General features: G+C 50.0%; 4 protein-coding genes across 9 annotated transcripts in view; 2 read left to right on the top strand and 2 right to left on the bottom strand.

The window, feature by feature from the left end:
* Nucleotides 1-33,892: 33,892 nt before the first annotated feature.
* Nucleotides 33,893-41,283, bottom strand: JMJD4 (jumonji domain containing 4). 2 transcript variants are annotated; one of them, XM_042981388.1, is made up of 7 exons: nucleotides 40,912-41,283; nucleotides 40,645-40,810; nucleotides 38,497-38,622; nucleotides 38,020-38,287; nucleotides 37,484-37,630; nucleotides 36,735-37,062; nucleotides 33,893-34,150 (listed from the first exon to the last, which is right to left on the bottom strand). In XM_042981388.1, exons 1-6 carry the CDS (start codon nucleotides 41,174-41,176, stop codon nucleotides 36,754-36,756), a joined length of 1,281 nt encoding a protein of 426 aa, XP_042837322.1. In that variant the 5' UTR covers nucleotides 41,177-41,283; the 3' UTR covers nucleotides 33,893-34,150; nucleotides 36,735-36,753. The 2 variants fall into 2 exon arrangements, with proteins under 2 accessions (XP_042837322.1, XP_007093513.2); XM_007093451.3 differs by lacking the exon at nucleotides 33,893-34,150 and having other exon boundaries at nucleotides 35,539-37,062.
* Nucleotides 41,284-41,536: 253 nt separating this feature from the next.
* SNAP47 (synaptosome associated protein 47) lies at nucleotides 41,537-92,512 on the top strand. Of its 4 annotated transcripts, none has more exons than XM_007093450.3 (5): nucleotides 41,537-41,641; nucleotides 49,497-50,023; nucleotides 70,194-70,684; nucleotides 81,204-81,328; nucleotides 92,342-92,512. In XM_007093450.3, exons 2-5 carry the CDS (start codon nucleotides 49,539-49,541, stop codon nucleotides 92,486-92,488), a joined length of 1,248 nt encoding a protein of 415 aa, XP_007093512.2. In that variant the 5' UTR covers nucleotides 41,537-41,641; nucleotides 49,497-49,538; the 3' UTR covers nucleotides 92,489-92,512. The 4 variants fall into 4 exon arrangements, with proteins under 4 accessions (XP_007093512.2, XP_042837293.1, XP_042837304.1 ...); XM_042981359.1 differs by lacking the exon at nucleotides 92,342-92,512 and adding an exon at nucleotides 84,572-84,885; XM_042981353.1 differs by lacking the exon at nucleotides 41,537-41,641 and adding an exon at nucleotides 41,687-41,730.
* A 34,826-nt stretch (nucleotides 92,513-127,338) lies between these two features.
* Nucleotides 127,339-128,348, bottom strand: LOC102971548 (mortality factor 4-like protein 1). The gene is given in 1 exon segment (XM_042958607.1): nucleotides 127,339-128,348. A coding segment is annotated over 1 exon segment (972 nt). The 3' UTR covers nucleotides 127,339-127,376.
* Nucleotides 128,349-141,365: 13,017 nt separating this feature from the next.
* The window catches only part of PRSS38 (serine protease 38), an 18,906-nt gene continuing 17,634 nt past the window's right edge, over nucleotides 141,366-142,637 (top strand). For both annotated transcript variants that reach the window (XM_007093459.2, XM_042958596.1), the window contains exons 1-2: nucleotides 141,366-141,608; nucleotides 142,051-142,213. In XM_007093459.2, the coding sequence (XP_007093521.1) occupies nucleotides 141,449-141,608; nucleotides 142,051-142,213 (323 nt within the window). In that variant the 5' untranslated portion in view covers nucleotides 141,366-141,448. The remainder of the gene's footprint in view (nucleotides 141,609-142,050; nucleotides 142,214-142,637) is intronic.

The raw sequence follows: 142,637 nt of genomic DNA, 5'->3' as shown, positions 1-142,637 counted from the left end.
AATTTCAGTGGTTACCGCATATCCTGCTCTTTGGCTGCTCTCTTGTAAATAGTTGCTCCCACTGCTGAACAGGGTGATCTCTGGGATTGTTATAGGCTGGTCTTGGAGGCCCAGGCGGCTGGTGTAGACGTCATCCACTACTTTGGAACTGTAATGGTCAGGTTCTCCCTCCTCTTTGGAAAGGAAGGTGGCCGGGTTTAGTGTTCTTACTGTTTCAAGAGTGACCCTTGGGTTTTCGTAGAGAAGGCCTTGGTATTGTGTCAGCTGAGAATTGGAGAGGAAATGATATCCTGGGGTGCTTATTAGGGACATGACCGCTTGTGAGACCTTAACATTAAATGTTTGTACTAGTATGAGTTTGCCTCCTTGATGAGCAGGACTGTGGCTGCCAGTGCTCTGTGGCATGGTGGCCATCCTGCAGCCACAGGATCAAGTTTTTTGACAGGTAGGCCACTGTCCATTGCCAAGACCCCATGCTCTGAGTGAGCACTCCAAGGGCTATTTTGTCCTTTTCATGTACAAAGAGGTTAAAGGGCCTTTCTATGTCAGGCAAACCCAGGACTGGGGCTCGTCCCAGAGCTGACTTTATTTCTGTGAAAGCGGCCCTTGCCTCCTCAGTCCATGCAAGGGGCTCCTGGTCTTGCCCTCCCAACAGGTCATAGAGGGGCCTCACTATGGTTGAGAATCCAGGAATCCAAATGTGACAGAACCTTGTGACCCCTAAAAATTCATGAAAGCCTCATTTTGTTTGGGGTTGTGGCAGTGTGGTGATAACTTTCTTCTTTTCTGGTCCTAGTTCTCTTTTTCCTTTTGTGAGGAGGAAGCCTAAATATCGGACCTGCTGCTGACAAACCTGTGCCTTCTTCCAAGAGGTCCGGTACCCCGAATAGGACAGGAGCTGCAGGAGGACCTTGGTACCTTTCATACAGTCTTCTTGGGTGTCGCTGGCAAGGAAGAGGTCATTTACATATTGGAGGAGGACACACCCTGTGGTTTCCCTCGGAAAGTCGGTGAGGTCTGCAGCTAGTGCTTCCCCAAAAAGAGTGGGCAAGTTCTTGAAACCTTGGGGAAATCGTGTCCAGGTCAGCTTCATCTGGCACGCTGTAATGGGCTCAGTCCATTCAAAGGCACACAGTGGTTGGCTTTGAGGAGCCAGGTGGAGGCAGAAGAAAGCATCCTTTAGGTCAAGGCATGTAAACCATCTGGCTGACCCCGGAATTTGCCTGAGGAGAGTATACAGGTTCGGAACCACTGGGTGTAAGGAAACAGTCACTTTGTTAATGTCCCTCAAATCCTGTACTGGTAGGTATTCTCCTCCTGACTTCTTGGCTGGCAAGAGTGGGGTATTCCAAGCCAATTGGCACTCAATTAGAATACCTGCTTCTCAGCTTCATCAGGTGCTCTTGTATACCCATTGTAGCCTCGAGTGGAAGGGGGTACTGCCTTTGTCTCTGAGGTTGGGCTCCAGGGATCAGGTCAACAATGGTGGGGCCCCAACTCCAAGCTAGTCCAAGTGGGTTATCTTCAGCCCATACAGAGGGGAATGTAAGCCTGAATTCTGAGGGGCTACAGGGTAGGGCTTGGGCACAGAATAGTCTCCATTCTTCTTCCCTTGGCAGGGTAATCGCCAAGACCAGGGTTTATTTCTGCCTTGGGTATAATTGGAGGCTAGTGTGTCCAGTGGGATCAAAAGTTGTCTGGGCCCCAAGTTTAGAGATCAGATCCCAGCCCAGGAGAGGAATTGGGAAGTCAGGTAAGTAGAGGAACTCATGCTGGACCTTATTCTCTTTTGAGAACATTGTCGAGCTTGACAGAAGGGCTGCTGCATCACCTGTGTCCCAGTAGCCCCAAGTATGGTTTTAGTCTTTTGGCTGAAGGGCGCCACTGGGGAAGTAACAATGGAGTATTCAGCCCCAGTGTCAACTATGAAAGTTATTGTTTGGCCCCCCTACCTTCATTTTGACCATGGGCTTGTGGAGGCCAAGAGAGAAAGAGCCCGGTCCCCCTCAGTCCGATTCTACCCCAGCCAGACCAACGAAGTTCTCGCCTCAAGGTTCCTCCTGAACCCTCCTGGCTGGGTTTTGAGGGCCCCTTCCAATTTGGACATTCATTCTTCCAGTGTCCTTTCTCTTTGCAGTATGCACATTGGTCCCTTGCTAAGGGGGCTCTGGGCTTCCCCCCATTTGATGGTTGGGGTCTTTCCATCTTCGCGGCATCTGTTTCTTTTAGTGCCGCTGCGAGAAGGATGGCTTTCTTTTTTATTCTTCTCTCTGATTCTCTTTCGGCTGCAAATTCTCAGTTCATGATAACTGTTGGTGACCTCTATCAGCTGAGTGATATTCACCCCAGCAAAGCCCTCCAACTTCTGGAGTTTTCTTCTGATATCTGGGGCAGCCTGTGCCACAAAAGAGGTATTTACCATCTGTTGACTTTCTGGTGCCTCGGGGTCAAACGGGGTATATACACAGTATGCTTCACATAATCATTCATAGTAGTCTCTGAGAGACTCCCCAGGGTGCTGCATGACTGATGATATTTTAGTCATGTTCACAGGCTTTCTGGCTCCAGCTAGGACTCCCCAGAAGAGGGCTTCCTGCTATCATTGGATGTGGGCCTGTCCTTCTTCTGTTTTGAAATCCCATTTTGGGCATTCTTCAGGTGTGGCAGCTTGAGCACAGACAGCAGGGTCATTAATCCCCAGAGGTACGTGATCTTCTAGGTACTGTCGTGTTTCTCTCATTCTTCTTCTTCTTTCTTCTGTATTAAACAGAGTAGGGAGTAACTGTTGACAATCTTCCCAAGTCAGTTGGTGGGTCTGGAAGAGGGACTCCATCAAGTTGACCATTGCTTCTGGCTTTTCAGAGTATGATGAAGTGTTGTGTCTCCAATTGAGGAGGTCGGTTGTAGAGAAAGGTTGATAATGCACCATGGAACGGCTGGGCTGGACTGTTCTGTCCTCATTCTGTCTTTCAGGCTCTCTCATCTCCCTTACAGGCATTTGGAGAGCATTAGGTCTGGGTCTGGGGCACAGCCTGTCTGCTGGCCCTTGTGGGGGAGGGTTCTTCGGTCTGAGAGGGGTGGGAAGATGGGCGGGGGTGGCAGCAGTGGTGGCAGAGAGACAGATGGGGGAGGAGTTCCAAGCTCAGGAGAGCGGGGAGGGAGCTTGGCAAGTCATAAGGAGGTAGAAAGACAATATCTTCCTCCATGTCTCCTTTGAATATTAGAGGAGCAGTGAGTCGCTTCTTTGGCTCCCTGGGTGAGCTTCCGGATAAAGTGGCTAAAACCGTTGCCTGTCTCTGTTTGCTAATGATGAATTGCACCCAAGGCGGAGGATTTCAGGCAATTTCAAGCCAAGAGTCGATGTATGGAAATTGGTCAGGGTGGCCTGGGTTCCCAGTGACTATTAGCTAGACCCACTGCACTATTTGAGCATCTAATGTCCCTTCTGGGGGGCATCATACATTGAATATGGGCCATTCTAGTTCACAAAAGGTCCTTAACTTCCTGGGTGTCATTTTCACCCCATAATCGCCTGAAAATCCCTTTTAAAAATTTTTGAGCATGACCTCTAAAATTGTAGGCTTACTCTGTTTTGATCCCATTATTAATTTCTTTCTCATGTTCGGTGTTGCAAAGAGACAAAAGGAGGGCAGATGAGAGGACTAATGAGATATTCGTCTGCTTGTGTTCCTGAGGGAAACTTTAGGTGAGGTTTGGCCATAGCGGACTCAGCTTTGTGACCTGTGATTGGAATCTGATCCAATGCTGCCCTAGACCTTATACGCTCACCACAACACAGGAAAGCCCATTCAGACTCCGTATACTTTTGGGGGCCTTAAGGGTGCCTGTCTGTTGATCCACAAACACGAACTCGACTGGCAAGCCTGGCTGAGCTGCACATTTTCACACACACACACACACACGAGTCTATTACATTCCCTCCTGCAAAATTCTCTACCTGTGAGAACTGTTAAGGCCTCTGGGGATTGATCAGGTCCCCCTTCCACCCTTTTGGGTGGGCCTGACTTCTTTGGGGCCCTGGCCTTACTGGTTCCAACATTGGGTCCAGGTCTTCACCTACCAGGTTTCTCTGAGTCCGGTGGGAACAAAAGAGCGGGCCGGCCTGAGGCAACTGAGAAGGTGACTCCCAAAATTCAGGCAGGGCGTGCCTTCTCCCTTGCGATCCCTCACTCTGTCACCACCTCGCTGTTCTCCCAAACTGGTGGCAACACTGGACCAGTGCGGTTGGGTTTCCCGGTCAGGGAACCAAGTACGTTATGGAACTAGGCTGGAATGCTGGCAGAAAAACCAGGCGGCACTCGGAGATCTTGGTGGATTGGAGATTTATTTAACACAGGTGGGCTCAGAGGAGACTGTTTCTCCAAAGGTCTGAGCCCGGAATGCAAGTGGGGAGGGTAATTTGTAGCCAACAGCCTCCATATCTGTGGGGGTTTTCATAGGCACAGCAAACAAAGGAAGAAGAAACCAGAGGAAAGGTCTCTAAGATAGAGACCAGAGTCTGTTTTAGCCCTGTCAGCCATCTTTGTCATACTTTATTTACTTCTCCAAGAATCTCATGATTGGTGAGATTGGCCCTACATGGGCTCTGTGTAGACAGTGCCTATCTCTCAAAATAAATAAACATTTAAAAAAATAAAACATAGACACAAAGACCAATCCAGAAAAGAGAAAAATTGATAACATGGACTTTATAAAATAAAACTTCTACCCTTGATAAACCTTGTTCACAAAACCAAAGACAAGCCACAAGCTGGGAGAAAATATTTGCAAACCACATATCTGAATTCAGAATGTACCCTGATCCTAAACCCTAGCTCTCTCAGGGTCTTCTACCTCTAGGTTGGAACCCACAAATTCCAGTTAATCAGTCTAGTGCTGTCCCTAATGAGTCCTCTGGACAACCGGGTTCTCCTTGCATATTCCACTGCTCCAGCCTAAACACACTAACCATTATCTCCAATGACTCAAGGCCCACCCTACTCCTATCCTCATTTCCTAAACCCTCATGCCCTAAACCATTACCACCTGATCTCTCTAATCTCTCAACTAATAAGCATTTATTCCCAAAACCTTCTAAACCCACAGCCAATACTGTCACCCCCTTACCACCTAAACAATTACCCTCTCAGACCTTCACTCACTCACCCTTAAACCATCGCTTCCAAATTCTGAACCCACTAGCTCCCCCACGTACCACCCACTAAACCTCCTAAACCCTCCCCCCACAAACATCCACCAGCTTACCCCCTCATCCACTCACCCACAAGAAATATTTCATCTCAAACCAAATAACACTCTTCTTCCCACCTCCTCACATAAAACACCTAAATCATAAGGGCGTGTGACCAAAAAGCCATATGCCATCAACCCAAAACCATACACCATTAAATAATAGAATCCTAAAACCATAATCTATAAACCACACACCATGATCCACACATCATGAACCAGAACCGTAATCATAACTAAAGCCAACATAAATATTCATAGCAATACTATTCACAATTGGAAAATGGTACAAAATACGCAAACATGCCACAAAGGGTAAAAGAATATACAACATGGGGTAGATCCATAAACAGAAATGTTCTTCCAATATATCAACAAATGAAATAAATTTGAGCAGCTACTGAGGAAAACTGAGTGGGAGTTCCTCAAAATCTTAAGGGTAATAATCCAATCACAGAAAAGAATATTATAAGATTCTACTTGTTTGGGGTATCCATAATTATCAAATTCACCTACAAAAAGTAACATATGGTTGCCAGGCAGAGGAGAAAGGGGAATGGGGAGTTAATGTTTAATATACACAGATTTTCACTTGGTCAAAATTTAAACATTCTCAAGGTGGAAGGTGGTGATTTGGGCACAATGGTAATATATTTAGTGGCATACAACTGTAGACTTAAAATCTTTTAGGGATGCCTGAGTAGCTCAGTCAGTTAAGGGTCCAACTTCAGCTTGGGTCATGATCTCACAGTTTGTAGATTCGAGTCCTGTGTTGGGCTCTGTGCCGACAGCTCAAAGCCTGGAGGCTGCTTCAGATTCTCTCTCTCTCTCTCTCTCTCTCTCTCTCTCTCTCTCCCTCTCAAAAATATATAAACATTTTTTAAAAACTTTTTAAAAATCTTTTAAATGGTCACTATTATATTTTGTAAATTGAACCACAATTAAAATCATGACTAAAGTACTAAAACATATCACAACATGAACAAAGATTGAAAATACTAAATTACAGAAGCCACCCAGAAAAGGCTGCCCAGATTGGAGCCCTCTGTGATCTTTAAATCAATCATGGTTGTGAAGTGAGTGAAAGTCTCAAGAACAGAAAAGTGGGTCACAACAGGAGGAGTCATTGTCACAGAGTTCAGGCAGGTGATTACAGTTGAAGTGGCCTCTGGATTAGATTATCATGAGGAAACCATAATGATTTCCCTGTTTGGGAGTTCTATAACAATTCCTGGGGAAGGTGTCCTGTTTTGAGTAAAAAACAAAGAAGTATGTCATAAGAAGTGGCAACTGTGTAAAATGACAGCTGGTGAAGCTGAGTGCAGAGATAAAGAGTATTTCTACTGCTATTGAAGGCTTTCTATATGTTGGAAATTTATGGAAACTACATGACTTCTCAGAACAACTATATTAGTAACATACCAGAAAAGTGCAGAACACATCAAACCTTGTGATGGAGGCCAAACCCTACCTGGACACAGTTCACAAGATGCAACATATTACTAAAGGACACTGTGGTAGAATTATATTAGTGGCCACTCTGCTGTGGATGTTGTGGATGACCTAGGATATGGTAGAAACATGCCATTTTGAGTTCCCATCTTTCACCACATCACTCCACACAAATACAAAAAAAAGTTAAAACAAATAAACAAACTCAGTGAAATTGTAGGATACAAATTCAAGATACAAAAATCATTACATTTGACAAGCTCATAATGAACCATCAAAAGAAGTTACGAAAACAATTAGAAAAAAATTTTACCACAGACATGAAAAACTTGTATCATGGAAATAAGACATTGATGAAGAAATGGAAAGATATTATGTGTTCCTGGATTATAAAAATGAATATTATGGAATTGTCATTTTACCCAAAGTGATGTACAGATGCAATGTAATCCCTCCTGATCAACATTCTAGTACCATTTTGCACAGAACTAGAAAAATCCTAAAACGTGTATGAAACCACAGAGGACCATGAATAGCCGAAGTGTCTGTATAAAGAACAAACCGGGAGGCATCACATTCCCTGATTTGAAACTATATTACAAAGCTACAGTAACCAACAGTATGCTATGGGCCAAGAGATAGAAAGACCAATGGAACAGAATGGAGAGCCCAGAAGCAAATCCACACATACGTGGACAATTAATTCGCAACAAAGGAGCCAATAATACACAATGGTGAAAAGACAATCTCTTCAATTAATGGTGCTGGGAAAACTGGACAGCCCCAAGCATAACACCAGACCCCTATCTTACACACCACACAACAACTAAAAACCCACAACAGCTAAGAGGAAGGAGGAGCACCAGTACGGAGGGCAGGGATGCCTTGAAGTTAATGAGGCCTGGTATCCTGATGGGATTAATTCCCAGTGGGGACATTGGTGGGACCTGCAGTGGTTCTGATTTCCTCCTAAGCTCCACTTATTAAGTATCAGCAAAGACAACTCTGGGCTCAGCTGTCTCCTGGTGATGTTTCCAACTCTGAAACAATGGTTTTACAAAGGAACAAGACAATGTGCTTCAGAACTTTCCTCAATGAGGGAAGGAAGAGGGAAACTGAAAGGGATGAACCCTAAGAAGCTTTTCCTGCAAGGGATCCTGTGGGGAGAGGCAAGGACCATACAGTGGGGAAGTGATGGACAACAGCACACCAAATGCCTCCCTCGCACATGAGAAAGGCCCTGTTCTGAGGGCACGAGGACCAAGCACCCACTTCCATGTTGGGGGGCTCCTTCTCTCAGTCCCAACTGAGGATGATGTCCTGAAGAGGGGTGTTCCAAGTTTGCACATGCATCTCATGGTTTACGGTCAGAATCCTTATTGGGAACCCTTTGCCCAAGTATGTGATCCAGGTGATACTTTGGTCATCAGACACATCAGAGGATACCTACAAGGGGGCCCTCCCATGAAAACTTCTGAGAGGTGGGGCAGAGAGGGATAAAATGCACTGGGAGGGAAGGTGCATGTCTTACCCACGAACACCATCTCTGGGCCCCTCCAAGTATCAGAGTCTTGGGGGATTCCAGCCATTGAATCCAATCTCTTCCCCTACTCATTTTGACCCCCCAAACCCCAGCAACTGTCTCTTCAGCCTTCACACTGGGATCAGACAAGTTACTTAACACATCAAGAATTCAAGTAATTCTTATTGACCACTGATGGGCACGGCTGTTGCCCAGGCACTGGTCCTCCAGATACGTCGTGCCAAGCAGGCATCAAGGGAGATACCAGAGCAGCGTGGGTAGGCGGGAGCAGCGTAGTGGGCTGGACTAGTTCTAATATTCTATTTTTAACATCTTCTAAGTGCCTACCTTGGCACCCCAGCCTGTCACTGGGGTTACAGAGACAGAAAAGCCCCACTCTGTGCAGGAAGGGCATTGCAGGGGGCCCACTGACCCCAAGCCCACCACTGACCACACAGCCCTGAGCATTGCCATGACCTCTGAACACATCTACAGCCGGCCCATCCCCAGAGCACCCAGGCCTGGGGTCTTAACCATGTGACATCTTTCCTCAAAAACATGGGCCTAGAATGCCCCCACCACCCACTATAGCCCTCAAGTTTCCAGAAATCCCCCATATTCTGTTGGATATCTGCAGGCTGCACAAGGATAAGCCAAGAAAGTGACATCCCTATGGAGTCAATGCTGAGGAAACTGTCTTACTCAACCCTATGAGTCCTTCCCTCTGGACCCTTGGACCCCGGGACCTCAAGGCTGGTGAGCAGGGCTGGGCTGAGAGGCTCTCTTTGCATTGTTGCTGATCTTTCCTTCCTCAGATGTGGCTTGGAACCTTGGAAATAAATGCTGAGATTGACTTTTTCAAGCGTTTTCCTGAAACAGTGGTTGAGGCCAAAGATGTTTTGATGCTGCCATGGATAGGTGCACAGTGGGGAGCAGTCAGAGCTGGGGACAACTTGCTGCCCTCCACATCCCTGGGCTGATGTCCCTCACTGACCTGGTAATGGAATTTCTCAGTATCTGCTGGTAGCAGGAGGAGGTGGGATCAGGATGTCCAGGGGTTGTTCCAAAACTATGGACATCTCTTTACGCCAGCCCGTGTACCTGGTGGCTCTGCTTTGCATACTGGATCCCCTTAGAAATTACATCTGGGATCAGATTCTGTTAGTTCCTGGCTCCAGCCTCCATGTCAGCTGTCCATCCACTTGTGCTGAGGCTGAGTACAATATCATGGACAGGAGGCCAACCCTGGGCCTGATCCCCACTTGGCAGCAGCAGGAAACCTGACACAAGCCATGGGAGGGGAGCTTACAGGAGGGTCTCATTTACAAGACAAATCTTTGAGTTGCTGCTCCATGAGTCAGGGCTTGTTTTCTGGAAAAACCTTCTTGGGCAACTGAGATTTTCAGAAGTAACTCATGGATTTGATGTCAATTAATATATTATGAAAGGACCTTATTTGATCTTCTTAACTTTCATGCAATTGAATTAACAAACATGGGCCCTATTTACAAAATTCACCAGGTTGCCAATGAATAGACACCTTGAAGTCAGAAAGTACTGCATCAGGAATCCAGGTCCCCAGTGTCATCCCTTTGCAAACTGTGATGTTTGCAAACTTGTGAAGACATAGGATGTACTTTGTAAGGACCACTGATACCCTTGATCCTCAGAAGGTGAAAAGGATACAAGCTTGAGTTATGGCTGACAACCACATGGTAGACATACCTGTGTGATCCCAGGTCCCACTGGGGCTTTGGCACACATGTCTGCAAGACCAGGCCGCGGCTCATTAAACCATAAAGCAATGATGTTCCCAAGGAAGCAGCCCTGACATGCCTGCCCCATCTACTGGCTTTTTCATTTCTTGGATCTGCTGCTCACAGTTTCCACATCTCTTGCTCATGTCACTGCTGCCAGCATGCCTCTCCTGCAAGAGCAACCACCTCCTATCTTCCATGATCTATGTTCCAGGCATCCTGCAGCTTCACTTTTTAGAACACAGCAGAGAAGAGAGCAAGCAGTCAGGAGGTGGTGCCTGAGGGCTGCACCTGCATGCAAAGTCATGCCATCACGTGGACATCATGTGACTACTTAGGGCCTCCTGGATGTCTGGGTTGTCCACGCACATGTCACATGGTCACATGCACATATGTGAGCAATTGACTGTGTCTAACTCTTGTTACCCAAAATGTTTGATCTTACAGAGGCTACAGCCCTACAACCCAGGTGATATTTAATCTCCTGAGGTTGATGACCCTGAGGAACAGTTGTTTCTGGGCCAGCCCAGACCTTGTGTCCGACTCACAGAAGGAGAACACAGGGTTTATTTGCTGGAGCCAGTTGCCTCCATAATTGCACAGTCCCTCGAAGTCAGGCAGGAATTCTCCTTCCACCTCTGGAGCACCGGGAGGAGCTGCAGCTGAAGGAGGTGGTGAAGACACCACTTCATCCCCTCCAGGTGCATTCCTGGGCAACCTACTTCAGAGGTCATGGACCACACAGGCTCATCGACCACATCAGTATGCTGGATATGTTACGGAACCAGGCTGGAACGCTGGCGGAAAAACCAAGCGGCACTTTGAGATCTTGGTGGATTGCAGATTTATTTAACACTGATGGGCTTAGAGGAGACCATTTCTCCAAAGATCTGAGCACTTTATGCAAGAGGGAAGGGTAATTTATAGCCTTCAGCTTCCATATCTGTGGAGGTTTTTGCATGCACAGCAAACAAAGGAAGAAGAACCCAGAGGAGGGGTCTCAGCTAGAGACCAGAGTCTGTTTTAGCCCTGTCGGCCATCTTTGGCATACTTTATTCACTTCTCCAACAGAATGACAAAGTTCTTTGAATAAATTTGAATGGCACAGTGAGAAGAAGAGGGGATGAGACAGAGGAGCACATTACCTGAATCCAGGGGTGCAAACATTAACATGCCCAGTCTCACTCTGTCACATTAGCCTTTCCTGATTGTGGGGTCCAGAGCTCAAGTCTAAGCAGGAGTCCCACACCTGGAAGGGCCCAGAGCAAATGACACACAGTGGCTCCACCAGACAGGCATGGGGATAAGCATGCCTTATCGCAGCGTACCTGCACAGCCCTCAGTGTTCAGATGATCACCTGGCCTACACTGTACCTGAAATATATACCAGTGCAGCAGCTTGACCGCCAACAGAGAGGCTACGAGGAAGGTTGTGGCTTTAAAGACATGACTGCAGGGAACAGAGGACAGGGTCATCTGGGATTTCCAAAGGCAGTGTCTATGGAAGGTGGAGACCCCTTCAGGAGACAGCTGGCAATGAGGCTGGAGATGTAATACCTCTATGATCTGAATGGTCATGTGCCCCCCAAGCTCGTGTTAGAACCCCAGCACCCAAGATGATGGTGTTAGGAGGTGGGGCCTGTGAGAGGTGGTTAGTTCAGGAGGATGGATCCTCCATGGATGGGAGTGGGGCCCTTACAAAAGACCCCACAAAGCTCGCTCACCCTTCCACCAAGTGAGGACATGGCAAACAGGTGCTGTCTGTGAACCAGGAAACATGCTCTCACAAACACCTGATCTGTGGGCATCTTGATCTTGGGCTCACCACTCACTGAGGGCAGAGGGGGTGCACAAATAAATGCCTCCTGTCCCCATGGGGAGAAGATTGAGGGGTTCATGCAGCCCCTTGGGCAAGGTTTTGTGTTGCCTGGAATCATGGTGAGGCCCCAGCCTAAGCCAGACCCTGCTCTCTACTGTCCTGGGATGTGTCACCCTGAGCCAGGATGCCCCCTACACCAACATCCCACAGAACATGCCAATGATGAGGCGGGGGAGGGGGGTGTCTCCTGGGCCCAGGCCAAATGGCATGGTGGTGCTGCTCCCCTCCCCAGCCTGGTCTTAGCATAATTCTCAAACTTCCTGGATGTGGACAGCATGCAGGGCTCAAGTATCAAGGGCAGCACAGCATGCGTGGAAGGGCAGGTGCCACTGCCTGAGGACTCTGAGCTTAGCAAGGTGATCCCACAGTGCAGTCCTGAGAGATTCTCCAGAGGCCTGGACACCCTTGAGAAACAGAGGAACAACAGACAGTGTGTGCCCTGTGCAGAAGTGGAAGGGGCTCTCCGTGGTGATGTTTCTTCCCAGCGGGCACAACGCTGAGTGAATGTTCATTCTCCCACTGTGAAGGCACAGGGAGGAGACTGAGGCTTTCAGAACTAGCTTCCCTCTCTCATGCTGCATGCCGTCGTCCCATGCTCTGCAAGAGCCCTGCCCCCTGCACCACAGCAGAGGGGAGGGAGGCCAGGAGGTTTCTCTGGACAGGCCCCACCAGCCCCTTCTGGACACAGTGCCACACTGCCCTGCCTCTGGTCCTGTGCATCCACGAGAGGCTCCTGGCGGTCTCCTCTGGGGGTCTGTAGCTTCACTGTGCACATGGCGTCCAGCACAGGCACACGGCTAGGCGGGGCTCCAGAGAAACAGCATTCTGCTTCAGGGAGGACAGATAATTATCTCATGTTGGCAGAACAGTCAGTGTTCTGGGTCTGAAGTTTACAAACAAAATCCCTGTCTTTGAGAAGGAAGATTAGCAATGGAATACCTTCCACATCGCTATCTGTGTAAATGATTTGTCCTGAAGTCAATCTCTCTGTGTGCCAAACAGCGTTCTGGGTGAGACTGTGAGGTGCTTCTGGGTGAGGTTCACACCAGAACCTGCCCCTGTCAGTGAGGGTGGGCCTTGTCCAGAGCACTGAGGCCTGAATACAGCAGAAAGGGGAGTAACCCCCTCTCTGCCTGGCTGCTGAGCAGGACCTCGTCTTCTCTGCTCCCGGACCAGAATGTGCACCTGCTGTGCTTGTGCTCTCGGGCCTCCCGGCTCGGGCTTTGACCCCAACCACCAGCTCCCAGGTCTGCAACGGGTCTGGGTGTAGGTCAGGGTGTTCCCAGCCTCCATAACTATGTGAGCCAATTCCTTATAGTACACACACAGGTATACACACACACATACATACCACATACACACATGCACACCACACACATGCAGGTACACACACATACAGAATCATACCACACACACACACACACAAACACACACACACACCACGCACACACATACATACATGCACACCACACACATCACCAGCTCCCAGGTTCTCAGCAGGCCAGCCACTGGTCAGGGGGCTCCCAGCCTCCATAACTTTGTGAGCCAATCCCTTGTAATAATGTTATGCTTCCCTGGAAAACCCACACTAAGACACTCATGTTCATTATAAAAGACAAGAACCAAAATTACATTTGCATCACTTTCCCAATTTTCACAATTTTATGTATATAAATACCTACATACACACACATGACACAGTTTGGGAAAAAACACAGCAAAATATCCTGAGGGTTAAAACTGAGTGGTGGGACTCTGAAGAAATACTGCTTCTTTATCTTTCATTCTAATTTCTATGTGTTGTACAAGCATAATTTACTTTTTTCAGAAAATAATAAACATCCATTTTTTTCTAAACTCATACTATCCACTGTTGAAGGCATTTATTTACAACCATCACAAACATGGAAACCACCCAGTGCCCATCCACTAATAAATGAATAAACAGGAGTAGGACCGTGCATACACGAAACCACATGGACACGAGCAAATTGCTGGTGCGTGTCCCCCCACATTGCAGTGAGGTTTAGATGTCCTGCAGATTCACTGGTTTGGTGGGTTTGGAGGCTTTTCTGCTAAATATTGTTTCTCATTTAATTTTATTCCTTCCAAAAATGATCTGTTATGTACCAATGTTGATAGGTTCTTAAACAATGCAAGGGTTAGGGCACCGACCCCCCATGCAGTCAAAAATCGATAAGTAACTTCTGACTTCCCCAAAACCTAACTACTAATAGCTACTGTTGAGCAGAAGCCTCACCAATCACATCAACAGTTGATTAGTATGCATTTTGCATGTTGTAAGTATCATATGCTGAATTCTTACAATAACGTAAGCCAGAGAAAAGAAAATGTCAGTTGAGGAAATCCTAAGAGAAAGTATATTTACAGGACTGTACGGTATGATTTTAACGTTTATTTATTTTTCAGACAGAGAGAGACACAGCATGAACGGGGGAGGGGCAGAGAGAGAGGAAAACACAGAATCGGAAGCAGGCTCCAGGCTCTGAGCCATCAGCCGAGAGCCCGACGCGGGGGCTCGAACCCGCGGACCGCGAGATCGTGACCTGAGCCGAAGTCGGACGCTTAACCGACTGAGCCACCCAGGCACCACTGTACAGTATGATTTTAAAACCACTTACACTCACATCCCCACTCGGCTCCTGCTGCTGGGTCCTGGACAGTGTGTGTGCTGTTGGCTGCTCCAGGTCTATCGTGCTGGGGCTGAACCCCGAGATGCTCCTGGCATTTCCCAAATGTATATGGTGACAGAAGATTTCACAATTCTGGTGGAGAAACATATCAGCCTGGGAGACCCTGCTGACAGGTGCAGCTGAGTCTTAGACACATCTGCACACAGGGTTCTGATCCAGATTAGCTGTAAGTCCCAAGTGCAGGCTGATCCCCATTTTGGGGAGCTCCCAGAGAAGCTGTCCTTGCAGCTGGCCCTGCCTGCATCCACCTGGCCTCATCTTACCCTCTGGAGAGGGTCTGCGAGGCCATCAATGCCTCAGCAGGATTCTGGTGGGGAGAGACTGGGCACGAACTCCTTGGATCACTTTTGTTTCAAAGAAAAAGTGTGGGATTCAGGAAACAAATGATGGGCTACTGTTGGCATTGTTGCTCACGTTGTTCACCTTCCCCACCTAGCCACACTCTCATGGAAGACATTGCCTTCTTCCTACTCACCGGCTCCTCACTTCTTTACCCACCAGAAGAACCCAATTCTGTGTTTATGTAGCAGGCAGAGAGCCCTTGACTCAGAGAAAATGAGGTTCCCACATCCCTTTGGTCTAAACTAGTCACAGCAATAATGTCCCTTTCCTTTGCCACCGATTATTCCAGGGGGTGACTGGCACCTTGCAAGGCAAAAAGAAAAAAAAATCAGTGAGGTGCCTGGGTGACTCAGTGAGTTAAGCATCTGACTTCAGCTCAGATCATGATTTCATGGCTCGTGGGTTCCAGCCCCACATCGGGCTGTGTTGACAGCTCAGAGCCTGGAGCCTACTTCACATTCTGTGTCTCCCTCTCTCTCTGCCCCTCCCCTGCTATCTCTCTCTCTCTCTCTCTCTCTCTCTCTCTCTCTCCCTCTCTTTCTCTCTCTCTCTCTATCTCTCTCCCTCTCTCTCTGATAAATAAACATTAAAAAATTTTTTTCAATCAGCTGGAGACTCCATCATCTTCCCCCACCCACCCCGCCCTTCCTTCAAGTGTGGGATGTAGGTGTCAAGCCTGGAGCTCTGGTAGCTATTTTGTAACTAAGAGGCAGCCAGCATGAGGGTTATAAGTCCTCATGTTGGGAATGGAAACAGAAGATCAGGACATGCCTGGCTCAGGGGACATCATTCAGCTCTGGCCCCAGCTCTGACTATTTCTTTGGTAACCCCACCAAATGCCATTACTGTAATAGCCCCTCTGAGATGGGTTTTCTCATATTTGCAGCCCAAACTTCTTGTTAAGAAATAGCTTTACCAAATTGCAGCCCAAGTAGGTGTTACTTTACCCAAACATATTCATTTTTTTACAACCAGACTGAATTGCTGTGTTTTTCATCCTTTGTCCTGTAAACAGTGTTGGTCAGCAGACAGGGCAAGTGCAGTGGAGCTGGAGGGTGTCACCTTCAGATGAAAGAGAGGTAGGAAACTGCCTGTGCCCTGCATATTGTGGAGGCCACCTGTAGGAGGGGTGGGGGGGGGAGGAACTGGCCAGGCAGCTGTCTCCTGGAGTGGGTATGGGGCTTTGGGACAGTCAGCCTCTTCCCGGGTCCCCCACAGCTCCCCAGGTGGGCTCTGTGGCCCATAGGACTCCTGAGGCTCCCATCAAGCAGGCCATACAGCTGTGCCTGCTTCCCTTGGGACATCTGTGTGGGTAGTGTCCATGCAACAAGCTGGATTCTGAGGGCACCCAGCAGGGAGACCACATGTAGAGAAAGAGACAGAGACAGACTGAGAGAGAGATACACAGACAAGGCCTGACCTGTGTGCAGCAGGTTATTCAGAGGCCATTTTCCAGCCTCTTGCAGCCCACATCTTGGCCGCCGTGCCAAGGGGCCCTAGGCTGGATTGCTGTGGAGTAGGGTGGCTGCCCCTGCTGACTAGGGACATTGTGTTGTATCTCAGGGGGCTGCTGAGGCTGCTACAGAGAATCATTTCAGGCTGTTGGAGGTCCAGGGGCCCTGGTAGAGCAAAGAGAGCAGACCCATCACCGGGCCCTCCACCATCAGCCTGCCCTCCCAGCATCTAGAAGCTTCTCTGGGGAGGGCAGGGCTAGTGAGAGAGCCAGAGGGATGTACGCTGCCAAGGGCAGCTGAGCTCGAACCACCCAGTGGACTTTGCCGGAGTCACCCACCACGGCATGCAAACCACAGAAATGCCCTTATGGAAGCAACAGGCATGTATTGTTTTGCATGACTGTGTGCGTGGCAAGTAGGTCCCCACTGATTTCTTCTGGGCCCCGGCAGGCCTGAGTGGGGTGCCAGGGCCTCCACACATGTCAGGAAGTCCCCAGGCTCTCCCCATAAGGGGTCTCTAATTCCAAGCTTTCCCACACACAGGGGTCCAGGCAGGTTCCCCGGGGCCACCTCCCATCTGAGGAGGCCAGTGTAGAGACCAGCACAAGTGATGCACCTGCTGAGGCAGAATCTGAGGCACATCTGGTCCATATCTGGTCCACGGCAGGCGGATGTCCAGGACGGATGGGATGGGGGTGCACGCTCCCTCCTGTCACCCCAGCTCAACAGACAGAGGCTCACAGGTGGCTTCAGTCCTAGCAGGTGAGGGCCCTGCCCTTTCTGTTGACCCACCTGTATCCATCTACCTGGAGTCCCTGGAGGGTAGGCAATGTCACCATTGGTTTGGGACATTTTAGGTATCAAAGTGAGCACTGGAGACAGATTCTCATAGGCCTGATGTTTGGACTTTGCACCTGTACCCCCAAAATATCCACACAGGCTGGTTGTTTTATTTTACTTTAAACATTTTAGTAAGAACGGCATCTATTTAGGGTGTTCAGCACAGTGATGTGAGGCACGCATACCAGTGACATGATGGCTGGAGCCAAGTTCTGGACCTGCCTTCTCCCCACTCAGTTACCCTCTATGTGTGATCACAGCACCTGAGGTCATGCACACTCAGTACAGGGCTGTCAGCTGGTCACTGTGCCGGGCACCAGGTCTCCAACTTCCTCCTGCATCACTGCCACCATGTGCCCTGGGATCAACATGCCCCCACCCCACGCCATTCTGTGCTCAGCTTCTGCCTGTTCTTCAGATTCCACATGTAAGTGAGACCACGCAGCCTTTTCTTGTGTGTCTGGTTTATTTCACTCAGCATAACATCCTCCAGATCTGCCCATTCTTTTTTACAGCTGAGCAATATTCCTTTGTATATGCATCACTCATTGGATGGACACTTGACCTGTTTCCATGACTGACCATTGTGAACAATGCTGCCACGAATGTAGATGTGCAGAGATCTCTTCCAGACAGTGATTTCCTTTCCTTTGTGTAAATCCCCAGGCGTGGAATTCCTGGATCATCAGGTGGTTCTATTTTTAACTTTTTGAGGAACCTCCATTCTGTTCTCCACAGTGGTAGCACCAGTTTGCATTCCCACCAGGAGGGTTCCTTTTTCTCCGCATCCTCACCAATACTTGTTATTTTAAAATAATGAAGGTTTAAACAGTGCCTTCATTGCCAGCAAAGAGCCAGGTTGCGCCCAGGGAGCTGGGAAGTCTTTTGGCCTTGGAAGTAATAGCAAGAATGTCCTGAAATTCATTGAGTATGGTGAGCCTCTCCCGGACATCCACTTTCCCTAGGGCTGAACGGCTGGCTTGTAGGAATACTTGGCAGGAAGTTAGGGACAGGGAACAGAAAGGCAGAGGGAAAGAGATGAGAGACACAAGACACAGGGAAGATGCTGGAGAGCAGGTGCTGTGTGGAGCAGGAAGGCCAAGCTGCAAATGGGTCCCTGCTGCCCAGGCTGCTTAGAGCAGACAGGTCCAAGAGGTGCTGTCACCATCTGTCAAGTAGAAACAGTGACTTCCCAGCCACTGTGAACCTTTATGGGCAGTGGGGCCCCTAGACATGTTGGTGTGTCTTGGGAGCAACTGACATAGTCCCTGAAACTGCAGACACTGTGATTGTTAGTAATGATTCATGACACAACAGCCTTTTAGTGTCCATGGGCATTTCCTCTGACCATACTTACAGTAGCATCAGGTGTGATGGTCCCGAGCATGTCAAGGGATGAGGCCTCTTCCAAGTTTCACTGGCTCTTCCATTTCTCTGCTTGTTTCACGGACACCAGGAGAAGGGAGGATGGAAGCGAAGCAGGGACACCACCCCAGGGCAGCGCCCACCTGGGGCCCCATAGTCGCCCACACACGGGTAGAAGAATCATCTTGTCACACAGGCAGACTTTTCCTCCAGGAAGGACATTGTGGGACCACAAGGCATAAGTTCCACTCATGGGTTTTCCCCTGAGATAAACCACCAGCAATGTAGGATCTTAATCAAGAAAGATCCCAAGGGAAACTCTCCCCTTCATGCTCCCCTAGAACTTTCCAGTTGCTATGGTGACAGGCAACCTAGTGGTGATACCTCAGATACCTGATAGGATGCTCAAGGTTGGTCCCACTTCAGCAGGTGTCTGTACTTGGTGCCTGGATGGTGGGGGAAGGAAGGATTCACAGCCCTGGTGCCAGCTTGGCCTCTGATGGTGGTACCCCAGCAGCAGACTGGGGTTTCCACACACATAGCTGGCCAGCCAGGAACAGCAGCTTTGTTTCAACGAAAAAATCCCACAGCCAATGAGGGGAGGAAATTGGGGAACAGAGGACAGACCTTGCCCAGCGATTCCTAACTGCTGTCCCCACCTCATGTGCTTCTGCCTTTGGAACATTTATGGAATTGCTTACTGCACAGCTCTCTGAGTGAATCTCCCTTCTCCAATGGCTGCTGAAACTCAGCCTCCATGATCTGGCTTCCTTTCATTAAATGATTTCATTGAAATCATGCACTTTGCAACTACATGGAAGGAGCTAGAGAGTAATATTCTGAGTGCAAACTTCATTCTAAACCAAACCCTAAGCCTGGTACCAAACCCCTAGCCTCAGAGCCATAAACCTAACCATGACCCTAACCATAACCTTAGCCCTAAACTTCTCTCTCTAGAGAGGTTACTGAACTACAGGATAATGGGCACATACCTTCACACTGGCCCTAACCCAAACCAGAACCAGAGCCTGAACCTGAGCTCAAACCCTAACCCGAACCCATTCCTGATCCTGAACCAGAACCCATATTGTAATCCTAACTCAAAACCTAACACTAACCCAAAACCAAACTCAAATCCAATCCCAAATTCAAACCCAATCCTCAAGGTGAACCTGAACCCTAATTTTAAAGCCACTCCTTAACCCAGATATGAACCTTAAATTCCAAACCTTAATCCAAACACCAACCTGAACCTGGCCCAATCTGAACCTCAGTCCAAACACTAAAGCTAACCTGAACATGAACCCATACTCCAACCCAACCCCAAAACTGATCCTGAACCTGTGCCCAACCCGAAGCTGATCCCTAACCAGAATCCAAACCTGAACCCTAACCTGATCCTTAACCTGCACCAGAACCCCCAACCTTAACACAAACCCATACGTGAACCCGAACCCTAACCTGAACCCTAACACTAACCCTAAACCTTAACCCATTACCAAACTCAAACCCAAACCCTAACCTTGAACCCAAACACTGACCCTAACCTGAGCTCTAACTCTATACCAGACACTACCTGAACCCGACCCTTAAACCCAAACCTACCTCCAGACCTGAATCTTGAACCCCAAACCAAACCTGAGCCCTTAAACCTGAACCTGGAATCTAACCGGAGCTGAACCTGAACCCTATGCCCTCATCCATAGCCCCACCTACTGGCTATGGGGATGGCTGCTCCATGGGTATGTGACCTGTGTTGGTCAGTAATATTGTAACAGCCCTAGGTCTGTGTTGTCCTGCAGAGCACACCGTGTGGTGGACAGACAGGCTGGGGTGCTTTCTGCCACTATGGCACAAGTTATTAATGTGCTCGGTCGACACGCTGCCTCAACGTCCTGCACACGTGTGTACATGTTTCCACATTTGGTCAATTTCCAAATAATGTGTGCATTCTCCTTTTGGATTGTGATGGTGTCACTTTTCATTTGTGTCCAATTGTTATTTATAGGCAAATATCACCAATAATGAATCAGAGCCCTAGATGGATTATAAATGTCCTGATGTTAGAACATTCCTAAGAGAATATTCATCCAGAGTCAAGTGTGATTCACTGAATGCATAAATATTTCCATGTTGGAATTGAGAGGAGACTCATCGCTATGTCAACCAGAAGAAAATACAGTGGAATGGCAGTGTGGTAAGCTATGTGGCTTGAAGTTAGAAAGGATTAAAATTTTGCAGAGAGGGGCGCCTCAGTGGCTCAGTGGGTTAAGCGTCTGACTTTGGCTCTGGTTTTGGCAGTGCGTGGGATGGAGCCCTGCGTCGGGCTCTGCACTGACAGCGCAGAGCCTGCTTGGGATTCTCTTTCTCTCCCTCTCTCTCTCTCTGCCCCCTGCCACCTGTGCTCTCACTCTCTCAAAAATAAATACATAAGCTTAAAAAAATAAAAAATAAAATAAAATGTTGCAAAGAAAGTTAACATGAATCAGCAGTGATATTATTTCTTTATTAATGCAGATGTCTAAAATGAAATAATTGACATATCAATGCTACGGTATGAATGTTTGTGCCTCCCCAAAGTTCACATATTCAATCCAAACCCCCAATGTGATGGTGCTAGAATGAGGGACCTCTAGGTGATTAGATCATTGGGGTGGCATTTTGGTGACTGGGATTACAGTGGACCCTTGAACAAGGGTCCTTAAAATGCATGGGTCCACTCATATGTGAATTTTTAAAAATAAATCCAGAACAGCACTGTAAATGTATTTTCTCTTCCTTATGATATTCTTAATAAAGTCTTATCTTTGCTAGGTTACTTTATTGTAAGGCTACTGTATATGAAACACATATAAAAATATATGTTAGTGAACTGTTTACATTATCAGTAATGCTTCTGCTCAACAGTAGGCTGTTAGTAGAGAAGTTTGTGGAACCTAAAGTTATACATGAATGTTTCACTGCATGGGGGGGTTGGTAGTCCTAACCCCCACATTGTTTCCCCTTATAAAAGAGACCCTAGCCCCTTCTCTTCATGTGAGGGCACAACAAGAAGTTTGTCACCAGAGAGTGAGCCCTCGCCCTATCATCCTGCCACCCTGGTCTCAGACTTTCAGCATACAAAAGTATGATAAATAAATGTCTACTGTTCTTTTTAAGTTTATTTGTTTATTTTGAGATAGAGAGAGAGAGAGAGGGAGGGAAGATAGAGGGAGAGAGAGAGAATCCCAAGCAGGCTCCATGCTGTCAGCACAGAGTCTGACTCAGGGGATCAATCCCATGAACCCTGAGATCATGACCTGCACCACAATCCAAAGTCAAATGCTTAACTGACCGAGCCACTCAGGCACCCCCAAATGTCTACTGTTTATAAGCCCCTGTCTGTGGTGTTCTGTTATAAAGGCCCAGATAGACTAAGACAATCAGCAATGATGTATAAAACAAATTGAAATTTGAAATGAAAACAAGCTACAGTACCAGGGCAAAAAGTTAAAGTTCATAATATAAATCTAACCAAGTATATATATAATATGCATTCAGAGAAAACTGAGACATGGATTGGGAGATAAATTGAAATATAAATAATGCAGAAATATTATTTGTTCAGGAGCAATACACTCAAAATTGTTGCCATGGCGATTCCTTCTACCTTGATCTACAGATTCCACGGCCCTCATCAAATTACCATCACAGATACTGACAAATGGTCCACACTGAGACTAGATGATGTAAGACTGAGGAACACAGTTGAAGAACCCACACATGTGGGTCCAAACACTTGTCATAAAGCTACAGCAGTGAGGAGAGTGTGATATTGGTGAAAGAATAAAGAAACCAGCAAAGCACACATAGAGCCATGTGAATGTAGTCATTGATTTGTCAAAGGGACAAAGGTAAATCAATGCTGAGGAAAGTCTGTCCCACAAACGGTGATAAAACAATTGGGAGATGGGGGGAATATGAATGCACATGTAAGCATTCACTCAAAATAAACATAAGTAAACAAAATAGACATAAATTTTCAAATGCAAAACTATAAAGATTACACAGGCAAAATCTACATGACCTTGGGATGGTTGATTCATTTTTTAAATAAAACACCAAAAGCCAGTCCATTAAAAAAAATTTGCTGATGTTTACCTTATTAAAATTTAAAATGCCTCTCTGTGAAGGTTTTGTTAAGAGAACAAAAAGATAAGCCAGATTGGGAGAAAATATTTGGAAAACACATCTGAAAGAGGACTTCTATGGAAAATGTACAAAGAAAAAAATACATACAAAGAAACCCCAAAAGAAATCGAGACAAACAATCCAAATAAAATTGGTAAATATGTGCAAACACAGTGAACCAGATGAGATATACCAATGACAAGCATACAAAATAATGGTCAACAGTTTGTCAGTAAGGAAAAGCAAATGAAAACAGCAACATAGCACTGTATGCCTACCACAATAGCTAGGATCTTAAAGGGAAAAAAATAGCAACAGGAAGTTTCATTCACTGTAGGTAAGATGCACAATGGCACAGCCACTTTGGAAGACAGTTGGGCAGCTTTTCCCAAAGGTAAATGATTGCATTCTTGGGTATTTGGACAACCGCTTTGAAATTAATGTCACGCAAAACCCTGTGTGCAATTATGCACATCATCTCTTCGTGATGGCCAAATACTTGTAAAAATCAGGGTATCCTGCAAAAGGTGTATCAATAGCCACGTGAGGTACATGTAAGCATCCATGAATGGAATACTGTTCAACAATATGAAAGAATGGTCTCAAGCCATGCAAAGAAATGGATGGATCTTAATGGAGATCACGACACAAAAAAAAAAAAAAAAAAAAACTGACCCAAGTAGACTACACGCTGTGCGCTCCAGTTTCTATGACGTGAGGGGAAAGGAAACATTACAGAGGGTAAAGAGACAGGGGAGATTAAGAGAATAGGGCGATGGAAGGCACTGAGGGGCCGGGTTGGAGTGGACTCCCATGAAGCCCGTCAGGGAAATGCAAATCAAGACCACAGAGAGGTGCACTTCACATCCATTAGAACGGCTATTACAGAAACAGTGGACATGAACACGAGTTGGTGCAGACATGGAGAAATTGGCATCCTAGCACGTTATGAATGAGGATGTAAAATGTCTCAGCCACTGTGGAAAAGGGTCTGGCAGTTCTTCAAAAAAGCAGAACGTACATTTAAGATGTGATCTTGCAATTCCATTCGGAGTCTGAACTCTAAACAATAAACCCAAATTCAAACCTGAACTCAAACCCAATCAGAAACCCCAGCCTTACTCCGACCCAGAAGCTAACTCCCTGATGGCCCGTGTTGTTGGCACTGGACACTCAGACACTCAGACACTCGACCTGCTCCCCTCACTCAGCCCCTCCCATGGGGCATGTTTTGGGAATAAGATCTTCCAGGGACATGAGGGACCCTGTCTACCACTACCCATGTAGGGTCTGTTCCTCTGCACACCCTCCAAGTCCCACCCCCAACAGGGACGTCCAGGTATGGAGCATGGATGGGGACCCAGAGGAGAAGCAGGCACTGGAGGTGGCAAGGGGAAAGAAGACTTGAAGAGGTTGAAGACAGCTCTGCCATGGGCCAGGACTGCCATGCATCCAGTCCCCTAGCAGCATGCCCAGGCCCAGAGAAAGAGGAGGGTACAGGTGCTGGGCTGATGGTTTGTGGGGCCCGCCTGGGTTGGGGCCACCGGTGAAACACCCTGGAGAGGACAGGGCTTGGGGTCCTGTGTCCACCATGGCAGACACCTGGAACTAGGATGAGCAGCCTTCCCTGGTGAGAGGACTACAGGAGAGAAGGCCTCAGTTTCTTCCCTTACAAGTCGGGTGTGTGAAGTGGGTGACCCAAAGGGTTCCACATGATCAGAGAAGCGTGGGTTGGACTTGGTCCTCTAGGGATGGCCCACTGTGTTTGGGAACCCTGGTGGTCCTTTTAGTAGGGTCGCGTGGGGACTCGGGGGCCAGGAGCTGGTGTGGTTCGGCACGTGCCGAGCACTGGATTCTGACTCCAGCAAGATTTAGAGAGGTGACCATCCTCACTAGAGCCTCGGGTCTTGGTTTGGCAGTGGGGATGTCGCCGCCTATTGAGGCGGCCTTGTGAGGGAACAGGGGAGCCTGCCGCCGGCTCCTCCGCCCACTGGACACTGGGGAGACCCCACCTGCTCACATGCACAGGCGGGTTTGGCTCCAGGTGTCCCGCCTGGGCTGCAGTTCCAGCGCCGTCCACCAGGGGGAGGGCCGCTCCCACCGCCAGAGTGGGCCAGACGATAATTCCGGGTCCCAAATGCGAGCTGCTCACGGGTGCGAGGGACTCCGCATCCCCTCACCTCCTCCTTCACCTACTGACTCCAAGCACTCGGCCCCGATGCCACAGTTCTGGGTGGCCCCTGCCCTCCAGGAGCTCACGGTCTGGAGGGTAGAGGGGCAAAAGCAAACGCATGTGCAAGGAGAAAGCCAGTACAGGGCGGAGGGGAGAGGAGGAAAGAAGAGGGAGTGAAAGAGATGAGATGAGGAGAGAGAAGAAGGGGAGGGGAGGATGGGGAGGAGGACCAGAAAGGAGGAGGAGGAGGTGGAGGAGGGGGGAAGGAGAAGAGAAGAGGGAGGAAGAAGAAGGGGGAGGGGGAGGAGGGAAGGGAGGAGGAGAGAGAGGAGAGGAGTGAGGAAGGAGAAGGGGAGGAGGAGGAATGTAGAGGAGGAGGAAGGAGGAAGACAGAGGGAGAAGAGAGGTGGGAGGAAGGTGGAGAGAGGGGAGGTGGTAGGGGGAGGGGGAGGGAGAAGAGAGGAGGGAGGAAGGAGAAGAAGGGGAGGGGGAGGAGAGAGCAGAGAGGAAGGAGGAAGGAGAAGGGGAGGGAAGAGAGTGGAGGAGAAGGAGCAAGGCAGTCATGGGGAGGCAGGCAGAGCCTGGCAGAGGGCATCAGCTACCTATCAATCTATCCATCTATCCATCTATGGCCTTCGGTCACCCTGCCCAAAGCTTCCTGGCTCACAGCCTGCAATGCCTCACAGGCTTAGCGGGAGCCTTGGCCTCAGGGTCTCCCAGGAGGCTGGGCTGTGCTCTCCACTGAGGCTCAACCGGGGATGCCCCTCTACCAAGCCCCTCACTCCCGAGTCCTTGACAGAGGGTGCCAGGGCCCTCCTTCAGTTCGTTGCCACGTGGGGTTCTCCACAAGGCAGCACATAAAAAGGCAGCTTGTTCTCCCATAGCCAGGAGTCAGGAGGAGTCATTTAGATAGAGGGACAGAGACACAGAGAGGGAGAGAGGCACAGAGAGGGGCAGATGCAGATAGAGAAAAACACAGGAGGGAATACAGGAGACAATGAACAAGACAGAGCCTTGGGCTTCTCGCAGTGGCATCCGGCAGGTGACAGCCTCGCACTTTGCATCCTTCACAGTTAGACAGGAGTGACCAGGCTTCCCTGCTCAGGGCAGGGGCAGGGGGCGCATTACAGAAGGATGTGGGCTCCAGGAAGTGGGGGTTGCCAGGATGCCACCACATGGCCAAGACAAGGCACTCTGGTCTGATCCTAAACACAGCAACAGGCCATTGAACTTGTGATGCCAAAATGGAAAGCTATCTGCCTTTCTGCTATTTCAGGCCCCTCACAGTGCAGACGGGCATGAGAGCAGGAGGGGGAGGTCAGGGCACCGGCACCCAGGCCCCAGGCTACATCTCAGTGTCTGAGCTACATGGGACAGACACCACTTCTCTGCCTGGAAGGGGCATCTCACACGTACCTGATCACATCCCTGGGAAGTAAATGCTGGATAATTCCCACTGTGCAGTGGAGATGCCTGACAGGCAGTGATTCATCCAGGGTTACAGAACAGTCAGGTCTGTGTCCTCTGTGTCCTCAGAGCTGGGGTCCTGGCTGCACCCAGGCCATCTTGGGGGCCGTGTTGGTGTAACTGTGTATGGACATGGGTTGGGGCAGTAGGGTGAGCAGTCAGAAGCCCAGAGGGGCCTTTTGGGGGGTGATCCTATCTGAGGAGGGGTCCAGGGAAGGGGACCCTAGGAAGAGACCTCAGTTCCTTGGTGATAGGTCCCCAAGATACCTTGGGCACCCACATTCTAGAGACAGCCCTTCCCTGCTCACTTGGACAGAGATACTGCCCCGAGCAAAGTGTCCTCCTGATGTGTACTGACTTCCTGAGGCTCTGGGCTCAGAAAACCCAAATTACAGCCTTTTCTGTTGCTATAGACATTGGCTCAGCCCTCACCCCAGTGCCTGTGGCCATTTGGCAAGAGGGACCCAAGAATAACACAGGAGAGCCCAAGCCACCACTGTGACTTCAGTTACCCTAACCCCCTGGCCACATCACTTCTTGCCTCCATGGTGTCCCATTGTTGGTGACAAGGAGAAAATTAGGGTGGAGCAGAGAAAGCAGGAGGTTGTCAGGATGAGGCCCTGTTTGTCTGGGGAGAGAGAGATGAGGGGTCATATGACCTGACATTAGGAGTGCAGGTCCAAGATGGCCAGCTGATGGCCAGCTGTACCTACTGAGGGCTCACCCAGGTCCCACCCTCATGACTGTTCTCACCACAATCGGGCCCTGGGAGCTGGGATGGCAGATGTTGGGGCCTGGTCCATGCTCTTGCCTAACTTTCCAGTGAGGGGTGTTTGAGAGATTCTCCTCTCAAAGGTCAGCCTTCCTGTTGCCACTGCCAGAAGCTGACAGTGTCCGAGGAGGTCCTCGGGGACCCTAACCCCTAAATGGAACAAGGGGAAAGGAGTAGGCTTCCGGAGAGGGAAGACCCTTCCAGCTGAGCTGATGGCCTTGGCCGAGGGAAGCTCCACTCCCTGGCAGATACTGGGGGTTAGCCCTTATCCAACTGGTAGATAGCAACCCTCTAGGCCCTACCTTGGCTGCTCCCTAAAGGTGAGTTTCTAGGCAGAAGAGGGACAGTAGACATCTGTTTCAGTTCCCTGCTTCAGGAGGACTGTCCCCTCCTTGATGGAGGGGCTACACCTCCAAGTGTGGGCCTTTGGGGTTTGAAGTGTATGGGTACTGTTATGGGAGTGTCTTCCTGGGTGTCCTCTGACTCTGCTGTCTGCCTGCCTTCCTCCAGCACCTTCTCTTCAATCCTGGGTGCCTGGCTGGACCAGTCCCCAGAGGATCTCTGTCAGATTCCATACCTTTCTCCCCAAAATGCTAGTGGACCAGCACAACTTAACGTGCCTGGTCTGGACCTGCTGCTCTGCCCAGATGTTCCTCACCCAGTGGAAGCCCACTGAGGCAGAGCCAGAGGGTCAAAAGAATTAGGGTGGCTGCTGTGATGATGGAAGAGGGGGCTGGGCCACAAACACAGGAGCAGAGAGTGGCCTCAGCCCACTCCTCTGGTGAACTCTAGTCTGGGAACCCTTCCTGGGACATGGCTCTTGGGTTGGCTTGGGTTTCTCTTAAAGGCAGTAGGGTGTTTTCTGTTTTTGGAAAGTCACATGGAAAGGTAATCATGTTGGTTGAACATTCCTCTGCCTGCAGTTCACGTCAGCTCTGAGGCCAGATCCAGAGCTAATGACAGCTGTGTTGCCAGCTTTAGCAACTGCTCTGTGAGCATGAGTCTACCATCTCCAGAGCTGAAGTCAACTCCAGAGATAGCTTGAGCATGAGTTCTGGCACAAGGTCCATTGCCAACTCCACCACAGCTCCAGAGCTAGCCCCAGCATCTGCAAAATTGTTACAGTGAGAGCCATTTCTAGCACCAGCTCCAGTGGTAAAGTCAGCTCTGTTGCCAGCTCTGGAAGGAAGGAAGGAAGGAAGGAAGGAAGGAAGGAAGGAAGGAAGGAAGGGAGGGAGGGAGGGAGGGAGGGAGGGAGGGAGGGGGAGGGGAGGGGAAGGGAGGGGAGGGGAGGGAAGGAGGGAAAGGAAGGGAAGGAAGGAAGGAGGGAAGGAAGGAAGGAAGGAAGGAAGGAAGGAAGGAAGGAAGGAAGGGAGAAAGAAAAAGAAAAAATTCAAAGCCAGGTTCAGAACCAACTCTAGCACCATCTCTGGCACCAGATAGAGAGATGGGGTCAACTACAGCATGAGCTCTTACATCAGCTCCCAAGTTTGAGCCAGCTCTGGCACTGGCTCCAGTGCTAGTTCCAGAGTGAGGGTATTCACCATCCTCTGAGCTACAGTCAGCTCCATCATCACGTCTGGCACCAACCCCAGAGATAGAGACTATGTCACCCACTCCTATGCCAGTTCCAGCAATAGCTCTAGCATGAGCTCTGGATCCAAAACTAATCTCAGAGTTAGAAACAGCACCAAGTTCTGAGCAAGAGCTAGCTCCGCCACCAAGTCTAGAACTAGTTCCAGAGCCAGAGCCCACACCAGTGGCAGATTCTGCACCAGCATAAGGGCGAGAGCCAGCTCTGGCATGAGCTATGGCATCAGAGCTGGTGCCAGGTTTAGAGGAAGAGCAGCTATAGCACCAGATCCACAGCTAGAACCAGTACGGCAACAGCTCTAGCTCCATCAGAGTTAGAAAGAGCTCAAGTACCATCACTACCACCAGCTCCAGAGCTAGAGGCAGCTCAAACACCCACTTCCAGGCCAGCTGAAGTACAGGCTCTAGCTCCATCTCTGAGAGCAGATCCACACCTGCACCAGCTCCAGAGCAAGAGTCAGCTCTCCTCCAGTGCCAACTCCATAACCAGAGCCTGGCTTGCTCTCTTCCTTCCTATTTTTCCTTTTGTCGCTTTTTCTTTTTATACTTTACAATTAAGTGTTTTGTTATAACATTTATATAAAATAAAAATTTTCTTTTAAAGTATTTTAAATTGTACAATTCACCATTATTAAGTACATTTGCAATGCTCTGAAACCACCACCACTGTCTAGTTTCAAAACATTTCATCACCTCAAACAGAAACCCTATCCCCCCTCATGAAGTGGTCCCTCTTCATTACCCCTGGACCCTGGAAACCAATCATCTCCTTTCTGTCTCTATAGTTTTACCTGTTTTGCACATTTAAGTGGAACCAATCTGTGGTTTTGTGCGTGGCTTCTGTCACCAAGCATAGTATTTTTGAAGTCCCATCCATGCTGTGTCATGTCCCAGTATATGATCCATATTGTGGCCAAATAATATTTCAGTGTACATGTAAAGAAATGACCTTTATTCATCCCATATCCATATCCACAAATTTACTTATCTGTTGCTGATGAACATTTGGGTTGTTTCCACTTTTTGGCTATTGCAAATAGCGTTACTATGAATGTTCGTGTACAGACATGTGTTTGAGTGTCTGTCTTCAACTGTGTGGGAAGAATTGCTGAGTCAAATGGCAAGTCTGTGTCTAACTTCTTCAAGAAACTGCCAGTGTTTTGCACAAAGGCTGCACCATTGTACATCTCCCACCCAGACTCCAGGGATGTATGAGGCCTCCAACCTCACCAACACTTGTTGTTCCTTGTTTTTTAAATTATACTCACCTTTGCAGGTGTGAAATGGTATCACTGCAATGTCTGTGTTTTATCGATAAAAGACTCTTATCATATTTATTATTTGCAAGTATTTTCTACCATTATGTGGGTTGTTTCCTTACCTCTTGTGTCCTTTGACACACAAAATTTTTTATTTATTTTTGACAGAGAGAGTGTGAGCGTGAGCTAGGGAAGGGCAAAGAGAGAGGGAGACATAGAATCTGAAGCAGGCTCCAGACTCTGAGCAGTCACCACAGAGCTTGATGCGGGGCTCAAACTCACAAACCATGAGATTGTGACCTGGGCTGAAGTTGGACGCTTAACCGACTGAGCCACCCAGGCACCACTGACACACACGTTTTAAGTTTTGATGCTGTCCGATTTGTTTTATATTTTATTGCCTGTGCTTTTGGTGTCATATTTAAGAAACCAGTGTAAATCAAACGACATGAAGGTTAGCCCCTGTGTTTTTTGTCTAACAGTTTTAGAATTTTAGCTCTTAAATTTAGGTGTTGGATCTATTCTGAGTTAATCTTTATATATGGTGTGAGGTAAGGCTTCAGCTTTACTCTTTTGCATATGGATATTCACTTTCCCCAACACTACTGTTTGAAGTTTGTTTTCCTTCATTGGATGGTCTTGGTGCCTTTGTTGAAAAATCCACTGACCACACATGTATGGGTTTAATTCTTGGGTCTCAATTCTATTCCATTTACCTTGTATCTTGCAGCCTGACTGAATTTATTAGTTCTAACAGGTGTGTGTGTGTGTGTTCTTTAGGATTTTCTACATACAAGATCTTGTCATCTGTTAATGGACAGTCTTACCTCCTATTTTCCAATTTGGATGTTTTAGTTTTTTTGCCTAATTGCTCCATCCAGACCTTCGGTGAAATGTTGAGTAGGGGTGGTGGGAGTGGGTGTCTTTGTTCCCGACCTTAGGGAGAAAGCAGTCAGTAAGCTGTGCATGATGGTACTTGTGGATTTTTCATACATGCCCTTTATTACGTTGAGGACATTTCCCATTATTTCTCCTTTACTGAGTTCTCCTATTGTGAAAGCATGTTGGATTTTGTCAAATACTCCTTCTGCAGCAGTGGAGATGATTGTGTAAATTTTTTCTCCTCCATTCTAATATAATAGATTTTCATATATGGAACAACCTTTCAATCCCTGGGGTAAATCCATTGGCCATAATGTGTAATCTTTTAATTTACTGCTGGATTCTGTTTGCTATGATTTATTGGGGCATTTTTGCACCTGTATCATAGAGGATATTGATCTATAGTTTTCCTGTGGGGTCTTTAGCTTTGTTTGTTATTAGGGTAATTTAGCCTTGTAGAAATCAGAAATGTTCCCTCCTCTTGGATTTGTCAGATGGGAAGAACTGGTATTAATTCTTCTTTAAATGTTTGGTAGGATTCACCAGTAGAATGTTTTGTAGTTCCTGTGCTTCTAGGAATTTTTACATTTCATCAAGATTATCCAATTTGTTGCTGTTCAATTGTTTGCAGTCTCTTTTAATAAACCCTTTTATTTCTGTAGGGTTGGCAGTGTTTTTCAAACTCTGTTTCTAATCCCCGTCTAGATTTCTCTTAGTCAACCTAGGTAAGGCTTGACAATTTTTGCATTTTTTTCCCCAGAAAAAAAGTTTTGCTGATTTTCTCTACTGCTCTGTTCTTAATTACATTAATCTCTCCTCTAACATTTATTCTTTCAGTTTAGTTTGCTTTGTTTCTAGTTCATGAAGGGCATCTTCTAACTGACCACCTTCTCTAGGTTGTGGCTGACCCGGGCAGCCAGCACCACTTCCCTCCCAACATGTCAGCCCAGGCCACCACCAGACTCTGGTCTCATCACTGAATCTCTCCCATGGCTGGGCATGATGCCTGACAGTTGATAGGTCGACCTGGCCTTCTGTGGACCACCTGCTGCCTTCAGTACCTTCTGCTTTCCAGGAACCTGAGGACCAGCTGACCCTAAGGAGCACTGCCAATGAGCACAGTACAGGTCACTGCCACCTGTGCCCACAGGCACCATGAAGCACTCACCCGTGGTGAGTGAAGCACCTACTGGGTCTGATGACGGCAGTTATCTCTTCTTGTCTACATCTCCCCAGGACCCTGCCAAGAGGCCTGGCTCTGCTTGCCAGTGCTCCAGCCTTTGTCGGATAGATGGACTCTCAGATTCCACCATCAAGGCCGACGGAGAGTGAGAGTCCTGCCAAGCCCCATCTCCACCCCACCCTCCCCCAGGAGGAAAGGCCCCTTCACATACTTTGCTCTTCACCAGGTGAGGAAAGGCAGATGAGTGCCACTGAAGGGCTCTGAGACCACAGGAGATGGGGTCAGTGGGAGGGGACCATTTCAGAGGAGGTGAGAGGGTAACTGAATTTTTGCACAACAGGTAAAAAAAACAACAAAAAAGAGCTTACTGATTTGGACAATACTGAACATAAATGTAGAAGCTACACATGAATACCATATTAAAATCCTCTTTCTACGACAGCTGGGAGTTGTGATTTCATCCTTTCATTTCCTGCGTTTAAATGAAACACTCACTCCTCATTCAATAAGAAGTCTTGCAGGGTTATCAGTTTATTTTAGGTGTGGGATGTGAGAAGGGCCAGCCACAACTCTCCAGCCACTGCGAGACACGCCCAGACACTCTTCCCTCGGAGGACATGGTCACATTAGTATTGTGACCCTGGACAGGAGCAGAGGCAACCCCTCAGAATTCCTGGCATTTAGCGGTCAGAGGTACGTTCTCAGGTATGGGAACAACCACTCAAATTTGGGAGTCTTTATACAGCCCTTGCCAGGACTGTTGCCTCTCCCAGGACAGTAGCTGTATTTCTACAATTTGGAGGAAGAGGGAAACTTCTGCTTCTCTTGCTGAGATTTCTTCTGACAAGGATTGAGAAATTAACAGTTTCCAAGGTCATACTCTGGAACTCCATCAGCCCATAGTGGGAAAAATCGTAAAAACAAAACAAAAGCCAGAAGCAAAGGAGAACACAGAACATGGAAAGGATGAGGCCAGAGAAAGGTTATTAGTAAATGTACTGAGAGCAGGCAGGACTTAGCCTCTGCAAGCCTCCCCAAGGACCTCCCATGGCCCACTCTTTACCTACACTTAACACCTCCTGGGAGGTGGTCTCTGACCTCAGAATTCCTTTTCCTGCTGGCTTCTTGTCCAGGGGAAAGGTTTGTGATGCAGAATTTAGAGCTACAGCTGGGCCTCATCCCATAAGCATCCCCACAATGCCTTGCACAATAGCTTACTCCAGAAATGCCCTAGACAGGGACACTATGGTCACTCTGGTCAAGGCCTGTGCCTTGCTTATGTGACAGGAGTGCCAACATTTCCCATGAGGAGGCTGAAAGATGTAGCCTGACAGGTGAGGGGTGTCACCAGAAATGACCATCCATGGGCACCACAGTCGCTGCCTTACCAATACCAGAATGCCTCCAATCCAGGTGGGAAACACACACTGCCCTGAGCTTACTGGAGTGCCCTCCCATATCCTTCCCCAGGACCAGAGGCTGAAGGGCTACACCACACATGCCAGAGAGCCTCCAAGGCCCTACATAACTTCCTGTGTGTCCCGTCACAGACTTCCAGTAGCATCCCAACAGACAGCCTACAGAAGCAAGAGCTAGGTGAATTAGGGGGCAATTCTGAATTATCCCCTCCTCCCCAGTGGCTGCAAGTGTCACCTACACACACAGCAGGGCTCACGTCTGCCAGGCCCAAGGAGTATGCAGATCGTCCAACATAAGCCACCCGGGTGGCTCAGTTGGTTAAGCATCTGATTGTTTTTGGCTCAGGTCATAATCTCAAGGTTCATTAGACTGATCCCCATGTTGGGCTTTGTGCTGACAGTGTGGAGGCTGCTTGGGATTCTCTCTCCCTCTTTCACACTCTCAAAATAAACTTTAAAAAAAGAACAACATGGAGCAAGAAGCTGCTCACATGTGGCATCTCTTGGTTTGGATGGTCCAGAATTGTCACATGTGGCACTTCTTGGTTTGGAAGATCCAGAATTACCACGCAAGGGACGCCAGATGAACGATCACACATGCAGTGGTCATGGGTTTGCAGAGCGAGTATCTGATGGCACACCGTGGCTATGGAGGGAGCTGTAAAGAGAATGACGGTAAGTGGTGACCTGGCCTGGGACAGTCCAGGGGTCCCAAATGGGAAGTGTGCAACAAGACAGGGTCTGATAGCACCAAGTGGGTGTGCTAGGATCAAATGTTTGACAGCACAGGAGGAGCAAGTGGTAAGCACTGCAGAAGGATGTGCTGGGGTGAAAGCTAGAGAAAAAACACACAAGCATAGACTGTGGAGTTGTGCACAAGTGTGTAAAAGGCGACCAAAATGGCAAATAATGGCTGTGCAAAGAGCAAAGAAATGGCAGAGTGGGCATTCCCGTGGTGGAAGCTGATGGTATGGAACAAGGGTGCAAGGGGCAACTGTTCAGTAACCCAGTGAATGCACACTGGTTTAGTCAGCGTGCCAAAACGTGGCTGGAAAACACTCAGGGAAGCGTGCAAACATGACTGTCCAACGGCAGAGTACAGGGGGGCCCGGTGCAAAGGAGTACACAGAGGGTGGCCATACGACTGCCCACAGCAGCTGGGCAAGGTGCTCAATGTCAGGGTGGGTGGTCAGAGGCAAGGGAACACTGGGGAGTGATTGGTGGTCAGGTCCACATCCTCTTGGCCAGGCCACAGCACCCACCCATTTGGTCCAATGCCAGGCTGGATATCACTGTTAAGGCATCTCTCAGATATGATTAACTTTTAATTCTGCACACCTCAACAAAGCAGATGACACTCCACAGTGTGGGTGGGCCTCACCCAATCAGCTCAAGGCCTTATGAGCAAGGACTGAGGTTTCCCAAAGAAGCAATTCTGCTTCCAGGCTGCCACACACACCCTCCTGAGTTTCCAGGCTTTGGACCAAAGGGCACAGTGTCAACACATCTCACTCACCATCTCTCGCTCTAGGTAGATCCTGTGGGTTCCATTTCTCTGGAGAACCCTACCACCCTGTTAAGTGGCACACAGGTGTGCAAGGTGTGAAAACTGAATGGCACAGGTGAGCATGCAGTTCAAATAGACCACAGGGTGCAACGATGAACTTTTTTTGCCTGGCAGAGGTGCTGTGCAAGGTTTGGAGGCTCAACGGGGCAGACGTGCTATGAACCACATACTGCTTGTTTGGTGGCTTAGGATGACAAAGACAAACATGAGTGAAGGGTGGAAGAGGGTCACAGGGGCCCCGGAGACCATGGGAAGTACTTATCCATAGTTACCTAAGTAGGAGAGTCCCAAACCTGCAAAATGCTAATACAGAAAATTTCCACTGATTTCACATTAACTTTACCAGTGCCATCTCTGCCTATACACCTCCTGGCTGGTGGGGCATAGACATTTTTGATGGTACACACATACACGTAGAGTTGCTCCAGAATCAAAGTGGGACTCATAATACAAGAAAGGTAGAAAAAAACATCTTTAGGTTCATGGTCTATTGTTTTATGTGCAAAGAGAGTGTGCTTATACTAAGGGGCACTGCTAAGTACCATCAGAGAGCTGCCAAAATGGCCAGTAGAAACATCTAGTTTTGCTGGTCCTCAGCTCCATTCAATTCTTTACACACCTTTCAGCATCTGCTAGGTACAAGATTCTACAAAGTTACTGTGGGGGATACAAGATGGTTAACATAAGCTCCTGACTCTTAGGAGCTTATAATCTGCTAGAGGAGATCAGTAATAAATATAGATACATGCAATGTGGAGTTAATAAAGTGCCAGGGAAATACTGAAGGGACACTTCTGATTGGGAAGGAGAGAGGTTCACTCAGGAGGTGGCATCTCATGGAAGTTACAAAAGAGGTAGAGTCTGAGTAGATGAAAACACGTAGCCCTCGCTGGGCTCCAGGTCTACCCCTGATGGGAAAAGGCAGGGCTGTCTCAAGCAGGAGAGAAATAAAACCCAGCAGACCCACAGACCCTGAGTGGTGCCCGAGTGCTGCACCACAGTGATTCTTGGGGGCATGCGTGAGGCCAAGGACGGGGCACAGGCCCGCAGAGGGAAGGCAGGTTCTGTGTAAACAGTGGCTCTAGTGTGGGACAGAGACAGAAGCCCTGGCCTGGGGGCTGCCCTGGGCCCCAGTCCCCGCCAACAAGAAGGGGCTTGCTCCAGGGGAAGATGCACATTCACACAGTGGTCCTGCTGCAGAGGGTACCCTGCCAGACACACCAGCTGCCTCACGCTGCCGTGGACGGGAGGCCTGTGGGCTTGCAGGCTGGTCTTTGCTAAAAGGCCGGGGGCACCGAGAATCCCAGCCACCTTCTGCCCCCACCTGAGTCCCCAGCACACTCCAGGCTTATTGCTGCAGATCTTACTTACCAACACCTCCCACCCAGCACCTCACTGGATCCAGAATACTCAGCCCTGGCCGAACCTCAGGACCAGGAGCCTGGACCCTCTGCACAGGCATCAGGGCCCCGGGGAGGCCAGCGGACAGCCAGGATGCTATCACGCCCTTAAGAGCAGGAGCCATGCCTGGGACACTGGAGGTGACAAGGCTCAGTGGGAGGTGATGTGTCCCAGGCCACACAGAAGCGTGGAGATTTATTTCCGGAAGGTGCACCAGAGGAGGCCGCCTACCCTCCATGCTGGTGCCCCACAATCCTGTCATGTCATGGGGTACCTGATCCACGCAGCATGCATTAAAGAGTTGTGGTGGTGACCACGACCTCCTCTAGCTGCCTCAGAAGCTCCTCAGGCTGCGGCGAGAACGTGCTAGTGTCCACTTTCTGGAAGTCTGGGTGGGCCACCACGGACGCCAGCACCTCGGCAATCCGGCCGATGTCGAAAGCAGCCTGCTGGGGGCCCAGCATGGTGCCCTCGCCACCCTCACCCTCCACTTCATCAGGGCCCATTCCCTTTGCCAGCAGCAGAAGCCTCCTCTCAGCGATGATCTTGAGGAAGCGGTAAAATTCTTCAAAATTGATCCCAGAGCAAGCCCTCATGATGACCTGGCCAGAGAGGAGCAGCCAGTGAGCCACAGCTTGCTCGCAGCTCCAGGCAAGTATCTGCTGACTGTGGGCAGGGCCCAGACCACAAAGGATCCAGAAACTTGGCCCAGTTCTCGAGGATGGGGACAGAGATGACTGGGGGTCAGCCAGCGATGGGATGGGTCTGAGTCCTGCAAGCTGGAAACCCCAGTGACCTGCCCCAGGCCCAGAGGGCCCTTCACACAGGCAGACCTAGAGGCTACCACGCCCCCAAGACCATAGCTCTAGCCCCCTCTGAGAATGTAGGCTGCCCTGGGGGCTGCCCCACACCCTCCCCACACTGCAGGCCTGGCTCTGCAGAGCCCCTCCCCAGTCCCCACTGCAGCCCTGCGGAGCCCCTCCCAGTACTTCCCACACTCCCGTCCTGTCCAGGCTGGCCTACCTGGCAATGATGGTGCCAGTCAGGCATGGTGTCCCTCCACTCACTGACCTCCTGCTGCACGGCACAGAGCTCTTGCTGCAGGAAGTGCCACATGTTGGCCAGGTTACAGCCATTGACCCAGTTGTGGTTGATGGAGATGGTGTCCTCCTGGGAGGGGTGAGGCAGAGGTGTCCCCATGAGCCCAGGGCAGGTACTGCCCCTCCCCCAGCCTGGAGGTCCTTCCAGCCCTTCTCAGCCCTGAAAGGGCTGCTCTTGTGTCCCAGAGGTGCCAGCAGGGAGAGCAGGCTGGTGGAACCTGGCCTGCACACAGGCTCTCCTAGACAGGGTGGGGTCAGCAGAGGTGAGCCTAAACCCTCTCTGTGGAGAGGCATCTGAGAACGTGCCAGGGGTGAGGACTGGTGGGCCAGCCAAGGGGCAGGCACAGGGGGAGACGGACTCTCTGGGGCGGGAGCCACACCAGGAGGACCCCAGGACGTGTCTCCCTGGCCTGTCTGGGCCACGCTGCGGGCATGTGTGATGCGGTGTGCCCACCCTACCAGATTGTGGACTTGGTGGTGCCAGCCACTGGGCACGAACACCATCTCGCCCGCCTCCTGCGTGACCTCCAGCGGGGGGCTGCAGTGCTCACGAGTGGGGTACAGACGGCGGTCAAGCAGTGCAGGGGAGGTCACATCGTAGGGCAGACCACCATGGCAATCCCGCAGGGCTTCTTCCTGCCCTGGAGGAAAGAAGAACCACTTTTTCCTCCCACAAATGTTGACAGACCAGCTGAAGGAGCGGAAGATGTCGGCGTGAAACGGTGACCTGTGCAAAACATCCCCTTAGTGCCTCTTGGCTGGGTGCCATCTGGTTCTTTCCAGCGGGACGGCCACAGGCAGAGCCCCGGGAGGGGAGAAGTGGGTTAAGCTGGCAGGAAACAGGGGCTCTCATGGAGTGGATGGGCTTCAGGACCGCATGCAGGGAAGCGGAGGGGATGAGGTGCCAGCAGGAGGGAGGAAGCGGACAGACTGTACCAGGTGCCAGTGGGCCCCATGTAGACAAAGCGGTAGTCGTCCACATCCAGAGAGTCCCAGTACTCGTTCAGCCAGTCGGATGAGAAGTACACAGGCAAGGTGAAGACGTCCTCCGCCGATGAGTCCCTGGAGGGGGTGGCAGGGGGCTGTGGCAGGAGTGGCTAACAAGATGCTAGATCCTAAGCGTTCTGGAAGGATGAGTAACCCCGAGCTGCCTTCCAGAGCCAGTGCCAACTGACCACCCAGCGCCAGTCCAGCCACCAGATGACCACAGCCCCCATGGCTCAACCACAGTCACAGCAGGTAAAACGGCTTTCGGGGCGCATCGACCACACAGGCAGGGACCTGACTGCTCCAGAACTTCCCAGCACCACTTCTAGAATTTCAGCCTCTGGCTGGGCTACGGCTCCAGATGCCTCATCTGCATCACCCTGTCTTTCCAGAGTCTGGGGACCTCTGTGCTTTCACCCCACCAGTGACCTCCAGTCTGAGTGGATGCGACACCACAGGCCCATATATGCTGAGATCCTTCTCTCCTACCTCTCAACACTCGAAATCCCCCTGGTCCAAAAACCTGATCCCACAACCAAGCTGATGGGGCCCCAGGCACAAGAGCACACCAAAGCAGCCCAAGGGAGTGGGTAGCCCCCCCAACAACATGCTGGAACAAGCTTCTGGAGCCACTCACACATCTCTCATGGTCACAGGCCATGAGGGGGGGAACCCCAGGAGCCCTAAACCACCTGTAGTTACCCAGAACACCAGCCACTCCCTCTGCGGCCATGCCTTTGTGTGCCATCAGACTCCTGCTTATCCTTCAAAACCCTGCTCCAATGTCATGTCTCTGATGGCCACCTCTGCCTGCCTGACCCAAGTGTTGCTTGGTTCTTTGTTCTATGGTTTCCAGGGTTTCCATATGTGACACTCAGCCAAAATCAGCCACCATATAATCACTGAACAAGTTTCTCGAACAAGTTCTCGTGCAATACCTAGAACGCACACCAGAAAACTCACTTATTGTTTACTGGAAGCCTGAATCCACAGTGCGGGAGCATCTGGGTCTACAAGTCCATACGTGCTGCTGGAACAGGAGTCCCTGAGGGCCAGGACCTGTGTCTGGTCTGTGAGGAACAAGCAGCACTGGGGCAGAAAGCACCCAGGGCGTGCTGCTGCCAAGTGTACTTTTGGATTAGTCTCAGGAACCTCAAGGGAGCGAATCTAGTCTCAGTTTACCTTTCTGAACCTTACTTTCCACACCAGCAAAACGAGAATTCAGTCATTCACTCATCCATCCGACACTAACTTAACACCCACTCTGTGCCCTGTGCTGCTCGCTGGGGTCTGAGTACAATGGTCGATGCTTGTGAAAAACACACCCCTGAGCAGGGGAAAGGGACAAAAAACCCCAGGACGACCTCAGAGAGTGGGAACACAGCAGATGGGATGAGGCTGCCCATGCATGTCAGAGCTCCCAGGGAAAGAAACGAGTGCTAGGTGGGGAGACCACAACAGGCCTCCTTACAGACAGAGAGTTGCTGGTCAGTGATGGAGACTTGCTGGAGACTGGACACTCCCAGTCCAAGGTGGACAGGCACTGGCCTAACTTGGAAAAGCAGGGCTGGAAAGGGAAGGCCAGTCCTAGTGGCACCTGAGAGGAAGGGCGAAGGCTGAGTACTACCTGCCAGCTAGAGAGGGTGGAGTCCTTAAAGAGGGTTCTGGGCAAACGTGAAGCAGAAGAGGTGGCCGCGGGAGGCCACATTCCTCACAGTCACCCACCCTGTGATTGAAGAGGACGCCTCCAACCAGAAGAGAGCCAGGTCTGTGCGCGCCGAAACACCCTGGCTGGGGGCGGGGCGCCTGGCTGGCTCAATCCACTGAGCGTCCGGAGTCTTGATTTGTGCTCAGGTGGTGGGTGATTCCAGAACCGCGAGATCCAGCCCCGGTGTTGTGGTCTGCGCTGAGCGTGCAGCCCGCTTGGGATCCTTTCTCTCCCTACCCCTCCTCCCCTCCCCAGCTCTCTCTCTCTGCCCCTCCTACCCCCCTGAAACAAAATCCCTAACTGGGGAGAAGACGAGCTGCCCCGTGTGCAACCAGGGCTCGTTTAGGTCCAGGTAAAACAGCGCCCCTGCGCGCGCAGCGCCCCTTTACCTGCACAGGTGCCAGTCTTTGAGATAGAGGCAGCCCCGAGGAGAGAAATAGCCCCCCTGGATGTACTCTTGCCAGTAGCTGATGTAGTCTCTGAGCGGCATGTGTTCTTTGGGGTTCGAATTGTACTCCTGGACCCCGCAGTTGGCAACAGGCACGACGACATCTCCTGAAACAACAGGGTCCGGCACTGACTCCTCCGAGGCTCTCCGAAGACAACCACCCTCGGGTACGCGCTCCCACCGCCGGCTGCCGGCCCCCGGTCCTCACCGTACTTCCGAAGCAGGTGCTCGAAGTTGGGCTTCCCGCTGGACGTCACCCAGTGCCTGCGGCTGCCCCAGCCGGCGGTGAAGGAGCTGGAGAAGACGCACGGCATGTTGGGAAGCAGGTAGCCCTTGAAGAAGTCGGCGTAGGAAAACGAGTCCGGATTCTCGATGAAGTCCACGCAGCCTGGGGGCGGGCAGGCGCCGCCTGGGGGCCGCCCCTTCAGGCCTCGGAAATGATTTTCGGCGTATACGCGTGTCTCTCTGTCCATCCCGGCACAGGCTGGGCGTCCGCGCGGGGCGGGCGGCGCAAAGGCCGCCGCTGCCCGGTGAGGGGCGTACGCCCGGACTCTCGCCTCCCGTTGTCCGGCCCGAAGACTGAGAGTGATCGGAAGTACTTGCTGAAACTACTTCCGGAGCAGACGTTAGGGGCACCGGCTGCTCACGGCCTCCGTGCCGGCCGGAGCGAAAACCGCGACGCACAGGCTCTCAGAGCCCACGGTCGGCCCGGCGCCGTGGAGCGGAATTAAAAGCATGCGGGCAGAGTTCCTGCCCGAGTACGAAACAGGGAGCGCCGGGCACTGGACGCATGCGCATAGCAGCCTGCGGGCCTCATTCTGCGCAGGCGCGGGGGTGTTCCTTAGCACCTCTGAAGCATCTGGTCCCTCCCGCGTCTGACATTGTCAAGCCGCGCCAGACCCGAGTCTCGCGGTCTGAGCGCCTCCCGGGTGACACAGGTAAGCGGCGCCCGCACTGTGCGGCTGGGCCTGTGCCGGAGCCCACCCACACCTCCCGCGGCACAGTCCCGCCTTCCACTACTGTCGCGGTGAGAACCCCTCCTCTTCCCAGCGCGCCACTGACCAGGGGAGATGGTGGGGCGTGCACTGGGCTGACGAAGGGGCATGGGGGTCAGAGGTGGGGCCCTGGGGAACGCTGGGGGCCTAGGGAGTGATGGGGACCAGGAGGGGACGCTGGGCACCTGGAGGGGATGCTGGGGGTCCGAGGGTGATAGGGACCTGGAGGGGATGCTGGGAACCTGGAGGGGATGTTGGGGGGCCTGGAAGGGATTCTGGGGGACCTGGAAGGGATGCTGGGGGCCCAGAGGGTGAGGATCTGGAGGGGATGCTGGGAGCCCAGGGGGTTGATGGGCCCTGGATGGGATGCTGGGTACCTGGAAGGGATGCTGGGGGACCGGGAAGGCATGCTGGGTACCTAGAAGGGATGCAGGAGCCCAGGGAGTGATGGAGACCAGGAGGGGACGTTGGGGGCCCCGGGGGGATAATAGGGACCTGAAGGGGATGCTGGGAACCTGGAGGGGGTGATGGGGACCTGGACAGGATTCTGGGGGCCCAGGGTGTAATGACCTGGAGGAGATGCAGGGCCTAGGGAGTGATGGGGACGTGTAGGGGATGCTGGGGGCCCAGGGAGTAATGGCCTGGAGGGGATGCTGGGGGCTCAGGGGGTGATGGGGACCTGGATAGGTTGCTGGGGGCCCAGGAAGTAATGGCCTGGCGAGGATGCGGGGCCCAGGGGTGATGGGGGCCTGGAGGGGATGCTGGGGCTCAGGGGGTGATGGGAACCTGGATAGGTTGTTGGGGCCCAGGAGATAATGGCCTGGAGGGGATGTGGGGCCCAGGGGGTGATGGCCTGGAGGGGATGCTGGGGACCCAGGGGGGTAATGGCCTGGAGGAGATGCTGGGGGCTCAGGGGGTGATGGGGACCTGGATAGGTTGCTGGGGGCCCAGGAGGTAATGGGGTAATGGCCTGGTGAGGATGCAGGGTCCAAGGGTGATGGGGGCCTGGAGGGGATGCTGGGGCTCAGGGGGTGATGGGGACCTGGATAGGTTGTTGGGGGCCCAGGAGGTAATGGCCTGGAGGGGATGTAGGGCCCAGGGGGTGATGGGGACCTGGGTGGGATGCTGGGGCCCAGGGGTGATGGGGGACTGGAGGGGATGCTGGGGCTCAGGGGGTAATGGGGACCTGGATAGAATGCTGGGGCCCAGGAGGCTAATGGCCTGGAGGGGATGTGGGGCCCAGGGGGTGATGGGGACCTGGGTGGGATGCTGGGGACCCAGACGGTGAGGACCTGGACGGGATGCTGGAGGCCCAAGGGGTGATGGAGGCCTGGATGGGATGCTGGGGGCCCAGGGGGTGATGGGGGCCTGGACGGGATGCTGCGGCCCAGGGGGTGATGGTGACCTGGATGGGATGCTGGGGGCCCAGAGAGTGAGGACCTAGATGGGATGCTGGAGGCCCAAGGGGTGATGGAGGCCTGGATGGGATACTGGGAGCCCAGGGGTTGATCAGGCCCAGGGGGTGATGGAGGCCTGGATGGGATGCTAGGAGCCCAGGGGGTGATGGGGGCCCAGGGGGTGATGGAGGCCTGGATGGGATGCTGGGGGTCCAGGGGGTGATGGAATCCTGGATGGGATGCTGGGGGCCCAGGGGGTAATGGCCTGGAGGGGATGCTGGGGGTCCAGGGGGTGATGGAATCCTGGATGGGATGCTGGGGGCCCAGGGGGTAATGGCCTGGAGGGGATGCTGGGAGCCCAGGGGGTGATGGAGTCCTGGATGGGATGCTGGGGGCCTAGGGAGTAATGACCTGGAGGGGATACCGGAGGCCCGGGGGGTGATGGGGGCCTGGACAGGATGCTGGGGGCCAGGAGGGAATCCTGGGACCCATTGGGATGGTGAGGGCCGGGAGGGCATGATGGGGGAATAAGGTGCCTGAAATGGAAGTGTGGGGGATCAAGAGTGAGGATTTGAGGCTGCACACACCAGTAGGTCTGAGATGGAGGAACCTCTGAGTGGGGACGTGGGAAAGGGTGACAAGTTAGGGCCTTAGCATATTGGAGAAAGAAATGTTCTGTGAACACAAACCTACCCACATCAACATGGAAAGAAAGATTGTAGGTTTGTTACTATGTGAAGTTGGCAGATTACATGTACATAGAGAGTCTGCAAGAGAGTATAGAGTTGGGCAGAATGCGTGTCACACACGGTAAAAGCAGAAGAAAGGACAATTAGAGCTCTCATCTCCTTGAGGGAAAAGCAGATGCACTTCCTTGGTCTTTTGAACCTGGTGAGAAGTTTCTGATTCTGTTCTGCAGGTGTGTGTTTACAGCTCTGAGTTGGCAGCTGGTGACTGCCTTGTAAAATCTGGACGCTGGGTTTGTCTCATTCCTGCAGGAAGGAGACACTCTGTGTAAGGAGGAGGGACAGGTGCCTCTCTTTTATTAAATAAGGAAGATGCCACCCTGCTTACCCCTTTACAGGTGGGATACGGAGCTTCTGGGGATGTTGGGACTCTGAGCTTTGGAGGAGGGCTTGAGGGGGATTCTTCCCAAGTGACATGAAGCTTACCCAGAAGGAGAACAGGGAGGACCAGAAGTGGGGAAAGGAAGAGGAGGGGGGGCAGGAGGAGAATGAGCTGGGGTGAGTCTGAGTTCCGAGTAGAAGTGGGATCCACGGTGGGAGCTGAGAACACCGAGGAGGTGGGGCAGGTGGTAGACAGTGTTTGTGGCGAGTAGAGCAGTGTGAAGAGCTGCGTGCTTCTGTGTGTGCGGTGCCGGCTTCCCACTCGGCTTCATTGTGCCCTGAGGTCAGCATGTGGCCATCAGCAAGGACACCTGGGGCCGTTCATGTGGGGGGAAAGAATCACCCATGGGGCGCCTGGGCAGCTCAGTCGGTTGAGCATCTGAGTATTGCTTTCAGCTCACGTCATGATCTCAGAGTTTGTAGGCTTGAGCCTGGTGTTGGGCTCTGTGCTGACAGTGTGGAGCCTGCTTGGAATTCTCTCCCTCTCTCTCTGCCCCCCTGCCCTGCTTGTGTGCATTCTCTCTCTCAAAATAAGAAAAAAAAAATCACTCTGATCTCATCCAGATAAGACTTAAAAAACTTTTTGATATAGAGCTATCCTTGCAGGTATGCATTTGTTCTTTAATTCTTTCTTCCTCTCCTTGTATGCACACGCACACACACACACACACACACACATACACCCACGGTCTGTTTCATATGTATGAAAAGTTACATGTGTAAGCTTATGCTGTCATTACCCTTTTGCAAAAATTTGACTGTGTACTGTCAAAATCTTGCCATCTGTTGGCTCCGTGGTCCTTAATTACTGGATTTCACTTGTGGCTGCAGACTTGGGAGGCAGTTGGGGATAGTGTGGGAAACAGAGTGTTTGTGATTGTTTGAAGATTTAGGAAATACAGCTTTAAGTTTGCGGCTTGGGAGAAATAAGACATTCAGATTGGTATCACCTGGGAAGAACCCCAGGATTCCAGTGTCTGAAGCTCTGAGGTTGCAACTAAGTTCCTAAGAAAGAGGAGGCTTTGGGCTAGCAGGTCCACACACTCCCCAGGTCTGATTGCACAACTGAGCCTGTAAGTCAGGGTAGGATTTTTGTGCTATTACCTGTAGTCCATGTGGTGGCCCTCTGGTGTGGTCAGTGTTGCCACCGCTGCACCAATGGGGCTGTGGCAGCAGGCGTGAGAGCAGGGCTGGGGCCAAAACATGGGCTGTGCCCCTCAAAGGCCCCCAGATGGCAGGCCTGGCATCACTGGGGAACTGTGGGAAGAGCACATTCCTGGGCCTGGGGCAGGGCACTGCTCCCAGCCTGAACGCAGCCCAGTGATGTACTGTGCACAGCCAGAGAGGAGGGCTGCAGGGGGAGTTTAAAAGTTAGCACTTGGTGGGAAATGCCGTGGGAATGAGGACAAATCCTCATTCTCTGCCTTCAGCGTTAGAGGGATGGTACACGCCCTGTGAATAGACCACGTTGTTGCAGCGGGACACCCCCAAACAGCACATGTGAACCTCTGGGTTGAAAGCACGAGCCTCTAAGGAGCAGGAGGTAAAGGTAATGGAAAAGGCGGCTGCCGGCGCCCAGAGACACTGCTCCCACTGTTCTGACTCCAGACCTGCTTGTGCCCAAGAGTCCTTGGAACTTGTGTAAAATGTCGCTGGTCCTGTTACTTTGGAAACTAACTAAAAATAGGGTGTTTACTTGATACTGAGTGTCAGTCTAGGGCACAGGTCTGATGTAAGCCCTGGGAGTTATCCATGCACAATAGCGTGTCTCATAAAGTGCCGAGCGTCGCACGCTGCACCCACATGCCCACTCATCTCTCCCCACGAGCATCCCCAGTTCTGCTGCTTTCCCAGGTCAGCACAGGTCCCCGTGGGTTCCAGACACAATAAGGACTCCAGGAGCTTAGCACAGATCAGAGACCCAGGTCAGGACCTGGAAGGAAGAAAGTCATCCATGGTGGATGCGGTCAATGTTGCCACACGAGGTGATTTGTAGTTCGCTCAGCAGGCATTTACCAGGGGCCGAGGTGTGCCAGCATTGTGCCCAAGGCACCCTCCTTGTGATGTTTGCCTTCTGTGGTGGGTAGACTGAGCCTGTCAGCATTAAGGATCATTCACAAGCTCCTCAGAGCTGTGGGCAGTGCTCTGGTCGGAGCTGTGGGCAGTGCTCTGATTGGAGCTATGGGCAGTGCTATGGTCGGTGCTGTGGTCAGGGTGGGCCCACTATGGCCCACTGGCCAAGCTTGGCAGCCACCTATTTTGTCCACGAGGACAGCCATGCCACTCTGTTGCTGTGGTGTCTTGGCTGCTTCCATCGGCAGAGCGGGGTGCTTGTGACAGTGACCAGTGCCCACGGAGTCCAGGGTATTTACTGTCTGGCCTTTGGTCAGAAGGCAAGGAGGCTGGTGTTGCTGCATAGGGTTGGGATCAAGGGCAGGAGAGGGAGGCCTGGCCTCTCAAGGGCACTGCTTCACACAGACTAGTGAGGGCCAGTGTGGGAGTGCTGTTCTCACTTGGGTCCTCCACATCTTCCCTGTCCACTCCGTCTGCCGGGGAAGAACCACGGGAACGTGAGGAAGGAGGGGTGCCGGCTGCGGGTTTCTCCTTTTGCTTCGTCCTTGGAATCGTCCTCAGAATCATCCACCCTGAGTGCTGCTCCCAGTAGGCAGTGAGGTTTCTCCTCCTCTGGACTGTTCTTTCCTCTTCCCTTGCTCTTCCCTGAGTGAATTCTAGCATATCTGAGAGGTGTAGTTGTCCTGGGGTCTTCAGTTATTTTACTGGCAGATGAACGGGCCCAGCAGGAGCCATAAAGTTGGTAGAGCGAGCTCCTGACGATGCAGTACCGGCCTCAGTCACTGTTTACAGAAGGCGTGCGTGGGCTCACGCGGTGCTCGTGGAGTGACTCCTGGGCCAGCAGCTGTGGTCGGGATTTACAGTGGGGCTCATGCGGTGCTCGTGGGGTGTCTCCTGGGCCGGCAGCTATGGTCAGGGATTTCCAGCGGGGCTCACACAGTGTCTATGTATGGACAGGGACTCCCTGTGGGCTGCACACTGTGGGGACTAGGGGCCGATTTGGGGGGGCTCCTGGCTGCTGGAGGACTAGGGTCAGGCTGGTCCCAGGTGCTGACCAGTACAGTGACAGGCTCCATGGCAGGGCTGAGGTGCCTGGCCTCCAACCTTAGTCTTGGGCTCAAAATCCCAAAATTATGTTAGTCATCCCTGGTTCTGAGAGTAGAGGCTTGTCTGCCATCCATGTTCCAGATGACAGCAGGGGCCTCGTGGAGGAAGGGCACTAGCAGGTCACCTGCAGAGGATATCACAGGTGTGTGCACCTGACTTTCCTGTCCTGCCAGAGCTCCAGGCTACCACCAGCGCTCTGTAGTCTGTTTTGTGTTTGGGTCAGTGTCAGGGGAGTGCCCTCTTGGTGGGGACAGAAGTCTGGTGAAGAGATGCTTGTTTTCCAGTTCCCACTGTCCGGCTGTGTCTGCTGCAGATGGTGACCTTGCTCACCATCCCAGCATGGCTGCAGGGCTGCTGGGAACGCTCACAGGTCATGCCCCTCGGGAGCATGACTCAGTTGTCTGTGCAGACAGTTGGGACCGTGGATGCCTGGGTCCCTCGTACTATGAGGTTGGCGTTTGTCAGGTGCACCTGTAGTGCTGAGGCTCCCCTGGTCTGGCACTCACCATGTGGCCAAGGAGATGGGCCTCCCAGGGGGCTGTGAGCAGGCCTCCAAGGGGACAGTGTCCTGTAATCCTGGCCAGGAGGCAGCAGATGGTGTCTCAATCAGGAGGGACAACCCTGCACCACTATGAGAAGAAGCGCCTGGGACAAAAGCTGGCATGAGATGCAGAGAATTACGTCCTGGAAGTGCCTGCCCCTGGTTTCTGTACCATCTCAGCTTCGATGGACTTTCCTGAGTCCCCTATCCGACACACTGGTTAACTAGGCCAGGACCACATCTGCCATCTGTGTCTGACGGTGTTCAATGAAGGCTGCTACCCACAGAACTGTGAGTAGCGGGGTGAGCTGGACAGACACATTCAGCCCCAGAGTGTTCCCTAAGTTGGGTTAGGAGCACAATGCTGTCCTTGCCCCAAGAGCTGGCCGTCACAGGAACCGGTGGCTGTCCTGCCGTGCCATCCTCCGATAAGACTTCCTTCCCATATGTCACCACACCTTCACCCATGAGCTGTGGAGTTTAGTCTGCGTTAGCTCAGTTTGTATTTGGTGGAGCATTGCCAACTCTCCGCTCACTGTGTTTCTCTGTAAGTGGGCAGCTCCGTGCAGTACACGTGGCTTTGTTGTCTTGTCCAGCCGTTCTGCTCTAGTCCAGGTCTTTAAGGTACAACTCAGTGAAGATGTTCACAGGGGTCCAGTGGACTGAGCTCCATGGGCCCAGGCCGAAGCCAGTGTTGTTTCCTCAGGGCCTGTGGCCTGTGGCCGGGATGCAGGGACTCCCTGTGTGTTGTTAAGAGATGACATTAGTTATTTGTTCTCCTTATTTCACAGGGAAGGCCATGTTGTGACTGCGAGGGGTGAAGACAGAGGGTAGCAGTAGAAGCCCATGGTACGGGGGACCCTTGCCCAGAAGTGAGCTGGACGAGGCATTCCCAAGCCCAACTCTGGCCAAGTCAGCATCACGTGCTTGTGGCCTGAGCTTGCATAAGGTCCTCTTCCTGTCCCGGCTTCAGTGCCTTATCTGTTCAGTGAGGGGTGGACTGTGTGTCCTTCAGGGGTTGTTCACATCTGCTGTTTGTGACTTTCCGCCCTTCGTTAGCAAATGCAAACTGTAGGTGTGAACAGTGCACCCCTGCTGCTTGTAACTGTATGAAACTGTACGTGTACGTTTGTATGCATAGCCTGTCGATTATGTGGAGCTTCGTGAAGTTAGCGGGCCTTACAAGAAGGGAAAAGTTTTTCTGTGGGATTTTTTCTTTTATGGTATTAAGTCAGTTTCTGCACATTTCCAATGGAGAATGTTAGTACAGGAACTTGTCAGGAATGGGGGGGGGGGTCATCACAGCCAAAACAGTGTATGCATGAGGGATCCTGGGGTGGCCATTTCCAGGGGTTTCTGCCCTTCAGTCAGGTCCAGCCATGGACCCTGCTTCTGGTGGGGCGGGCCTGCATCTTGCTCACTCCGGGTGGAGGAAGACGGCTCTGCTCAGAGCCTGGCTGCCCCCTCTCCACCCCTGCCATAGTGTCTCTGGTCCAGGTGTGATGATGTGCTGTAGCCTGCCCCACCCACTGATTTATCCCTCTCCTGCACAGGCAGAGTGGCCGAGGCCGTGGAGCAGACCCACCAGGAGCCAGATGAGCGGAGAGGTCTGCGTGCACACCTGGCCGTGCTCCTACTACTTAGAGCTGGACAAGCGATGGGTCCCTGGAAAGCTTTCCTTAACCTCCTGCTCCCTGAAGTTTGTGGCTGATGAGGCCCAGGAGACGCTGGTGAGTTTCCCGCTGTCTGGCATCACTGCGATCAAGAAGGAGGCTTCTCACTTCGTCTTCAGCTCCATCACTGTCCTGGAGAAGGACAACCGCAAGCACTGGTTCGGTTCCCTGCAGCCCAGTCGCAATGCCGCATTCAGTGTCATCGAGCATTTCTGGAGAGAGCTGCTGCTCTCCCAGCCGGAAGCACCGCTTCCTGCGACCAAGGGGAAGGAGCTGACTGGCCTCATGGCCTGTTCCCAGAAGCGCCTGGAGGACACGGCCAGAGTCCTCCACCATCAGGGCGAGCAGCTGGACAGCATCACCAGGGGCCTGAACAAGATGGAATCCGACCTGGACGTGGCTGACAGGTAGACAGAGCCACGTAGCCCTGCCCTGTGTGTCTTCCCCACCATTCCCTGTGCGGTACATATGGGTCACCCCGCCAGGTGGGCTACAGTGGCACATTTGTGGGGGGAGGGCTCTGTTTCCAGTGTCTCAGGAAGACCACCTTATTCAGGCGCCTGTGAGGGAACAGGCCATGCGGCCGGGTGACTCGTGGAGGTCACATGCGGTCCACCGGCACATCTGTTGTGCACAGCCACGTAGCAGCAAGCCTGGGGCCACACTGAGGCGCTCCAGCTGCTCCCAAGCCTTCCATCGCAGGACCCCCCTCTGTTTCACATCAAGGACCCCACGTGGGTCATATGTGCCAATATTAATCTGTTTTTTATGAACTAAGATTCAAAAAATCACTTGTTTGTTCAAAAAGTGCAGTAATAAACCCACGACCTGGTAACATAAACAGCTCTGTGAATGAAAAATAGTTTTTGTAAAGCAGACACGCTTAGTGAGAGGGTAGCCTTGTTTGGGGTTTTGCTCCTCTCTTTCCCGCACAGTCCTGCCGCCCGCCTGCTTCTGCAGTCGCCTGCAGGTCATACTGTGTCCCGGGGCCTCTGGGTGCCCCTCACACGTCCGTGAGCACAGAGCTGAGTGCTGCCAGGTGCTGCTGTGAACACACTGGCTCCAGAAGGTCTCAGAGACGATGCTCTGCACTGTGCTGATTCTAAGATGAGTGCAGGACGAAGGAGATTTTAGCGTCTGCTGGGAACAGCCTCTCCCTGTGTCCCTGATGGCTGTCGGGGAACTCATGACCAGATGGCCTAGTGCTGGGCCCTGAGTCCAGGTCTGCGTGGCTGCTGCTGGTAGGGACCCTTGACTTGAGTGACCCCACTCTGCAGGCACCACCTGTTGCTGTCCTGGGACACTCCTGACTGCCTGCATGGTGTGGGAGGCGTGTGCTCGAGCTGCAGGGAACAGAGCCCCAAATCTTACCTTCAGAGGAGTGCTTGTGGGGGCACCTAGGGGGCTCAGTGTGTTAAGCAACCAGCTCTTGGTTTTGGCTCAGGTCATGATCTCGTGGTTTGTGAGTTCTAGCCCCATGTCGGGCTCTGTGCTGACAGCACGGAGCCTGCTTAGGATTCTCTCCCTCCCTCTCTCTCTGCCCATCCCCAGCTCATGCTCTGTCTCTATTTCTCAAAATAAGTAAACTGGAAAAAAAAAAAAAAACCAAGTTGCAAGTAGATGTGTACAGCAGAATACCGTTTATTAGTAGTGGAGGACAAAGTACAGAGAGCACCCGAGCAGGGCGGGGGGAGGGCACACTGGGCCCCTGGGAAGGGCAAAGCAACCGCCTGGCGCTCCTGGCCACAGTCCTTGACGCACATCCATCGGTGCTGTTGTGGGGAGTCCCCAGGGAGCTCTCTGGTTGGTCCATGAGGTCTGGTTCCCCCTCAGTTCTAAAGTGTGTTCCTTTCAGATTCCTGTTGTCTAGTTGTCTGGCCTCTGATCTCATTCTGTGTCTTATCTTTTTGTTTTACTTTCTGTTTCTTGAAGTGTGTCTTCCTCCTACCCTTCCATCTCTGTGATGTTTTTAATTTCTCCGAGTTATTTATTAATCTCCAAACGTTCCTTCTGAATAGCAGCCTGTTGCTTCATGGGCACGCTGACCTCTGTGTCTTGGGGTTTTCTGGAGAGCCATGTGCGGAAAGGACTTGGGTGTGTGTCCCAGCTCAGGAGAGGAGTTTGCTCCCCTCCCCTGCTCCCAGCTCACCTCCCGCCCTTCAGCTGAACCACATGCGAGCTGGCCAGGCTCCCTGTCGCCAGCTCCCTCCTGACACACGGCTTAGACCTCCTGCTTGTGGGGTGAGGTAAGGCCCAGCTTCACAAACACGCCTGTTGTCGAGGTCCCTGGTACCCTCTGTCTCCACGTGTAGGTTCTTCGCCACAGACTGGGTCGTGTCCCAGCTTTGCCACCACTGCCTTTTCCCTTACTTTCCTGGATTCACAAAGTCTGTCTGGTTTCTAGGTTCCAAAATGTGGTTGCTGCCGTGTCTTCTCGTTGTCCTTGGGGAAAATATGTGTATTCGATTTGTCATCTCTGGTAGTGTGATTTATAATAAATATGGACTCGGCCCTTGTAACTGTTCCTGGCTCAGAGCTCCTAAAGCCCTTGGGTTTCCCAACTGAAGACGGCAATGAAGGTGTCACGGTGTTCATAACAAGTCCAAGTTCATGTTGTTGCGGTGACTTTGGAAAGCCCCTAGGGATGGCGGCTGGTGGCCTGCGGACCCCACCGTGGGACCAGAGAGTTGGAGGCTTCAGTCCTGCCCCTGACCTCTGGGGAGGGGAGACGGAATCGATTACCAGTGGGCAATGGATTAATCGATCATGTCTATACAATGAAGCCCCAGTGAAAACTCAGAGGGACGGTCTTGGGGTTGGGGGGGGGCTTCCAGGCTGGGGAGCACATGGAGACGTGGGTAGAGTGACGTGCCTAGAGAGGCATGGAAGCTTCCCGCCCCTTCCCCAGTGCCTCACCCTGGGCGTCTCTTCCATCGGGCTATCCCTGAGTCATATCCTTTTGTAATAAACCACTAACCTAGCAAGTGAAACATTTCCCTGAGTTCTCTGAGCCCCTCCAGCACATTCATCAGACCCGAGGAGTGGCCGTGGGAACTTGTGATCTGTCACCTGTGGGTCAGAGCACAGGTGATGTCTGGACTTGGGGTTGGTGTCTGAAGTGGCGGTGGTCTTGTGGGGCTGAGCCTGTGAGGTCTGATGCTGACTCCATGTGGACAGGGCCAGAGTGGAGTCCATGTGGACGGGACCAGAGCTGAGTGAATGGCTTGGTGTGGGGATAAAACCACACACACCTTGTAATTGTCAGAATCTGATCATCCTCTGACAATTTTTCAAACAGACATATCCTTGAGCATCCTTTTTTAGTGCACCAACCTACAATTACTTACAATTCTGTAAGTATCTGGTGCGGAGGAAGGAGGAAGAGATGCAGGGGCCGGTGCGGAGAAAGGGATGCAAGGAGCTGTGTCAGGGAGCCGGTACATAGTCCGTTGGCTCCAGCCCTCATGAGGATGCCTGAGTTTTCTGCTCACAGCTGCTTGCTCCATCCTGGAGCAGGTGCTGTCTGTGCAAAGTTCAGGTTTTCCTACCATCTTTGGACATTGTCCCATTTACAGTCATAGGGTAAAACAGACATAGTGCAAGTGCTTACTTCTCCATCCGTGTGGTCTTCTCCTTTGATTTGCCATTTTGTTGCCAGTTTCTGCCTTTTTCTGTGTCTGGGTCGATATTTCAACAGGAAATTGGGAAGAGCTATCTAAAGTGTGCTTTCTTCTCTGCTGTGTCAACCCATGAGCTCCTGTTATTTGCTTTTGATTCCTGCTAGGAAATGAGGGTAACGATGGACTAACTCGAAATATCTGAGCTATTGCTCTGTTTTACATGTTGTGTTCCTCTTCCTGAAGACTCAGTGGATGAACCAGAGAAGGACTGAGTCACAGAAACAGACCCTTCCACTCCCAACCACTGTGCTGCTTCCATGGGGCACCAGGCATCCTGAGTCCCCAGAAGGACTGCCCCTGCGCCCATCCTTCATATCTCCCTGTGTCCCACTGTCTCTCCAGCAGCCCATCGCCAGGGCTGGTGGACTGCTGGCCCCCAACACACCATCAAGAGTTGGCACCTTCAGACATTGGTGTGAGCACCCCCGTGGGCCTGACTGCTTGCATTCTTATTTTTGTGCTTTGTGATTCATTGTCCCCTCAGAGGTCTTTCCCGTGGGTGGGCCAGGCCGGGTACACTGTGGGGTCCTTGATTCTGCTGGAGGTGCCCTGTCACGGTGCTTGGTCTCTGTCCCACCATGGTCCCAGGTGGAAATAGCTGTGGTGCCTCCAGGGGTCCTCAGAGATGGTGGTGCCTCTTTGTCCTGGCCTGTGTCCGCCTCTGCCCACCCTTCTTCTCTGTCTCCTTCTCTGCTTCTCTCTATATTTGTGTGTGTGTGTGTGTGTGTGTGTGTGTGTGTGTGTGTGTGTGTCCGTCCTACAGGCTCTGTCTCTCTGGAGAACCTGACAGATAGGGAATCTGGTACTAAGACTGAAGGGTGATTTCTGAATGTGTTCTACAGTTTTGGGGATTAATAATCTGATTAGATTTAAATCTAATAACTCTCATTTCCACGCACTAGTGCATGGCATGTAGCACTAGAGATATACAAAATATCTCTGCAGGACACTCCTAGTCAAATACTTTAAGAGGCAAGGATCCGAGTGACCACATATTTGATGCTAATAGCATTTTTGTCAAACTGAGATTTGCTGGCTGCTCCCAACTCCACTGGACAAAGTGCAGAAAGGAAAGAATGAGCTCAGGGTAACACAGAGTGGCCTGAATGCCCTGTCTCTGCCCTGAAAGATGCCCTGAGTGCCTGTGGTTGCAGGGCCGGGGTTTCTTACCTTATTATTATATAAATCCTAGTTAGGTAACTGAAGTGTAATAACGGTTTCAGGAGTAGAATTCAGTGAATCATCGCTCACATGCAACACTCAGTGCTCATCCCAACAAATGCCCTCCTTAATGCCCATCTGCCCTACCTCCCCTCCAGCAACCCTCAGTTTGTTCTCTACTGTTAGGAGTCTCTGTGGTCTGTTTCCCTCTCTTCTCTTCCCTCCTTCCCATATGTTCATGTTTTATTTATTAATTCACATATGAGTGAAATCATATGGTATTTGTCTTTCTCTGATGGACTCATTTTGCTTAGCATAATACATTCTAGCTCCACCCATGTCATTGCAAATGGCAAGATTTCACTCTTTTTTTTTAATTTTTTTTTTTTTTTTTACATTTATTTACTTTTGAGAAACAGAGTGAGACAAAGCGTGAGCAGGGGAGGGGCAGAGAGAGAAGGAGACACAGAATCTGAAGCAGGCTCCAGGCTCTAAGCAAGAGGTCAGCACAGAGCCTGATGCAGGGCTTGAACCCACGGACTGTGAGATCGTGACCTGAGCCGAAGTTAGACGCTCAACCAACTGAGCCACCCAGGCGCTCCAAGATTTCATTCTTTTTGATGGCTGAGTAATATTCCATTATGTATACACGTATGAATACATGTATATACTACTTTTTTATCCATTCATCAGCTGATGGATATTTGTGCTATTTCCACCAGAGTTTGGCTGTTGTTGATAATGCTGCTATAAACATTGGGGTGCATGTACCCCTTCGAATCAGCACTTTTGTATCCTTTGGATAAATATCTAGTGCAATTGCTGCGTCACAGGGTTGTTCTATTTTTAGTTTTTTGAGGAACCTCCACACTGTTTTCCAGAGTGGCTGCACCAGTTTGCATTCCCACCAACAGTGCAAGGAGGGTTCTCCTTTCTCCACATCCTCATCAACATCTGTTGTTTCCTGAGTTGTTGGTTTTGGCCATTCTGACAGGTATGAGGTGGTATCTCATCCTGGTTTTGATTTATATTTCCTTGATGATGAGTGAGTGATGTTGGGCCTTTTTTCATATATCTGTTGGCCATCTGGATGTCTTCTTTGGAAAGTGTCTGGTCATGTCTTCTGCCCATTTCTTAACTGGATTATTTGTTTTTTGGATGTTGTGTTTGATAAGTTCTTTATATATTTTGGATACTAACCCTTTATCTAATATTTCATTTGCAAACACCTTCTCCCATTCCATCAGTTGCCTTTTAGTTTTGCTGATTGTTTCCTTCACGTCCAGAAGCGTTTTATCTTGATGAGGTCCCAGTAGTTCATTTTTGCTTTTGTTTCCCTTGCCTCTGGAGACATGTCTAGTAAGAAGTTGCCATGGCCGAAGTTGCCATGGCCGAGGTCAAAGAGGTTGCTGCCTATGTTCTCCTCTAGGATTTTGATGATATTCTGTCTCACATTTGGGTCTTTCATCTATATGTTGAATTTATTTTTGTGTATGGTGTAAGTACGTGGTCCAGCTTCATTCTTCTGAGTGTTGCTGTACAATTTTCCTGGCACCATTTGCTGAAGAGACTGCCTTTTTCCATTGAATATTCTTCCCTGCTTTGTCGAAGATGACAAAGATGTCGAAGATCATATAGTTGTGAGTTCATTTCTGGGTTTTCTATTCTGTTCCATTGATCTATGTGTCTATTTTGTGCCAGTACCACACTGCCTTGATGATTACAGCTTTGTAATATAGCTTGAAGTCCAGAATCTTGATGCCTCCAGTTTTGTTTTTCTTGTTCAGATTGCTTTGGCTACTCGGGGTCTCTTGTGGATCCATACAAATTTTAGGATTGTTTGTTGTAGCTCTGTGAAGAATGCTGGTGTTATTTTGATTGGGATTGAATTGAACGCGTAGATTGCTTTGTGTAGTATGGACATTTTAACAATATTTGTTCTTCCAATCCATGAGCATGGAATGTCTTTCCATTTCTTTGTGTCTCTTCAATTTCTTTCACAAGTTTTCTATAGTTTTCAACATACAGATCTTTTACCTCTTTAGTTAGGTTTATTACTACTTATCTTATTGTTTTGGTGCAGGTGTAAATGGCATTGACTCTTGGTTTTCTTTTTCTGCTTCTTCATTATTGGTGTGTAGAAATGCAACCAATTTCTGTATGTTGATTTTATATCCTGTGACTTTGCTGAATTCATATAGTAGTTCTAGAAATTTTTTGGTGGAGTCTTTTGGGTTTTCTACATAGAATATCATGTCATCTGCAAATAGTGAAAGTTTGACTTCATCCTTACAGATTTGGATGCACTTTATTTCTTTTTGTTGTCTTATTGCTGAGGCTAAGACTTCCAGCACTATGTTAAGTAGTAATGGTGAAAGTGGACATTCCTGTCTTGTTCCTGATCATAGGGGAAAAGCTCTCAGTTTTCCCCATTGAGGATGATATTTATTAGCAGTGGTCTTTTGTATATAGTCTTTATGAGATTGAGGTGTGTTCCCTCTGTCCCTACTTTGTTGAAGGTTTTTGTCAAGAATGGATGCTGTATTCTGTCACATTCTTTTTCTGCATCTATTGAGAGGATCATATGGTTCTTATCCTTTCTTGTATTGATGTGTGTCACATTGATTGACTTGCAAATATTGAACCAGCAGGTCTGGGATTTCTAAAGACCAGATCTGAGTGTCGTCTGCGAGCACATTAATCACGGCACAAATTGAAACCCCAGCTTTGTGTGCTGTCTTCTGTTAAGCCTAGGATACTGATGAAGAAGAAACTGGATCCTGAAAAGTAGAAAGTGGACATATGGGAAAGTCCTGATTAAACTGGGGGCATTGAACCCCTCCATTCGAGTGAGTCTTTGTCGTCAGACACGTCCCTTCCACCGTCATCCTGCTTTGTTGGAAGAGTCTGTAACGGCCCCCCTGAGGTAACTGCCTTGCAGGTCTCCTGAAGAGACCCACCCCACCACCCTCCTTTGCTCCTAGATGAATTGTAGGCTCGGGTCACAGCAGATCCCAAAAGGTGAGGCACAAAGCGTGACCCTGAGGAGGATGTGACCCTGTGGAAGAGTTGCGTGAAGGTTCCAGTGTCCACAGACAGAAGGAAGTCCACAGGACATGCATGGGAATGGGTAGCAAGGGTGGGGGACAGTGGTGGAAAGGACATCATTTACAGCAGAGGGCCTACAAAACAAGGGACTGGATTCAGTACTGTTGCTACCCGGGTTGGAGAGGGCTCCACCGATCCACTGGCGGGCGAGGCATTATGGAAGGTGACCTATGCTGGGTGAGGTTTGGAACGGTCGTATGGACTTACCATGTGAGACCCGCTCCCCACCCAGCCTGGCCCAGAGGGACACACTTGCCCCAGGACCATGAGAACCCTGTTTATGAGGAGGCCCCATATCCTTGAGGAGCTGTGTAACCACTCTTCTGTGTAGGCCAGAAAGGATGGTGGGCACTGCTACCCCTGAGCTGGGACCCTCCCCGTGGCAGGGGTGATAGACTCCAGAGTGTCGGGCCGGGACCCTCCCTGTGGCAGGGGTGGTGGACTCCGGGGTGCTGGGCCGGGACCCTCCCCATGGCGGGGGTGATGGACTCCAGGGTTCCAGGGCCAGTTGGTGGCCTGCAGTCACTGAAGATACGTGGGATGGTCACCACAAGGGACAGCAGAGCAGAAGCAGCAGTCAGAGTGGTGTGAGTCCTAGAGACCTGTGGTGTTGGCTGGTTGGTCACGTGCCCCCAGGGAAGTAACAGATGGGCAGGCAGGGCCTTTGGTCCTTACCAGGGCTGTGTACACAGAAGGGCCCTGGGTCAAGTGAGTGAGCCTCTAACTTGAATTAGAAAGCAGTCATGGCCCCTGAATCATCTTCCAGACTTGAACCAGTTTCCAGATCCGAAACCCTTTGAAGGATGGGGACACGTCCCCCTTGAGGAGAAACCCTGGGATGCCACTATCTGTTGACACTATCATTTCTTGTGCCAGCCTTCCCCCCAGGGCCCTGTGGTGTCTAACCAGGGCGACTGAGCACTGGAGGCAGGAAGTCATCAGACTTTTAGGGACTAGGGGACACTGGATCTGACGCTGATGCTAGCAGACCCAAAACGGCCCTGTGGCCCACCAGTCAGAGGAGGGGCTTATTGGGCTCAGGGGATCCATGGAGTCTCAGATCAGGTCCGCCTCACACAGTCACACAGTAGGCCTCTGAACCCAGCCCATGGCTATTTTTCCCAGGCCTGGAGCATATAATCAGAATACACGCTCTCACTAGCTAGAGAACCCCACACCAGTTCCCTGACCTACATAGTGAGAGCTATTCTGGGGAAGCCACTGGAACTACCTAGAAGAGTGAACCATTCTTGCAGGGATTGCAGAGGTGCGTGTCCCCATCAAGGACCTGCAGGGTGCGTGGGCAGTGAGCCATGCACCATCTCCGCTCAGCGCACTCGCTGGGCTGTGCAGGGAAAAGTTGGAGAAGAACAGTAGATTGTCCCAACCGTGACCAGGTCGTTCTCTTATGGCACTCGCTGTACCAGACACTTGAGCAAGTTAGCACATCATGTGGGACCTGGGGCGCAGCGTGTACTCTGGCAGACACTCTTTGTCCATGCTGTTAGGAGGGGCCACCAGAGCAGTTTGCTCCCCAGCAAACTGTGCAACGCTGTCCCGCCTCATGGCAACACCAGCTATCCAGCCCCATGCCCGTTTCCGTCACAGGGACCTGGACTGTGTTTCCCTCCACAGGGTAGCACCCTGGTCTGTTACCTGGGTGATACCATGCCAACTGCATCGAGGGCGTAAAATTAGCAACTACTCAGGACACACTGCGAAGGCATGTCAGAGGGTGGGAAAGTAAATCTCCCAGAGAATCAGGGGTTTTCCACCTCAGTGAAATTTCTAGGGATCCAGTGGTGTGGGGCTCACCGAAGTGTCTTCTACCGTGAAGGACAGGTTTTTGCTTCTGGCTCTTTCTACAACCAAAAAGAAGACACTACCTGGTGGTGAGCATTTTGGAAGCAACGTCCTCATTTGTGGTGCTACTCTGGCCCTTTTACCAAGTGACATGAAAAACTATTGGTCTTGAGTGGAACCCAAAGCAAGAAAGCTCTGCAGCAAGTCCAGGCTGCCATGTGGGCCACACGATTGAGCAGATCCAGTGGCACTTAAAGTGTCCGTGGTAGACAGGGGTGCTCTCCAGAGCCTGTGGGAGACCTCTGTAGGGAGTCACAGTGTATGCTGTTAGGATTTTGGAGCAAAGCCCTGCCATCCTGTGCAGATAACTTCTTTCTTTTTGAGAAACAGCTCTTGGCCTGCTACTGGGCCTTTGTAGAGACTGAACGCTGGACCGTGGACCACCATGTTATCACACAATCTGAGCTGTTCTTCATGAAATGGGTGTTATTTGACCCAGCAAGCCATGACGTGGGCACGCATGGTGACCCTCCCCCCAGCCCCCGCATCCAACGATGGTGTGATGCAGGAGATCAGGGGCAAGCGGGCCCTGACAGCACGGGTTAGGCTGTATGAGGAATTAGCTCTCGTGCTACGGTGCCTGCTCCTACACCCCTACCTTCTGCCCCCAGCCTGCACCTACGGCACAACCCATACCTGCTATCAGTTGACTGAGAATGAAAGCAGCAGGGCCTGGTTTACACTTACAGATGGTTCTGTACCATGTGCAGGCATCACCCAGAAATGGACAGAGGTGGAGGGAGATCCTTCCAGTGGCAGAACTTCAAGCCATGCACCTGGAGGTTCACCATGTTGGGAAGGCAGTCTCGTGCAGTCTTCTGACCCACTGTCAGCCCTGTTAGAATGGATCTGAGGGCTGGAGCACACAGCCTATGCCAGGCTTATCACCTAGTAGGAAAATAGCTTTCCCTGTTATAAGCTCAACTGGTACTCATTTGTTCTACTGAAGCACTCTGCCAGCTGTCAGAGTTCATATATCAGAGTCCACGGAGAGGGGGCAGTCCTTGAACTACAGCATTCAAAGGATGTGCATAAGCCTGTTGTCCTGCATCGGCTGCCAGGGGACCAGCGGCCACTACCAGAGCTGGTTCTGTTCTGCTCTCCTCTGCACTAGGAAAGCTGAGTATGGCATTGCTCTGTCCAGTGCTGGACTGTGTTGTGCTCCATGGTAACTCCGATACCAGGATGCTGTGGGCAAAAGTGTTTGAGTCCTCCCCTGAGATTGGTGACCAGTGTGTGGCACTCTGCTCAACAGGGTTCTTGGAAGGAGGAATGGCCAGATGCTCAGTTGCATGCTGATTGGCTGCAGCCAGTGGTTTGGCTGATGTTCAGGACTGGAAGAAACAAGAAACAGGACTGGAAACTTCATGACCAGGAGATCCAGGGCAGAAGTGTTGGATAGACTTCTCTGGTTGGGAAAAAAGGCAAAGATGTGCCTCACGTGAATGCTCACTGAAGGGTGTCTTCAGCAGAGGAGGATTGTAATAATCCAGTGGATAGGATGACCTGTGCCCTAGATACCCGTCGGTCTGTTTCCCCAGCACCTCCTGAAGTTACCCACTGAGCCCATGAACAAAGTGGCCATGGTGACAGGGATGGAAGCTATGATTGGGTCCAGCAGCACAGACTTCAGCTCACCAAGGCCAGCCTGACCACAGCCACCAACACCAAGTCTCCAATAATGCCTCTAGTCTCCAGGGTGTTCAGCCTGCTACTTGGTGGCTGGCTGATTATGTTGGACCATCTCTTACTGTGAATCCTTTGAACGTGGCTCCTCATTTCAAAATTCTGTTTTTCTCTTTGGGTTTCAACAGTTTGACTATAATGTATCTTGATGTGGCTCTTTTTAAGTTTATCCCCCTTGGAGTTTGTTGAGCTTCTTGAATGTGTACATTCATGTCTTTCATCAGATTTGGGAAGTTTTCAACCAATGTTTCCTCAAATTCATTTTCTGTCCCTTTCTCTCTCTTGTCCATCTGGGATTCCCATAATACGTTTATGGATATGTTTGATGGTGTCCTTTGGGCTCTGATCATTTTTCTTCCTTTATTTTCCTTCCTTTCTGCTCCTCAGACTGGGTAATTTCAAAGGTATTACTTTCAAATTCACCCATTCTCTGTTCTCCCCTGTCAAATCTGCTGTTGAATCCCTCCGGCAAGTTTTTCATTTCAGTGATTGCACTTTTCAGCTCTAGAATTTGTTTCCTTCTCATAATTTCTTTTTACTAATATTCTTGTTTTGTTCAGACATTTTTTTTCTTATTTCTTTCAGTTATTTGTCCATAGTTTCCTTTAGCTCATTGAACATATTTAAGATTTTGGTGTAACATCTTTGATAAAATATTAGGACTTCCTCAGAGATGAGTATGGGCCTTATGAATCAGCCATACTTTCTTCTTTCTTTGTATGTTTTATCATTTTTTCTTGAGAAGTGCACATTCTGTTGTGGTAAATCTGTTATGGACTAAATGTTTGTGTCCCTGAAATTCACCTGAAGTCCCTGAGGTCACCACCACCCCCAACCCCCACCCCAGTGTGATAGTGTTAGGAGGCAGGGCCTTTGGGAGGTGATTAGGTTTAGATGAGGTCATGAGAGTAGAGCCCCCATGATGGGATAAGAGGAAGAGGCTAAATCTCTCTCTCTGTCTCTCTCTTCTTCCTCCTCCTCCTCCTCTTCCTCCTCCTCCTCTTCCTCCTCCTCCTCCTCCCCTTCTTCTTCTTCTTCTTCTTCTTCTTCTTCTTCTTCTTCTTCTTCTTCTTCTTCTCCTCCTCCTCCTCCTCCTCCTCCTCCTCCTCCTCCTCCTCCTCCTCCTCCTCTCTCCCCCCCCTTCCTCTCTCTCTCTGTCTCTCCCCCCTCCCTCTTCCTCTCTCTCCTCTCTCTCTCTGCTGTGCGAAGACACAACAAGAAGGTAGCTGTCTCCAAGCCAGGGAGAGAGCTCTTCCCCAAAACCAAATCTGTTGGCACCCTAATCTTGAACTTCCTAGCCTCCATAACTGAGAAATAAATGTCTGTTGTTCAAGCCATGCAGTTTGTGGTATTTGTTACAGTAACCCGAACTGACTGATACACTCTGGAAACCTAATTCTACTCCTTGGGGATTAGTGGTCTTTGCTTGTTGAGGGTTATGGCTGGAATTGGAATCTTTTCCCAACTATTTTTGCAAAGTGTGTCTCTCTTGTTATATGTGGTCATTGAAGTTTCTCTTTCATTGCGTCTCTGTTCAGCTAGTGAACCGACAAAGATGTTCTTAGGAATTGGGTCTTGTCTCTTTGAATTCCCTCTGGCTGGGAAGCCACTTGGGCTTATCGTGGCTGAAACCTCTATGCCAGCCTCTCTGCAGTCAAAAGCAGCATAGAACTTCTAGAAAACAAAATATTAAAATTCTGTGTTATGCACTTCCTACTTTTTGGCATTCCATGTCTCTCTTTAAATGAAATGAAGACAAGTTGGTAACCCAGTTTTGATTTCAGGAGTTTGGTAGAAGCTACTTGCTGAGGTAATTGGTCTGGTTGTGTTTTCATTGGCATCTGTGAGTAACTGGTATTGCCTCTGTTCAGAGGTTGGAAAATGGCACTCTGGAATGACAGTTTGGCTCTTCACAGTTGAGCCAAGTGTAGCTCAGCACTTTGAGGACATTTCCCATTGTGTTCCTAGTGTACATGATTGCTAAGTTGGGTAGGATTGTGCCTACATTTTTTCCTCCCTATCCTAGATATTCTGTTTTATTCTGATGTGTCTCTGATATGTAGATTTTTTAGAACAGGCTTTTAAATTACATACCATAAAATTTACTCACTGTATGTAAACAATTCAATGATTTTTAGTAAACTTACAGAGTTGTACAGACAAGACTGTAGTCCAAATTTTAGGACATTTCTATCCCTCCCAAAAGTCACCTCAAGCCCTTTGGCAGTCACTCTGTTCTTGCCCTGCCCAGGTCACCACTGATCTAGTCTTTCTGTGTAGACTTGTCTTTTTAGAGAGTTAACATATGTCTGGCTTCTTGCACCGTGTCATGTTTTTGAGATTCATCTCCATTGTAGGATAGATCAGTACTTTGTTACTTTATATTTCTGTTCTTCTTTTCTCTTTTCTTTTCTTTTCTTTTCTTTTATTTTCTTTTCTTTTATTTTCTTTCCTTCCTTCCTTCCATCCTTCTTTCTGGCTCCATACCTACTTTAAATGGGCTTGGACTCACAACCCTGAGATCAAGAGTCTACTGACTAAGCCAGCCAGGCACCCCATTAGTTTGTATTTCTGACCAATACTCTGTTATATGATCTATCACATCTTGTTTGTCCATTGACCAATTTTGATGGACATTTTGTTGTTTCTGTTTTGTGGCCATTATGAATAGTGCTGCTATAGACATTTGTGTACAAGTGTTTGCATGAACATTTGTTTTCATTTCCCTTGGGTAGGAAATTGCTGGGTCTCTCTTTAACATTTTGAGAACTTGACCAATTGTTTTCCAAAGTGGCTGTGCCATGTTTCACCTCCCCACCAATAATGTATGGGGGCTCCAGTTTCTCCACAACATCACTAACACTTGTTATTTTCTGCTTTATTATTATAACTATCATAGTGGGTGTGAAGTGACGTCTCATTACACAATCATTTTCCTAATGATAATAAGCATCTTTTCATATGCTTTTTTCCCATAGGTCTATTTTATTTTTAAATTCTTTGACCATTTTTTATGTGGTTGTCTTTTTATTATGGACTTTGTAGGAGTTTTATATATTCTGGGTAGAAATCCCTTTATCAGATAAATGATTTGAAAATATTTTCTCTCTTTCTGTGGATTGCCTTTCTTGAAGGTGGTTTTGAATCACAGAGGATTTTAATTTTTTTTCTCCAATGAATCAAGCACAATTTATTTTAGAACTAAAAGGACAGACTGAGCAAAAGAAAGTTTTATCCTAAACTTTCCCAATAGACATTTTCTCCCCAGACTGCATGTTATCAATTTTTTTAAAAAAAATTTTTTTAACATTTATTTTATTTTTGAGACAGAGAGAGACAGAGCATGAATGGGGGAGGGTCAGAGAGAGGGAGACACAGAATCTGAAACAGGCTCCAGGCTCTGGGCTGTCAGCACAGAGCCCGACGCGGGGCTTGAACTCACGGACCACGAGATCATGACCTGAGCCGAAGTCGGCCGCCCAACCGACTGAGCCACCCAGGCGCCCCTGCATGTTATCAATTTTAAGTCCCATCAGTGGTCTTCATATTATTCATAGAGGATGTACAGATTATGTCGTTTCCTTAAAGAGTCAAGTTTGAAAATAATATTTCTACTTTTTGTGCTTTAGAATTATTTCTAAGTAATCTCTGTGCCCAACCTGGGGTTTGAACTCACAACCCCAAGATCAAGAGTTGCATGCTCTACCTACTAAGCCAGCCAGATGCCCCACTTTTTGTGCTTTAGAACAACTCTCAAAACATACTATTATGCTCCCAGCTCATAACTGTTCAATTCATTCTTTCTTCTTGAAATAACTTAGAGCAAGAGAATCATTTACTTTGTACATTTTCAAAAACAGAACTTGTCCATTTTCTCTCCAGTGTTCATGGAAGGAAAAACTAGTCCAACCCAACAGATGAGCAAAAAGTCTTTTTCCTATTTTGGCTTCTCTGGTTTAAGTGACCAGAGAAAATCATTAGCTGTTTTTATTTTGGTTTCAACATAATAGCATCTATAGCCTTTTCTTCCTCCGAAGCCAACACTGGTCTTTCACATTCACAACATGAGCATTTCAGAGCTTTGCAGTTTTGCTCCTTCAGATACTGCCCAGCCAACTCAAGGGGAGCACACCTCGGAAGACAGAAGACCCTCCCAGGTCCTCATTCTCCTTCTCTGCTGCTCCCTCCCCTCACCCTCGGGGCACCATGAAACACAGGCCTGATTGCTTGTGCCTTGCGCACAGATGGGGCCCAGACCTGGCTGGACACAAGGCCAAAGGATTTTAAGTTTGATGAAGACCAATGTACCTGTTTTTTTTGTTTTTTTGTTTTTTTTTTTTTTTGTCACTTGCCTTTGGTGTCATATCCAGTTCATTGCCTAATCCAGAGTCACAGAGGTTTATTCTTTTGCTTTGTTCCAAGAGTCATAGTTTTAGCTCTTCTGTTTAGGTCCCTGAACCACTTGGGGTTCATTTTTGTGAATGATGTGAGAAATGAATCAAATTTCTTTTTTCTTTTCTTTTTTATTTTATTTTATTTATTTATTTATTTATTTATTTATTTATTTATTTATTTTGGTATGACGCTATTCAGTGATCTCAGCAATATTTGTTGAAAGATGGATGTTTCCCCACTGAATTGTCTTGTCATCCTTGTCGAAAACCAGTTGACCATAAGGATAAAGGTTTGTTTCTGGACTCTGAGTTCCATCTCATTAATCCACGCTGTAACCTTTCACCAGTACCACACCATCATCATTGTTATGACCGTGTAGTAAGTTTGCACTCAGCAAGAGTCCACCAACTTGTTTCTTTTTCAGGATTGTTTTTGTCTATTCTGGGTCTTTTGTGTTTCCATGTGAATTTTGGGATAAACTAAGGGCTTAACAGTGCCCTAACTGGGAGAATTAGGGAGGTGTTGTTACCACCCCCCTAGAGGTGCACCCCCCTGCACCCGTAAGGTTTCCGTTGTTGCTACTGGCTCTTCATGTGGCCTCCTGTACCGTAATCCCATGCTTGGGGAAGGACCCTAGTGCAGCAGGTAAGGGTGGATGTCCACGCCCCCCCCCCTTTTTAAATTGAAGTATAGTTGGTACACAAGGTTACATTAATTTTCAGTGGATAGCATATCGGATAAGTTGATACATGATGCTGTGCTCACTACCAGTGTCCAAGACTATTATAGTATCGTTGATCATACTCCTTGTGCTGTATCTTAATTTACCCCTATGATTTATTCGTTCCTTAACTGGAAGCCTCTATCCCCCACTCCCCTTCACCCATTCTGCTCCTCTACCCAACCCCCCTACCCTCTGGCAACCATCAGTTCTATGTATTTATGGGTCTGTTTCTGCTTTTTCTTTTTCTGTTTATTTGTTGAGTTTTTTAGATTCTGCATATAAGTGAAATCATGTAGTGTTTGTCTTTCTCTGTCTTATTTTATTTAGCATAATACTCTCGAGGTCCATCCATGTTATTGCAAATGGCAAGATTTCATTCTTTTTTGTGGCTGAGTGATATTCCTCTGTGTGTGTGTGTGTGTGTGTGTGTGTGTGTGTGTGTGTGTGTGTGTGTATCACGTTTTCGTTATCCATTCTTCTATGGGTAGACCCTTGGGTTACTTTCATAGTTTTGCCATTGTAAATAATGCCTCAGTAAGCATAGGGGTGCATATATCTTTACCACTTGTGTTTTCATTTGCTTTGGGTAAATACCCAGTAGTGAAATTATTGGGTCATATGGTAATTCTATTTTTAATTTTTGACACACCTCCATACTGTTTTCTAGAGTGGCTGCACCAGTTTGCACTTCCAGCCAACAGTACAAAAGGGTCCCCCTTTCTCTGCATCCTCACCAACATCTGTTGTTTCCTGAGTTAATTTTAGCCATTCTGACAGGTGTGAGGTGGTATCTCATTGTAGTTTTGATTTGTATTTCCCTTATGATGAGTGATGTTGAACATCTTCTTATGCTTATGTGTCTGTTAGCCATCTGGATGTCTTCTTTGGGGAAGTGCCTAATCAGATCCTCTGCCCATTTTTTAATTGGGTTGTTTGTTAGTTTGTTTTGGTGATGAGTTGTATAAGTTCTTTATGTATTTTAGATATTAACTGCTTATCAGATGTATTATTTGCAAATATCTTTTTTCCATTCAGTAGGTTATCTGTTTGTATTATCAGTGATTTCCTTTGGTGTGCAGAAGCTTTTTATTTTATGAAAATAAAAAATGAAACAGTTTGTTTTTCACTTTTGTTTCCGTTGCTTAAAGAGATATATCCACAAATATGTTACTAAAGCCAATGTCTAGGTGATTACTGTGTGTGTTTTCTTTCAGGAGTTTTATGCATTCATGTCTCACATCTAATCCATTAATCCATTTTGAGCTTATTTTTGTGTAAAGTGTAAGAAAGGGTCCTATTTTATTCTTTTGCATGAGGCTGTCCAATTTTCCCAACACCATTTGTTGAAGATACTGTCTTTTCCCCATTGCATATTCTTGTGTCCTTCATCGTAGATTAATTGACCTATAAGTGTGGGTATATTTCTGGGCTCTCTATTCTGTTCCTTTGATTTGTGTGTCTGTTTTAGTGCCAATACCATACTGTTGTGATCACTGTCACTTTGTAGTATATCCTGAAATCTGGGATTGTGATAACTCCAGCTTGGGTCTTATTTCTCTAGATCACTTTGGCTATTTGAGGTCTTTTGTTGTTCCATACAAATTTTAGCATTATTTGTTCTAATTCTGTGAAAAATGCTCTTGGTGTTTTGATAGAGATTGTATTAAATTTGTAAATTGCTTTGGGTAGTATGGATGTTTTAACAATATTAATTCTTCCAGTCCGTGAGCATGGTATGTATTTCCATTTCTTTGTGTCATCTTTAATTTCTTTCATCAATGTCTTAATAGTTTTCAGAGTACAAGTCTCCCACCTCTTTGGTTAAATTTATTCCTAAGGTATTTTATTATTTTTGGTACATCTGTAAATGAGATTCTTTTTTTCTCAATTTCTCTTTCTGCTACTTCGTTATGGCTATTCATACTCTTGAACTACTTCTTGCTTCAGTTTTGGAAGGTTGTGGTTTTTGAGTGTTTTGTCTGTTTCATAAAAGTCCAATTTATTGGTGTGAAGTTGGGTATGGTATCCCCTAGGAGCCTTTCCAGGGCTAAAGGCTCTATGGTGATGCCTCCATCACTCCTGATGTTGGTGATATGCATTTTCTTTGTTTTATTTTGGATCATTTTTTGTAAGGGTTTTCTTTTTTTTTTTTTTTTTTTTTAATTATTTCAAAGAACCAACTTTTGGCTTTTTTAATATTTTCTTTTTTTCTGTTTTCAATTTCATTGATTTCTGCTTTTCCTTTATTCTACTTACTTTGGGTTCAATTTATAACTTTTTGAGACAGAAGCTTAAATCGCTGATTTTAAATCCTTCTAAGAAGTTTTCCAACATCCACTGAAAGCTATAAATTTTCCTCATGACTGTTCCACTTGCACCCTGCCATTTTTTGCATATTGGTTTGTTTCACTCACTTCAGATTTTTTTGATTCCCTTTATTTAGAATCGTATTTAATTTCCAGATATTTGAGGATTTTCTATTAGCCTTTTGTCATTAATTTCAAATGTCATTTGTTTGAGGACAGAAGATATGTTCTGTATGATTTCAATACTTGAAATTTATTGAGATGTGTTACATTTTTTTAATGTTCTGAATACACTTGAAAGAGTGTATTCAGCAGACAGATGTTGGTTCCATAAATATCAATCAAGTTGAGTTGTTTAAATAGTGTTTATATTCTTACTAATTGTTTTTGTCTTGCTATATTATGGAGATAAATTTGTTAAAACCTACAACTGTGGTTGTCTATTTCTTCTTTTAGTTTTGTCAGTTTTTGCTTAATGAATTTTGAAATTTTGTCAGATATACTTGTTTAGTATTCAGTCTTTTTGTTGGATTGGTGGATTGTTGATGGATTATTATGCATTGTCTGTCTTTATCCTTGGTAACATCCTTGTCTTAAGGTTTACTACTGGCACGATGCATCTTTTTACCAATACCTTTGCTTTTGACGTGTCTGTGCCCTTATATTTCACAGTCTCTTGTAAACAAGATATAGCTGTGTCTTGTTTTTGTTTTTGAATCCAGGCTGACAATCTGCCTTTAAATTAGAGGATTTGGTCTATTTACATTTAATATAATTACTAATATGACTATATTTAAGTCTGCCACCTTGATTATTTTCTATTTTTTCCATTTGATCTTTGTTCCTTTGCTTTTCCTTTCCTGCTTCTATTTTTTTTTTTCATCACAAGATAGATCTTGTGGTGTTATTAGTGGTTATTTTACAGCTGTACCGTCTGATATGGTAGGCACTAGCCACATGTAATTAAGTTTAAAATTCAGTCCTGCATTAGGAGCCACACTGTAGATGCCCAGTAACCACATGTGCCTATTACCATATTGGACAGACAGATTACTGCAGAAATTTCCATCCGATGGCTCTCTATAGATTCAGATCAGGATTTATTTGGAGTCAGAATCACCCAGGGTCAAACGTGAAAAGAGCAACATTTTTCAGAAGACGTGTGTTTCTTTTCCTTTTTAATTTTATTTTAAAAAATTGTTTTTAAGTTTATTTATTTATTTGTAGAGAGAGACAGAGAGTGCCAGCAGGGGTGAATCAGAGAGAGGGAGAGAGAGAATCCCAAGCAGACTCTGCGCCGTCAGCACTGAGCTTGACTGGGGCTCAAACTCACAAACTGCGAGATCATGATCTGAACCAAAATCAGGAGTCAGACACTTAGCTGACTGAGCCACCCAGGCACCCCAAAAGACATGTGTTTCTATTGTGGGCTTATTACTGATAGCTTTGTGTCTGTAGACAGAAGAGATATGCTCTTGGCCTCGGTTTTCTTTTCTAAAGCACGGGGTAGTAATTCCTGCTCTTCTGCTTCATGGAGTGCTTGGGTAAAATGTAGCCCTGTAAAATGGCTAAGTGCTGTGTGAAGGCTAAAGCAGTCTTCAAGAAAACGCACTGAAACCCCGTTGACTGTTCTGTGTTTTGTTTGGTCTTTTAGGTTGCTGACAGAGCTGGAGTCACCTTCCTGGTGGCCCTTTAGCTCCAAGCTTTGGAAAATGCCATCAGAAACAAAGCTTAAGGGAGACGCTTCAACGGCTAGTCCCAAAACTCTTGGGAAGGAAGGGGTAGTGGTCAGAATTCCTGCTGTTGTCTCCCAGAGAACAGCATCCCATGTCAAACCAGGGAGTCTCACTGTCCTAGTGTCTGGACTGGAAATCCATGATTCGAGTTCTGCGCTCATGCACAGGTTCGAAAGAGAAGACGTGGATGACATTAAGGTTCACACGCCCTATGAGATCAGCATCCGCCAGCGGTTCATTGGGAAGCCTGACATAGCCTATCACTTGATATCTGCCAGGATGCCAGAGGCCATCCCCGTTTTGGAGGTGCAGTTCAGCAAAAAGATGGAGGTGTTAGGAGATGCCCTGACACCCAGCAGCACCAAAACCTCCTCCCCAGCAGAGAAGGGCTGCTCCATGTGGCACACAGGTGAGTGACTGCTGGTGCAGGCCCTGCACAAGTCTCCAGAATCATGGTCAAATGCAGCATGCCTGTGGCACATCCATAATTTGAGGCATCGCTTGGAGCAGCTGCTGGTTTCCAGGCACCAGCAACTGTGCATTTGTTAGCAGGTGAGAACAACTTCGGGCCTCTTTCCTTAGTTCCTGCCACCTCGAAGTGGGCAAGTCCCAGACTCAGGTATACCACACACTCAAATGGGAGCCAGGCAGGTTTCTCCAGAGTCTGCTTTCTATCCAGAACAGAGGAGGGCTCCAGGGTAGGTGTTTTCACCTCTTTCCTCTGTGGGACTTAATTGACACTAGCATGCCGGCTCTGCACCCCCGACCTGGGCCCATTCCAGGAATGTGTCTGGGAATCAGAATCCTGGACAACCATGCAGATACATTTTGTGGGTTTGTAGGCCTTGGCAAGGGCCCATGGAGTCCTCCCGCGTGTCTCCATGGAGAGCGTGGGGCTGGATGTATGCCTTTGGACAGCCTGGGACCACCGGACTCCTCAGGCTCACCTTCCTGATGGGTGTCAGTAACATCTCGGTCACGTCTTTAGTCTTTTTTTTCTTTTTAAAAAATTTTTTTACATTTATTTATTTTCTTTCTCTTTTTTTTTTCAATATGAAATTTATTGTCAAATTGGTTTCTATACAACACCCAGTGCTCATCCCAACAGGTGCCCTCCTCAATGCCCATCACCCACTTTCCCCACCCTCCCACTCCCATCAACCCTTAGTTTATTCTCAGTTTTTAAGAGTCTCTTATGGTTTGGCTCCCTCCCTCTCTAACTTTTTTTTTTTTCCTTCCCCTTCCCCATGGTCTTCTGTTAAGTTTCTCAGGATCCACATAAGAGTGAAAACATATGGTATCAGTCTTTTTCTCTATGACTTATTTCACTTAGCATAACACTCTCCAGTTCCATTCACATTGCTACAAAAGGCCATATTTCATTCTTCCTCATTGCCAAGTAGTATTCCATTGTGTATATACCACAATTTCTTTATGCATTCATCAGTTGATGGACATTTAGGCTCTTTCCATAATTTGGCTGTTGAAAATGCTGCTATAAACATTGGGGTACCAGTGCCCCTATGCATCAGCACTCCTGTATCCCTTGGGTAAATTCCTAGCAGTGCTATTGCTGGATCATTGGGTAGATCTATTTTTAATTTTTTTTTTCAGTATGTGAAGTTTATTGTCAAATTGGTTTCCATACAACACCCAGTGCTCATCCCAAAAGGTGCCCTCCTCAATACCCATCACCCACTCTCCCCTCCCTCCCACCCCCCATCAACCCTCAGTTTGTTCTCAGTTTTTAAGAGTCTCTTATGCTTTGGCTGTCTTCCACTATAACCTCTTTTTTTTTTTCTTCCCCTCCCCCATGGGTTTCTGTTAAGTTTCTCAGGATCCACATAAGAATGAAACCATATGGTATCTGTCTTTGTCTGTGTGGCTTATTTCACTTAGCATAACACTCTCCAGTTCCATCCATGTTGCTACAAAGGGCCATATTTCATTCTTTCTCATTGCCATGTAGTACTCCATTATGTATATAAACCACAATTTCTTTATCCATTACTCATCAGTATTTTTAATTTTTTGAGGAACCTCCATACTGTTTTCCAGAGTGGCTGCACCAGTTTATATTCCCACCAACAGTGCAAGAGGGTTCCCGTTTCTCCACATCCCCTCCAGCATCTATAACTCCTGATTTGTTCATTTTAGCCACTCTGACTGGCGTGAGGTGGTATCTCAGTGTGGTTTTGATTTGTATTTCCCTGATGAGAAGTGACATTGAGCATTTTTTCATGTGTCTTTTGGTCATCTTGATGGCTTTTTTGGAAAAGTGTCTATTCATGTCTTCTGCCCGTTTCTTCACTGGATTATTTGTTTTGCAGGTGTGGAGTTTGGTGAGTTCTTTATAGATTTTGGATACTAGCCCTTTGTCTGATATGTGATTTGCAACTATCTTTTCCCATTCCGTAGGTTGCCTTTTAATTTTGTTGATTGTTTCCTTTGCAGTGCAGAAGCTATTTATCTGGATGTGGTCCCAATAGTTCATTTTTGCTTTTAATTCCGTTGCCTTTGGAGATGTGTCAAGTAAGAAATTGCTGCGGCTGAAGTCAGAGAGGTTTTATCCTGCTTTCTCCTCTAGGGCTTTGATGGTTTCCTGTCTCACATTCAGGTCCTGTATCCATTTTGAGTTTATTTTTGTGAATGGTGTAAGAAAGTGGTCTAGTTTCATCCTTCTGCATGTTGCTGTCCAGTTCTCCCAGCACCATTTCTTAAAGACACTGTCTTTGTTGCATTGGATATTCTTTCCTGTTTTGCCAAAGATTAGTTGGCCATCCTTTTGTGGGTCCAATTCTGGAGTCTCTATTCTATTCCATTGGTTATGTGTCTGTTTTTGTACCAATACCATGCTGTCTTGATGATGACAGCTTTGTAGTAGAAGCTGAAGTCTGGGATTGTGATGCCTCCTGCTTTGGTCTTCTTCTTCAGTATTACTTAGGCTATTCGGGATCTTTTGTGGTCCCATACAAATTTTAGGATTGCTTGTTCTAGCTTCTAGAAGAATGCTGGTGCAATTTTGATTGGGATTGCATTGAATGTGTGGATTGCTTTGGTAGTGTTGCCATTTTAACAATATTTATTCTTCCAATCCATGATCATGGAAGGTTTTTCCATTTCTTTGTATCTTCTTCAATTTCCTTCATAAGCTTTCTATAGTTTTCAGCATACAGATTTTTAACATCTTTGGTTAGGGTTTATTCCTAGGTATTTTGTGATTCTTGGTGCAATTGTGAATGGGATTAGTTTCTTTATTTGTCTTTCTGTTGCTTCATTATTAGTGGATAAGAATGCAACTGATTTCTGTACATTACTTTTGTATCCTGCGACTTTGCTGAATTCATGTTATCAGTTCTAGCAGCCTTTTGGTGGAGTCTGTTGGGTTTTCCATGTACAGTATCATGTCATCTGCAAAAAGTGAAAGCTTAACTTCATCGTTGCCAATTTTGATGCCTTTGATTTCATTTTGTTGTCTGATTGCTGATGCTAGAACTTCCAACACTATGTTAAACAACAGCGGTGACAGTGGACATCCCTGTCGTGTTCCTGATCTCAGGGGGAAAGCTCTCAGTTTTCCCCATTGAGGATGATATTAGCTGTGGGCTTTTCATAAATGGCTTTTATGATGTTTAGATATGTTCCTTCTATCCTGACTTTCTCAAGGGTTTTTATTAAGAAAGGATGCTGAATTTTGTCAAATGCTTTTTCTGCATTAATTGACAGGATCATATGGTTCTTATCTTTTCTTTTATTAATGTGATGTATCACATTGATTGATTTGCAAATGTTGAACCAGCCCTGCAGCCCATTAATCACAAACATAAGCAACCTTATTGAGAATGTGGTAATTGTAGGGGACTTTAATACCCCACTTACAGCAATGGATAAATCATCTAGACACAGGATCAATAAAGAAACAAGGGCCCTGAGTGATACATTGGATCAGATGAACTTCACAGATATATTTAGAACTCTGCATCCCAAAGGATCAGAATATACTTTCTTCTCAAGTGCACATGGAACATTCTCCAAGATAGATCACATACTGGGTCACAAAACAGCCCTTCATAAGTATAAAAGAATTGAGATCACACCATGCACACTTTCAGACCACAATGCTATGAAACTTGAAATCAACCACAGGAAAAAGTCTAGAAAACCTCCAAAAGCATGGAGGTTAAAAACACCCTACTAAAGAATGAATGGGTCAACCAGGCAATTAGAGAAGAAATTTAAAAATATATGGAAACAAATGAAAATGAAAATACAACAATCCAAACACTTTGGGAAACAGTGAAGGCAGTCTTGAGAGGAAAATACATTGCAATGCAGGCCTATCCCAAACGCTTTGGGAAACAGTGAAGGCAGTCTTGAGAGGAAAATACATTGCAATGCAGGCCTATCTCAAGGAAGAAGAAAAATCCCAAATACAAAATCTAACAGCACACCTAAAGGAAATAGAAGCAGAGCAGCAAATACACCCCAAACCCAGAAGAAGAAGAGAAATAAGAAAGATCAGAGCAGAAATAAACAATATAGAATCTAAAAAAACCTGTAGAGCAGATCAATGAAACCAAGAGTTGGTTTTTTTGAAAAAATAAACAAAATTGATAAACCTCTAGCCAGGCTTCTCAAAAAGAAAAGGGAGAGGACCCAAACAGATAAAATCATGGGGGAGCCTGGGTGGCTCAGTCGGTTAAGCGGCTGACTTTGGCTCAGGTCATGATCTCACAGTCCGTGAGTTCGAGCCCTGTGTCGGGACCTGTGCTGACAGCTCAGAGCCTGGAGCCTGTTTCAGATTTTATGTCTCCCTCTCTCTCTGCCCCTCCCCTCTTCATGCTGTGTCTCCGTCTCAAAAATAAATAAACGTTAAAAAAAATTGGATAAAATCATGAATGAAAATGGAATTATTAACCAATCCCTCAGAAATACAAGCAATTATCGGGGAATACCATGAAAATTATATGCCAACATACTGGACAACCTGGAAGAAATAGACAAATTCCTAAGCACCCACACACTTCCAAAACTCAAACAGGAAGAAATAGAAAACCTGAACAGACCCATAACCAGCGAAGAAATTGAATCAGTTATCAAAAATCTTCCAACAAGTAAGAATCCAGGACCAGATGGTTTCCCTGTGGAATTCTACCAGACTTTTAAAGCAGAGATAATACCTATCCTTCTCAAGCTGTTCAAAAAAATAGAAAGGAAGGAAAACTTCCAGACTCATTCTATGAAGCCAGCATTACTTTGATTTCCAAACCAGAGACCCAGCAAAAAAAGAACTAAAGGCCAATATCCCTGATGAATATGGATGCAAAAATTCTCAACAAGATACTAGCAAATTGAATTCAACAGCATATAAAAAGAATTACTCACCATGATCAAGTGGGATACATTTATTTATTTTTGAGAGACAGAGCGTGAGCAGGGGCGGGGCAGAGAGAGGGAGACACAGAATCAGAAGCAGGCTCCAGACTCTGAGCTCTCAGCACAGAGCTGGACGCGGGGCTTGAACTCACAAATCGTGAGATCATGACCCTAGCTGAAGTTGGATGCTTAACCGACTAAGCCACCCAGTCGCCCCATGTCTTTAGTCTGTATTTTTGTCTCTGTGAATGATTGTGAGAAGGCGTGTCTCACACCTTTTATTTGTTTTGTGGCCTCACAGGTTTGTCTCTGTGGACTGCCTATCCCGTTTGTTTTTCTACCGTGCTGTTTCTTCATTTGATCTGTAGTAGCACCTTATTTTTTGTAGATATGTATCCCTTGTTGACTTCAGGGGCTACCAGTACCTCTCCCAGATGGTCATTCTCCACCACAGAAATGTTTAATGTTGCTGTGGTCACATCCACCATGTTTCCCCTTCAGTTTGTTTTTGAGTCCAGCTTAAGAAATCCCAGAGTCATAAAGTATCGTATTTTCTAATACTGGTGTTATATGTGATCTTACTTCTATATTATAGCAATTTTTCTGACAGGCCAGTAGTCCTTCCTTATTAACTTTGATTGCCAGGTGTCTGTTAAAGTGAGAGACATGTTTTTACTGTCCTGGTTTCTTTTTTCTCTGAAGTGATTGATTTCAGTGCTAATGTATAACCAATTTCCCTAACACATGAATATTGTGATGTTATTCTAGATGGAAGTTTCAAGAAGAAATGTGCTTAAAAATAGACCTGGTCCCATAAATACCAAGACATTGGGAATGTTAATGTAAAAACTTAATTTAAAAAACGTATTTTTTTGGTGCGCCTAGGTGGCTCGGTTGGTTGAGCATCCAACTTCAGCTCAGGTCGTGATCCTGTGGCTCATGGGTTCGAGTCCCATGTCAGACTTTCTGCTGGCAGAGCCTGGATCCTATTTCAGATTCTGTGTCTCCCTCTCTCTCTGCTCCTCCCTTGCTCGCATGTGTGCACTCTCTCTCTCTCAAATAACAATAAAACATTTAAAAAAAAAAACATATTTTCTTGGTGATCCCAGATTTTTCTTTGGCCCCTCTCTCAAGGCCAGACTTAGAAGCCCATGACAGGGCCAAGGAGGGTAAGCAGTACAAGCCAGCATAAGACCCTGACCCAAGGGGCCTGGGCAGTGAGGGGAGACCAAGGACATGGTGCTGGGCACCCACAGCCCTTGTCCTCGTGGGGCTCCACCACATTCGTGGTTCGTGGGCTTTCTGTTAGAGCTGGCATCTTCAGAGACAGGACATGGCACAGGGGCCAGAGCCCTGCGGCCAGGGTTTGGATCAGGAAGGGCACCAGCCAGGGCTGCTGACCACGGGCCAGACGTCTTCCTCCTCAGGGAAGCCACAGTCACCTACCGTCAGCCATGTCCGCACACACCTCCCGAGCAAGGTCCAGATTCGGGTTGGATTGAGTGATGGGGCCTGTGTTCGTGGAGTGAGTGGAGCCATATCAGGATGACACATGAGTTTTCACCTCAGGACTAACAGCCTGTGCAGATCAAGACGTGGAGTCCTCCCTTGGGGAGGCCACCCTGCCTGCCTGTGAGCTTCTGCAGGTGGTGAGGAGGGAGCTGGGGAAGGAGCTACAGGCCCCGGTTGTGAGCAGAGTGGTGTGTCTGACTTGCTGTGTGTCTCTGTTGTTGGCTGCCGCACCTGAGGTGGAGACCATGGCTGGACATCTCCAGCTGCTGTTGTGATAGAGCCTGTGGCCAGAAGGTGGCAGTGTAGTCACAGGACCCAGAGGAACTTCCCGGAGACCTCTGTAATCCTGTGCAGTGTAGGTGGCCAGCTGGCCCAAGGTGTCTCCAGGGGCTTCGGGAGCCCGGACGACACAGGTGGGCAGTGTCCACCTTGGGGGAAAGCAGCGGAAAAACTGCTGTGTTTGCCTAGCTTCCAGCTTGGGGACAAGCTGCAAGGAGGGTACAGAGTCCCCGTGTCTCAGACACTGATTCCCCTGACGAAACGATGCTCACACACTGTCGCTCTCCCAAGTCCGCGTTTTGTCCACATTCCCTCATGCCTGCTGTCCCCAACCGTGTGTGGTGTCCCATGGGATGTGTCTGTGTGGAGGTTGGCACGTTGTCTTATGTTGTCTCATGATCTTGGGCTGACAGGTTTCAGGAGGACTTCAGAGCAAGGCCCATGCATAGTGTTTTACAGAGTTTTGGGTACTTACTTTCATCTTTGCCAACTGGTCACCTTCTCTGACTGCCTATTTAAGAGGCCCTGGTCACCTGCTCACTCACCAAATGGAGATCTTACCCAGCGCCTGCCCTCAGTGCCCCCTGGTTGGCTGTCCTGCTTCCACACTGGGACATGTACTCCGGACCAGACCTTAATGACCGCATCTCCAGCACCCAGGATGGGCCTGGGTGTCTAGCAGTACACACATCTATGTGACAGTAATGTCCCTGTGCAGGATCGCTGATTTAAGACTCTGGCTCCAGGTGGTAGAGTCCTGATCCCAGGGCGCAGGGACCACAGTGACCACAGACAGACCCTCACCCGTGTGGTCTCTAGGCCACGGGAACCATGCTACCACATATACCCTCCCTGTGTGGTCACTAGGACACAGGTACTCCCTGACCCCAGTGGACCCCCTGGAAGCTGTGTGGCTCTGACCCACTTGATCCCCTCCAAGGACCCATGGGTCCAAGCTGTGTGCTCTATAGTTTTGCACGTTTGCAGAGTACGGTGTTGTGGTTGTAGTTAGTGGAGACTGCTGTTTCCCTCGTTTCCACTCTCTGTCCTGTGCTTCCTGCGTAAGCAGGGGAGGGAGCATCCTCTGATGTTCTCTGGGCCCATCCCTCAGCCATCGTTGAGGTGTTGGGGTCCCAGGGACAAGGAGAATGACCTCTGGAGGCTCTGCTCTGCTCCCAGGTGCAGCTGCTGGGCCTTGCTCTGGGCACACAGTGAGGCTAGGTGTGCGTCCACAGCTGCCCCTCCCAGCCCAGTCGTTGTTCCTAGAAAGTGAAATCATCCGTACATTCCCTTGTACCTTGAACGATTTGTGCTGATTCTGTTTAACTGAGATAATTAATGACTTCAGAGACAGAAACTATTTTGTACTGAAATTGATTTTTCTTCGGAGATATTTCAGAGCATTGAAGTCACTGAGTCAGTGACTCAGGTCTCAGTACAGAGCATGGGGGTGCTAAGCTCTGTGTGGATCCTGGTGACCCATAGCTCTTCATGAAAAATAGCCCTGACTTAGTATATTCCAGGAAGAAAAATTCTGTTTTGGCTTTCTGGTTAAGTAAAAACCCCTTTTGTTACACATTCAGAAGAGGTCAGCAAGCCCTCCAGAATACAGCTGCAGGTGTGTGAGCAGCACTGGAGGCACACAGTGTTGGGCCCCGTGGGCTGCAGTCTTGGACACGCCGGCTGGAGAGGCCCAGCTGCAGAGTGCAGGGGCGGCACGGGACTGCCGGTGTGCAGGTGGAGTGATGCCGGGACAGGTGACGAGGGAAGGTGGTTGCTGCTGGCGTGGCCAAGGGGGGGGAACACGTCGGTGTGATGTGGGACGGGAGCCCCGGGGGACCAGGGAGTGGACACCGAGGAAGAAATTTGCCATAGAACTGCACTCACTGTGTTCCACTGATAACTCTTGTGACATCACGTGTGTCAGCTGGCTTTCTTTTAGGCCAATAACAGCTGTAGACCAGGTTTTCTGTTTTGGCCTCCATTCTTCCAGCCGGGCTCTGATGCTGCTTTTCTGTGGCCCACTTCAGAAAAGTGCTTTTCGTTATGTAACATTGTAGGTGGTGACATCTTTGATCACGTTAAGGCCAAACAGCACTGAATTGCAGCCTATGGAAAGTTCCTTGCTAATTAAAAGCCCTGAGGAAGTTGGAGGAGGATGGGGCTTTGGAGATTTTAGAACACAGGTTGTGAAAGCAATTTCATTGGTTGCAGTCAGCATTTATTTTATTAAAAATGTTTATTTATTTATTTTGAGAGAGAGAGAGAATCCCAGGTAGGCTCCACACTGTCAGCGCAGAGCCTGACATGGGGCTCAAACTCACAAACCACAAGATCATGACCTGAACTGAAATCGAGTTGGATGTTCAACCGACTGAGCCACCCAGGTGCCCCTGGCTTTTTTTTTTTTTTTTTTTTTTTTTTTTTAAAGAATGGAGTAGAAAACCTGATGTGTATGCATGGTTTTGTCTGGGAGGACATTTGGACCCCCTGGATGAGGGTGTGGTGTTCTCCATGGACCCACTATTCATGGGACACACACACAGTGTGCACACACCTGCACAGGGTCTCCTCCAGCAGAGGCCAGCCAAGACCCAGGGTCTTGCCTCCATGCAGCCCCCGCTCTGCCCACACATTCCTGAGTGCTCTCTGTGTGGCCTGGGCCCCTTTCCTCTGCGGGACCCTGAGAAACCTGTGTCTTGTCCTCACCCAGCCTGCACTTGTCCTGGACGAGGCCGTGCTTCCTTTGCTCCTCAGGGAGGATGACTGTGTAAGAGTTATGTGGAGAAACTCAAGTAGCAGGGGAGTCTGTGTATGTGTGGAGCTCGCCCCAGACCAGCATCCTTCTCCTTCCTTTCCTGACTGTGCGTTCATCCGGCTGCTATGATGACTGCTCACCACCTCTGGGGTGGCCCTTCTGTGCCTCCTGTCCCACAGAAGCCAGAGATGCTGGCATCCAAACAGCTGACTCTCGTCCTGTGCACTTTCTGCTCTGCAGCTCCCTAATATAAACGTGGGTATGCCACGTACCTGGATGCTTTGCATGATGGAGAATGGCAGACCACAGACCCTGACCAATGCCCCAGGGCCGCAGATGGAGGTTGGTTGCACCCCACAGGAGGGCCTGTCTGCCCTTCCGCTCCTCAGGAGTTCACCAGGCGCAGGTGTCGGGGGACGGGAGACACCCCTGAGCAGTGCCGGGCCACATGTAGCGCTCTGACTCACCCCCAGCTCGGCGCGGCTGCACACTCAGCTTTGCTTGGCCCAAGCTGCTGGCCATTTCCTGTGCTCTGGAGAACCACAGCGTTGTGTGGGGTAAGACTCGGTGCTGCAGTTTCCAGCAGGGGATTTCCTGGGCGTTTCACCAGGGGTCAGCACATGGTACATCTGATACTCCAAACATATGGTCTTTTCCCCCAGACAAGGATAACGACCACTCGTGGATACAGGGCCTTTCTTCAGATGTTAGGCACAGAACCAGACCTTGACTCTCCAGTCAGAGCAAGGCTAAGGGAGCAGCGTGGACCTGGGGTGGGAGTGAGGCTTGGGCAGCCCCCACCCAGCCCAGCGTAGCAGAGCTCAGGGACAGGGCCCTGCCACACCCACCTCCCCAGCAGGCACAGAGGCTGTGGACCAGTGCGTGTGTGAGAGAGCCCTGACGGCCCTCGAGCCCTCAACATCAGTCCGTGTAAAGTTCTGAATGTTCTTGGGTCATTCGCACCTCCAGGAAGATGTCACGGCTGTTTGACTTTCCTTTCCAGCGTCTGGGCTGATGGACCGGGCCGTGCACCATGAGCCCTGCCCAGGCAGCCAGGACGGCCAGCCACTCCAGCTGCAGACGACCCAGCCGTTCATTTCCGAGGGGGACGCCCAGGAACTGAGACAGGTAATGTGCACTCCCGGTGCCGTGGCGCCTGCAGACATCTCCCTGCTGGTGTACATGGGCCACCGTGCATCTTGCTCTCTGCAGATGCAGAGAGCAGAGAAAGAGTGGTGCTTGTTCTGGGTCCTTGCACTTGGTGACGTGCAGACATGCCAGTGGGCCTGTACACACACGGTCTGCCTGTGGCCGCTCCTGCCTGTTGTACATGTGCAGATATGTGCATACATGTGTACTGTGTTTGTGTGCACTGTGTGTGTGTGCTCTGCATGTGTCTGTATATGTGCATGTGCTTTGTGTGTGTCTGTGTGTGCCTGTACTGCGTGTGTGGTGTGTATGCATGTGTCTGTGTATGTCCGTGTGTGGGCTGTGTGTGCATATGCTGTGTGTGTGTCTGTGTATGTCCATGTGTGTACTCTGTGTGAATGTGCTGTGTGTCTGTAGGTCCATGTGTGTCTGTGTGTGCATGTGCTGTGTGTGTGCTGTGTGTGTATGTGTATGTCCACATGTGTGTGCATGTGTCTATGTATGTCCATGTGTGGGCTGTATGTGTGCATGTGCTGTGCATACGTCTGTGTGCATGTGCTGTATCTGTGTATGTCCACGTGTGTGTGCATGTGCTATCCATGCATCTGTGTGTATGGTGTATGTGCATGTGTCTGTGTATAGGCTGTGTGTGCATGTGCTGTGCATATGTCTGTGTACGTGTGTGTGTGCATGTGCTGTGCATGTGTTTGTATGTCCGTGTGTGTGCTCTGCGTGAGAGTGCTGTGTGTGTGTCTGTGTGTGCATGTGCTTTGTGTGTGTATGTGTATGCATGTGTGTGTGCTATGCGTGTGTATGTGTGTGTGTGTTCTGTGTGTGCATGTGCTGTGCATGTGTCTGTGTGTATGCTGTGTGGGTGTCTGTGTATGTCTACGTGTGTTCTGTGTGTGCATGTGCTGTGCATGCGTCTGTGTGTGTGGTATGTGTGCATGTGTCTATGTATGTCTGTGGGCTGTGTGTATGCATGTACTCTGTGTGTGTCTGTGTATGTCTGTGTGCATGTGCTGTGCATGTGGTGTGTATGCATGTGCCGTGCCTATGTGTATATCTGTGTGTGTGCTATGTGTGCATGTGCTGTGCATGTGTATGTGTATGTCTGCATGTGTGTGCATGTGCTCTGCGTGTGTCTGTGTGTTCATGTGCTGTGTGTCTGTGTATGTCCGTGTGTGTTCTGTATGTGCATGTACTGTGCATGCGTCTGTGTGTGTGCTATGTGTACATGTGCTGTGTGTGTCCGTGTGTTTGCTGTGTGTGTGTATGTCTGTCCATGTATGTGTGCATGTACTCTGCATGTGTGTATGTCTGTGTGCATGTGCTGTGCATGTGTCTGTGTATGTCTGCATATGTGTGCATGTGCTGTGCCGTGTGTATATGTCCGTGTGTGTGCTGTGTGTGCATGTGCTGTGTGTGTGTATGTCTGTGTATGTGTGCATGTACTCTGTGTGTATCTGCGTATGTCTGGGTGCATGTGCTTTGCATGTGGTGTGTGTACATTTGCTGTGCATGTGTCTGTGTATGTCTGCATGTGTGTGCATGTGCTGTGCACGTGTATATGTCTGTGTGTGTGTTGTGTGTTCATGTGCTGTGCATGTGTATGTGTACATCTGCTGTGCATGTATCTGTGTGTGTGCTGTGTGTGCATGTGCTGTGTGCATGTCTGTATGTCCGTGTGTGTGTGTATGTGTGTGTGCAGGTGCCCCACAGGGGTGTATACAACTGAGCATGCTCACTCACCCACATTTCTCTCAAGGGCTTGACACTGGATTCTTGCCTCTTTTTGTCCAGAAGTAGAACTTTAAACAATATTAGACGGAAATATTTTAATTTGTCTTCCTATGTTATTGCTGGACAATAGTGATTTAACTTTTACCTTTTTAAGTAATTTTGAAGCAAATGCCTAGACACCATGCATGTGCACATTGTAGACATGTCAGCACATGTCTGTAGAACGTAAGAACTGGTAGAAACCCCCACACCCTGCCACGCTCACCTGGGTTCACCAGACATCAGTCCTCGTGTTCAGGGAGGTGTGTGTGTGTTTGTGCCGCTCAGGACCCGCACGCGGCCCCACGCAGGACACTCAGCAAAGCGCCTGCGTGTGTACAGCTTCTCTCTGCCCTTCCCATTCACTTCATGGTATATTTGTAGAGAAAACTTGGATTCCCTGGTTCATAGCTAGACACTTTGTCAGACTCAGGCTCTGCTTTGGAGAGGCTATTCCGTCAGTGGCACCTCACTCTTCCACCAGGGCACACAGGAAGACCGTTCGTCTTTTAAACCTGTTTTTAAAGAAGTCCTATTGATGCGTCTGCAGAGGCACGGTCTCCTTTAAGCTGGGCCATTTCCTCCTTGGAAAAAAGGCATTCATCTTTGCTGTGGGATATTTTAAATATGCATGAGCTGTCACTCTTTCCCCTGGTCTAACTTAGTCACTTTCAGTAATGACACATAGGAACGCTGCTTTCTAGCTGCAACCACAAATTCTGCAGGTTACTGACTGCTCCTTGTGACCCGCGTATTGACTGCAGAACACGGCTTCAGGCCTTGAGAAACCCTCATCCTATAACAGACAAGTCCCCGTTCTCCTGAGAGAGGATGAGAGCACACAGGCCTCAGGCTGGGGTGATCGGGGACCCTCTCCCACCCTCCTATGAAGGCATCCCACTGTGTTGTGTTGAGGCCGAGGCAGGAGCGTGACTTTTTGATAGGAAGTGTAGGGATTTCATCTGTTGGTTCTGGTGGCGTCCATGTGGTTTGAAAGGCCCCTTCCAATTTCAAACCAGCAGTCTGTTCCCTAGGTGGTAGAGGTCAGGATGTGAGTAGGATGGGCTCCCGTGCCCTCCTTCCCCATGAGACACTGCGTCCCTGGGGTTAGTCCTGACCGTTGTCCACAGGTGACCAAGCCGTGAGTCAGGACACCAGTTGCAGGGCGGGGAAGCAATGACCCCTGGGTGGTGGGGCTGGGGAGCACTGCAGGAGAGCAGGGCTCTGCACCAGCCAGCTGCCTCCCCCCCTGCAGGGAGGGCCCAGCTCCACAGGACCTCGTCCTCTAGAGGTGAAACACATGTTTCATATTTAGACAAGAATTCTTAGCTGTAGTTGAAGCTCAAGCGAAAGTAGGAATGAGGTAAATTTCTGGGGAAAACAGAAATGCAAGACCCACCCCCCCAGCCCCCTCCCGTTCAGCTGTGGTTTCTGTGGCAGATGCCGTTACAGTTGTTACGTGGAAAGCAGTTCGGATGCTGACAGAGACGACCGGCTGTGGTTTCCCCGGGGCCAGCGTGCTCAGCGCAGCGGGCCAGCTCTCACCACGGCGGCCACTGTCCACGGGGACTGGAAGAGGCACCGGATTCCCTGGACGGGTTTGGCAGAGCGCCGTGAACCATGTCTCGCGTCTGATGCGCTGGCCTTTCCTGCCTTGGGACTGCGGCCTGTTTGTCAGGACAGCAGTGTCCGCTGCCTGCTGGATGCAGTTCTCCCCTCGCTGGGAGTTTTCTCCATCATGTCTTAACCCCCACTGCCCTGTCTGCTCCTGATCTAGCTTTCCCCGCTGACCGTGGTACAGGGACCGCAGCCTGACGTGTAGCTACAGACGTGGCAAAGGAGGGTTCACCAGATGCTCCTGCCCTTCCTATAACGGGGTGCAGGGTGAGGACCTGGCCTGTGAGCTCACGGTCCCCATTCTGGGGGCGGGGGTGAGGACCCGGGCTGTGAGGTCACGGTCCCCGTACTGGTACTGCGGGGTGATGAGGACCCGGGCTATGAGGTCATAGTCCCCTTTCTGAGGGTGCGGGGGGAGGACCCAGGCTGTGAGCTCATGGTCCCCGTTCTGTGGGTGCAGGGTGAAGACCTGGGCTGTGAGGTCACGGTCCCCGTATTGGGAGTGTGGGGTGATGAGGACCCGGGCTGTGAGCACACGGTCCCCTTTCTGGGGGTACAGGGTGAGGACCCGGGCTGTGAGCTCATGGTCCCCATTCTGAGGGTGTGGGGTGAGGACCCAGGCTGTAAGGTCTCGGTCCCCATTCTGGGGGTGCGGGGTGAGGACCCGGGCTGTGAGGTCACAGTCCCCATACTGGGGGTGAGGGGTGAGAACCCAGGCTGTGAGGTCACGGTCCCCATACTGGGGGTGAGGGGTGAGGACCCGGGCTGTGAGGTCACAGTCCCCATACTGGGGATGCGGGGTGAGGACCCAGACTGTGAGGTTACGGCCCCTGTTCTAGGGGTGTGGGGTGAGGACCCGGGCTGTGAGGTCACGGTTCCCGTTCTCAAGGTGCAGGGTGAGGACCCGGGCTGTGAGGTCATGGTCCCCATACTGGGGGTGAGGGTGAGGACCCGGGTTGTGAGGTCATGGTCCCCGTACTGGGGGTGCAGGGTGAGGACCTGGGCTGTGAGCTCATGGTCCCCTTTCTGGGGGCGTGGGGTGAGGACCCAGGCTGTGAGGTCTTGGTCCCCATTCTGGGGGTACAGGGTGAGGACTCGGGATATGAGATCCCGGTGAGATCATGGAGGGGCATTGGCGCAGGCAGGCAGGCAGGCACCTTGCTGGACTGGGCTCTGCTCGGGGACGGGAACTGCTGGTGTCCTTCTTGCTGGCCAGGAGGCTGGATTCAGTGCCCTGAGCTGTTTGGAGTGACTGCTGATGTTTGAGCAGTGGGTGCTGAACTCATTTCAGGTTTCTACCCTTCCCCCCTGCCCATTCTCTTACTGTCCTGTATCTTCCCCTGAACCTTCCAAGTCATTTTCATCACTTATGGGAAAAGCAGTGCTGCTTTGTGGGGTACGGGAGGTTACAATGCCACTCGTATTTATGGTTTTGATGCCAGTCCAGATACTACTGGTGAGTTAGGCCCCTCTTTTCAGTATCTGTTACTTTGTAAGTTATTAAAAATGCCCCGACATCATGTCCTGTGTCACTTGTGTGAAACCTAAGAAGAGCCTTGGAAACCTCTGACATCCCTGACCGTCGACATCTCAGTGAGAAGACAGGTGTCCTGGGATGGGCCCTGCACTGGGAACTAGGGTCCTAGCTCTGGCCCGCCTGCTGCAGCTTCATGCCCTCCCTCCTATGCTGCCCCCTGAAATCGCTGGCCATGGTGATCGGCCCCAGGGCATCGCCAGGACGCAGCTGGGCTTTGAGGAGGGGCAGCTCCCTTGCAGTCTGGGTGGTTGGGAACGCATTGTGCCCCTTCCACTGCCCCAGAGACGTGGATGGGGAGGCAGTGCCGCAGACAGATTCTAGAATGTGCCAGCCCCAACTAGAGCAGCTGCTGGGCTGCTTGGAGGGAAGAGTGCTAGAGACAGGAGCTCAGGGAGGGAGGAGCATGGTTGTGGGGGTGGGGGGAAAGGGGAGTAGCATGGGAGAGAGGAGCTTGAGGAAGGAGCTCAGGGGCAGGAGCAGAGGTGAGGGGGCAGAGCGCAGGACAGGGGACGGCAGGAGTGGGTAGGGTCAGGAGCAGGTATTGGGGAACAGGAGCAGGGGCTATAGAGCCTGGGTTGAGGGCAGGAGCAGGAGTGAGGGGGGCAGGAGCTGTCGGGGAGCAGGGTGGAGTGTGGAGTGGGGTGGGGTGGGGAGGACAGGAGGTGGGGGGAGCAGGGTGGAGCGTGGGGTGGGGTTGGGAGGGCAGGAGCAATTACGAGGGAGGGTAGGAGCTGGAGGGGCAGGGTGGAGCGGGGGCTGCGGTGGGGTGGGCAGGGCAGGAGCAGGGGGAGCCGGGCAGGAGTGTATGCTTTCCTCTTGCCTCAACTCCAAGGGAACCCCACACCTTAAAGTGCAGACATTTCAGGATGGCGCGCCTTGGCACTTTACCCCGTGTGTGCTGTTGTAGTGAACACTCATCATGTAAGTGTGCGGTTGTGTCCAAGTCCCGTACAGCGTCAGCTCCCGGCCGTGGCCCTCCTGTGCTGCTCCTTGAGGTCACCTGCTCTGGGAACCTCCTTCGGGTGCAGTCACCTGTGTGTCCATCCACGCTAGGCTTTCCTCGCTGCGCACCGAGCTTTCCGGCTGATGGTCTTGAAGCACCTGCACTTTCCTTTCTGCAGCCAAGTACACAGTGTGTGGATGGCCCACGTGTGTGCATTCACTGTGTCTGTATGTCTGGGCCCCACTGCCACTCCCAGGTCCCAGGGTCACTCCCCCTGTAGTATTTTCCACACACTCCTCCCCACGCTGGTGTGGGGAGCTGTGAGTCCTCCTGCCTCAGTCTCCTTCTCTAGGGTTGCTTTGGCCCTGAAGGGCTCGTTGCAATTCCAGACAGATTGGAGGAGGGATTGGAGATTCCTCCTCCTTCTGGGGAGGAAGAAAGGCTTCTGGAAATTTGACACGGATTGTGGTGAATGTGTAGGTCACTTTGGGACGCACCGCCATCTTGCAGCCCAGGAACACGGACACACTTCCCTAGTTAGGTCTTGAACATGTCTCCGTGTGGGATGCAGGTCTTAGGCCTTTACCTCTATTTTCTTGCATTCTGGGGTGAGTCCTACTTGGATCCCATGGTGACCTGATGGTGGGCTGGTGCCCAGAGCCCCCCCTAGTCCTGGGCGGCGTTCCGTGTGCCTGCCCTGCCTGGACCCTGAGTTGGACAGGCCGGTCGGCCCACTTTGAGGACTGAGGGATCCCTGAACGCAGCTGCCCGTGTCTCACTGTTGGGATAGGATCCTAGTGAGTCCACTTCTCCACCCGCTGCACAGGGAGGCGGTCTTGAGGAGGGGCCTCCCTAGAAGAGAACCCTGTGCTGCTGTCCACAGACAGCCCTCAGGGCCTCGAGGAATGCAGCAGAACGGACAAGGTGGGACATGGGGGTGGTCTATGAGTGCTGAATGTGACAGATCGTAGCCTAGAATGTTCTTTACAGCCTCCAGAGCTTTGGCTGTGCTGGAGGCCAGTGTTTCCCTCTTTACCTTCTCTATAGCATATTAATGGCCCCAACTGGAAGAACTATTTGGACTTGCAGACAGCTTGATTTATCCCAGCTCTGTTCTTAAATGGTTACTAATTTCTCACTGCAAGAAAATTCACAGTTTTTCAGTGAGTCAGCTTAATAACAAGATCAGGGCAGACAGTCTCACTAATACTAAACTCACTTTAGGTACTTAATATTGATGTAGTGGTACTCTGAATCCTGGGGTTTTATCATGAGGCAGAACAAGGCATTTTCTTCTTCAGACGGTGAGTTAGCACATTGCAGATGTTGTGCACACGTGAAGGTCCATCCTTCTGTGCTCTGTGTCCCTCCCCTGCCACAGTGACGTGGTCGGAGCCGGAGGCTGGACAACCAGGGCCCTGGAGGCTCACAGCGGAGCTGGGCCTCTGCCTCCTCCCTCTGATTCTCACACCTTGACAGCTTGTGGTAAGGAGCTTACATTGAAACACACATGTTTATAAGTGGACCTTCCTTGCTGGATGAGCTGCTTTTCCATCATTTATTATAAACAGAATGAAAGTGTCATCTGTGCCACTATCTCGCGGTCTGTGGTGTCGGGAGGTACAGGCCATCCTGGCATATGGCCAGTACAGAGAGAGCACAGTAACTTCTCTGCCCTGGGGACCACGTGGCGTCACCCGCTGCTGGCCCGAGCCATCCAGGCATCTCTCCTGGTTGTTGAAGCTGCCGAGTGGGCCCAGTGCCCTGCCGGAGGGGACCGAGCTTTCCCGGCAGTGCCTGTTTGTGTCTGTCTGTGCCTCGCCTGTGCTGTGTGCACCGTGTGTTTCTCTGTAGTTTACGAAAGTTGCTTCCTCCCAAAACTCAGTGTGCTTTTACTCAGGTCATTTCTGTGTAGGTTCACATGTGTCCAGGAAGATGGCTTGTCACTGGGGCAGGGACCTGAGGACGAGCTGTGGAGCCGGGTTGAGGCAGTGCCCAGGGATGGTTCCTCTGAGCGGCCTGCTGATCCTTCAGAGACTGGCAGCATGAGACATTGCTGACGAGACAGCTTGTCATCCTGGGCCACAGCAGTAACAACTGTTCAGGTTTGGCCAGACTTGCTACTCCCCATTCTTTCCACCCTGTGTTCTGTGGAATGCACATGGTGCCGCTTAGTGTCTCCAGCCCCTTTCTTAAAGGGAAAGAACACCACACCAGCATGCGAGGCACACTCTTAGCCTGACAGTGTCCTCAGTAATTTTATTGGCAGACATGGTGGCTGTGAAGGGCACTCGTATTTCTGCAGTATCAGTTCATTTCAAGCACAGTTTTGGCGGGCCGGCCAGGGTCTCCTCACGGACTGCACAGAAGGCGTCTCAGAGAGACATTTTCAGAGTCCAGCAAGTCAACAGGAATGTGCCGTGTTTGGACTGCACACTCAACAGAATGCTCCGCGTTTGCGGGCGAGTCAGTCGGTCCTGGATCCCGGCAAGAGGCATGCACTGGGCCACAAAGGGGCGCGGCCCTGTTGGGAGAGCTGTCACGTGGTGGGGTGGTCTTGTGCTCCCTGGCACGATGGCCATGGGCCACATGTAGCCGCCGAGCACTGGAAGTGTGGCTTATCCAGCTTGAGGTGTGCTGGGAGTACACCATTCGGCAATTGATGAAAGCATGTGTCTCGTTAGTGTTGTTCGCGTTGACCTCACACTGAAGTGAGAATATCTTGGTTTGATGGGGTAAAATAGGGTGCACTGTTGACAGTCATAATACTTACCGTTTTTACTGTTGAAAATGTGCACATTAGAAAATTTCAAGTCCCAGCTGTGGCTCTCCACAGGCAGGACATCTGCCATAGCTGCTCAGGGCTACGAGAGCAGGCCTGGGTCCTAACCCCCTTGCATGGCTGTGTGAGTGCTATGACCTGGGTCATCACACCATGACCCCTGTGGGCTCATCACATCAGGGCTGCACTGACTGGCCCTGAGCTTAGGGTCTTGGGCAAGCTCCTGGGCCTGGTTTGAGACACAGCTAGTTTGAAGGCTCTTAGAGACCAGTTGGGGTGCATGGCAGGGGACCCACAGTCCTTACCCAGATCTGGGCTGACCGGGATGAGGTCGTGGGTGTGCGCTTCGGCCCCCAGAGTCACACGTCTGTGTGAGCGTGCGGGCACGGGGTGGAAGGAGGCCGGATGCTCAAGTGCCACAGCGTTACTAGCAGTGCTTGTCTGACAGCACCAGCTGGGTTTGGGTTCAGGACAACATACTTCCTTTTCTAGTTCTGTGTCCTGTGTGCTTGCCCAGTGAGATCTGGCCAGTAGCTGCCTTACTAAAAGCCCATGCCATCAGCACAGGTGCACCTGTGCCTGCTCACAGTGCAGATCCTGCTGGTCCTGGAAGATGCTTGGTGGGGTTGACAGGGACATAGATGGCCCAGCACAGGGTGTCCCCTCGTGGGTGTGGAATTGGGTGCACATGGGTAGTACAGGCCAGCCCGCCGGGGACGTGGTGTGTGCATACCTCCTGGAGCACCGCATTGGTGCACTCAAGGTGGAGGCCTGCTGGGAGGGGTGGTTGGTGGGAGAGGGACCTGCCTCACACGGTGCTGAGCGGTGACTGTTTATTGTGCTGTTTGGGCCTCAGCCATGTGAGGTCATAGGAACGCGATGGAAAAGACCTCCTGTATTAGGTCATCCAGCCCGTCCCTCAGAGCCGACTGACCCCACAGTATACTTTCCAGAGCTCCGTCCAGTTTTTCCAGTGACTCAGCGGCTCCCAGAGGGCGCGCAAGGCTGGTGTCTGAGCCTGCTACCTAGGGTCAGGATTTGTTGTTCCGTGCCTGGACGGGGCTCCCGGGGGTGATGCTGGGCTCGCAGAGAGGTGAGGGGCCCAGCCTGCCTCTGTCACAGCGACCTCCGCGCTCCTCACCGCCAGCCCCTCCACGAAGCGGGCTGTCGCAGTGCTCCTGCAGCTGAGCCTCCAGGACTTGGCGGGCGCGCCTCACATGGCGCTTTATAGTTTTGACAGCTTGCTCCCATTTGTGAGCTCATTCCGGCCTCACCGCTCCTGAGGAAGGAGCTGATCTGCTCATCCTCCCGGCCACCTCCCTGCCTCCATTCTCTTCCTCGTGTGGCAGCCAGCAGTGCAGGGTGGCTTCTTGAGACACCTCCCGAGACGTCACCTGGGGACTGGTGTGCTGTCCCTGAGGTGTGGCCAGTCCTAGGCTGTGGTGTCACCTGGTGGTGCCAGTGGGGGTGATATCAGTGCGCGGTATGGCGCCCTGTGGGGTCCCCGCTCTATCCCCTGGGCCAGTCACTGCTGACACTCGTCCCTGCATGACCAAGGACTTAGAAGTCATCTGTGGGCCATGGACCCGCTGGGAGAGGGCAGACAGGCACCCCGTGCTCCTCAACGATTCACATTCTGCAGGCCCTTTGTCCTGACCCGACTTTCCCTGAAACTGGCATTAACATTTATTGCAGGTAGTTGGTCATTAAGATTTCTCTTAAAATCATTCCTTTTTGTTGTCAGCTTGAGGATATTAAAGTTTTAAAGCCAGGCTCAGCACGCACGTAGTTAAAGTACCTTTCACAATGCAAGTAGTCTCGGTAGAATTGCAGTAAAACGCCTGCTCTTACAGCGTGTGAGACTTTGGACGTGTGACTGAGCCACAGAAATGGGGCGAGGGGCCACCATCCAGCCTGTCAGTGTCCCTCCTCCCCTCTCAGCCCGCAGGATTGTGCTCCACGATCTCACCTCCCTTGGGTGCTTTGTATGTGAAATGTTTCAAACACAAAGGAGAAAGTGGTTTGGCTTTTCTTTGTAAATCCTGTGTTTCCAGCTAGTCTGGGTTCGGTCCTTGGGTGCAGACAGGTACTGAAGACAGTGACTGTACAGACCCCAGGCTGCATTGTCAACTCCAGCCTGCTGCCCGCCCTGGGGGTCAATGCTGCTGAGTGGCCCAGCTGAGACCCAGACCCAGGACTGGAGGGCAAAGTGTTCATCACCCCTACCGACTCACAACATTTCCTAAGCACTATAAACGTGACGGGAAGATACACTGTTTTTGAGAGTTTGAAGAAAGGCATCCCCCCCTGCCACATGTGCCTCTCTTGCAGATCCTGAGGAAACTCAAAGGTCTTGCCCTGGACACCGAGGCAGAGCTGGAGAGGCAGGACGAGGCCCTGGATGACATCACCGCCGCCGTGGACCGGACCACCCTAACCATCGACAAGCACAATCGGAGGGCAAAGAAATTGACTTAGAGGGACAAGAAAGCATGACAGTCACTTCCCTGAGTGCTTTGTTCTCAACACCTGCACGCTTCCTTGACCAGAAAGCCCGGGAAGTTGGGTCCAGGGCTAGGCGGTACCTGGAGGCCTTGCCCTGGGAGGTGCAGGCCTGCCTGGGCTGTAGGGGCCTGGCTCCCTGTGCACTGTGATGCTGACCATGGCCCCCAGGGGGGAGGAGAAGCTCCAGGAGGCCTGCACCCCCATGGTGGCCCCAGCTCCTCTTGCTCCCACCTGTCCTGGGCCCTGATTCCCTGCTCCCTACCCTTACTCCCCTCACTCCTCCCCCCCACTCTCCCCCTTCTCCCCCCTCTCTCCTCCCCCCACTCCCCCCACTCCCCCCACTGCCCCCTGCTCCCCCCCACCCCACTCCCTGCCCTCCCTCCCCATTCCTCCTCCCTGCAGGGCTCCCCCCTACCCACTCCCCCCTCCTTGCAGGCCACTCCCCTTTCATACTTGAGCCCCTTGGAGCCTGGAGAGCAGCTGGAAGCTGACCCCAGTGCTCAAGGCTGCTTTGCATGGCCAGCAGCACAGCTAGCAGAGTCTTCATTGTTTCTCTGTCCTTGCTTGGTGCAAAAGGGCAATTTAAGTCTCTGGTAAAGAAGTCTGCTGATTTTTGACTCTGCCCCCCTAACTCTGTGTGCTATGTGAGCAGAGCCCCTTCTGCAGGACCACATTCAGGCCCGAGACCCCCCCCGCCTCTGGGCCACTGTGCGTGGGCCCCAGTGCCCTCAGTCTGTCCTTCTCTGGGGACAGGCCAGTTCCTTCCTGGTTGTGCTGTGATTTTCTACCCGAAGTCTAGTACATCTGGAGGTCATCCTATAAACACCTGAAATGTTCCCCTGCCCAGTTTTTAGCCAAGTGTGAAAATAATACATATTGCACCTATTTTAAAAAGTGTCGATTTTTTCTTTAGGTGCCCCATTTCTGCCCAGAAATAGAAGAGATACCGTAGTTTTTGAATGTATTTTGAAGATACATGTTGATGCTGCTTTCTGCTTGGGATCCCAGTGGGAGGGCCCCTCAGGAAAGGATGGGGGCAGAGTGTGGAAGTGGGTGAGCCCTTCTCTCACAGGCTGGGCCACCTGCAGACTGCTTTGGAATAGGCTCTCCTGTGGCTGTCCTCTGACTGTGCAGGTATAGTGCTAATTTTCTGGGGCTGCTAATGAAGTACAAGTGGGGGGCCTAGGACAGCAGGCTTTGTTCTCTCCCAGGTCTGGAGGCCAGGAGACTGAGGTCAAGGTGTCACAGGGCCATGCTTCCTCTGAAGGCTCCAGGAGGATCTCTCCTGCCTCTCCTGACTGCCAGAGCCTCAGGTGTTCTGGGCTCATGGCCGTGTCTCCCCACTCTCTGCCTCCATCACCAAATGGCTGACTGAAATTCCCCCTCCCTTGTCTCATAAGGACACCTGTCACTGACTCAGGGCCTGCCCTGATCCAGGGCTAGCTTTTGCATAATGTGGCCATTTCTGCTAATGTCGCATTCCAGTTCAGTGTGGATGTGAATTTGGGGTCACCTAGGAGTGCGCAAATTTCTGGAAGCTTGCTTGTTCAAGAAGACACAGGAAGTAGCACGTCTAGAAAATAACCTTCATGGGTATCTTCTGGTTCTTGTTACTTTGGTGAGATATAGTCCTCATCTCTGTCTACTTTATTTGACCTGTCCCTACCAACCTCCAGAATGACAAGTGGGCCTGTGCTTTCAGGGCCGCCAGTCTGATGCTGGCGTGTGAGTGAGTGCCCCAGCACTTTTCTGGCACTGTGAGATTGGAGTTCTCAGCCCCAGAAGCTCCTTCTTCTCAGGCTCAGTGCTGGGGAGGACAAGGAGGGCACAGCAGATGTGTACGTGTGTCAACAGGACAGTTATTGAGAGCTTCTGCTGTGCCCAGATGCAGTGGCGGGATCGTGTCCTGTGGAGCTTGGAGTGAGGCGGGAGGATGCAGTTCGTGCCCTGGGCCCTGGGCATGTGCAGGTAGGCAGGCTGCCCTAACTCCAGAAGCTTCAGTTCCTGCAACAGCCCATGAGGAATGAGGTTCCTAGAGGTGGAGCATGTGGTTCTCTGTGACAGCTGAACTCCAGACTCACACCAGGGACTCAGAGTGCACACACGTGTGCATACACACATGGACTTGCATGTGCACACACACACATGCTGACCCCAGGCTCCTCAAAACTCCGTGGGTATCTGTGCATCTCACATCAGCAGTCAGAGGAAGAGCCACAGGCCAGGTGACTTCTGCCATCAAGAGCCCTGAAGTCGGAAGGAAAGCAAACCTGTCCCACCCTTAGCCTGCTAGGGCGGTCCTGCCAGCATCCGCTCATGCTGGAGACAACCACTGCCCTTCATCTCCTGGCAGCTGGGCTGCACAGACTTCTGCAACTGGCAGTACTCAAAGCAGGGCCAGGACTCCTGGTGAGTTCTCCAGAACTAGCCTCTCCTTTTCCAGCACCTGGGGATGCTTGAGACCCCAAGCACCAGCAAGGTATGTGGCACTGAAGACACTGGAGCGTTAGGGCATTATCTCTGGGCCATTCTCTCCCGTGAATACATAAATTGATGGAGACAACAGTTCTCTGCAGAATTAGACTGTTAAAAAAAAAAAAGGTACATCAGGATCGTTTTATGCTACTTATTAAGCTTGACCCCAGAGTTAACTTTTTCATCTTACACACTTCCACTAGCAAAACTCCATTGCCAAATCAGGCTGGAACCTAAGCACAGACACCTACCTGTTTAACCACTGGACTCCAAGGCACAGGCCAACCCTAACTATGAAGGGCAACCTAAAAGGCCAGCCCTTTTCAAAAATCCCTATGAAACCAGGCAGTAATTCCAACACCAGTTACTCCTAATCCCAGGTGCTCTAACTCCACCCCCACTGCTCCCACCCCAGGTGCCCTGACTCTACTCCCCACCTCTCCCCTCCCTTGGTGTCCTAACTCCACCCCTACTGCTCCCCTCCCCAGGTGCTCTGACTCTAATCCCAACCTCTCCCCTCCCCAGGTGCTCTAACTCCACCCCCACAGGTCCCACCCCAGATGCCCTGACTCTACTCCCCACCTCTCCCCTCCCCTGGTGTCCTGACTCCACCCCCACAGCTCCCCTCCCCAGGTGCCCTGACTCTACTCCCCACCTCTCCCCTCCCCTGGTGTCCTAACTCCACTCCTTCTGCTCCCCTCCCGAGGTGCTCTGACTCTAATCCCAACCTCTCCCCTCCCCAGGTGCTCTAACTCCACCCCCACTGCTCCCACCCCAGATGCCCTGACTCTACTCCCCATCTCTCCCCTCCCCTGGTGCTCTGACTCCACCCCCACCACTCCCCTCCCCAGGTGCTCTGACTCCACCCCCACTGCTCCCATCCCCTGGTGCCCTAACTCCAGCCCCCACTGCTCCCTAGTCTGGATGGACTGGCCATGCCCCACTTTTTGGACTCAGAGGACATAACTGGGACTGGACACTGAGTTGCTTCTGGAAGCTGGACCAGGGGAAGCAGGTGAATAGTCAGGTGGTGATCTCTCTGGCCATCTTCAGGCAGCCCAGGTGTTGGTGTGATGGCTGGAGCCCAGTTCTTTGCATCAGGTGAGGAGATGCTCTGGAGGGTGTCATGAGGACCCCACTGATGCTTAGCAGTGGCAGCGGGCTGTTGGCAATGGGGCCTGTGGTGTCCACCCTGTTTTCTGCTTTCCTGATGTGGGCCTTGACCCCTGACACTGACGTTCAGTCCATTTGTGGGGTTGAGGTCACCCATGTGCTTTATTTCTGCACCAAAATATTAGTGTTTGCCCTTTGACGATTGGGGCTGGACTATATTGGTTTGTTGTCACCCTGGGAGGTGTTTGCACTTCCTAAAACACAAAATGCTCTGAGTCCAGTTTTACTCCATATAAAGGTGGGCAAAACGCAAGACCCTTGCAGCTATGGCACCAACTTCACGCTGACATGAAACTGCTTTCACATCTCATCAAAAACAATTGACTCTGGAACAAAACAACCCTGAGTTAATTGGTCTGTTTCAGGCACAGGTGGGTTTTGTATAAAAGGCCCAGAAGTAACTACTTCATCTTGAGCCATGTGACGCATATCACAATGTCCGGGCTGTGCTACTTACAAGAGAGCGTCCAGGACTTGTGAGCAAATGGGCTTGATGTGTTCAGATAAAACTGTGACATTACAGTGTCATTTATTTCATGTGTCAGGATTTGTTATTCTTGCTTTGATTTCATTCTTTCAACTCTCTGAATTTTAAACACGCCCTGGGCATGCAGGCTGCAGGTGCGTCACCCACCAAGGTGTGTGGGTCCCTCAGGAGGTAACTCGCTGGCCTCCTCAGCCCTGGACTTCAGTGTGGCCGCAGCCGGGGGACCCCCCCACTCCATTCCCAGGCCGTGTCCAGCAGTCCACAGCTTCAGAGGCTGCACGGATGGGAGTCCGTGGTCCTGGTCCTTTAGAAGGCAGAGCTTGGAATGGGAGGAGTAAAGTGAGGAGCAACTGATGTGGATTCCACAAGTGATTTTCCCTGCAGGCCCCAAATGAGCACACACAGAGATTTTAGCCGAGGAAAAGACGAACATCCTGGAGACATTTTCAAACACACAGACACACGCACACACAAGGAACGCGACTGTATGCAGTCAGTTAGGGTGGGGGCTTTGGTTTGGTTTGGACTTTGATGAAATGCCTTCTCAGAGGCAGGGCGTCAGCCCTGGCATGAGACCACCAGCCTCACCTGTGAGGAGCCCCCTCCCTCCTTACTGCTGCCAGTTTAATTATTAGCCATAGGTTTGAGTAAAACTTGAAAGACACACAAATTGTAGTCAGTTTTCACATTTGCAACTGATTTCCACATCCACATAATATTTCAAACTTCTGGCACCCATCTGGAAACTTGGAACAGCAGTGGGCCTGTTGAGGAGGTAATTTTCCCTGATTCATTTTGAAAGTGAAAAGCCGCAGGGCGGGAGGCAAGGGTGGTCCTGCTTCCCAAAACGGCTGGTCAGTCTCGCTCCTAGGCTTCCTCAGCACAAGCAGGCAGGAGCAGTGGGAAGGTATCGCTTTGCAGCCCCAGGAGCTCCTGCCAGCCCAAGAGAGCCACGCACAGCCAGGCTGTGCTGCCAGGTAAGGACACCCGGGCTGCAGAGGTGGAGAGCTATGAGCAGGACCAGAGACTGTGCCCCGTGGACCAGACTCCCACAGGCGTGGACAAACATGTCCTCAGAGTGTGGCTGGTGTGCCATCATGGGCAGCTGCTCTCCCAGTGGGCAGCTTGGGCACCGGCACCACCCTGTCTCTCTGGCACATTTTCCCCCACCAGGTGCCCCAGGGTCCTTCAGACTCTGCTCGACATCTCCTGTCTCCACCTCTGCCATTTCCTCTCACCCTCAGGATGGGGGACTGGTGACTCACTTTCCCCAGCTGACCCTTCTGCTTGGAGCATCTTTCCCGGAATGAGCAAAGGGCTTGTGTCCATCAGCTGGTTGCTGGGTGCAGAAACCCAGCTGGACGTGGAGGAGGCTGTGCCCACCCACAGTGGCCTTTTCTTCCCATGCCCGGCCATACAGCAGGTGCCCGGAGGGCTGACCCTTGTTGGGAGACTCGGGGGCAGATGTTCTGGGAGGCGTGGGGGTAGCAATGGCACTAATCCCACACTGTGTAAGGTGAGCGTGTGAAATTAAAGAGAAGCCCCACTAACGTGGACTCCGACACTAGCCAGGGATGCCGGAAAGGGAGCCTGCCCCTTGGGGACCCCAACCAAAGCATCCACAACTGGAAAGAATCACCAGCTACAGGCCCCCCGAAGGAAGAGGTGTGGGTTGCATCTCCTACAAGAAGACCACCTCTGTAACCCAGCCAATGAGAAACCGTTAGAATGTCCTAAACTGCAACTCTCTGTTATCCCTGAATAAACCCATTTTTGCTGATAAAATACCTATTTATTTTTGAGGTGAACAAGGACAGTCAGGCAATGCACAGCCTCCTGCCGTCCCTTGGCTGTTGCTGTGGGACCTCAGGCCACAATGTCCAGTGAACTGAGGCTCTGGTTCTGAATGTGGCCAAGGCGCTAAGATCACAGCTGGGGAAGATGATACAGACGGGTCAGAGGACAAGCCCAGGAGCCACCCCCAAGTGCTGAGGAAGCACTTCACCTATGATTCGGACACTCAGGTCTGCCCCGCGTGCTGTCTTGCCCCGAGGGCTCACAGAGGCACCCCAGAACAGCGCTGAGGCCTCTGGAGCATGAGATCCCTCCCAGCTGACCAGTGGGACCGAAGACTCAGGGAGGACAGTGTGGAGAGAAGGGAAGGGGTCTCAGCCCTCAGGGCAGGATCCAGACCAGCAGGCTGCTCAGCGTGCAGATCCAAACCCACCATTTATGCCCCATCTCAGAAAATGAGCTTCCTTCTGTAGTCGGTGGCTTCCTGCTAAACCCACAGACCACCTTTCTTCCCAGTTGGCTTGGCCACACAGGACCTGGCCCTGACACAGGGTGTCACAGAGAGGGGCTGGAGCATTAGCTGGGGAAGAAGAGCAAGACGCCCTGGGTAGCAACAGTGATCCCTCGAGACTAACCCAAATCAGGAGGTGCCTGAACCTGCAGCCTCACTGGCTTTCTGGGCTTGCAGGGGTGTTCAGGTCCTAAAAAAAAGATCATGGCATCTTGTCCAAGCTCACTCTGAGCTCTGGGTCTGGGGAAGTAGGTACCCCTGCCGTCCTGTAGTCAAACCCTGACCCTAGGAGGCCCCACAGTCCAAGCCCTGCTGCCGGTAACACCGTCAGGCCTCCCCCTTCTTACACTGCCTAGTGGGGGGGGGGGCAGACCTCACAGCCTGGGCAGGATCCAGGATCCCCCCCTCACCCACCCCTCACTGTGCACAGTCCTCACAGCCTGGGGAGGGTCTCCCAAAACCCACCCCTCACTGTGCACAGACCTCACAGCCTGGGGAAGGGTCTCCCCCTCACCCACCCCTCACTATGCACAGACCTCACAGCCTGGGGCAGGGCCTCCCCCTCACCCCACCCACCCCTCACTGCACACAGACCTCACAGCCTGGGGCGGAGTCTCCCCAACACCCACCCTTCACTGTGCACAGACCTCATAGCCTGGGGAGGGTCTACCCAACACCCACCCCTCACTGTGCACAGACCTCACAGCCTGGGAAGGATCTCCCCCTCACCCACGCCTCACTGTGCACAGACCTCACAGCCTGGGGTGGGGTCTCCCCAAAACCCACCCCTCACTGTGCACAGACCTCACAGCCTGGGGCAGGGTCTCCCCAACACCCACGCTTCACTGTGTGCAAACCTCACAGACTGAGGAGAGTCCCTACCCACCCACCCCTCACTGTGCACAGACCTCACAGCCTGGGGTGGGGTCTCCTCCTGTCATGTGGCCTGACTGCAAACTGAACAAAAAGCAAGTAGAGGTGTGTGATTTTCCTGGGGCTTCCGTAAGGAACTACTACAAATAGGTCGGGGGAAACCATAGAGCTTATGCTCACGTAGGTGTGGAGGCCTGAATCTGAAGCCAAGGTGAGGTCAGGGTACTGCTCCCCCCAAAGGTCCCAGAGGAGACTGCTTCCGGCCTGTGCACCTCACGGTGGCCTGAAGCTGCATGTGCCCATCCCTCCAACATTGTGGCATCGCTGTCTCATCCACTGTGTGTCTGTCAACACTTGTCAGTGGATTTAGTGCCCAGCAAATGACCCCACGTGATCTCAACATCCTTAACATAACTGCATCTGCGGAGACATTTTTTTCCAAGTAAGGTCACATTTGCAGGTTCCTGGAATCAGGACTGGGACATATCTTTTTGAGAGCAATAAGTCAGACCATTATAGGCTGCCCTCTGTTCCTCCTGAACTCACACTCGGCCCACCTACAAAATATATTCACTCCATCCCAACATCCTCAAAAGTCTCATCTTTTTACCCATCATCTTTGTTCAAAGTGTCATCTAAATATCATTGGCTCGTTATGTGAATCTCCTCAATCTGGTGGGGGAGAGACTCAGTATGGTCCCCCCTGGGGCAAAATTCCTCTCCATCATCTCCAAACTACTTGGTGGGACAGGCATAGGGCAAGAGTAGCAGACTGTCCCTAGCCCAAGAGAAAAACACAGAAGTTAGAAAGGTTGCCAGAGTTCCTGTTCTGATCTCATACTCATGGAGCTGGGAAGTTGCTACCCCATCCTCACATCCAGACAAAAGCTGAACAAGCTGAAAACACAACTCTCCTTTAGTCCCTCAGAGAAATGAGGTCACAGGGTAAACCACTGCCCCCAAATCTGGAGACAGGTGAGCCCAGGGAATCACAACCTACTAAACCAGAAACCCCCTTGGGAACCAGTGCCCAGGCGTGAAAAACCACACTGTACGGGACAGGTTGCTGGAGGCTCAGCATGGACAAGTCTGAGAGTGAGGACTCCAGCAGGCTATCACAGTGAAGACTGGAGGAGACGTCCCCTCATGCTCCTGACAGGGAGGGGAAAGTAGTCACCACGAAACACCAGAGCACCGGCCCATCTTCCGGAGAAATGAGTCTACCAGAGCCTGACCTGCTCACCACACCACCAAAGTCCTGTTTACAGTGGTTTCTTTCACCTGGTACATCATGTCTGTCACCATCAAGAAAAAAACACAAGGCACACTGAAAGATAAGAAACACAATTTGAGGACACAGAGCAGCATCAGAACCAGACAAGGCAGTCATGTTGGAATTATCAGAGCAGGAATTTAAAACAGCTGTGATTAATATGCTAAGGACTCTACTGGATAAAGTAGAGAGTACGCAAGAACAGGTAGGTAATGTATACTGAGGGATAGAAATGCTAAGAAAGAATAAAAAAGAAATGCTAGAGGTCAAAAACACTATAATGGAAATGAGGAATGCTTTTGGCAGGCTCATCCGTAGAGGGGACACAGCCGAAGAATCTGTGAGCCTGGGGATGTGTCAACAAAAATTTCCAAGATGAAAGCGAAGATAAACAAGGCTGCAAAACAGAGAACCCAGATTATCCAAGGACTATGGGGCAACAAAAGGCAAAGTGTACATATTGGCGGGGGGGGGGGGGGGGGGGGGGTTGGGGGAAAGACCAGACAGAGAACCAAGAGGAAGAGGGACAGAAGAAACATTTGAAGCAACACTGAGTGAGAATTTCCCTCCAAATTCATGCCAGGCACCAAACCACAGATTCAGGAAGTTCAGAGTATACCAAACAGGATTAATGCAAAAACAAAATAACAACAAAAAACCCTAAACCTAGGCATATCATAATCAAACTTTAGAAAATCAAAGATAAAGAAAAATCTTGAAAAAAGCCAAAGGGAGAAAATCACCTTACCTGTAGAGAAGCAGATCCCATGAACATTAAAATGATACTAAAGAAATATTATGAACAACTGTGGCCACAAATTTAATAAGCTAGATGAAATGGACCGATTCCTTGAAGGAAAAATCTGCCAAATGCCCATTAAAAAAGATAAACAATTTGAATAGACCCGTTTCTATTAGAGAAAATGAATCAGTGATTTCATAACTTCCCCAAACAGAAAGCTCCAGGCCCCACTGGGTTCACTGGTGAATTCTACTAAATATATAAGGAGAAATTTACCTTATTATCTACAGTCTCTTTGCAGAGGATAGAAGCAGAGAGAATACTTCCTAACTCATTCTATGAGGCAGCATTACCCTAATACAAATCTGGCAAAAACATTACAAGGAAACTACAGACAAATATCTCTCATGACAATCGATGCAAAAATCCTTGACAAAATATTAGCAAACCAAATCCAACAATGCATAAAATAATTATACACCATGACCAAGTGGTATGCAAGACTGGTTCACCATTCAAAAATCAATTAATAGAATTCATCACATCAACATACTACAGAAAAACCACATGATCATATCAATAGATGTAGGAAAGCATTTGACAAAATCGAACACCCATTCATGAGTAAAAAAAAAACACTTCCAGTAAACTAGGTACAGAGGGAAACTTCATCAACTTCATACAGAACAGCTACCAAAAAATCTATGTTCTATGGCTAACATCATAGTTAATGGTGAGAAACTAGAAATTTTCCTGTTCAGGTCATGAACAAGGCAAGGTGTTCCCTCTCGCCATTCCTTTTCAACGTCGCACTGGAAGTCCTAGCTAATGCAATAAGATAAGAAAAGTATACTGATTGGAAAGGAGGGAAAACTGTCTTTGTCTGCATGTAAAATTCAATACTGTCAAGATGTCAGTATTTCCAAACTTGATTTATAGATTCAGTGCAATCCCAATTAAAACCCCAGATGTCAACAAACTGATTCTGAAGTGTCTTTTCAGAGGTGAAAGACTCAGAAAAGGCAACTCAGTATTGAAAGAGAACAGAGGACTGACACTACCTGACTTCATGACTCACTACAAAGCGAATGCAATCAAGACAGTGTCCTGTTGGTGGAAGAATAGACAAGTGGGTCACTGGAACAGAACAGAGCGCCCAGACATAGACCCAGAAACATGCAGCCAAAAGATTCTGAACGAAAAAGCAAAGGCAATACAATGGAACAGAGATAATCTTTTCAAGAAGTGGTGCTGGGCATCTACATGCCAAGAAAAAAAAAATCTAGGCAGAGTCCTTATATCCTACACAAAAATTAACTCAAAAATGGATCATGGGCCCAAATATAAAACATGCAACCATGAAACTCCTAGAGGATAACATGGGGAAAACCCAAAAGGCTTTGGGTGTGGTGAGGCCTTTAAAACCCAACAATGAAGGCACAGTCCATGAAAGAGAATGGATAAGCTGGAGTTCATTACCATTAAAATTTTCTGTTCTGTGGAAAACACTGTCAAGAGAGTGAGAAAACAAGCCACCACCTGGGAGAAAATGTAAAAGGCACACCTGATAAAGGACTGTTATCCAAAGGACGGAATGGATATGTGAACAGTGGTCCATCCAGACAACCCGACATCACTCAGTGCTAAAGAGAAACATACCACCCAGCCGTTAAAGGACATGGGGAACTTTAACCACGTATCACTAAGTGAAAGGAGCCAATCCAGTGGCTGCGGGGATTAGGGGGGGGGGGGCAGGGATGACTCAGGGTGCAGGAGGGCTGGGCTGTCAAGGCGGTGACGTCACACACTGTGTGAGATACGGCTGCAGTGGTGGATACACTTGTCACACAGAATGCGCAGCAGCAAGACTGAATCCTACTGGAAACGGTGCACTTTGGGTGACAATGATGTGTCAGCATGGGCTCCTTTATGAATAAAGGCACGTCTCTGGTGTGGGGTCAGGGCATGTCTGGGAAATCTCTGTACCTTCCACTCAATTTTGCTATGAACCTACAACTGCTCTAAAAAAGAAAGTCTACTTAGAAAGGCAGTGAGTCGGGGGTGGGGGTTGGAAAAGAGTCCCAAGAAACATCAGAATCCAGCAGGGTGAGCTCCAGTGGGTTTCAAGGCATGAGAGCAATCCTCTGTGAATCAAGGCTGTGCTCTGTGCTCTTGGAGTCATTCAGCCTTTCCCTGAAGGGCAGCGCGGGTCCACAGCCTGTTTTCCTCCTGTGCAACTCTGGAAATGCAACAGCCCATTTCCCTTGGTCCCTTCCAGTCTAAGCACACAGTATTTCTGCTGATACTACGTTCTCTGAGACCCGGTGGGCCACACCATCAGAACGCGGTCCTGGCTGGACTGCCTCTGCTCCTGGCCTGTGCAGAGAGGCCTGGACACCTGTGAGCCACATGGAGGGTCTCTCAGGGACATGCATTCCCACCCCCAAGTGGGTGCCACCTGGACCGGCTGAGGACGTCCCAAAGCTTCAGGAGCTGCCGTCTTCCCCCATCTCTCTCCACCTCACTACAAACCAGATGCACCTTTCTCCCCTGACCCAGGAATCTCCCAGGGTCACAGCTCTCAAGTTCTGCCCTGTGTCCAACAGGAGGACACAGTTCACTCTGCTGCTGTGACAAGTGCCCCTCCCCCCATCTCAGAGTGCCCACTGGCGCTCTGACAGCACATTTCCACCAACAGTCTGTTCACGGCAGCCTGGGATTTTCTCTTATGTGTCTCAAGAATCTCAAGCTGCTGCCCAATGCCCAAGCCACTTCCACGTTTTTAGGTGTTATGACGGTGGTGCCCCATGTCCTGGTAAGAGGATCTGTGTCAGTTTCCTGTGGCTGCCATAGCAAAGCACTTAAACTGGGTGGGTGGACACAAGAGGAATGTGCTGTCTCCTGGGTCTGGAGGCCAGAAGTCTGCAAGCAGGCTGTTGGCCGAGCTGCGTCATCTGGGCTCCTTCGAGCAGAATCAAGCTCCTTGCAGCAGTGGCACTGAGGCCCCCCTTTCCTCTCTGGTTGTCGGCTGGGCCGCTCTGAGCTCCTAGAGGTCACATGCATTCCTCACCCCATGACCCCCTCCATCGTCATGCCAGCATCCTTTTCATGCTGGGAATCTCAGACTCCCCTTCTGTGACCAGCAGTTGAAAAGTCTGCTTATAAAGGACCTCATGTGATGAGGGCAGGCCCACCTGGACAGTGCCCTGATCTGGGACCTTGATTCCATCTGTAGAATCTCGTCACAGCATCGTCTCATTAGTGTTGGACCGTGTTACTGGGAATAGCTGTGTGTGCACCAGAGCAGGGATACTGGGGGAATCTTGGGATCTGCCCTTCTGTTTCCAGGAGAGCTGTGGTCCAGCCCTCACTCCTCATGTACCCACAGGGAGTGGACACCTCCACCTTCAGTGACCCTTCTCACTGTTGGGGAAAGTCACTTCCCGCCTCTGCATCTACAATATGCAGACCCTACAGAACCCATGTCTCAACCAGCAGAGCCCCTGGCCCAGGTCACCACTGCCTCTCTGCTCCTTGTCCTGTTCCAGGACCCTTAGAGCTACAGCCCTGAAGAAGCCCCCTTCTTTCCCCCACATGGCCGAAGAGACAGCAAGAGCACAATGGAGCCCACTGTGGGGGCAGCGACCTGGCGGGTGAGGGGTCCCGGTGCCTCCATCAGCTCAGCAGGAACTCCCTCCTGTCACTCCGGGCAGGCTGACCACAGGCTGACAGGCAGACCAGGACCTGCAGCAGGCCAAGGAGGTGCGGCTGGGGGCTCACGGTGATGGGCCGGTGGACACCGGTCCCATCCATGGAAACCTGCCAATGTGTTCCACGTGTCTGGCACGTTTTCAATGGGGTGGTTTCTGTTGTGGTGCATGGTGTTTATAGCAATGAAGCCCAGACAGATGGGAAGTCATGGTGGGCCCAGGAGTGAGTGGGGTCCAAGAGGGGACATCACTGTTTGTGGGCACAACAGTGCAGTGGGGAGTGGGGGTGGGAAGAGACAGAGGCCTGAGGGGCCAGGCCTCTCTGGAGCTTGCTCTGCGTCACAGGGTCCCTCAGCCCTGTAGACGCATGGGCGAGAGAGGCAGGCACCCGCTACTGCAGGCCGCAGTGTCTGATGGAGACCAAGTCCTGAGCACCCCAGCCTCTGGGCTTGCCCACTGCCTGGGTTCTCTGTGGGCAAGAACAGGCAGGAGATAGGGGCGCCTGGGTGGCTCAGTCGGTTGAGCATCTGACTTCAGCTCAGGTCACGATCTAGCAGTTCGTGAGTTCGAGCCCTGCGTCGGCTCTGTGCTGACAGCTCTGAGCCTGGAACCTGCTTCAGATTCTGTGTCTCCCTCTCTCTCTCTGCCCCTCCCCTGCTCATGCTCTGTCTCTCAAAAATGAATAAATGTTTTTAAAAAAATTTTAAAAAGAGCAGGTGGGAGACAGCGAGGCAGGACAGGTGGCTATAGCACATCAGTGTCTGGGGCGAGGCCCAGGCAGGCCCACAGGGGACACTGGAAGTCCCGATTAGTGTGTGAGTACATCAGGAAAACCCACTGCAGCTGGATTCCTCTGCCACCCTACAGGGAACTGCCCAGGTTAAAGTGGGCGGCACACAGTTGGTGCCAAACCCTGCTTAGGGCTGTGGCTGCATGAGGCTTGGCTCCTGAGGGCTGTGCCTCTGGAGAAGCTGCTTTTTACTGCCCTAAATCTTTTTTTTTTTAATGTTTGTTTGTTTGTTTGTTTGTTTTTGAGAGAGAGGGAGACAGAGAGTGAGCAGGGGTGGGAAAGGGGCAGAGAGAAGGAGACACAGAATCCAAAGCAGGTTCCAGGCTCTGAGCTGTCAGCACAGAGCCAGACGCGGGGTTCAAACCCACGAACTCTGAGATCACTACCTGAGCCCAAGTCTGACACTTAACTGACTGAGCCCCCCAGGTGCACCTTTACTGTCCTAACCCTTGAAACCCCAGTTTGCATGCACCTCCAAGCCCAGGAGTGTCTCCTGGGGTGGGGGCAGGAGGCAGAAAGTCAGAAGGTTAGAGGGGGATCTGGGGGGAGGAGGGGTGGGTGTGCCTGCATCCCCCTCCTGTAGAGAAGAGGACTGTGAGGAGACAAGCACAGTCCCCGGTCTCCATGGAAGGGCTCCACCCTGGGCGCCCACCCCCGACCAGCCTCCTGTTTTAGAAAGGCGGCTGGCTCTCGCGAGGCTGACATTGCTGCATGCCAGGCACCACCGAAGTCACACACTCTCACCAAAAGCAGACGTCTATCTCCAGATGCCATCCCAGAGAGCGTGCGGCCTGAATAAACAAATCACTCTGGATTCAGAGGAGAGCGTGCCTGTCAGCACTGGCTTTCCGTGATTTTCAAAGGAGAAGTTTCCAAAACAAAAATCTTTGCTTAGCTTTGGAAATGATACCTCCTTCAAAGCTTGATTCTTTCCTTATGTTCTGAGTCCGATAAAAGTGAGAGGCAGAATGAGGCCCATGCTGACACAGCCCTGCTTGCTGTCTGCATGGGGCTGAAAGGGTCAGGATAAGTTCTGTGCTGGAGGAAGTGATTCGCTTGTTCATTTGTGGAGCACAGACCTCTGTGAGTGGCACACCTGGACCCTGCCCTCCAGAGCCCTGGGAAGGTGCAGGACTGAGCCAATAGCAGAAGGGGCATTGTGGCGAGGCCCCGAGAAGTGGGCAGACAGCAGGGATTTGGACCTGGGTGGACAGAGGGCATCCAGGAGGACAGACAGGGGATGGAGTGGGGGAGTCTCCTGGCAGCTGGAACACTGCACGTGTGGAAGGTGGGAAATGGGTGGGTGCTGAACTGTCTTCAGGAGGGAGATCTGCCCTACACCCTCCAGGCTGCAAGCCTCAGCAGGAAGACAGGGTCAAGTCCCAAGGGGTGATCTGGACACAGAAACGGAGGTGAAAGAGGTGCGCCAACACTGTGGAGCCCTCCACACAAGCACATCTGCACACAGGCTATGCCCAGGTGGGCACCAGCTCACCACTGCAGGCTTCCAGCTCCTCACAGAGGGTCCCACCTTCTAACCAGACCTATGGCCTCCTCTGTCCCTAAACTCTGCTCCTTGGGCCGTGGTCACCAGTGTTTGCACAGGAGACATACCAGGAGCCCTGCCCAGGACTGGCCTCTTTCCCTCCTGACTCCAGAGCTGGGTTTGGTCAGGGGACACATGCTCGGTGCTGTGTGGGTACAGTGGGACAGCAGCGTGGGTGGGAAGGGGAGGGCGAAACTGACTCAGGGACTGTGGGAGAGGGTACTGCCCTGTAGCTCACCAGGCTCTCTCAGTGCATTGCTGGCAGTGTTCCTGGTCCTGGGTGGAGACACCTCACAGGGCACGTGGTGTGTGTGCATCGCATGTGTGTGTGTGTGTGTGTGTGTGTGTGTGTGTGTATGTTTGTATATGTGTGTGTGCATGAATTTGGGCACATGAATAAGTGAGTATGGGTGTGTATGCATGGGTTTGGGTCTGTGAGAGTGTGTGTTTTCATGTGTGCGTGTGTGGGTTTGGGTGTGTATGTGTGTGTGCACAGTTGTATATGAGAGCTTGGGTGTGTGTGTGTACATGTGCATGGATTTATGACTCCATGTGTAGATTTGGGTGTCTGTAGGTTTGGATGTGTGTGACTTCGGGCGTGTGGGGGTATGTGAGTGTGAGTTTGTGCACGTGTGTGTGAAGGTTTGGGGTATGGGGCATGTGTGTGGGTATGCACGGGTGTGGGAGGGGTTGAGGGTGTGGGGTGTATATATATATGTGTGCACGAGTATGTGAAGGTTTGGGGGTGTGGGTGTGTATGTGAGTGCATGGGTGTGTGAGGAATTGAGGGTGTGGGGTATGTATGTGGATGAGTGTGTACACAGGTATGTGAAGGTTTAGGGTGTGGAGGTGTATGTGAGTGTGTGCATGGGTGTGTGAAGGCTTGGAGGTGTGCATCAGAGTATATACATGTGTGGGCGTGTCTGGGTGGTGTGCCCCAGCAGGCTCGGGGGTGTGCATCAGAGTATATACATGTGTGGGCGTGTCTGGGTGGTGTGCCCTACCCATGGAGTACACTGGTGTCAGTTCGGGAGATAGAAGTTGGCAGGACTTCAGTTTTGTCACCCCCCATGCTTCCCTGGAGCCAGGCCTGGCATGTGGTGTAGATGCTCATTGGCTCTGGTTCCTCCTGTGGGCAAGCAGCTGGTCTGGCCCCTGGTGGCACCCTGGCCGTCCTCTGAGCACCCTTATGCCTGAATCTGCGGGTGGCATTGCACCCTCCAGACCACTCACCAGTGTGAGCCACAGGCCAGGTGGCCAGTGCCGGTGGCAGGCCAGCAATCTGTGCCCCATCCAATGCCCAACTCTTGGACCCAAGGACATCTAGTGGAAGCAGGGTCCCAATGCATCAGCCAAAGTGCCTTCCCAGTGGCTGGATCCTTCACCCGGATTGTCAAACAAGGGTGCACGTGTCCTTGGTAGCAAGACCCGCACTAGCTTCCTGTGTTCTCCCTCCACAGTACAGGGACTTTGTACTCACTAGGCCACTCCCAGGTTCAGCCCAGGGCCCGCACGTGACTGTCACCCAGGTAAGCTCTGGAAAGGTGGAGAGGGCTGGGGACACCAGGCCAGACATGTGACACGTCCCTCTGACTTGTCTAGGTACCCAACGGCCCCAAGGAACCCCCCCAGAGAATCCCTTCTGGAAGGACAGGAGCTGCAGCCCCTCACTCTCTGTGGCCGGCGGGAGTCCATCATGGCCAGCATTGCCTCCCAGGATTTCTCTGTGAACCCACGAGGGCAGCATGTCACTCCGGTGGCCAGGCCTGGACATCCTGCTGAGGATGGGAGGAAGATGGAGAATGTGGCAGCCACAGCAGTCCTCCAGACGGGGGGCCCTCTCCTCAGCCCTGCTCTGGGGGGTGCAGGACCCGCATGGCCTCCAGTCTCAGCCCCATCCTCCCCGAGTGCTGCTGGTTCTTCCCCAAAGCAGGAAACACCGTGCTCTGTCACAGCCACAGGCAGGCTCAGGACCAGCTTCCCTCTGAGGACAGGGGGGCTGATGTCTGCACAGAGCTGAAGGAGAGAAGGGCTACAGAAGTTTTAGAAAGAGGAGAGACCCCTGGTTCAATCCCCATCCCCTGACAGAAGGGAGGGAAGCTGAGGCCAGAGGGAGAGTCACCTGCTGAGGCCACCCAGGAGTGCAGGGTGAGAGCCAAAACACGGAGTGACACGGAGGGGCAGGCCCTGTGCACAGAGCCATCTGCCCAGGGGGCGGGCACTTCTCCCCGACTCCACTCCTGTTTCTAGGTCTTCACTGAAAGGGGCCAAGCAAGTTGCCAGACATTGAAGGAAATCTGAATAAAAAAGCAGAAAAATTAACAAATACAGAGTCTGCAAATAATGAGGATCCCAGGTAATAAATGAATGTGCCAACCAGCTAATTAACAGTATACCTGTCTTAAAATAAAAGCATGTGTACCAAACACTGAAAACTGGAATAAAGGTCAGGGAACCTAAATGGTGTTTTGGAGGCAGAGCAGGCCAGGAACTGGGGCAAAAGAACCTTGGGAGGCTGAGGCGTGTCTCCAAACAGGCGTGGAAATGTGCACCTGTCCCATCTCTGGAGGGACGTGAATAAGCTGAAGAGTTGGTGGGAGAAACAGACTTTTACACATGGGGCTGTTTGAGTCCCTCTTTGAGGTGGGGACAGGGCAGGTGGCACTGCGGGCTGCTGTCCTGGCACCGGCCTGGTACTTCTGTGACCCACACGTGTTGGAGCCCAGTGTCTGGGTAGATTAGAGGTGGCTCCGGGGTGCCTGCCTGTACTGGATTCTCCCAGCTGGCTTGTAGCATCTGTAATTAACAATGAGAGCAGCTGTGCAGAGCTTTGCAACACAAGCTTCCTGTCCTCTGGAGCTTCTGGATGAGTTTAAAATGTGTCTTGATATTGCAAGGGAAGTTTAAGAGCCAAAATACTTAATTCGCTGTGACCAATGAGGAACATTGTAGCGGGACTTGCTGGTGAATCAGCCTCTTTCTCCACATCTGGGTAAAGGTTACAGTTTAAACACAGTAGTAAGTGTCTCATTACACAGACTGACTTGAAACCCAGATCTCTCTGGGGTTGTTCATTTTTATTGTATTGATGTGTGGACAATTCAATTGCAGTGATTTCTTCAAGGGATAACTGAAGAGCCACTTTAGCAGTTCCTGTGCAGACACGTTCTGCCCGGGGGCCCTGAGGGTGGGGTGACATTCCCAAGACTACGACAGTCGACATTCCTTGTGAGAAGGAGGAAGGGGGAATTCATGTTGGAAAGTAGTTTTCTTCTCTAGTTGCTCTTTCACCTACATCAGGAAAGGGAGGTTGTTTTCAGGCAAAACTGTGGCTTGCAGACATGGCAAGTGTGAATCTAGATATCCACATGCCAGGAGCCAGGCATGCCCTGGGCTACCAATGCCTGCCATGGGTTGCAGGCCACTGTTCTGTCTTACTATGATGTTAGGTGCATTTGTAATGTGCGATGTGTCTGTGTATTCGGCATTTTGCCACACAGACCCCTGCCCATGGAGCTGGGCCGGAGAAAGTGTTGTGTCCCAATGTCCTCTGGTGGCCACTCCATGCAAGCATGGCCTTCCGTCACATGGGCTCCTGGGACACGGGCCAACCCACTAAAACCAATGTGAGAGAGTTGCCTGGGACTTCTCCATCTCCCACCGACCCAGATGTACTTATGAAGTTATTTATTCATGTGTGTGCGCGTGCACACAGAGGCCTGTGGATCCCACGGAAAGGTGCAGACACCTGGAAACACACAGATGTGAGGCGGCCTGCAGAGGGTGCAGAAACACGCATACGCACAGAAACATGCAGACAGGCATGAACACACAGCACTCAGTGCACCTTGTCCCAAGTTTTTCAAACAGCCTGTAAAGAATGCGTGAGATATCTCTGAAAATTAACTATAAGACAGAAAATCGGAGAAAAGGAGAGCAACATCAGACAGCAGGAAGAAAGGCTGAGAGAAAACCAATGACGATAATATAAACAACAGCAGTGCTCCTAAGTCCCTCACTATGTGCCTGGACCGAAGGCTGTGTGGTCACCCCTCATTTCCGAGGTGGGCAGGTGCCAGGCTCCCGTCTGGCATCTTTTCACAGCATCACCATGTGAAGGACAGAAGCCACCAGTAGGACCCCCTCTGAGCCACATTTATGAGTGGCACAGGGCAAGCCTGTGGGAATGTCCCACAGCGGTGCTCTGGGTGACAGAACGGGCTTCCCTCCTGAGGCCTCTATGGCTCACACAGCCTGTGCCTGGTGTCTCTCATGCCCCAGGTGGATGCTGTGACTTTGGCATTTACAAGGGCCATCACTGGGCCAGTGGGAGCTGTTTTTTGGGGGGCCAAATATGGCTGGGAGATCAAAGAGCATATGTTGAGAAGGGGTGGGGGGCTCATGTTTGGACACCCCCTTGTGTCTCCATCTCGTCCCTTTGCTGGGATGGAAGAAGGGTTGGCAGCCCAGACACTGTCACAGCTGTGTGGACATGTGATCACAGGCATTTCCTGGCCTCTCCGGGTGCTTTCCAGCTTGGCCATCTGTTCAGTGAGGGGAAGCTCTTGTGAGTGGGTGTGTTGTTCTGGTCAGGCCGGCCCCTGCACTCACACTGCAGGAGGGCAACCACAGCTGGGGCCTCAGACCAGGGCAAGTACAAGTGCCTGACCCACAGATGCCACCGGCAGCCAGGAGAAGCTGAAGAGGAAGAGAGGCACCGACTGGGGTGAGAACCCCACCCGGTGACCAGGATGCTCCTGGGGCAGGTTCCTGTCATCATGCGATCAGGATCCTCCCAGAGTCTTTACGGAACTCACATCATCTGTTTGTCTACATCCTGTCTTCCCCACCCAACAAATGGAATGCAAACCCATATGCTCCAGTATTTAATGAGTGAAGCTGGACAGTCTGCCTCAGGCTCACGTAGGTCCACGCTGGCTGCCTGGGGAGGGGGGGTACCTGGGGAGGTGAAGCACCTGGGGAGGGAGGTGAAGCACCTGGGGAGGGAGGTGGAGCAGCCTCAGGTGGAGCACCCAGGGAGAGAGGTGGAGCACCTGGGGAGGGAGATGAAGCACCTGGGGAGGGAGGTGGAGCACCCAGGGAGGGAGGTGGGGCACTCGGGGAGGGAGGTGGAGCAGCCTCAGGTGGAGCACCCGGGAGGGAGGTGGAGCATCCAGGGAGGGAGGTGGGGCACCTGGGGAGGGAGGTTGGGCATCCGGGGAGGGAGGTGGAGCAGCCTCAGGAGGTGGATCACCTGGGGAGGCAGGTGCAGCACCTGGGGAAGGAGGTGGAGCATCAGGGGAGGGAAGTGGAGCACCTGGGAATGGAGGTGGAGCACCTAGGGTGGCAGGTGGAGGATCTGGGGAGGGAGGTGAAGCACCTGGGGAGGGAGGTGGAGCACCTGGGTTGGCAGGTGGAGGACCTGAGGAGGGAGGTGGAGCACTTTGGGAGGGAGGTGGAGCACCTAGGGAGGCAGGTGGAGCACCTGGGGAGGGAGGTGGAGCACCTAGGGAGGCAGGTGGAGCACCTGGGAAGGGAGTTGGAGCAGCCTCAGGAGGTCGAGCATCTGGGGAGGTGGTCTCCTCAAGCCCTTCTCGGGGGTAATTCCGTCTTAGCATCCAGAGTGTGGGCTTCCTGAGGGCAGGTTCCTAGTGCTCTTCTCCCAGCCCAGCCCAGTCCAGCTCAGGAAGGAGGAAAGAGACCCCCCAGAAGCGTATGGATATCTGTGTGTACAGGTGTGTGTCTCTGTGTGTGCATGGATGTGTGTGTGTAGACTTACTTACATGTGCATGCCTGTCTATCTATGTGTGCATGGGCATATGTACGTCTCTGTACATGCATCTACATGCATCTCTCTGTGTGCATGGACCCACATATGCAGTGCTTTCGGATCCACGTGTACAAGCCTGTGTCTGCATCTGAATGTGTTTCCCAGCCCACTTGCAAAGCTCCTTGGATGTCAGAGGTACATCATATCCCAGCAGGACTTGACAGGTCAGACCCTGCCCCACAGTGAGGGGACCTACAACTTTTCCCAAGACCTGCCAGGATGCTTGAGACCCTCAAAGGTATATAATGGCCTCTGAATACAGAAAGTAAGTGGAAAGTACTGATTTAAAAGCAAACAGAGACAACTCCTTTTGCAAAAGATTTTCCCAGCAAACACCTGTGCCCCGAGGGCTCCCCACAGAGGGTCTGCCTGGTCCAGGAGGGCTCCCGTGTGTGTCTCCGGATGAGGGATGGTCCTCTGGGCACCCTCCATTCAAGAGCCTCATCTGCGCCAGCAGGTCAGCAGGGGGCGTGGGGGTGCAGAGGGAGGGGGTCCCCCCAGACCAAAGTAACACCCCCAACTCTGAGGGCTCCTGCCTCACCTGGGCTGTGAGGTACAGACACAGATTCCTGGGCCCCAGAGCAGTCTGCGACCAGAACCCCAGCCACCCCAGAGCTCCACATTTTAGGCTGCTGACCCTGAAACCTGTGCACATGTGAGTCCTTCTCCAGAAGAGCACGTGGCTACTGAGACCCAACCCCCCCATTCCGAAAACAGAGTTCTCCTTGCTCCATGTGACCCACAGCCAGGGAGTGGCTTCCTGTCACAGCTCTGTGCCTAGGACTCTCCTATGGGTCTGGAGGGCACAGTGAGGGACAGGGGTGTGGGGGAGGGGTCAAGGAAGACAAAAGAGAATACCGCATTGTGTACGGGCCTGGGACTGGAGGGGGCTTCATGTGCTGAGGCTTGAGGGGTGGCCAGAGGCACTGAGATGGCATCATTGACCTTACATGGGCCTGGAGTGGGGGTGGGGCACACCTGGGTGGGGAATGGGGCACCCCTGGGGTGGGGGGTGGGGCACACCTAGGCTGATGGATGGGGCACACCTGGGGTGGGGGTGGGGCACACCTGGGGTGGGGGTGGGGCACACCTAGGCTGATGGATGGAGCACCTCTGGGGTGGGGGTGGGGCACACCCAGGCTGATGGATGGGGCACACCTGGGGTGGGGGATGGGGCTGGGCAGGCCAGGGGTGGCCTAGGACACTGACCTGCACACAGGTCCTGCCAAGTCCTGGGTCCCACCATCAGGCAGCAGCCTGGCATGCATCAGGGGAAGCCAACAGCCCAGGGTGACTCCAATGGCCGTCTGCCTCGGCCCTGTCTGTCTCTTCTCCAGCTCCTAGACTGACTTTGGGGTCAGCATGAAGTCCAACTGGGGTATTTTTCTTGTATGGCTTGTGATTTTGGTGTCATATCCAAGAATCCATGACAGATTCCAGGTCATAAAGATTTGCCCCTGCGTTTTACTCTAAGAGCTTCATGGTTTTGTGTCTGATTCGTTCTGGTGTGTTTAGGGAGTTAAATTGAGGAAAGGGTCTATGCAGTCATCCCTGCATTGTTTGTTGGTGAGACTGTACCCTCCCCCCAAAGGTCCACCTGCCTGGGTGTGTCCCTGGGCTCCAGCTCCACCCAGCTGGTCCTGCCCATGCATTTCAACCACCCCTGGTGGCTTGGCCTCACCTCCACTCCTATTCCCCACCAAGGGGCCCTGCTCAGGTTTACCTCTCATTTACCATCCCTGCTCAGGCCTCAGTCCTCCATGTGCAGGATGTGTGCGTCCTGGGTGGTGTCCCCACTAACGCAGAGTGCTGGACCCTCCTCCTCCTGACCTCCACCCAGCTCCTTGCAGCCAGTCCTTTCCTGAGAGGCTGGACCTGGGCTCCTGCTCCACACCCTCATCCGTGGGCCACCCAATCAGGAGTATCTGGGGCCATGAGGCAGTCCTAACTCCAGAGATGCAGCACTTGATGGTGAACTTGTGTGCACGCAAGTGTGAAGGCCCAGCTTTGACACCCACTCCCTTGGGCTCAGATCCCATCTCAACTGCTTCTGTGGTGTGACCTGGGCTGGTTGCCCTCAAAGGGATGAGCCCTACCTTTCCTGCTTCTTGACCCCAGGCCCAGGCCCCCAGAGCTCCTGAAGACTGGAGCGAGAGTGCGTAGGTGCCAATTAAGCTTGGCTGGCATTTGTTGGGTGGGGTGATGCATGCGGGACAGTCTTGCTCTCTCTATGGGGACAGGAGTTCACCTGAGGGCCGGACATTGCACAGAGGAAGCCTGTGTGACTGGACTCAGGGCCGACCATCAGCAGACCAAGAGGGGGATGGGTGTGGAGGCAGCTGTGGCTCAAAGTCCAGAGAAAGTGATGGCTCTGTGTGTGCAGCTGTGTGTGTGAGCGTCTTGTGTGCATATGTCTGCATGTGCACAACTGTTGGTGTGAGATTGCATATTTGCACATGTATGTGTGTGCATGTGTGTTCCCCAGAACCTGCCTGCATGTCCAGCGTAGACCACACTCTGGGTGATTGACAAAGGGCAACGGCTCCGGCAACCGCTCCAGCAACGCCCTGGAGCTGGGTGTCCTACAGGCAGTGAGGCTTCCCGGGGCTTGCAGACTCTGCTGCTGGGTGGAGGGCTGTCGTCCTGGCAGTGGTGGGGACAAGCCCAGAGTACAGAGGGAATGGACAGAGGGGTGGGCACCTGGGGAGAGATGAGTGTTTGGGCAGAATCCCAGGATGGTGGGGGTCGAGAGGTAAGCCTGCCAGGTTCCAGGTATTCTGGAATCACAGAACTCCAGGGCTGGGCTAGACCTGGGCAGGACAGTCCCACTCAACAGGTCCTGGCTGCTCCCAGAGGCCGACTGAGGTGGCAGGAGGGGGGGTGGGCAAAGCCCAAGCAGCCTCTGGGATCCCTGTTGGTCTTGGCTGGTGCTGGGTGGCTCTTCCAGCCCTGCCTGGCTGGCACTGGTCCCAGGCCCACCAGTTCCTGCCTCTGGTGTCTTGGGAGAGCCAAAGGACCCAGATAAGGAGGGTCTCCAGCATCTGTTCTAGCCACCAGCTTCCTCACCAGCCAGGCATTGCCACCCCAACAGGCCCCCGCCAGGGCCAGAAGCCCCTGAGTGTGCATCCCCTCCCCAGCCCTTTGCCCAGCAGACCCCACCAAGAGGATCCAGAGTCAGGAGCCAGGCTGGGTCCACCGGGGCAGGCAGCACGTCCGGCCGGGTGCACGGGCTTCATTTCCTGTCCTAGAGAGTGAAGACACATGGCTGCTTCACCCACGCAGAGCACCCACATGCAGCTCACACACACATGCGCACATGCAGCTCACACACATGCACACACACACATGTAGCACACACACACATGCACACATGCAGCTCACACACATACACACACATGCAGCTCACACACATGCACACAGGCAGCTCACACACATGCACACACGTGCAGCTCACACACATGCGCACAGACAGCTCACACACATGTGCACAGGCAGCTCACACACATGCACACACATGCAGCTCACACACATGCAGCTCACACACATGTACACACACATGCAGCTCACACACATGCACACACATGCAGCTCACACACACATGCAGCTCACACACATGTACACACACATGCAGCTCACACACACATGCACAAACACACATGCAGCTCACACACACATGCACACATGCAGCTCACACGCACATGCAGCTCACACACACATATACACATGCAGCACACAGATGCACACATGCAGCTCACACACATGCGTACATGCAGCTCACACATGCGCAATGCAGTTCACACACACATGCACACACACATGCAGCTCACACACACAGCTCACACACATGCACACACATGCACACACGCAGTTCACACACACACACAGCCCACAAACATGCACATGCACACACATGCCCCCCAGGACCGCCTGCCTGCTCAGTCCTCTGTCCCTATAACCTTTGTCTGTGTGATGCCAAGTAACCCTCCTGGTCAAGAGACTGGACAGACACAGGCCAGGCGGCCAGGTCGGGGGAGGAGACAGGCTGGGGCAGGTGGACATGTGGAGTCCCAGCACTCACAGCTGGCCCAATGCTCACAAGCAGGGTGGGCTGCTGGGGGTCCTGAGGCAGCTTCTGCCCTTCCTTCTTACTGGGCGGGTCCTTGATGGGTGAGGATTAGGGACCTTGCGGCATCCTCAGAAATCCCCTCCTGCTTGCCATGCCGGGATCCAGGACAGGATGGTGGCGACCTTGTCCCATCCCCAGAACCACCCTCTTGTCATGCATGGATCAGGGACGGGCTGGTGGGGACCTTGTCCCATCCCCAGAACCACCCCCCTCGCCCCCATCATGCAGGGATCAGGGATGGGCTGGTGGGGACCTGGTGCCATTCTTGGAACTCTCCCCCTCCGCACACCATGCGGGGATCTGGGACAGGCTGGTGTTTGGCCCTGCAAAGGCGTGCAGCTGCTGGCCCCTGTCAGGGCCCCAGCAGCCTGGGAGCTAGGCCACACAAGGGGGGCTCTGCAAATGGTTCCCCCAACAGAATGGGCCTCCTCCCAGGTCCTCTTCCCAGGAGCCCCTGTCTGCCTTCTGGAGCCGCTTGAGGGTGAGGTCCCATAGGGGCTGAGGAGGCAGGAGTTGCTCTGGGGCTCCCAGGGCTGGAATGTGGGATGAGCCATGGTCAGATCAGATTTCCTCATTTGCCTGAGGAGCTCCCTAAGTTGGGGGAGCCAGCCCTGCTCTAATGGGAACCAGCTGTGGGAGGGGGAGGCCGTGTCTGGAAGAACAGGCCACGTACTCCATGCTCCCAGGGAAGATCTGATGAGCCCCGCCTTTTACAGCTGGGGAAACTGAGGCCCAGAGCAGGCCCATGTCCAGGACCCCTCCAGACTGCAGCTGGGCACCCTCAGGGTCCAGCCAGCTGTTCCCTGTGCTCAGGCCAGGCAGACCCTCCAGCAGGCTGGGCCGGCCCCTGTGGGGCCCCTCTGCCTCCCCGGGCACACGCTCTGCTCCCCACGCTGGGCTCACAGGGACACGGGCTCTGTGGCTGGGGGGGTGATTCTCAGGCCATCAGCAGAGGGCTGCTCTGGGAGAGACAGCAGTTGTGGTGTGGGCAGAGAACCAGGGCACACCGTGGTCCGCCCCAGCCCCCCAGCTCCTGCTACTGCCGGCTAGCTGCGTATCAGTCAGCGTTTGCTGCATGACAGACCACCCTCGACTCATGGGTGAACCACAGGGAGGTCTCATCCGCCTGCCTGCAGGGCCTAGGTCTGGGGTGGGGACCTTGGTGCCAGGTCAGCATGGAGCTGCAGTTCAAGGTGGGGTTGGGGCTTTGACTGTGGCTGAGCCTTCCTGGAGAGGGCTGGGAACTGGTGGCTCAGGGGGTACAAATCACAGGGAGGCTGCCCAGGGCTGGAGGGATGGCGTGGGCCTGGGAGAGGGCTTTGAACAGGAGGCAGGGGATGGGCACGGGTCAGACCCAGCTCAGGCATGAGGCGCAGTGATGACCATACCTGGGCTGACCCTGCACTCAGGACCCCACGGCCTACTGCTGACACCCTAGGATCCTGTCAGGGCCAGGACCCCTATTCCTGCTCTCCTGATGTGGCCTGGCCCTGGCAAAACTCGGGTAGGGGGCACCAGAGCAAGGCCCAAGATGTGGGTGGACTGGGTCTCCAGGGCAGGGACACAGACTGGGGTGTGGTCGGGAGGGGACGTGGGGGTGAGAAGCAGGTGGGCGGGGACAGTCCAGGGGGCACAGGAGGGGATGTGGGAGTGAGGAGCAGGTGGGCATGGACAGTTAAGCCACAGGAATAGGAGTTGTTTCTGCAGAAAGGGGCATTATCTTTAAACGAGGATGTTGATGATTGTATTGAGGTTACTGAGGTCATCAGCATCCGTGAAGAGGATGCTGAGCACACCTGTGCATGCTCAGTGGGCCTCAGCCATTTCCACTGGTGTCTGCACATAACCGCAGAGCGCTGGGCAAGAGGTGGGACAAGGCCTGAGGAGGAGCAGGGACAGTCTTAGCTACCAGGCAGTGTTGCTGGAATGGCAGAGGGGAGGGGGCCTGGCCAGTGACAGGCCACCCCACAGTCGGGCACCATGGCTGGGGTTGGGGGCAGGGCTGACCGTGGGCACCCTGGCTGGGGTGGGGGCTGGATTAGGAGGACATTCCTTGGATGCTGCTGCCCTCCTTACTTGGGGAGTCCACTGCCTTCAGGGATCCAGGGAGGAAAGCAAGACCCTGCCCAGCAGAGCCCCCAGCCAAGGTGGCAGGACAGCGTGGCTGTGTGGCCCCCAGGGGACAGTGGTGGCGGACTGCTCCCCAAGCAGCTGGAAGGTGCCTTGGGTGAGGTGGAGCACAGTGGGCAGGATTACAGGCATGTGGGACGGCTTCTCGGTCCCTCGGCCAGCCCCCCAAAGCAGAGGTCCCTTTGCAATCACACCGTGCTGTGGAGTGTGTTCTGCGGTGCCCGGGTCCCACCCCTCAGGTGTGATGGAGGTGACTTTGCCAGCAGGGAGCCTGGCCAGCCCCCACCAGCAGACACTTGGCACCACAGGAATCTGCCTCCTGATTACCCAGTTCAAAGGGCCTGTGTGTCCCCAGCTGCTTCTGGCTCCTGGGTCCTGGCCCGGAAACGGGGTGCCACACAAGCCCTCCACCCGGGGACTCTTGTCCAGCTCCTGCTGTCATGAGGCCTCAGCACCAGACCTGATGTAGGGGCCAGGCTGCTCGGAGTGGATCTGGCTCAGCTGGATGCCAGGACATGCAAGTCTGTGCAGACAAGGCTTCTGGCTGACCGGGGCTCTGGGTCTCCTGCATGTCAGCTGGACCTCCTGCTGCCTGGTGGAAGTCAGACCTGTCTTGGATGCCCCATCCCCCAGGTCTCACCCAGATGTCCCTGTCCCCCAGGTCTGTCCTGTATGTTCCTGTCTCCAGGTCTGTCCTAGATCTCCATGTTCCTCAGGTCTGTCCTGGATGTCCCTGTCCCCAGGTCTGTCCTATATGTCAGGTCCCTAGGTCTGTCCTAGATGTCCCTGTCCCCAGTGTCAGCCCTGGATGTCCCTGTTCCCCAGGTCTCACCCAGATGTCCCTGTCCCCAGGTCTCTCCTACATGTCAGGTCCCCCACATCTGTCCTGGATATCCCTGTCCCCCAGGTCTGTCTTAGATCTTTCCATGTCCCTCAGGACTGTCCTAGATATCCCTATCTCCCAGCTCTCTTCTGGATGTCCCTATCCTTCACATGTGTCCTAGGTGTCCCTATCCCCAGGTCTGTCCTACCTGTCATGTCTCCAGGTCTGTCCTGGATGTTCCTGTCCCGTAGGTCCATCCTGGATGTCCCTGGGCCCCAGTTCTGTCCTAGATGTCCCTGTCCCCAGGTATCTCCTAGATTTCCTTGTCCCCTAGGTCTGTCCTGGATGTCCCTGTGCTCCAGGTCTGTCCCACACGTCCCTGTCCCCCGAGTTGGTCCTAGATGTCCTTGTCCCTAGGTCTCAATTAGTCACTGTCCAATGACTAATGAATAGATAAAGAAGATGTGGGGGTGCCTGGGTGGCTCAGTCAGTTAAGCGTCTGAGTCTTGGTTTCAGCTCAGGTCATGATCTTATGGTTCATGGGATCAAGCCCCATGTTGGGCTCTGTGCTGACAGCAAGGAGCATGCTTGGGATTCTCTCTCTCCCTCTCTTCCTGGCCCTCCCCTGCTTATAATCTCTTTCTCAAAATAAATAAATAAACTTGAAAAAAAAGATTTGGTATAATACTACTTGGCGATGGAAAAGAATAAAATCTTGCCATTTGCAATGATGTGAATGGAGCCAGAATGTATTATGCTAAATGAAATAAGTCGATTAGACAAAGACAAATACCATATGATTTCACTCATATGTGGAATTTAAGAAACAAAACAGATGAACATAGGGGAAGGGAAGGAGAGAGAAGAGAGGGAAACAAACCACAAGAGACTCTTAACTATAGAGAACAAACTGATGGTTGATGGAGTGAGGTGGGTGGGAGATGGGCTAGATGGGTGATGGGCATTAAGGAGGACGCTGTGATAGGCACTAGGTATTGTATGTAAGTGATGGATCACTGAGTTCTACTCCTGAAACCAATATTGCACTGTAAGTTAAATAACTGCAATTTAGATTTAAAAATAAGTTTAAAAAAGTTTCCACGTCTTTTGTTTAATGTATTCCTAAGTATTTTATTCTTTTTGATATTATTGTAAATGGAACTGTTTTGTTAATTTCATTTTCAAATTATTCATTGCTAGTGTACAGAAATTGATTCATTTCTGCATATTGATGTTGTATCCTGCAACTATTATAAATTCTAACCATTTTTAGTGGAGTTCCTATGCACAAGATCATGTCATCTGCAGATAGAGATAATTTGACTTCTTACTTTCCAATCTGGATGCCTTCTTTTCGTTTCTTATCTAATTTCTCTGGCTGGAGCCTCCAGAACAATGTTGACTAGAATGGAAGTGGTGAGGTCAGACATCCTTGTCTTGTTCCTCATCTTATGGAAAACACACCCAGTCTTTCACCGTTAAGTATGATGTTAGCTGTGGGGGTTTTGTAGATGCTCTTTATCAAGTCCATGAAGTCCCTGATACTCCAAGTCTGTTGATCATTTTATCATGAAATGGTATTGATTTTTGTCAGGTTTTTTTTTTTTTTGCATCTATTGAGATGAGCGTGTGGATTTTGTCCTTAGTCTGTTAATAGAGTTTATCACATTGTTTTTGCATGTTAATCCAACCTTACATCCCTAGCACAAATACCACTTGGTCATGGTGTATGATGCTTTTAATTTGTTACTGGATTCAGTTGGATAGTATTTTATTGAGGACTTCTGTTTCTGCATCATAATAGATAGTGGTTTGCAGTTTTCTGTTCTTGTGGTGTCTTTGTCGGGTCTGGGAAATACTAGCCTTCAGGACTGAACTGAGAAGGGCTCCCTTCCCTTCTATTTCTCCCTTCCCTTGCTTATTTCTCTTTGGATGAGCTTGTGAATGAGTATTACTTCTTCTTTAAGTGTTTGGTAGAATTTACCCTTGAAAGCCTCTGGTCTGGGGTTTTTCTTTCTGGCACATCTTAAAAGTACTAACTCAGTCTCTTGGAATAGGTCTATGCAGACATTTTATTTCTACTGAGGTCAGTTTAGATAGCTCGTTCCTTTCTAAGAACCTGCCCATTTCATATAAATTTCTCAGTAGTTGGCAAACAGTTGTTAAAAATATTCCTTCACTAACTTTTTTTTTGGTAATTATCACTAACTTTATTAATGTAAGCCTTTCTTTTTTTCATTGTCTAGCTAAAGGTTTATCAGTTCTGTTGATCTTGTCAAAGAACTTCAGTTTTCTCTATTTTATTTTGTATGCCATTGATCCACTCTCATCTCTATTACCCCCTTCCTTTTGTTTGCTTTGGGTTTAGTTTTTGCTTCTTTCTGTTACTTAAGGTGGAAGGTTAGGTATTCATTTGAGAACTCTCTTGTTTTTCATGCAGGAATTTAAAGCTATACATACTTTTAAGACCTGCTTGAGCTAGATCTCTTATTTTTTTTAATGTTTATTTTTGAGAGGAGAGAGAGACAGAGCACAACCAGGGGAGGGGAGAGAGAAAAGGAGACACAGATTCTGAAGCAGGCTCCAATCTCTGAGCTGTCAGCACAGAGCCCAATGAGGGGCTCGAAATCACAGACTATGTGATCATGACCTGAGCTGATGTCGGACGCCTAACCAACTGAGCCCCCGGGTGCCCCATACATGTCTTATGTTTTTACATGTGATGGGGGGCATCTCTCTTCCCTCTCTCGCCTCTCTCGCTCGCTCTTGTGCTTTCATTTTAATCTATTTCCAAGTATTTTCTAACTTATCCTGTGATACTGTCTTTGACCCACTGGTTACTGAGGAGTATGTTGTTTAATTTACTCATATTTGTGAATTTCCCAGATTTTATTCTATTATTCTTTTCAGATTTCATTCCATTTTGGTGAGAGGACATAATTTGTATGTCCCTTAAATTTCAGTCCCTTAAATTTATTTGAGGTTTATTTTTTGACCTAGCAAATTGTCTATTCTGGAGACTATTCCATGAGTTCTGGAGAATGTGTGTGCTGTTGCCTGGTTAGGCGTTCTACGGTTCTTGAGGTCTGGTGTTGTTCCAGACTTGCTCATCATTGGTGATCTTCAGCTTAGCTTTTTATCCATTACTGAAAGTGAGTCGTTAACATATTCAGATTGTTATTTTTAATGTCTGTTTCTCCATTCAATTCTGTCAGTTCTGGCAGCATGAATTTTGGGACTCTGTTGTTAGATGTTTCTATCTTTATAATTATTGCATCTTCATGATACACGACACAATTCATGATGAATTGATCCTTTTACACTTTTTAAATGTCTTTTTTTTTACCTCTAGTAATGTATTTTGTTTTAAAGTCCTTGTGATGCCCTGAGCAGACAATCCAGCCATATCATTCTAGAATTCTGACCTACAGATCTGTGAGATGATAAATATGTGTTTTTAGGTAAAATGATAGGTTTCTGATCATTTGTTATGCACCAATAGGAAACGAATATGGATTTTGGTATTAAGTGTGAGCTGTTGCCTTACCATATACTTAAGTGTGCGGTGGCTTTGGAATCAGGCAGAGAGGGTGGTGGCTGGAAGGACTCTAGGGACATGATAGGAAAAGCCTAGACAGGGTTGATGGGGGTGACAGTGGGAATATGGATGCTGGGGATGCTATAAGTGCAGTGCTATTGGGATCTGGGGGGAGGAGTCTCCTCGTGCAGTGGAATAAGGCTTGGCAAAGTTTGTTTCAAGGGGACGCTGGGTTTCTTCTTGCCCTTATGGGGAAAATGAAAGAGGAAACATAAGCAGAGGAAAGACCTGTTGAACAAAAAGACACTAGGGAGTGATGATATTGGAAATTCCCCTCCATGCTGCTGTTTCCTCAGCAGTAGCCACTGTACAACCGTACAATAGCATTCAGTTACCTCATTGTGCACATCTTCCTATGTGATTTCTTTACCCACCCATGGCCTCTGTGCTATTATCATCAGAAATATTATGTTTCTTTGTATACACATACCCAAATACGTGTGTGTGTGTGTGTGTATGATTGTATACATTTGTATACTTGTAATATATATATATATATATATATAGCCTTATGCAACAGCTTTTTAAACAAGTTAAGGGGATGAAAGAGAGGGTATATACATTATGCAGTCTCTTACAATGATCTGCATAAGTACCAGTCCCAGAGAACTTCATTTGTTCATGTGCATCCTAATTACCATCCATTGTCCTTGCTTTCAACCCAAAGAATTTTCCTAAATAAAACTTAGGAAGCAGATTTGCTAGCACCAAATTTTCTCAGCTCTTGTTTATATGGGAATGTTTTTATTATGCCTTCATTTTTTTAAAGATAATTTTGCTGGACATAAAATTCTTGGTTGGTATTTCCTTCCCCCACCCCCAGCACTTTGAGTATGTTATTCACTGCTTTCTGGCTATCATTGTTGGCTATTGTGAATACTGTTTAAAATATATTGTTTTTGACTGAAGCAGTCTTTAATTCTTTTTTTTTAAGATTTTATTTCATTTTATAAAATATTTATTTATTTTGAGAGAGAGAGAGAGAGAGAGAGGGAGAGAGATCACAGTGGGGGGGGGGCAGAGAGAGAAGGAGAGAGAGAGAATCCCAAGCAGGCCTCACCAGTCAGTGCACAGAGCCCGATTTGGGGCTCAAACTTATGAAACAGATAATGACCTGAACTGAAGTTGCACGCTTAACCAACTGAAACACCCAAGCACCCCACTTAAAACATTTTAAAAATCTCATTGCAGTCTCTTCTTGAACTCATGATTTATGAGAAGCCTGATGACATTGCTCCTCTATAGGCAAGGATTTTTCCTCTGATGTCTTTCAAGATTTCCTCTGTCTAATTTTTTGCTGCACTGAATATGATATGTCTCTCCATATATCTTATTTGATGATGTTCTCTAAGGTTCCTGGATCTGTGGTTTGGTGTCTACCATTAGTCATTAGTCATTACTCCTTATGCCTTCAAATATTTCTCCTATTCCTTTCTCTTTTCCCTCTCCTTCTGATATTCCCACTATGTGTATGTGACACCTCTTGTGATTGTCCCACCGTTCTGGGGCATTGTGTTATTTTTTTCACTTTTTTTCTCTTTGCCTGTCAGGGTTTGGACATATCTTCAGGATTCATGACTGTCCCCTTGGCCATGTCCACTTTGCTGATGAGTCCAGCAAAGGGGGTCTTCATTTCTGTGACAGTGTGTTGATTTCTAACATTTCCCTTTAACCCCACCCCCCTTAGCACTTCTATCTCTCTGCTCACATGGCCCATCTGCTCCTCATGCTGTCTACTGTATCCATCAGAGCCCTTAGCATAGGAGTCATAGTTTATGTTACCTGTCCGGTAATTCCAACATTTTTGCCACACCCGGGTCTGGTTCTGGTGCTGCTCTGTGTCTTCAAACTGTGCTTGGTCCTTAAGTATGCCTTGTAACTGTTGTCAAAGCTGACATGATGTATGACTAAGGGCCTTTAGTGTGAGGCTTTGTTTACCTGTCTGCATTCACTGCTGTAGCGGTGGGTCCAAGGACAGACTTCGTGGGCTGATCCTAATTATGTTACTGTGGTAAAATACACATATACCATCCTAACCATTTTAAAGTGTACAGTTCAATGGCATTCCTTATATTCCCATTATTGTGTAACCATTACCACCAAGAACCCTTGTCATCTTGCAAAATTAAGACTATATTCATTAAATAATACCTACCTTGCCCTTGGCAACCACTACTGTACTTTCTGTGCCTATTTTGACTACTCTAGGGACCTCATGTAAGTGGAATCCTACAGTGTTTGTCTTTTTGTGACTGGCTTATTTCACATAGCACAATGTCCTCAAGATTCATCCAGGTTGTACCTTGTGTCAGAATTTCCTTCCTTTTTATTTTTTATTTTTTTTTTTGAAATTTAAAGAAAAAATTTATTGAAGATCTGAAAAACAATTCCTAAAAGATTGGCTTTTCCAGAAAACTGTAGCTACACAACGCATTGCGTCTATCATGTTAACACGTGCATTAGACACAAATACAAAAACATGAAACAAGCCACCATTCTTCAACAATCGGAGCAAAGGGACGATGCCTAAGGAACAGCATGGACGGCCTGTAGGATGGGCTCTTTACTTTAAGCACCATAAAAAAGGAGCACAGACAGATGAGCGTGTTCAGGTATATACACTGAATTGAACCTTTGGCACTAGGAATCAGAGCAGTTTGTCATACAGCATTAACACATATTATAAAAGTGCGGAGTGTCAAAGGGATAGAACCACCAGCATTCAAAAGGAGCTTGGTCGACCAGGCAATAAAACACTCTACAGTATGTCTCTGGTCGTCCATCACTGAATACACTGGTAGCGACTTTGAAATGAAAAAAAAAGAAAAGAAAAAAGGAGTTATAACCCCTTTTATTTTCTCTGTTTAAGATCAACATCAATTCTGTTATATACTAACATTTGCAAAGTACATCATTTGTACAAGAGGAGGACTAAACAAAAATGTGTTTACAGAAATCCAAACAGCGCCAGCGCCTCGCCTCACACAGCTTTCCGATGGTACTCAGGCGGGGCAACTTCATAATCACTGGCACTAAACAAGGTTGCAGAATTCTTTGCCAGGTATTTTAGGAAGTCATGAAGATAATCCAGCAACAATGCAAGACTCTTCTCGTCCAGAGGAGTATAGGCCAACATGGCTCCAATTCGTACAAACAATCTCAGTAGATGCAGCGCCCCGTACACCTGGGACATGGGCGCGTCCGGGTGGTCTGCGAGAATCTCAGCGTACTGCGGCCTCTCAAATTTGTAGAGCAGCTGAGTCCCCAGCATCACATTGAAGTACTCCTTTATGCCGGCCACCACCTCATTCACAGCGTACTCCTTATTATCTGTGTTTCCTCAAGATTTCTTGTAATTTGCATAATCCTCTAGAATGGAATCCACGTTCTTCTTGGCAGGAAGATAAAACAGCTGTTTTTGCCGGGTAATTAAGTCCCAATCATCAACAAGCCACGGTTTTAATTCTTCAGGAATCTTTACTTTCACTTCAACTCTGTTCATGAATGTTTCCTCATTCTCAACGGTAGGATCCACTCGGGCCCTTTTCTTGCGAGGAGGCTGAGGTGTCTCGCTGGTACTGCCACCATCTCCATTTCCAGGTGTTTTCTGTTTGTTCTTTTTGGTTTTCACTTCAACACTTTTCTGCTGCAGGCCGGCGGTCTTCTTCCCTGGGGCAGCACCTCTCATCTTCCCCTCTGCATACTGCTCCTGATTGTCTTTTTGAAGTTCTCGCTGTTTCTGCAGATTGGTGTCCACGTACTTGAGTACTCTGCTTTCTGGAACCCATTCGTCCCAATTTTTATTCCAACCACTGTAATGTATAAAGTATTTCACTTGTTTGTCCTTTATGGCAACCTTTACACACTTTGCTTTATAGAGAAGAGGCCCATGAAAGCACAGCACTCGCTCACCCTCCTGGAATTTGGGCTTTGGGTCCTGTTTCAGCGCCATTTATATCTTTCCTTCCTTTTTAAGGCAAACTAATATTCCATTCTATTTTAAGGAAGAACAATATTCCATTGTATGTATAGAACATGCTTTGGTAGTCCATGCATCCACTGATGGACACATGGCTTGTTTCCATGTTTTATCTACTGTGAATAATGCTGCTATGAATATGGATGCACAAATATCTCGTCAAAATCCTGCTTTCAATTCTTTGGGGTATGTGCCAGTGGAATTGCTGGGCCATGTGGTAATCCTATGTGTAATTTTTTTTTTTTTTGAGAATGGCTGTACTGTCTTCCACAATGGGTGCACCATTTTACACCCCAACTGACAGTGCATGAGGGTTCCAATCTCCACATCTTTGCCAATTATTGTTAGTTTCTGGGTTTTTTTAATGTTTATTTATTTTTGAGAGGGAGGGAGAGAGTGTAAGCCAGGGAGAGGCAGATAGAGAGGGAGACACAGAATCTGAAGCAGGCTCCAGGCTCTGAGCTGTCAGCACAGAGCCTGACGTGGGGCTTAAACCCATAAACCATGAGATCATGACCTGAGCTGAAGTCAGAAGCTCAACTTACTGAGCCACCCAGGCGCCCATGTTTTGTTTTTTTAATTCTCCTCATTGTAGTTGTGTTTTCTCACTTCTTTGCATGTCCAGTGAACTATGAGTGGATGCCAGACATTGAGTTTTACCCTGTTGGTGCAGGATGTTTTTGTATTTCTACACATCTTGCTGAGCTCTGACCTGGGATGCATTGAAGTTACTTGAATAGACAGGCCTTTTAGGTCTTGCTTTTGGGATTGTTAGGTGGGTCTGTGCAGGGCTCAGTCTGGGGCTAATTATTCCACACTTCTGCAGTGAGAACTTGATGAGCACTCTATCCAGTGCCCATGAATTATGACTTCTTCATGGCTGGCTGGTGGGACCACTATTCCCAGTCCTGTATAAGCACTGGGTACTGTTCCCTCTCATTCTTCTGGGAGATCCTTTGCTCAGCTTCGGACAGTTTTTACATGTGTTTGTGCTGATCTGTGCTCAGCAGAACACCAAGAGGGGGTCTTCTTCAATCCCCCAGGGTTCACCTCTGTGCAGCCCTCACACCTCTGGTTCTCTGTGTGGACAGACTAAGCCACCTTGGTGTCCCATGACTCAGGCAAGCGCTTTTCCAGGCCCCATCCAGGATCCTTCCTCCTGTGCTGTGTCCCAGAAGCTGAGACAATGCTAAAGCTACTTCCATTTATTTCCTGCCTCTCAGGGATACAATTATGCACTAGTTGATGTCCAAGTACTGAAAACAGGTTTCCTATATCTATCCTTTTAGTAATTCATGGTGGTTTCAGATGAAAAGTAAATTTGGTCTCTGTTACTCTATATTGGCCAAAAGCAGAAATGTTTCTCATTATTTTATTCAAACCCAAATGAAAACAAAACAGCACTTTTTCTTTTAAAAAATATACACATCAATAGCATGAAAGCATATTCATGCTTCTTTTCTGAATTTCCCTTTTCCCTTCCCATTCTGGGTAATTTCTTCTGACTCATATTCTGGTCCACAGAGTCTCTCTTCACCTGAGTCAAGGTAATTATAAATGTCATTCAATGAGTTCTGAACTTGATTTTTGTATTTTTCATTTCTGGAAGTCCTATTTGGTTCCTTTTCAAATCTCCTGTGTCAAATTTATAGTTTCCAGTTGTTTCAGAAGTTTACAGGCCTGGTTTTATCTCCTTGAACATAGGAAGCACATTTGTTTTACAGTTTCTGGCTTATAACTCAAGTATCTGGGTTTCTTCATGTCTGTTTTTCCACCGGTTCTGTCATGGCAAATTATCTTATGTTTCTGGTCATCTTTGTTTGTGTGCTGAACAGATATTTAAAGTCATTTTTCAGAATAATCCCAGGCCCAGGGTGATGTGACCACTATCCTAAGAGGGTTTCTGCTTGCTTCTCCAGGGGCATTCTGGAGCTCCCTTACACCAAGCTTGGGTTTGAGATTTTCTGAGCTTCCGTGAGATTCAAGGCTGGACTGCCGTCCATGGGAGAGCTGGCTCACTGCCCGCTCCCTCCTAGGGGGCATCCCATCTTGTCTGCAGTCCAGGGCAGGTGTGGTTTACCATGGTCCACACCCCTGGCGAACCATGGCCTCCTACTGTTGTTTCCCTAACCCCAAAGACTGCCAAAAGTAATACAGCCACAAAGCTGCCATTTCTGAAAAAGCAGGAGCAGCCTTGACTGCTTGACTCACCTCTCCACCTCCTTGCTCCCCCGGGTTTGGTGATTCATCACCACGATTTAGATGATTTAGATGTTTCCTGCCTCTGTGAAGATGACGCCTATGTGTTGTCTTCATGGGAAAGCCCCTATTAAACTGTTTGCCATTATTGGAAACTTGTCCATATATTAAACTAAACATTTTAAAGTGTTCTCTTTATTTTTGTATAGTGTGAGGTCACGTTCTTAGTTAATTTCTCCCATGTAGTAGTTACTTTACCAAGAACATTTGCCGAATATCTCCTCCTCTCCCATTGGCCTCCAACACCACCTGAGTTATGTGTCAAACTTCCACACATGGAAGGATCTAATCTTGCACTTGATTCCACTATCGGTTGTCCAATTCCAACCAGCTTCTGTGCCTGCATAGGCACCAGTGTGTTTTAACTACTAGGGTGTCATAATAAGATTTGGTATTTAAAAGGAAAATTTATCTGTCACCCTTCCACATGAATTATAACTTTTAAAACCAGTCTTTTCTGTACATTTAAAAACTATCTCAGATGTGTGTGTTTGGGGGGGGGGGGGCTTAAAACAACACATATTCTTTCATAGTTCTGAAGGTCAAGGGTCTGAACTGAGTCTGATGGGGCTACAATCAACAATTGCATCTGCAGGGCTGGTTCCTTGTGGAAAAGAACCAATTCCTTGCTGATTCCAACTTCTAGATGCTGCCAGATACCCCAGCTTGTGACAGCATCACTCAATCTCTACCTCTGTGGTTACTTTGCTTTCTCTTAACATGAACCCTCCTGCCTATCTTGTATAAGGACCTATGGGTTTTCACACTGGGCCAATCTGGATAATATAGGAAAATCTCCCCATCTCAAATGCTTACCTTAATCACACCTGCAAAGTCCCTTTTACCAGGAGGGGTACATTTTCACAGGACATGGGGATTAGGATGTGGACAGCTTTGGGGAACCATTACTCTGTCTGCTATACCACTCAAGTAATTGCTATATCATATTTTTACCGGATTCTCATTGGCCTATAGATTGATTTAGAGACAGGTACATTTACGACATTAAGCCTTTATATCCATGAACATTGGATATCTCACCATTCATTTGTCTCTAACATCTCAATAAACTTTTATAATTTTTCTGGTCCTTAGGTAATCCTAAATACTTAAACATTTTGTTGTATAGTAAATGTCATGTATCTTTAAGTGTGTATCTCAGATTTTGTTGCTTATGTATACACATATGATTGTTTATATTTTATCTTCATTCTAGGAAACTTGCTGAATTCTACTACTAGAATAATTTGTAAATTCTTCTAAATTATTCACATAAACAAACAGGTCATTTTTATTACATACTCATTTCCACTCTTCCACTCTTTTGTATTTGATTTTCTCAGTTTCATAATTGTAGGGATGTAATAAGGCAATATTAATGAATATATAGTTTATATATAATTTACATTAATATAATAAAAATACAAGCTCATTTCAATAGAGCATGAAGGAATTTAATAATGACCATTAAAAATACATGATTAAGGGGCACCTAGGTGGCTCAGTCCAACCTTGGCTTAGGTCACGATCTTGTGGTTCATAGATTTGAGCCCTACATCGGGCTCTGTGCTGACAGCTCAGAGCATGGAGCCTGCTTCAGATTCTGTGTCTCCCTCTCTCTCTGCCCCTCCCCCACTCATGTTCTGTCTCTGTCTCTCTCTCAAAAATAAAGAAACATTTAAAAAATAACAAAAAATACAGGGCTAAAAACCTTACCAAGGTTAAAAGAAGACAAAAAATCCCTGACTTGAAGAATATATGCTAAAAAAAAAAAAACCTGACAACAAAGCTACAGAAAACATCACCATAAATGAAGACAACCTAGGGACCCTCACTATACAATCAGGACTAGGATAGCTGCTATCACCATTCTCAATGACACTGGGAAGAGCCTAGGAGCATCACTGTACAATCGGAACTAGAAAAGGTGGCTTCATCGTTCTTATTGACACTGTTCTATTAATATGTGAGAGCTAGAAGCTCTCTGGGTGAGCACTGTTTCCTGTCTACCTCAACCTTGACCAGTTCCATGCATGCTGGTCCCTCATATGCAGAAGTGAGAAGTTCAGCTTCTTGGGTGTCTCCATGAATAGGGTGTACATGATGAAGCCCTGGTCTAGACTACATGCTCCCAAAGCATGCTTTACATCTTGTCCATAATGCATTTTCCTGGCTCATTGTTCAAACCCCATAGTTTCCTTGGGTCTTGATGAAAGAAGAGAGCTGTTCTTGTAGCCAATAGCCCTAAGCCCTTCTTCCACCAGGCTTAAAGTCAGAGTTTCTATAGGAGACTGAAGTGCACGTGTCATGGTGCTCACTAAAGCACATTTTATAGTCCTCCCCTGGAAGAGTGAAAGATGACATGCCATATGCCAAAATGGCAGAACAAAGCCTTTTTGTGAACCAGTGCCACCCTGAGTGTGGGTGTTGTAGCAGAAATGAGAGGTGGAAGTTAACGGCTCTGAAATCCTTGAGTTTCTAAGGGGCTGCTTTCTCCAACAGGAGATTGCAGGTATGGAACATTCCACACTCTGCCCTGGATGATGAGGACACAGCTGCAGAGACTCACCTGGAGCAGAGAAGGGCAGGCAGAAAAGGCAGCCCCACCTCCCAGCTACTGAGACCATCCCATGGCCACAAGTTTGTTAGAGAAGTAAGGTGTAAAGAAGAGGGAATGTGGCCATGGACACCCCTGGCCTGCTAGGCTGTGGGCAAGTGGGATCCTATGTGTCCTCTCTTATCAGCTGTCCTTTGTCATTTGGAGCTTCTGCCTCTGCAGGGCAGTGTTGGTGACCTCTGCAGCAGAGGGGCCTCTGGACTGCGAGCATTCTGTGTACCCTGAGGCAGAGGGCCTGAGAACAGCAAGCAGAGCTTCTTGCCACACCTGCAGGGTTGGCCGGACCCAGACCTTGGTTGGTCTAGCGTAGCTACCCCACACACACGTGGGGGGCGAGTTGTGTCTGCAGGAGACAGGCAAGCCCAACTCTTTCCCAGCTCAGAGCAAACTCCTTATTTCTTGCCAGAGTGCTGTACTTACAGAAAATTGCTAGAAGTTGGAATGATGATCTGGCCTGATTTGCTCCAGGATAAATGAAAACGTGCTGTGTCAGAATGTTTCACTGGTGTTGCCAGCCACACAGAATGGGTCAGTATGCCTCTCGGGAGCCATCGCCCACCCACTTCTTGCAGCCAACCCAACAGGAATTCAGGCCTTGGCTCTGTGGGCACATCCCACAGCTGGCGACCATGCTCTTCCTTTCACCATGAGGTGAAAGGCTCATCCCCTTCCTCAAGACCTCCCTCCCAGGCCACTTCCGCATCCTTCCCTGAAAGGCTCTTGCCTTTTCAAGTTGGGTGGCGTTCTCCTCCAAATTCTCTTTGCCTTCTGCCAACTGCATGGAAAGTGCAGGGTGAGGGGCTCCAGCCTGGGGGTCTGGGAAGGAATGGAGGCAGAGTACAGGGCGTCAGACCCTCTGCGGGATGGGTGCTGATCTGGAGAGCCTTGAAGGGCAGCAGTCCTGAAATACAATGCAAGGGATGCAATATTTCCAGGGATCAGATGCCAGAGAACAGTCTTTACTGAATGGTGATTACCTCCGAGACATTGACAGGTTCCTTAAAAGCTTATGAAAATGAAAAACCCCAGACAAGGGTTTCTGAATGCGGCCTTGTGCCACCAGGACTCTGTCGTTCCTTTGCACAAGTGAATGGAGTCCATACTAATCGCCCCGGGAGACATGTGAGACTGGAGACATGCAGCTTAAAACGAGAACAGGAAACCGAGAACAAACCTTTTAACATGAGGCAGCAGATGTCTCAGAATGGCAGCACTGATGTCCTTCCTAGCTTAAAAGGGGACAACAAAAGGGGTGCCTGGGTGGCTCAGTTGGTTGAGTGACAAACTCTTGGTTTCAGCTCAGGTCATGATCGTAGTTTCAAGCCCTGCATACAGCTCTGCACTGAGCATGAAACCTGCTTGGGATTCTCTCTCTCCCCCTCTCTCTGCCCCTCCCCTACTCATGCATGCATGCGCGCTCTCTCTCTCTCTCTGTCAGATAAATAAACATTAAAAATAAGAGTTTATGGCTGCATAACATTCATGATGAATAGCTATGCACAAGCGCCCCTTACAAATCATCATACTTCTTCCCAGATGCATCCCCCGTGAAGCAATTAAGCCACTGTCCAGCCCAGTGGCGAAACCATTAGACAGTAGAATATAACCTGAGGAAGTGAGAAGGCACAGTTCAAGACTGCCTCTTGTTGATAATTTAAACATATAGGGGCGCCTGGGTGGCTCAGTCGGTTGAGCGTCCGACTTCAGCTCGGGTCATGATCTCACAGTCTGTGAGTTCGAGCCCCGCATCGGGCCCTGTGCTGACAGCTCAGAGCCTGGAGTCTGTTTCAGATTCTGTGTCTCCCTCTCTCTCTGACCCTCCCCCGTTCATGCTCTGTCCCTCTCTGTCTCAAAAATAAATAAACGTTAAAAAAAAAAATATAATGGCCAGGGCACCTGGGTGACTCAGTTAAACGTCCAACTTCGGCTCAGGTCATGATCTCATGGTTCATGGTTCAAGCCTCACATCAGGCTCTATGCTGATAGCTCATGCTCTGTCTCTCTCTCTCAAAAATAAATAAACATTAAAAATAAAAAAAAAAACATATATGTCAACCCTAAAGAACCAGTATGGTTTAGCTACACTGACCAAGACAAGCAAACTCAAGAAAGTGGAGCCGTCACTAGCAACCTTAACAAGATAAAAAGGAGTGGGAGAGAAACCAAGAACAAATGCACCAAAAGGAAACTGAGCTGCATGTCCACAGTGGAGGGAAGGAGTTCATCTGGAATACAGGACGTTTCTCAGGGTGTGTCTACCATTACCGTGCCCAGTGATTAAATCAGTGGAAAACGACACAGTTCAGGCAGAACCAATGGCACAGGTGCTTCAGGAAGGCAGACTTGGGTCATTGCACCAGGTCACGAGCCACAACCACCTGAGGTGCTTGCCAAGGGCAAAAGGGGATACAGAATGAGGAGTGGAGGAGAGTACTAACAGAGACCAGCAAGGACCACATGCCCATTTGCAGAAACTCGGACTGTAATGGCAATGAGTATTTTTTCCTCATTTTGTTAAGAATGTGTGTGTGTGTGTGTGTGTGTGCGTGCGTGCGTGTGTGTGTGTGAGGATGCCTGGGTGGCTCAGTGGGTTGAGAATCTGACTCTGGGTTTTAGCTCAGATCATGATCTCACAGTTTGTGGGATCAAACCCCATGTTGGGCTCTGCACTGAGCACGGAGCCTGCTTAGGACTCTCTCTTCCCCTCTCTCTCTGCCATTTCCCCACTCACGTGTGCTCACTCTCTTGAAATAAATAAATAAATAAATAAATATTTTACAAAAGAATAGAAGATTCTATAAGAGAAGAGTGAGCATCACCTGTGCACTTTGCATACTCTCCTGGGAAAGGGTTAGTGAATTTTCACTTATATTCGAGATGGTTCTATCATGATAGATGGAAATAAGACTTCATATTGTCATTATTTGGAGATTAACTATGGATTAAGGCGATATGTACGGGCAATGAATTGACAAGGAATGAACTGTCATGGGCAATTTTATGGGTCAACTGGGCTAGGCTATGGTGTCCAATTGTTTGCTCAGATATTCTCCAGATGTTGCTGTAAAAGTGTTTTGTACATGTGATTAATATTTATAATCATAGACTTTAAGTAAAGGATATTACCTTTGTTATGTGAGTGGCATCATCCAATCAGTTGATGGCCTTCACAGCAAAGCCCTGAGGTATCCTGGATCTCTGCCTTAAGGCTGCCACATTTCCAGCCTGCTCCATTTCCAGCCTGCCCACCTGCCCTGCAGATTTCAGACACAAGATGTAACATTGAAATCCTGGTACATTTCCAGCCTGCTCACCTGCCCTGCAGATTTCAGACTCAAGACCTTAACTTCAACACTTGCTCAAGACTCCAGGCTACTACGTGCCTTATAGATTTCAAACTTGCCAGACCCCCACTCCTGGTTCCAAAATCTGTATTTGTTTCCTGGGGCTGCCATAACAAAACAGCACACACTTGACTTAAAACAATGTAAATTCATTCTCAGTTATGGAGGCCAGAATTCCAAAATTGAGGTGTCAGCAAGGCTGTTTGTGTAAGGGTTCTGAGGGAGTACATCTCCACATCCAGGTTTCTCATGCTGCTGGCAACTTTGGCATTCCTCCACTTGTCGATGCATCCCTCCCTCCATCTCTGCCTCCACCTTCACACTGCATTCTCCATCACAAGGCCATCTTCTCCCTGTATGCTCCTCTCTCTTCTTCTCATAAAGCAACAGTCATTTTGGATCAAGGATAACCTGGTTTGACCTCATTTTAACTTTAATTACATTTGAAATGACCCTATTTCCAAATAAAGTCACATTCTGAGGTACTGACAATAGGACCTCAACATATTTGTTATGGGGCAGGCGGGGGGGGGGAGGATAATTCAAACTGTAACAGACGGTACTACTCTCCAAGTTGATCTACAGATTCACTACAGTCAAACTTCCAGCAGGGTTTCCTTAGAAATTTTAAGTTGACCTTAAAATTCATGTGAAGGACTCAGAATAGACAAAAAAATTTTGGAGAAGAACAGAGCTGGAGGACTTAATTTTGTGATCGCAAATTTACGACAAATCTACAATAATTGAAAGAGTGTGGAATTTGTGTAAGAACAGAAATACACCTCAACAGAACAGAATTAAGAGTCCAGAAATAAACCCTTCATTTATGGTCAGTTGTTTTATGAGAAGGGTTCCAAGACAATCGATGGGAAAAATATTAGTCTTTTCAATAAATGATCCTAACACAACTGTACATCCACAGGCAAAAGAGTGAATCTGGACCCCTGCCTCACACCATATTCAAATTTAACTCCAAATGGATTGAAGGCCCAAATATAGGAGCTGGAATTATAAAACACTTAGAAGAAAACACAGAATTAACTCTTCATGACCTTGGTGGTTAAGCAATGATTTCTTAGATATGACTCTAAAAGTACCAATGTCAAAAGAAAATAGATAAATTGGACTTCTTTAAAGTTAAAAACTTTTGTGAGCCATAGAGTGAATTCAAGAAAATCAAAAGGTAACCTAATTTCTTTCTACTGTGAGAAAGCATTTGGTAATCATACATCTGATGATACTTGTATCACGAATATATAAAGAGCTCTTTCAATTTAATACCTAAAAAAGAATCGATGTGAAACTATCACAAATGGAATGAAATTCAGTCAAGTAGCATACAAAGAAACAACAGCCTTCATAAATAAAACAAAATCTAGTTAGAAGCCACCAGTATCAGGAATGAAAGAGGATCATTACTACAGGCATTGAAATAATAGCAAGGGAATTTTTCTAACAAATTTATGGCTCTAAGTTCTACCACTCAAGTGAAATGGACAATTTCTTTGAAAGATACAACATACCAAAACTCCCTCAAGAATAAACCAATAACCTAAACAATCCTATAAGTATTGCAGAGCTTAAATTCATAGTTAAAATCCCCCAGAAAAGAAATGTTGAGGCCAATCAGTTTTACTGGCAAACATGTGGATGGATCTCAAATGCATTATACCAAGTAAGGAAAGCCAGACTTTAAAGAATGCATCTATGACATTCTGGAAAAGGCAAACTGTGTGGATGGAAGTCTAGATTAGCTGTTTCAAGGGACTATGGGCAGAAGGACTCTAAAGGGGAAGGCAATGGGATTCTTCTATAGCTTGATTGTGGTGGTAACATGACTGCAAGCATTTTTCAAAACTTGCATGATTCGATTCATTTTACTGTGTGTAAATTATACTTTAATAAGAATGGTTTTTGACCAGGTGGATGACAGATATATATAAGTAGTGACTGATGTAACAGAACTGAGTAGGCCACGGAGAAAGCAGAAAACATCCTGATCTACAATACAGAATCCTCAGGAAGAAGCGGTGTGTCTAGCTCTGACTGTGGGAGGGGTTGATACACCCAGGAGTGTCCAGGGAAAACTGAGAAGAAGTTACAACCCTAAATCTTCCCCCCACTCCACAACTTCAGGCTATGTGCCTCACTGACTATTGCAGACAATCTAGAGTTCTATTTTCTGCAGAGTAACAAGCAAAATCCACAGTTTAGGGCCCTGGGTGCCAGCGTTAGGTTACAAGCATTAAGACATGGTATACACAATGCAGATTATTAAAACACAACTACCTTCTACCTGAGTTCCCAGAGTCTGCAGTAAGACCCCTGCCTCAGGAAGGAGCCTGAGATCATGTGTACAAGCTGACAAGCTTAGAGGGATGTCCTGAAGTTACTGACATCACAGGCTACCCATGACTCACCCAGCACTGTCCACACCCGAGTTTCCAATCACTTTTCATTCCAGTAGTCTTAATTTCAAATGGAAAACAAAGGAAGAGCAGACATCGAAGGAAAGCCTCCAACATGGAAAATAAACATCAATTCAAGCAAGTGAAAATAGCAGTTTGGTGGAAATTAACTCAGCTGGGAGAAGTTCCTTCAGGTTTAGACAAAAATGATGAGCACATTCCATGTTGTTCCTCCCACTACTCACAACCACACAAGTCACACACAGGAGATTTTGAAAGGATAAATAGACTAGCTAGGGGCCACAGGACTTGAAGAGCAGCTCAGTGGGGAGTTCCCTACAGTGTTTCTTTCCTCCCATGTGTCCAACTTGGATGTAGAGGAGCCTGTGACCTGGAAATGCCCACACACAAGCATGCATACACACTCTTTCTCACACACATATGCTCACACACATTCACACACACCGACTCACACACACACTCTGAAACACACTCATACACTCTGACATACACACATACACACACTGACTCACACACATACACACTCAAACATACACTCACATACACTCACACATACCTACACTCACTCTGACACACACTCTCCCACACATGCACACATGCCCTCACACTCACACATATACACTCATACACACTCTCACATACATACACATATGCCAACACACATGCTCACAGTCACACACATACACTATCACACACTCACATACCCACACATTCTCACATTCACACACCTACACTCACACTCACACACAGTTTCCCAGACATGCACGCACACTTTCACACACTCACACATATACATTCACACACAGTCTCACACGCTCACTCTCACACACACACATATACATTCACACATGCTCACAGTCACACACATACACTCACACATACCCACACTCTCACAGACTCACACACATACACTCTCACATGCTTACACATTCATGCTCATACACTCACACATGCTCACAGTCACACAATACACTCTCACATGCTCACACACACCCATACTCTCACATGCTTACATACTCTCACACGCTTACACTCTCACACACACACATGCTCACAGGCACACACATACACTCTCACATGCTCACAGCCACACTCTCACATGCTTACACACTCACTCTCACACACTCACACATGTTCACAGTCACACAATACACTATCACATGCTCTCACAGTCACACATGCTCACAGTCACACATATATGCTCACACGCTCACACATACCCACACCCTGACATGCTTACACACTCTCACATGCTCACACACTCTCCCATTCTCACATGCTCACACACTCTCACATGCTCACAGAATCTCACACATGTTCACACACATACTCTCACACATTAGTCTTTACTAAACCCACAGACCAGGGTGGCCCAACATGACGGAACACTCTAACCATCCTTCCTATTCTCAAGGCAGACATGGGGAAAGCTCCACACTCTGCCCCCCAAAAGGTGCCTCAGAAGCAGAATTCATCAGCGGAAGGCCAACTTCCAACCCCTTCCCCCACAGTAAGGTGGTCCCTGCAGAACCTGCAGGCTGAGATATCTCAGCCTCAGCATTATTGACCTTGGGTCTGGACAGTTCTTGGTTCTGGGAGGGTGGCAGCAGGTGCACTGTAGGCTACTTAGCAGCGTCCCTGAACAACCCACTAGATGCCAATACCACACCCCCCAATTTTGATCATCGACAATGGCTCCTGACATTACCTAATGTCCCCTGGGAACATCACTCCTGGTTGAGAACCAATGCCATGTGTCCACACCCCCTGCAGGACGGGCCCTCTTCTCTCCCCACCTCAGAATAGGAGGCACCACTCTTTCCCATCCCAAGCCTGCAGTGAGGGGACGCAGGTGGAGTCCTGTCCCTTGGGAAACATGAAGGTGGACAGACAGGCCAGAACACATGAGCCGGAATGTACAATCGGAGTGACCCCAAGAGTGGGCTGTCTGGGAGCAAGGCCACCAGAGACTGGCTCCCTGATGGGGAATGAGGAGCCTGCAGCCTGCGGGTACTCCAGGAGGAGGGAGCCTGCCCACGTGGCTGGGACAGCACGTGTCTGCTCAAAACAAGTAGTCAGGGTTCCCGCCAATCAATGTTCCTGGTGTCTTGTGCCCTGCTCCATGGAGCTGCACGCCCTCATGTGTTCTGTGTTGTCACGTGCCCCCTGCCATGGCACTGTGGTGCCCTCATATGTGTTCCCGGTGTTGCGTGCCCCACGCCGAGGCGCTGCGGTGCCCTCACGTGTTCTGTGCTGTCACGTGCTCTGCGCCGAGGCGCTGCGGTGCCCTCACGTGTTCTGTGCTGTCACGTGCCCTACGCCGAGGCGCTGCGGTGCCCTCACATCTTCCGGGCGTCGCATGCCCCAGCAGGGTTGCAAGTTGGTGGAGGTCCTGCCCTTGAACCCCTGGGACCCTCCCACCTCATGGCTTCCCAGCCATCTGTCCCTCATGCTGTGCTTGGAGCCTCGCTGCCTGCAGCCCCCAGCCTCATCCTGCTCCTACTCCTCCTGCCCCCCACCCGAGTTGCAGCCGTAGCCCACGGACACCCCAGGATCAAGGGTGTCTCCTTGAACCGAGACGTGGGTAGGACCCTTCCCAGCCCAAGTTGAAGGGGTCCTAGGGGCGATTTCGGGGCTTCTTTTTCCGTGGGGTGGAGGCCCCCCCTCTGCCCCTCTCTGCCCCTCCCAACCCCTCCCTGCTCCTCTCCTCCTTTCACGCCCTTCCCCGCACCTCCCCACCCCTCCTCAGCACCTTCCCTTACCTGCCTTCCCTTTCCTACCCTCACTCTCATCCCCTCCCTTGCCCTGGCCTCCCTTCCTTGGCCCTCCCCCCAACTTCCCCTCCCATTCCCTCTCATGCCTCATCCCTCCCTGTCTTTCCCTTCCCCTGCCCTCTTCCTGACCTCCCCAAACCTTCCCTTCCCTTCTCACCCAGAGGCAGGACCTCTCTGCCACTCTGTGTTTCTCCCCAACCCAACCCACCTGCCACTGCTGATAACTTGCAGACTCTGTCCCTTTCTCCTCAGCCTGTGGCCATCGTTACATACAGGGGAAGATTGTGGGGGGCGTGGATGTCCCAGAGAGGAAGTGGCCATGGCAGGTCAGCGTGCACTATGCAGGCTTCCACGTCTGCGGAGGGTCCATCATCGATGAGTACTGGATCCTGTCAGCAGCCCACTGCTTCCAGAAGTGAGTGGGCAGCACCAGATGCCATTCCCTAGGAGGTCCAGGGCCTCTGGGGTTGACCACGTGGGCTACCTACAGCTGGGACTTCCCAGAAGTGGGGGAGAGAGTGGGGCCCAGCACACAGTTCCAGCCAGGGCAGCCTCTCCTCTCACAGGGCTTAAGGCTCCTTGGGGGCCATTGGCTCTTTGGGACAGGTGTGGAGCCTCGTCATAGGATGAGAGGTAAGAGGAAACATCACAGGAGAGGTGAGGAAAGACGTACCTTCATGGGCGACTCACTGCACACCTAAGTTCACCCTCCTGGGCTGATGGTGAGCAACATGTCATGATGAGTCCCTGAATCCTCCATGGGCCCAGCTTAGGACTTCTTTGGGGGCAGTTTTCCTGGACAACCAGGATCCCAGTGTGCTGCAGGAATTTGCTTTTCC

Source organism: Panthera tigris, chromosome A1 (genome assembly GCF_018350195.1).
Source record: "Panthera tigris isolate Pti1 chromosome A1, P.tigris_Pti1_mat1.1, whole genome shotgun sequence".
NCBI classification, from domain to species: Eukaryota; Metazoa; Chordata; class Mammalia; order Carnivora; family Felidae; genus Panthera; species Panthera tigris.
The sequence above is the reverse complement of the archived record's forward strand: the minus strand, read 5'-3'. Positions and strand labels throughout refer to the sequence as shown.

Coding starts and splice junctions, on each gene's coding strand:
- JMJD4 (XM_042981388.1), bottom strand. CDS start 41,176: ATGGACAGAGAGACACGCGTATACGCCGAAAATCATTTCCGAGGCCTG. Junction 40,811..40,911: donor GCACCTGCTTCGGAAGTACG/GTGAGGACCGGG, acceptor CTGTTGTTTCAG/GAGATGTCGTCGTGCCTGTT. Junction 37,063..37,483: donor ACTGGCACCATCATTGCCAG/GTAGGCCAGCCT, acceptor CTCTCTGGCCAG/GTCATCATGAGGGCTTGCTC.
- SNAP47 (XM_007093450.3), top strand. CDS start 49,539: ATGAGCGGAGAGGTCTGCGTGCACACCTGGCCGTGCTCCTACTACTTA. Junction 50,024..70,193: donor GACCTGGACGTGGCTGACAG/GTAGACAGAGCC, acceptor TTGGTCTTTTAG/GTTGCTGACAGAGCTGGAGT. Junction 70,685..81,203: donor CTGCTCCATGTGGCACACAG/GTGAGTGACTGC, acceptor TTTCCTTTCCAG/CGTCTGGGCTGATGGACCGG.